Source organism: Salvia miltiorrhiza, chromosome 1, assembly GCF_028751815.1.
Source record: "Salvia miltiorrhiza cultivar Shanhuang (shh) chromosome 1, IMPLAD_Smil_shh, whole genome shotgun sequence".
NCBI lineage: Eukaryota > Viridiplantae > Streptophyta > Magnoliopsida > Lamiales > Lamiaceae > Salvia > Salvia miltiorrhiza.
Window position 1 is genome coordinate 70,699,162 of NC_080387.1, and position 139,753 is coordinate 70,838,914.

The 139,753-nt window shown below is 35.0% G+C and overlaps 13 protein-coding genes and 2 long non-coding RNA genes across 18 annotated transcripts; 7 read left to right on the top strand and 8 right to left on the bottom strand.

The window, feature by feature from the left end:
* Positions 1 to 2,896: 2,896 nt before the first annotated feature.
* On the top strand, positions 2,897 to 15,696 carry LOC131012512 (uncharacterized). Its single transcript, XM_057940512.1, has 4 exons — positions 2,897 to 3,148; positions 3,959 to 4,504; positions 5,780 to 5,964; positions 15,171 to 15,696. Exons 1-4 carry the CDS (start codon positions 2,897 to 2,899, stop codon positions 15,694 to 15,696), a joined length of 1,509 nt encoding a protein of 502 aa, XP_057796495.1.
* Positions 15,697 to 16,710: 1,014 nt separating this feature from the next.
* LOC131005675 (uncharacterized) lies at positions 16,711 to 20,740 on the bottom strand. Of its 2 annotated transcripts, XM_057932707.1 has the most exons (5): positions 20,113 to 20,714; positions 19,914 to 20,029; positions 18,193 to 18,436; positions 17,694 to 18,105; positions 16,711 to 17,589 (listed from the first exon to the last, which is right to left on the bottom strand). In XM_057932707.1, the coding sequence occupies exons 1-5, from the start codon at positions 20,458 to 20,460 to the stop codon at positions 17,444 to 17,446; spliced, it is 1,266 nt and encodes a 421-aa protein (XP_057788690.1). In that variant the 5' UTR covers positions 20,461 to 20,714; the 3' UTR covers positions 16,711 to 17,443. The 2 variants fall into 2 exon arrangements, with proteins under 2 accessions (XP_057788690.1, XP_057788689.1); XM_057932706.1 differs by having other exon boundaries at positions 16,711 to 18,105; positions 20,113 to 20,740.
* Positions 20,741 to 25,792: 5,052 nt separating this feature from the next.
* Positions 25,793 to 27,155, top strand: LOC131005677 (formin-like protein 14). The gene has a single exon (XM_057932709.1). The coding sequence runs from the start codon at positions 25,999 to 26,001 to the stop codon at positions 26,956 to 26,958; it is 960 nt and encodes a 319-aa protein (XP_057788692.1). The 5' UTR covers positions 25,793 to 25,998; the 3' UTR covers positions 26,959 to 27,155.
* An 18,032-nt stretch (positions 27,156 to 45,187) lies between these two features.
* LOC131005676 (uncharacterized acetyltransferase At3g50280-like) lies at positions 45,188 to 46,876 on the top strand. Its single transcript, XM_057932708.1, has one exon. It carries the CDS (start codon positions 45,241 to 45,243, stop codon positions 46,708 to 46,710), a length of 1,470 nt encoding a protein of 489 aa, XP_057788691.1. The 5' UTR covers positions 45,188 to 45,240; the 3' UTR covers positions 46,711 to 46,876.
* A 2,542-nt stretch (positions 46,877 to 49,418) lies between these two features.
* LOC131005678 (26S proteasome non-ATPase regulatory subunit 7 homolog A-like) lies at positions 49,419 to 53,965 on the bottom strand. Its single transcript, XM_057932710.1, has 10 exons — positions 53,619 to 53,965; positions 52,735 to 52,827; positions 52,571 to 52,652; positions 52,171 to 52,267; positions 51,890 to 51,965; positions 51,538 to 51,596; positions 50,685 to 50,807; positions 50,487 to 50,544; positions 50,299 to 50,384; positions 49,419 to 49,846 (listed from the first exon to the last, which is right to left on the bottom strand). The coding sequence occupies exons 1-10, from the start codon at positions 53,803 to 53,805 to the stop codon at positions 49,778 to 49,780; spliced, it is 930 nt and encodes a 309-aa protein (XP_057788693.1). The 5' UTR covers positions 53,806 to 53,965; the 3' UTR covers positions 49,419 to 49,777.
* Positions 53,966 to 55,424: 1,459 nt separating this feature from the next.
* On the bottom strand, positions 55,425 to 58,015 carry LOC131005679 (SNW/SKI-interacting protein A). Its single transcript, XM_057932711.1, has 2 exons — positions 57,764 to 58,015; positions 55,425 to 57,546 (listed from the first exon to the last, which is right to left on the bottom strand). Exon 2 carries the CDS (start codon positions 57,474 to 57,476, stop codon positions 55,650 to 55,652), a length of 1,827 nt encoding a protein of 608 aa, XP_057788694.1. The 5' UTR covers positions 57,477 to 57,546; positions 57,764 to 58,015; the 3' UTR covers positions 55,425 to 55,649.
* A 4,446-nt stretch (positions 58,016 to 62,461) lies between these two features.
* Positions 62,462 to 63,705, bottom strand: LOC131005681 (WUSCHEL-related homeobox 5-like). The gene is made up of 2 exons (XM_057932712.1): positions 63,147 to 63,705; positions 62,462 to 62,793 (listed from the first exon to the last, which is right to left on the bottom strand). Exons 1-2 carry the CDS (start codon positions 63,439 to 63,441, stop codon positions 62,618 to 62,620), a joined length of 471 nt encoding a protein of 156 aa, XP_057788695.1. The 5' UTR covers positions 63,442 to 63,705; the 3' UTR covers positions 62,462 to 62,617.
* A 513-nt stretch (positions 63,706 to 64,218) lies between these two features.
* Positions 64,219 to 65,445, bottom strand: LOC131012518 (uncharacterized). The gene is made up of 3 exons (XM_057940515.1): positions 65,440 to 65,445; positions 64,867 to 65,266; positions 64,219 to 64,778 (listed from the first exon to the last, which is right to left on the bottom strand). Exons 1-3 carry the CDS (start codon positions 65,443 to 65,445, stop codon positions 64,594 to 64,596), a joined length of 591 nt encoding a protein of 196 aa, XP_057796498.1. The 3' UTR covers positions 64,219 to 64,593.
* Positions 65,446 to 73,235: 7,790 nt separating this feature from the next.
* On the bottom strand, positions 73,236 to 76,888 carry LOC131005684 (eukaryotic translation initiation factor 3 subunit F). Its single transcript, XM_057932715.1, has 6 exons — positions 76,461 to 76,888; positions 76,037 to 76,116; positions 75,163 to 75,389; positions 74,192 to 74,313; positions 73,997 to 74,110; positions 73,236 to 73,578 (listed from the first exon to the last, which is right to left on the bottom strand). The coding sequence occupies exons 1-6, from the start codon at positions 76,680 to 76,682 to the stop codon at positions 73,489 to 73,491; spliced, it is 855 nt and encodes a 284-aa protein (XP_057788698.1). The 5' UTR covers positions 76,683 to 76,888; the 3' UTR covers positions 73,236 to 73,488.
* A 1,595-nt stretch (positions 76,889 to 78,483) lies between these two features.
* Positions 78,484 to 80,037, bottom strand: LOC131005683 (probable aquaporin PIP1-4). The gene is made up of 3 exons (XM_057932714.1): positions 79,129 to 80,037; positions 78,925 to 79,065; positions 78,484 to 78,826 (listed from the first exon to the last, which is right to left on the bottom strand). The coding sequence occupies exons 1-3, from the start codon at positions 79,753 to 79,755 to the stop codon at positions 78,734 to 78,736; spliced, it is 861 nt and encodes a 286-aa protein (XP_057788697.1). The 5' UTR covers positions 79,756 to 80,037; the 3' UTR covers positions 78,484 to 78,733.
* Positions 80,038 to 88,816: 8,779 nt separating this feature from the next.
* On the top strand, positions 88,817 to 94,180 carry LOC131005685 (LOB domain-containing protein 36-like). Of its 3 annotated transcripts, XM_057932717.1 has the most exons (4): positions 88,821 to 89,084; positions 89,546 to 90,496; positions 91,170 to 91,241; positions 92,080 to 94,180. In XM_057932717.1, the coding sequence occupies exon 2, from the start codon at positions 89,567 to 89,569 to the stop codon at positions 90,419 to 90,421; it is 855 nt and encodes a 284-aa protein (XP_057788700.1). In that variant the 5' UTR covers positions 88,821 to 89,084; positions 89,546 to 89,566; the 3' UTR covers positions 90,422 to 90,496; positions 91,170 to 91,241; positions 92,080 to 94,180. The 3 variants fall into 3 exon arrangements, with proteins under 3 accessions (XP_057788701.1, XP_057788700.1, XP_057788699.1); XM_057932718.1 differs by lacking the exon at positions 92,080 to 94,180 and having other exon boundaries at positions 88,817 to 89,084; positions 89,550 to 90,496; positions 91,170 to 91,400; XM_057932716.1 differs by lacking the exon at positions 92,080 to 94,180 and having other exon boundaries at positions 91,170 to 91,400.
* Positions 94,181 to 98,759: 4,579 nt separating this feature from the next.
* On the top strand, positions 98,760 to 101,050 carry LOC131005686 (uncharacterized). Its single transcript, XR_009095334.1, has 2 exons — positions 98,760 to 99,302; positions 100,437 to 101,050. It is a non-coding gene; the product is annotated as an uncharacterized LOC131005686 (long non-coding RNA).
* A 1,596-nt stretch (positions 101,051 to 102,646) lies between these two features.
* Positions 102,647 to 104,937, top strand: LOC131005687 (uncharacterized). The gene is made up of 2 exons (XR_009095335.1): positions 102,647 to 103,189; positions 104,324 to 104,937. It is a non-coding gene; the product is annotated as an uncharacterized LOC131005687 (long non-coding RNA).
* Positions 104,938 to 110,214: 5,277 nt separating this feature from the next.
* Positions 110,215 to 111,774, bottom strand: LOC131005682 (probable aquaporin PIP1-4). Its single transcript, XM_057932713.1, has 3 exons — positions 110,858 to 111,774; positions 110,636 to 110,776; positions 110,215 to 110,483 (listed from the first exon to the last, which is right to left on the bottom strand). The coding sequence occupies exons 1-3, from the start codon at positions 111,482 to 111,484 to the stop codon at positions 110,391 to 110,393; spliced, it is 861 nt and encodes a 286-aa protein (XP_057788696.1). The 5' UTR covers positions 111,485 to 111,774; the 3' UTR covers positions 110,215 to 110,390.
* Positions 111,775 to 131,229: 19,455 nt separating this feature from the next.
* On the top strand, positions 131,230 to 131,893 carry LOC131012531 (probable calcium-binding protein CML36; the record flags this gene model as incomplete). Its single annotated transcript, XM_057940518.1, has 1 exon — positions 131,230 to 131,893. A coding segment is annotated over one exon (558 nt), but the record flags the coding sequence as incomplete, so codon positions are not given.
* Between the last annotated feature and the right edge of the window lie 7,860 nt (positions 131,894 to 139,753).

Below are 139,753 nucleotides of genomic sequence, written 5' to 3' on the forward strand. Positions count from 1 at the left end.
TTCTTTCCAGCTTCGCATATTCTTGCCAGCACCATTACTTTCCAACTATGTTTATTCTTGCCAGCGCTGCCGCATGTGTATCTAGCTATGCTTATTCTCATCAGAGCTAGGTCTATAAATAGGGTTTCATTTCTATTGTAAAATCTATCTATCTTTTGCTATAGTTTGAGATTCCATCTTTGAGATCTCTTGGCATCCGAAAAATAGAATTTATTGCTTTCATAGTTCTTTTTCATAGTATTGAAAATTCATTGTTTTTAGTTAGTTTTCAATTAAGTTAAGTTTTTAGTTATTTATTGGATTGTGATTGCGTGACACAATTACACGTTCAAGACATTTACGGTATTTCGTATTTCAATTCAATTTATTTTCGTTTAATCATGTTTATGTTTTTAGTTCATGTTTATGCTTTCTTTTTAATTATGCAATTTAAATTATGCACTTTAGTTTCATGCCTAGATTAGTTTTATTTTTAATTTACAAGTACTTAATTTCTTAAGTTAGATTTTATTTAAGTTGTTTTAATTCTGCCTAGGGTTAATAATTTAATTCGCCTAGTAATTTTACAATTTGGTTTTAATTCAGTTTTAAGTTTCAGTTCTAGATTAATAATCAAACTCTTTACTGCTTTCTTTTATTACTTTTTCCACGATACTACTAGAAGCCCTTTAAAACTTTCCTTGAGAGATGACACTGGGTCAACTTACCATCACTAGAATGTCCTTGTTATATTGCAAGTCAAACTAGAGGTGTTCTAGGTTGAGTCAAATTTTGGCGCCGTTGCCGGGGAAAGTTTTAGGCGTTTTAGTTGTGTCGTTTTTACTTGCTTTATTTAATTTCCAGTTTTTCTCGGTTTTGTTTTTACGTTTCTTCCACTCGGTACGCGTAATCTGTTTGTTCAGTGTTATGCATGCAGGGACGCCGTAGTCTTAAAGGCAAATTGGTGTCTCCAACTGACGATTTCTACTCTGGCTCTGAATCTGAACCTGAAATTCCAGAGCACATCGTAGAGACAAAGGAGGAAGAGGCCAGCCCTGCCTTCAAGTTCTTCGCTGCCGAAGTCAACGCTGCCAGCTCTGCCGAAGTCAACGCTGCCAGCCCTGCCTTCAAGGAGGAAGAGGCCAGCCCTGCCTTCAAGTTCTTCGCTGCCGAAGTCAACGCTGCCAGCCCTGCCTTTAAGGAGGAAGAGGCCAGCCCTGCCTTCAAGTTCTTCGCTGCCGAAGTCAGCGCTGCCAAAGTCAACGCTGCCAGCTCTGCCGAAGTCAACGCTGGCAGCGGTGCCGAAGTTCGCACTGCCAATTTCAGCACAGACCAAGCCAGCCCTGCCAACTTCCGCACTGAGCAGAAAACCACCAAGGAAGAAACCAGCTCTGAACAGGACAAAGTTGAGCAGAATTTAAACGAGGAGAAGAAGGAGATGGCCCAGAACAAGGAATACATGGGAGACTTCACCAGACCTGTGATTGGAGATACCAACACATCGGCAATCGTGCTCCCCACTGCTGTGAGAAACTACAATCTCAAACCAAATGACTCGAGTTTACTGCCGGTGTTCCACGGGATGCCAAGCGAGGATGCTCTGCAATTCATCCGGGATTTTTGCACCCAAGTGCAAACAATTCCTTTGCTTAGTCTCACGGAGGACCAACTCAAGCTCAAGTGCTTCCCCTATGCACTTAAAGACCGGGCGAGGACGTGGATGCTATCTCTGCCACCCAACTCAATCACTACGTGGGGAGATGCTTGTGAAAAATTCATGCTGAAATACTACCCAAGCCATAAGACACAGGAGTTGAGAACAAAAATAATGGAGTTCACCCAAGGAGCGGACGAGCCTTTGCATGAAGCTTGGGAGAGATATGAAGAACTCCTCCGTCAATGCCCTCAACATCAATTCACTAATGTTATGTTGATGCAGTTCTTTTACGATGGGTTAGTGCAAACTGCCCAATTTATGGTGGATAGCACGGCAGGAGGTAACATAGCTCGGAAGACAGCAACTGAGTTAAAAGGGATTTTTAAAACTTTAGCTGAGAGCTCCCAACAAAAATCCGTCCGTGGAAGAAGAGTTGAAGCCAGCGCAGTGACGAATCAATTTGAAATACAACAACAATTGGCTTCAATCATGCGGGACGTACAACAACTGAAGATGGGCAAGATGGATACACCTTCCGTTCCGGTGCAGAATTCAGCTCTGCAGAATGCAGCGCTGCCGACGCCAGCTCTGCAGAATGCAGAACTGCCGATGTCAGCTCTGCCGAACCCAGCTATGCAGAATATGGAGCCTTGTGGTATTTGTGGAGATTTCAGCCACGGAGCTAATGAGTGCCATAGAATGGGAGAGTTTACTCCGGAAGGACAAGCCGAGGTCTATGCGGCACAAGGATTTCAAAGTTATAATCAAGGGCTAAGTAGACCATATGGGCAGAACATGAATCAAGGGCAACAGAATGTCAATGGAGGATGGAGAAGTCAACCGAATGCTGGATGGGGAAATCAAAATTTTGGGGGGAATCAATACCGTCGACCACCCCAAATGGGCTACCAACAGCAACCACAATATTTCCCTCAGCAGCAAAGCTCCTCTCAACCATATAGACCGCAATACCAACACCAACAATCAGCCCTGCAACAGAGTGCACAGCCCATGCCACCACAGAAAACATCCCTAGAGGATACCTTGCAAGCTTTCATGGAGATTAGTAAGCAAAATATGGAGATGACTAAGCAGAATATGGAGTCCCAAGCATCTACCATAAAAAGGCTTGAAACAACTGTCGGTCAACTTTCCGGTACTTTGAATCAAATCCAACAACAACAGCAGCCCGGAAAGTTTCATGGCCAACCTGCTCAGCCGCATCAAGCTCTAGTTGTAACTGTTCTTCGTAATGGTAAGATGGTGGATAACAAAGTGGAAGTGCCAGCACTGCCAAGATCATCCCTGACGAACTCAGCATTACATAATCTCTCAAAGTCAAAGTCAGCGCTACTGCAGTCAGCGCTGCCGAATCCAGCTCCGCCTGATTCAGCGCTGCCTAATTCAGCTCTGAATAGCTCTGCCTTCACAAGAGCAGAGCTGCCGAGCTCAGCACAGCCCAGACCAGAGATGCCGAGCTCAGCTCTGACCAGCCCTACCAATGGAGAGAAGGCAGATCAACAAAAAAATGGAGAAATGGAGGAAGAAAAGGAGAATAAACTTCATAAGTCTACCACACCCTATCGACCTCCGATCCCTTTTCCTAGCAGATTGAAGAATGAAAAGCTGGATAAACAGTTCACCGACTTCTACAACATGCTTGCCAAGGTGAACGTGAATCTTCCTCTCCTTGATGTGATCAGAAAAGTACCGGCGTATGTGAAGTTTTTCAAGGAGTTGGTTTCCAACAAGCGAAAGTTCGGGGATAATGAGAAAATTTTAGTCTCGGAAGTAGCAACCTCAATCATGCAGCAATCCTTACCACCAAAGCAGCGCGATCCAGGTAGCTTTGTGATTAATATTGCTTTGGGAAATGGTAAGAAGGCCACGGGTATGTTAGATCTGGGAGCAGGAATTAATTTGATGCCTTACTCTATTTTTCAACAATTAGAGTTAGGTAATTTGAAATCCACTCGCATGTGTCTACAACTAGCTGATAGGTCCGTTAGGTACCCCCGTGGGATAGTAGAGGATATTCTGGTTAGAGTCGGGGGTTTGATTGTGCCTGTTGATTTCGTAGTGCTTGAGATTGGGGATGTGCATGAGAATGGTAGAGACCACACTCTACTATTAGGAAGACCCTTTATGGCGACCACTAACACTTTGATTGATGTTAAACATGGAACTATTAAAATGACGGTGTTAGGGGAGTCGGTGTCTTTTTCGGTGCATGAAAATCGTGCAATGCCTTCTACGAATTTCATAAGTGAATGTTCATATATAGATGCTATTAATGGCTTGGTTGAGAGGGTATTTATTCAGGAACAGGAGTATATGGAAGCTTTTGCTGGATCGGCCGACATGGAGGAATTAGCTAAGGAAGCTGAAGAATCAGCGCTGCCTGAAGAGTCAGCGCTGCCGCAGCCAGCTCTGCCGATTCCCGCGCTGCTACAGTCAACTCTGCCGAGCTCAGCACCCTTCAGCCATACCGAGCTGCCCTTTGATGAACAGATGGAAACCAAGAGGTCAGCGCTGGAACTAAAGGAACTCCCTGCCAATCTCAAATATGTATTTTTGGAAGCAGGTGAGGAGAAGCCAGTGATCATATCTTCCACGCTGACTTGGGAGCAAGAGGCAGCGTTGCTCAAGGTATTGAAGAGAAACAAGGCAGCTTTGGGATGGAGCCTGGCAGACATTCGTGGCATAAGTCCAGCCACATGCATGCACAAAATTAACCTAGAGGAGGGAGCAGCACCCAAGCGAGACGCTCAGCGACGATTGAATCCTATTCTGATGGATGTCGTGCGCAAGGAAATCCTTAAGTTGCTGGCCGAAGGGATCATCTACTCTGTCGCTGATAGTGAGTGGGTGAGTCCCGTGCATGTCGTGCCAAAGAAAGGAGGAATGACGGTTGTGCGCAATGACAAGATGGAGTTGGTACCGACGCGTCCTACGACGGGGTGGCGGATGTGTGTTGACTATAGGAAACTCAATGCCGTCACCAAGAAGGATCACTTTCCTCTCCCTTTTGTTGATCAAATGTTAGATCGTTTAGCTGGGCATGATTTTTATTGTTTTCTTGATGGTTTGTCAGGATATTACCAGATCGCGATCGCCCCGGAAGATCAACTCAAGACTGCCTTCACCACTCCTTTTGGGACGTTTGCATGGAAGAGGATGCCGTTCGGGTTGTGCAATGCACCCGGGACGTTTCAACGATGCATGATGTCCATATTCTCTGAAATGATTGGTAAATTCGTGGAGGTTTTTATGGATGATTTTTCCATTTTTGGGCAGTCCTTTCATGATTGTTTGACGAAGATTGATGTAGTGTTGCAAAGGTGCATTGAAAGTGGCTTAACCTTGAGTTGGGAAAAGAGTCATTTCATGGTTACACGTGGTATTGTCTTGGGTCATGTGGTGTCTAAGCATGGACTAGAGGTCGACAGAGCTAAAGTGGAGGTAATCCAAAAGTTACCGCCCCCTATTGATGTTAAAGGAATTAGGAGTTTCTTAGGTCACGCCGGTTTTTACCGACGTTTCATTAAAGATTTCTCTAAAATTAGCCAACCTCTATGCAAACTGCTAGCTCAGGACATTCCGTTTAATTTTGATGACTCTTGCATGAATGCCTTTGAAACATTAAAACTAAAATTGAGCTCTGCCCCGGTGGTGATTGCGCCTGATTGGTCATTGCCCTTTGAAATTATGTGTGATGCGTCTAACTCTGCTGTAGGAGCTGTGCTAGGTCAGCGTGTGGATAAGATGTTACGTGTAATTTACTATGCTAGTTTAACTCTGAACAGTGCACAAGTAAATTACACCACTACTGAAAAAGAGATGCTTGCTGTGGTCTTTGCCTTAGATAAATTTCGTGCCTACATCATTGGGTCTAAGGTTATTGTTCATAGTGACCATGCTGCGCTTCGATATTTGATGACTAAAACTCAAGCTAAAGCTCGTCTGATCCGTTGGGTTTTACTGTTGCAAGAATTTGATGTAGAGATCAGGGATAGGAAAGGGAGCGAGAACCATGTAGCTGACCACCTTTCACGCTTGGATAATCAACGGAAAGAGTCGAATCTTAATTGCATCCCTGAATCTTTTCCTTTTGAGCAAACATATGCATTAACCTTTGACAAGTGCAGCGCTGCAGAGTCCAGCTTTACCGAGCCCAGCTCAACCGAATGCAGCGCTGCCCAGCCCAACGCAGCTCAGTTCATCCCTGCGAGCCTTGCCGAAGTCAGCGTTGATAAGCTCAGCGCTGTCCAGCCCAGCACTGCCGAACTCAGCGCTGCTCAGTCCAGCCCTGCGAGCGCCGAGCCCTGGTATGCCGATATTGTCAATTACTTAGTTTGTGGTATTCTACGACCTGAGCTGACATCGCAGGAGAGAAAGAGATTTTTAGCTCAGTGCAGACACTACTATTGGGAGATTCCTCACCTCTTCAAGCTTGGAAAGGATGATGTCATTAGACGGTGTGTGCCGGCAGAGGAGCAACAACAAGTGTTGAAGATGTGCCATGAAGATCATTGTGGTGGACACTTTGGGGGGCAGAAAACAGCACATAAAATTCTTCAATCAGGTTTGTTTTGGCCTTCCATTTTCAAAGATGCACACATTTTCACTCTTGCATGCGATAGGTGCCAGAGAGTAGGAAATATCGGCCGCAGGAATGAGATGCCTCTCCAAAGCATATTAATTGTTGAAATTTTCGATGTGTGGGGAATTGATTTCATGGGGCCATTTCCTACTTCGCATGGGTTTCAATATATTTTACTTGCTGTAGATTACGTGTCCAAGTGGGTTGAGGCTATTCCCACGCGAACATGTGATGCTAATGTGGTACTTAAGTTTGTGCAAGAGAACATTCTTTCTAGATTCGGATTTCCTAGAGCCATCATTAGCGATGGAGGCAAGCACTTCTGCAACAAGTTGTTTGCAAAGCTCATGAAGAAGAATGGAATCACGCACAAGGTAGCAACACCTTATCACCCGCAGACCTCTGGCCAAGCCGAGACGAGCAATCGGCAAATCAAGGGAATTTTGGAGAAAACAGTTCAACCCTCGCGCAAGGACTGGTCCGCAAAGTTGAATGATGCTCTTTGGGCGTACAGAACTGCCTTCAAGGGCGTGCTTGGGATGAGTCCGTACCGTCTCGTCTATGGCAAGGCCTGCCATCTGCCGGTGGAAATTGAGCATAAAGCTTATTGGGCGATCAAGGCTGCTAACTATGACTTGGACTCTGCTGTGAAGCAGCGCACGCTACAAATGGAGAAGCTAGATGAGCTACGCAATGAGGCGTATGAGAATGCGAGAATTTACAAGGACAAAGTGAAGCGACTCCACGATCGCCGCATTTGCCACAAGAAGCTTTGCCCTGGAATGAAGGTGCTCTTGTTCAATTCTCGACTTAAGTTATTTCCAGGAAAGCTGAAATCCAGGTGGAGCGGTCCATTTTTACTCAAAGAGGTGTTCGAGCATGGTGCGGTAGAGCTGTTGAACGAGCACACAAAGGAGAGTTTCCGAGTGAATGGCCATCGAGTGAAGCCGTACTACGAGCACCAGAGCTCGCCTATGGAGGTGGAGTCTCAAGCTCTGCACAACCCTAGCTGAAGTTCAGCTCTGAAGTCGGGCTGGAGACTTTAACTCTAGCGCTTGGTGGGAGGCAACCCACCTTTGGTTTGTTTTTAATTTTTATTTTTCTTTTGCTTTCTTTGTTTTCGTTGATTGTTTTGAGTCTTTCCTCAGTTTTGGTTGCCAACGCCGACAAAGGGAAGAAGGGAGCCAACGCTAATAATAATAATAATAATAAAAAAAAAAAAAAGATAGCTGAAGGAGTCAGCGCTGGATTAAAAACTAAGAAAGGGCCAACACAGCTTTGGCTAGGAAATTACGTCAACGATTGAAGTTAAAAGAGTCAGCGCTGGCCAAACGTCGAATGGAGCGGGCTAGCAAAAGAAGGAAAAGTCACCAAAATATGCCACCCGCAAGCGGCACCCAGCCGGCCCAGCCATGCACCCGTCAACGCCGCACACCCCGCCCAGCCACCCCGCCCACCCGCACCCGCCCAGCGCTGCTAGCCGCACACCCCGCCCAGCCACGCACCCCCCAAACCGCAGCACGCCCCCGGCAGCGCTGCCACCCGTCAGCGCTGCCACCTCGAACCGCCCAGCCACGCACCCCCCAACCGCAGCACGCCCCGGCAGCGCTGCCACCCGCCAGCGCTGCCACCCCGAACCGCCCAGCCACGCACCCCCCAACCACAGCACGCCCCGGCAGCGCTGCCACCCGCCAGCGCTGCCACCCCGAACCGCCCAGCCACGCACCCCCAACCGCAGCACGCCCCGGCAGCGCTGCCACCCGCCAGCGCTGCCACCCCGAACTGCCAGCCGCCCCGCCCACCCGCACCCGCCCAGCGCTGCCAGCCGCCACGCCCCGCCCAGCCACACCGCCCAGCCACCCGGCAGCGCTGCCACCCGCCAGCCGCCAGCCAACCGCCCAGTGCTCTCGCTCTCCATATTCAGCGCCGAACCATGCCAGCGCTGCCATCGCTGACCAGCCAGCCCGGTTGCGCTCTGCCAACCTGCCCACTGTATTCGCTCTCCAAATTCATAGCAACACCCGTCAGCGCTGTCACGCCACACGGCAGCCCAGCCCGGCTTCTTCGCTCCACACCGCCATCGCTGACCAGCCGCTGTGCTACGTTCAACACGCTGCTATCAATGCTTCCACTCTCCACTTGCAACAGACAAAGCCCTTTCTTAACCGCCTCTCACAATGCTTCAGTTTTTCAATGCCGATAATCAGGGACGTTTTCTAAACTATTCGTATTTCTTTTCTTCCCTGAGGACATGGCATGCTTTAAGTGTGGGGGTGTTTTCTTGTGCTTATATTTAAAAAAAAAAAAAAAAAAAAAATTGGCGAGATTAGTCTTCTATGCTTAGTTTTTGGTCTTTGTCTCATGCGAATTTTTATGAATTTGTGGAAGAGAAGATGGTTTTCGATGTGCATTTAGGGTTTGTGAATGAATGGTGGTTATTCTTGTTTTATTTTTAATATGCGTCTCTTGATTATGCAAAGAATTATGAGTTTTGTTGCAACATGATTGTAAGTTAGTAAAACGTGATTTGTCCGGCAGATACTAGAAGGAGTATTGTCAGTGTGATTACCTACGATTGTATCTTATCTGTGAAATGTGAAAAATGTTGGACGAATTGCCAAATCTGAAAATTCCAGCTCTGAAACATCTGGCCTGTTCTGAAAACGTGACAGCTCTGAGTCTCTGCTCCTCTAGACTTAATCTATGAGCATGGGAAACCACGTGAAAAGACTTTGGATTACATCCAAATGGTTTTATTTCATGAATTTTGGCTCAACTGTTGAAAATCTTAAGCACAAAAAGTGTGAAAAATGGGGATATTGATTATAAAGGTGATCACATTAGGGAATTCACTTCTAGCGGAGAATCGGGTCTGATCGAATTACTTGCATTACTCTTTTGTTGCGTCTTAAACTTTGAGTTACTTGCATGATCAAGAGATGTGTGTTGTTGATAAAATTTTGAATTGACTTTGTGAATGTTTGGATGGAAATTTGCATTGTTGAAATCAATCTCTTCCTAGGATTCATATGAATTTTGCTTGAGGACAAGCAAAAGGCTAAGTGTGGGAGGGTTGATTTATGCTTAATTGTTCTAATTTTAGGGGTTTGCATGTGCATATTTTAAATTAAATCTTCTGGAAATTGGTGCGTTTTATGGTTTGTTTGATGCTTTGCAGGAGATTTGGGTTTATAGATGGAAGAATGCAATTTTGGAGATTTTTGGGCTAAAAATGGTGTTTTTAGCAGACATCGACATAGTCAGCGCCAAAGTCAAAGTCAAAGCGCCAAAGTCAAAGTCAAAGTGCCAAAGTCAAAGTCAGCGCTACTGCAGTCAGCGCTGCCGAATCCAGCTCCGCCCATTCACGCCAGCGCTGACCATTTTCAACTCAACTCATTCTTGTCAGCGCTGACCATTTTCAGCTCCGCCCATTCACGCCAGCGCTGACCATTTTCAACTCAACTCATTCTTGTCAGCGCTGGCCATTTTTCAACTCAATTCATTCTTGCCAGCGCTGACCATTTTCAGCTCCGCCCATTCACGCCAGCGCTGACCATTTTCAACTCAACTCATTCTTGTCAGCGCTGACCATTTTCAGCTCCGCCCATTCACGCCAGCGCTGACCATTTTCAACTCAACTCATTCTTGTCAGCGCTGGCCATTTTTCAACTCAATTCATTCTTGCCAGCGCTGACCATTTTCAGCTCCGCCCATTCACGCCAGCGCTGACCATTTTCAACTCAACTCATTCTTGTCAGCGCTGACCATTTTCAGCTCCGCCCATTCACGCCAGCGCTGACCATTTTCAACTCAACTCATTCTTGTCAGCGCTGGCCATTTTTCAACTCAATTCATTCTTGCCAGCGCTGACCATTTTCAGCTCCGCCCATTCACGCCAGCGCTGACCATTTTCAACTCAACTCATTCTTGTCAGCGCTGGCCATTTTTCAACTCAATTCATTCTTGCCAGCGCTGGCCATTTTCAACTCAATTCATAATTGCCAGCGCTGGCCATTTTCAACTCAATTCATAACTGCCAGCGCTGACCATTTTCAACTCAGCCCATAAATGCCAGCGCTGACTACTTTCCAGCTCCGCCTATTTTGCCAACGCTGACTACCTTTCCCAAGCATAATCATAAGAGTTCACTTTCCAGAGCTATGTTTATTCTTTCCAGCTTCGCATATTCTTGCCAGCACCATTACTTTCCAACTATGTTTATTCTTGCCAGCGCTGCCGCATGTGTATCTAGCTATGCTTATTCTCATCAGAGCTAGGTCTATAAATAGGGTTTCATTTCTATTGTAAAATCTATCTATCTTTTGCTATAGTTTGAGACTCCATCTTTGAGATCTCTTGGCATCCGAAAAATAGAATTTATTGCTTTCATAGTTCTTTTTCATAGTATTGAAAATTCATTGTTTTTAGTTAGTTTTCAATTAAGTTAAGTTTTTAGTTATTTATTGGATTGTGATTGCGTGACACAATTACACGTTCAAGACATTTACGGTATTTCGTATTTCAATTCAATTTATTTTCGTTTAATCATGTTTATGTTTTTAGTTCATGTTTATGCTTTCTTTTTAATTATGCAATTTAAATTATGCACTTTAGTTTCATGCCTAGATTAGTTTTATTTTTAATTTACAAGTACTTAATTTCTTAAGTTAGATTTTATTTAAGTTGTTTTAATTCTGCCTAGGGTTAATAATTTAATTCGCCTAGTAATTTTACAATTTGGTTTTAATTCAGTTTTAAGTTTCAGTTCTAGATTAATAATCAAACTCTTTACTGCTTTCTTTTATTACTTTTTCCACGATACTACTAGAAGCCCTTTAAAACTTTCCTTGAGAGATGACACTGGGTCAACTTACCATCACTAGAATGTCCTTGTTATATTGCAAGTCAAACTAGAGGTGTTCTAGGTTGAGTCAGTATCTTATTTGATTGGATAATTATGATTCGATATTCAATCTCGAGACAATATCACGTAAAAATAGTTTTGGATTATGAATATTAGCTTATCTTTTAAGGTTCAATGAAGAAGGCCTAAATGTAAAAAAGAAGAGAGAAGTAATCTCATCCGTTGATCTTATCTAATCTAACGGACATGATTTGTTCACGACATGTTCAACGAATTTTTTCGTTGAACATATGGGGGGTCGAAACCCAGAACCCCCAAAAATATTGTATATGTTCACGAATGTTAAACGAAAAAATCCGTTGAACATGGCGTGAACAAATCATGTCCGTTAGATTAGATAAGATCAACGAGTGAAATTACTTCTCTCTTCTTTCTTACATTTAGGTCTTTTTCATTGAACTTAACTCTATATATATATATATATATATATATATATATATATATATAGTGCGGTTATAGTGAGAACCACAATTATCGTGAGAACATAAGAACCAATAAAATTACTGCATCTGCTATACAAATTAATGCATCCGCTATTAAATTTAATGCATCCGAAAAAAATAATTTTTTTGCTCCCTTCAGGATTCGAACCCAACACCTGCATCCATCCACCGTAGATCTTGATGTATATATATATATAGGGAGATGTTCAAATAAGAACCACTAAATAAAATTAGAACAGAGAACCTTTTTAAACTATTCGATCATCAAGATCTACGGTGGATGCATCATCTTGGTGGATGAATGCAGGTGCTGGGTTCGAATCCTGAAGGAAGCAAAAATATTATTTTTTTCGGATGCATTATGTTCTCACGATAATTGTGGTTCTCACTATAACCGCACTCTATATATATATATATATATATATATATATATATAGGGAGAGGTTCAAATAAGAACCACTAAATAAAATTAGAACAGAGAACCATTTTAAACCATTCGATCATCAAGATCTACGGTGGATGCATCATCTTGGTGGATGAATGCAGATCCTGGGTTCGAATCCTGAAGGGAGCAAAAAATTTATTATTTTCGGATGCATTAAATTTAATAGCGAATGCAATAATTTATATAGTAGATGCATTGATTTTAATGGTTCTTATGTTCTTACGATAAGTGTGGTTCTCATTATAACCGCACCCTATATATATATATAATACATATCATACAACTGAATTTGTATGTTATAAATAATTAATCAAATCAATTACTAGTGCATATTCAAACCACACGATCTTGAAAGTGGAGTTTTGAACTTAATATATTGGTATTTGCAATTGGAATGTATCGAACGATTAGATTTTGTAAAGGGTTTGCTGCACAAATAAACTAAAAAAAATTATAAAGATGCCCAATGCAAGCAGTGGTGTGGGGCCCGATAGATAGAGTTAATTTGGGGTTATTTAGTTTGAAGCAGATTAGATTAATCTTATGGTATCTTATTTGATTGGATAATTATGATTCGATATTCAATCTCGAGACAATATCACGTAAAAATAGTCTTGGATTATGAATATTAGCTTATCTTTTATAACAAAATTAATTTCGGACCTACTCAATCTCAAGTAATCTAAGACCAATTTAATCTCCACAATATATAAATTCAAGAATGCAATAGCATAAATAAGTGAAGATGGGAGAAGAAAAAAACTTCCTTTTTCGGAGTTTGTTGTTGACTCCAAGATGGGTGTAAGTTTTCCGTTTAAGTTGATTATTATATCGGATTGTAAAAAAATCAAATATTTTTACTCGATTTGAACGATATTCGTATTTGAAATTATTCAATTCGTTTTCGATTACAAATATTTGATTCGATTCGATTCAATTAGTATTCATATATATATATATTGGATACATCGATTATTAACATAAATATGTTGGATATATATAATTTTCTGTAACTACAAATCATTGATTGAACATTTAGAGTGCGTTCATTTTGGTTGTAAATTTATCATGGGAAAATGAAGGATAAACAAAATTTCACCCTTTAAATCCTTCATTTTTTTTTCACATTTCCTACTTGACCATTACTCATTCCTCATGTACACTACAAAGGAAGAATAATATTATCACACCATTTTTGGAAGGATAATATTATCCCTCCTTTGTAGTGTAAATGAGGAATGAGTAAGGGTCAAGTAGTAAATGTGGAAAAAGAAAGGAATGGTTTAAATGGTGAAATTTTGTTTATCCTTCATTTTCCCACCACCCTTGTTATAAGATATGTATACATTCAGCCAAAATCACGTAACACGAATTCACCCAAATTCCTCCTTGAAAATTGGAATTATTAAAAAAGTTATTTGGAATAAAATACCAGCATAGAACACCTGAGCAAGTGTAAGTGGTGGAGGCCCAGAGGGTAGTTGTCGGGAGATAATTACAATAAAATGGGCCTCCCTTTGCATATGGACTATTTACATAGCATGGGCCACGTTACATTAAATGTATAATGTGCAATATTTTGTTTTTAGCAATGATTTTACAAATTTCGCATTTATAATTTCCATAAATTTTAAAACTTGGAATTGTTCTTTCCATTTGGTGGGGTGCACTTGGACAGAACGTAAGTGGTTCTGCAATCTGTGTGGCCACACACACACACTCATGTCTCCTAATTTGACAGCTTCCAATATCACTACTTATCAGATAAGATAAGATAGAATTAGCAATTTTCCAAGTTCAAAATTTGGATCTTACTGTTTTTTTTTTGAAGTAGTTTGGAGATGAGATTTAGACATTTATGTAATGGCAAAAGTAATTGTACTTTTGTAATAATGTAATTATCTTATAATTATCGGTATAATTACTTTATACTCCATTAGTCCAATTTTCACCGTCCACTTTGATTTTTCACATTCAACGAAAATATAATTAATATTATTAAAAAATATATAATTATATGCAATCATTCAATTTTTGCCCCTATTTATTTTATTTTTGACTATATTAATTGAAAGACAAAATATAAATTGTAAGTTATTTTAGTAAAAAAAAATTAATATAAATTTAATTTAGAAAATGAACTATATATTGAGATATCCAAAAAAAATTGGGACGGAGGGAGCATATTAATTGCAAGCAATTTATAATAAAAATTGTACATTAGTGTATAATCCCTCCGTCCCAGCTTTTAGTATCCATTTGAGAGTGACACTGATTTTAATAAAGTGGTTAGGTGTGTTGTGAGTGGAATAATGGTCTCGCCTTTTATGTGAGTGTTAAAATAATAAAAGTGGAGTAAGGGTCTCACATATTTTTACTAAAAATATAAATTGATACTAAAATATGGGACATTCAAAAAAGAAAAATTGGATGCTAAAAATTGGGATGGAGGGAGTATAAAATAAGCGGTACACATATCTAATGTTGACCCCTTTTTTTGGTTAGTTTTTAACATATCTAATTTTGACCTCTTTTTTTTTTGTTAGTTTTTAACTACTTTTGTTACTCTTATAAAACAGTTGGCCCCACCCAATACCAGAAAATGTCAAACTAAATATACAAAAGCTTCCGTTATTGCAGAATATTTTAGCAGAATTTCAGCTTTCGGCATTTATTTTTAATCATATTCTGGTTTATAATCTTCAATACATCCAAATCAGATGGCAGGGAAGTCGGCTTCTCTTTTTTCTTGCTTTAGTTTTAATAAACTATGTTGTGGAATCTCTAACGTCAATAATTCAATTCTGCCATTATATGTGAAACTGCTACAGCCACATCTGACATATATTCTATGGTTATATGTTTTTATGTAGAAACACATTCTCTCTCGTACGCACGCATAATTGTTTATAGGGTTAAGGTACAAATCCACCCTAAATTATACACCTCTAGAGTTTATATCCTCCCATTTTTGACCTTAGCCCAAATAACACCTTCAGAGTTCATAAAAATGATGCATTCAGATGCACCATTTTTATGGACTCTAGGGGTGTGTATTTGAGCCAAGATCGAGAATGGAGGTATAAGTTAAATTTTGTTTTTTTTTTCAAATTTCTAAGTGGCGTCGACGTGATTTCGATCCAAATAGGCGGCGGAGAGGGGATCTCCTCCCCTTACTACCTCGATCCCATTGCAATCGACGCATATTGCGCTATTTCGAGGGAGATTTTCGTCTCCTCCTCAGCTGGCAACAACAGCCCCAACGGGATGTCGGTGACCAACTTCGCGCCGTGGCTCACCACCATCGGCACCGGCACAATCGACCGCGATTTTCCCGTCGACGTCATCCTCAGTGACAACAAAAAATTCTTCGGCGTGTTCCTCTACTTCAGCGCGCCCCTCGACGACAAAATACACAATTTAATTTATCTGGGAGACGGCGACGATGGCACAACAGAAGGGGGGAAGCTGTCGGTGTCGGTACTGGAGATGCTCATTGGCACTGGTGCCGATGGAGCGGTCATGACGGGAGGTAAAATTGGAAGAGTTGGGATCGGAGCTGCAACCAAGAGTTTTTTTATGGGGGTGAAAATCGGGGTTCTGGCGAAGGCTGGCCGAAAAAGTTTTAAGGGGCGAAATCCATAATTTAAATTAAAAAAAAAATTAACGGAGAGATACGGCATTAACTCGTTGAGTTTAAATGCACCATTACACTATAGGGGTGAATTTGTACCTTAACCCTGTTTATATTATCACTAGATTATTATAACCAGTGCATCGATATATATTACATGGAAACTAATAATTTCCCTTTTTCTCAAATGGTCCTAAGAAATTAATTAGATTTGACCAGGATGTTAAGTATAACATTTGTAGGGATGCTGAAGAAAGGACATCACTAAAACCTAGTAAAAACTAGAGGTGAAAATATGGTACAGTCATGTTGCTCCTGGTAATATTCCCTCCATCCCGCGAAGCTTTAGCAAAATTTCTTTTCGACACAAATTTTAGGAAATTAGTATTTTAAAAAGGTGAATAAAGAGAAAAACTTTTATCATAAAAAAAAGTGTTCAAGCTTCGCAGGACTACCTAAAAAGAAATACTGCTCAAGCTTCGCGGGGCGAAGGAAGTAGTAATAGTTATGGACGGTTCCCATTTTAAATATTTTATGGACCCTAGATAAATAAGAAATAAAGATTATTAATTGTATAGATCTCTTGTTGTCAATTGTCATATCAAAAGAGAAAGGGGTAAGTTTGATTTTACTTTGTTCAATAGATTGGTAGTCATCTAGGGCCAGGGGTAGGGGCTCTATATGTTGACGTTGTTGTATTTTAGTAGAATATGGACCAACAAAAATAGTGGTAGTAGAGCTGCGACATGGGACCTTATTTCCACCTATGTTTCTGTGGCTTTTAACAGGAGCATCACATCTCACTTAGGAGTTAGGAGACACACCTACTTACAATTATGGCCACACACAACCTACTTACCCCTTATTTATTACTCCATAAAATAAAAAATCACACACCTAAACGGATGAATATCACTTCTTCAACTAGAAATACACCTATTGATTAATTTTGAATTCTTGACTATGGATGGAAAATCACATAAAAGACAGTAACTCAAAAGAACTCAGTAAAAGAAACAAAAGAATAGACAGCAAAGAAACAAATAGGCTTCATTTGACAAAAGTTTAGGGATTACACTATAACAAAGCTGATTTTCTAGCCTAAGAGCTAGGCTAATAATATCTACATTTGTTGACAAAAACAGTATACACGAGCATGAAAATGCTTGGCTCTGGGCATCTAATCATTCCATTCCCGAATCCAAACCAGATGAGTCAAAGTCCTGTGGCCTCTCCTTATCAACTGAATCATCACTGCTGGAGCCAAAACCACCACCCGGCGATTTCTCCGACAGAAACATGAAGCTCATATTGGTCGGACCACCGGAGACATCTCTCGTCCCACAATAGAAACCCCTGCTTCCTCCAATACTAAGTAGGTTTGGCTTGTCAATGTCATCACTGCTGCTCAACACGGGCGGCAACATCTCAAGCAGCTTCGAGTTGGGTTGGCTGTTGGTGCCATTAATGAGCATGCGGAGAGTCTCCCTAGCACCTTGTTCTAGGGCAGATTCAGAATTTGTGATGCGAGGATCCACACGATTCAGATTTAATGGAGGAATCGTGGTTGCAATGGCTGGGCCAGTACTAACTAATAATCCCGGGCCGGATGAATAGATGGGAATGTGGACAATTGGGTCACACATCAAAGGTGTAAATGTCGGGATCTGCTGAGAGGTTGCTAGACTAGTTACTAATGGATGCGGCTGAAAGCTAGGAAAATCCATAGCTGGAACTTCAGACAAGCTTGGAGATGATTTAGAGGCCAGTAGAGAAGAAAGTGGCGGCAAATGAAGAGACTCGGTTGGCATTTGGGAGTTCCAGAAAGTGTAATGCAGCGCCGAAGCAACGGGAGGACACCAGCAGTATTGAGGAGACAAATGAGATGGACCAGAGGAATGAACCTGTACTTTTGGACCACAAAGAGGGACATCCAAAGGTTTACCAAATGCATCCACAACATTTAGAACAGAAAATGAGTGAACTAAATTTGCTTTAGGAAGCTTGCCTTTGGCAAAGCCTATAGAATTCGATAGATCAGCATCGCTTGTTGAAGCAAGAAACAAGCTGTTGGGTGAAGCATTGCCGTCTCCAACTTGCATCAAATTTTCTCTGGCAGTGATATTTTTGGAGGACAAACTTTTTGGCAGGCTCGCTTCAAATGAACCAGATTTGGGATAGAAACCATCAAGATGGTTCAGGTTTGTCATTAACCCTCGGCAGCCGTAATGAAGCTCAGAAGAATCAAATGAATCATCATCTGAAGGACCGTTAGACGGCAGAACACCAATAGACTGTGCTTTACTCACTACTGATCCATGGAGATAAGCTCTGAGCTGAGTTGCAAAGGAGTTGAGGCGGCCATCACTTATTCCAGTTAATTCAGCCAGTGAAGGTTTTCTTATAAGCAAATCATTCATCTATATAAACAAAAACAGAAAAGCATTAATTACAAATTCAGCTGTGCACATATATAAGCTCGACATATATTGTTTTACTAATCATACCTTCCTGAGCATTTCATTCCCTAAATATTGAGATTTCTCAGAGCACCAAAAATAAAAAACCATATTATCAGCAATCCTGAGTAAAAATGATCTTCCAGAGTTGTCTGCAGAAATCTCTTCAATCTCTAAGCTAGTGCAGTGAGCCTCAGAGCTTAATGTTGCCAGTCTCTCCACAGAACCATCATCTCCATTAAATGAGACACGGAGGTCAGAAGTAGGCAGTAGTGTGAGACACAAATTCCCTCTGTCCAAGTGATAAGAAAAATAGAAGGCTCATTTAGAATGACCAGCAAAAATAAGAAATACAAGCAAACACAATTGCCACATTGGATTTCTGTGTTCCCTGGTAACAATGATAACTAGCCAAGATTTTAAAAAACTAAACTCAAACATCAATTCAATTAGAATTTCTTTCATTATGGGCATTCAAAACAGTTCTCTAGATATATGGACTAATTGTGCATTTTTCATTCCCTGTACTCGATCAGCATATAACCTAAAATCAGTAAGCTATACAGTTGAATTTGTCTAGTGAAACTATCTTCAGCTTCCCCCCCCCCCCCGGGCAAATCATGATATACAATGCGTTGGCATAGATGAAGCTACCTTTACTTCCTCATAATTCAGATATCAATACACGCCGATATCCCTACAAGTCAGAGAATATTTTCACTTGGAAAGGTAAACAATATCACATTAATAACAAAAGAAAGTACCTCATGATAACTAGACATTAAGGTACAGAGACAGCATAATCTCAATAGAGAATAATCAGTTACATAATAAGCAAACACTTAGGGTGAAAACTGAAAAGTGTATGGATTGAAAGATTATCAAGAAGTTGATAGACATAAGTAGTATATTGCGGCATAATACTGAGGGCCTGAGGCAGCTTAATCAATCACATAAAAAATCAAAGGTCAACAAAGATCACATAGTATCAGATAACACAACCCATTGCAATCCAATATTATTAATATGATAACCATATTCAATAAACGCACCTCATACTTATGAACAGTCATATCAAGGTGCAAGCATCTAAGAGGATCCTTCATGCAGTTCCGTCTAGAGACAATTAAGAGATGTCTGCAGTTAATGCACAAGACAAATACGAACCCTATACAAATTTAAGGTCCAGATATGAAAATATAAGTCTACACCTTGAGCCTCTTAGTCTTAGCATGAAAAGAGTGAATTGTATGTAACTAACTGAAACAGCACTTTATGACAAGGACACATCAAATGAACACAATAATATAAAGCTTGCAGAGATCAAGATAAAAAGAGATCTAAACAAAATCTTATAATTACCGCATAAGGCAGCCACAGTGGACATAAATTGATCACAATAGAGCAGATGATGCAGTTCATAAATTCTGTATTTTGTTTGAACTTTCATGAGCATTTCGCCCCATAACCCTTTCCTAAAACTAATTACACACACATCAATAGGGATGAAGTAGCTAAATGTGTTTTGGCTCCAACAGTCTCTAATATGAGTATCTTTTTCTGATTCAAATGAACTGATGCAATTTTAACCGTAAGACTTCAATTAAGACCTATTACGACTTATTTACTTTGAAATCGTAAGTGCCTTACTGATCAATAGTATTGAATATGAAAGACATCCAATAATAAGTGAGGCAATAATTAACACTAATGATTTTATCTCATCTTCAAGCAGTAACGAGGGCATAAGTAGAAATAGAAGTAACCACCTCACTGATGTTGGACATAATACTGTTCCTTGCTTGTTGATTTTCCCCACCCGGATTGAAACGAGAGGAGCACACAAGCACCTGGCAAGCAGACCCACTTCTGATGGCTCGAAATGCTGCTTCAAGAATTACTGGTTAGCTCACTAGAACAAAAACTAATAAAAAGGGAAAGTTCTCCGAATCGGTTTATCATACATACCTCACAGAGTTGAGCCAGCAGGCGATCCTCAGCATCGCCGCCGGAGATGTTAAGTTTCAGCAAAGGCTTCAACCTCTCATCCGCGCGACAAGCCCCCATCACCTGCATGTCCAAAGCCCCAAGCCACTGCAATAAGCCATCTCCGATATCGGTCCTCTGTAGCAACAGATCTTCATCGCCGTCCCCCAGAAATATATCCGTTAACCTCCGCGAGAATGACGGATTAGCAGTCGCAGGAGTCTCAATACCGCTCGAAGATGCGTCGACGGAATCCTCGATGTCGGAGTTTTGATCCGCCGCGTCGATGCACCGATCGTCGGCGAACGGGCGTTCCCCTGATTTAACCATTTCTTTGGCAAATTATCTCCCAAATTTCGTTAAAATCAGATTACGGAAACCCTAATGGTTGCCTCCGGCTGTACGAATTCGATTAATCAATTAAATCTTCGGAAAATGTTGATGTGAAAGCTAATCAGTCGAGAGAATATTCGGAAAAAATTGAAATAAATTCCACAGACCGGTAGCCGCATTCGCTGCAAAATAGGAAAATTTCACGTTCGTTAGGATGTATATTTGTAGTGGAAAATGGAAATTACAGAAAGCGGACATGAAAATTATGATTCAATATGGTTAAATTCATAAATGAGATCCGGGGCCATTCCTACATAATTGACACCGATGCATTCATGTTGATGTACACGTCAGCATGCAAACTTGTGTTGTGTCACTGTTCGCACCTAAAAGTGGCAGAAGATCGGGTCGGGCCGGGCCGGGCCGGGTGAGCCCGATGCTATCGTGTTCTATCTTAAAATCAGAATGGGCCTGCCGTTCCGAAACAAATAAGTCATATCGGGCCGAGTCCATCGGACTTTGTCACAAATATCAAGAAAATTAAGAAAAAAGATATCATGTCCCCTTGGAATGGCCTAGTGGTTGGGGTGGTTGCCTGTTATCCAAGAGGTCACAGGTTCTGTGGGGTGTGTGTGGGGTTTTGTACTATTTACAATGTATACATATAAACAAAGTTACAAATAGTTTGAAATTTAAATTACAAATTCAAAATATGTGAATTACTACATGTTTAATTGGCCGTCAAAGTTACAAATAGTTTGAAATTTAAATTGCAAATTCAAAATATGTGAATTACTACATGTTTAATTGGCCGTTTCAAGAGTGCTACAAACTTCAAAAGGTTCAACGTCTTCATGTGATCAGTAAATTTATCAAAAAATTGACAGAATCTGTCACGCCCCAATTCCCGAAGGAAGGCACGAATGCCGAAACGTGACTAGGGGTTGGATTTAAGAAGCGGGAAAGAAAGGGGATAATAATAATAATAATAATAATAATAATAATAATAATAATAATAATAATAATAATAATAATAATAATAAATATTTAATAATAATATATATGTTCATCTCTTTTTGTTAATATTCTTAAAGAATATTAATGTATAGTAATCGTTGTTAGATAATTAAACTAAGTGTTATAACATATTTAATATTCAAGTCGGAAAGCTTTGCTCAGCACGCTGGTGGTTTAGAACCAGTCTACAAATACGTGCGGCTAAGCAGTCGGACATTTAATTACAATTTTAATAAAGCGGTAAATGATGGGGTAACCTAGTCTAGCTCGCCAAAAGGAGTTGACCGACCAGCTCACTCATGAAATTGGCATAGCACAACATGATCATGAGGGCTTTGGTCAAGCGTCCAAGAGGGGCCGACTACATGCACTCTCCATCGAGCGATAAATAAATTATTGCATAATAATAATATCATATATATAATATTTAACTAGCATTTTACATACTCAAAATATATGACATATTTTTTTAATATAATAGCTAGCTATTTCAACATATTGAAGCCAACCCGCCACAGCTGCTTCCGTCTCCACCATCTTACTAACCTGAAAAGATTGAAAAGATTTGTGGGCTGAGTACTAGTGTACCCAGTGGGTCATGCATTTTTGAATGATCATTTTCATATGATAGTCCATGCACATACGTGAATTATAGAAGGTTTTAAAATAAAACATTTAACTTCTATAATCACAAAACATTTTCATTCATTGCGCGCGCCATACCGTAGCACCACTGTTACCCTTATCATTTCATTCGTAGTCCCTGGGCGACCCCTGGGAAGTAATCATTCATTCATTCATTAACTAGATGGGACCCCGGGACGAACCCACGTCAGCTACACCATCTAGCCGGATTAAGGGCGAACCCAAAATCCTCATTTCGTCTATAAGGCTCGTGGGGATCAATCCACTACCTTAAGACAGTGCGCACAACTTTTAATAGGTGTGTTAGACCCGTTAAAAGTCACAATTGTTAACATAAGAGCATTAAACAGTGGGAGAACGTGAAAACATTTCATGGACATACCACATTTCATCTAACAATATCAGAGCTTAATAACTCAAATATACTTTGGAAAATATAACCCACCTTAAAAATACAGTGGAGCTTGTAATATGAATGATTATCACGTGCTCAACTTATAACTTACTCCTTAAAGATAGTATGTAATTTACATGTGTAGTATGATTTTATTTGATCAACTTATCACGTATATATAGCCGCAATATATAGCTTTGCTGAGTTGATATCTAGTAGGTTTGCTGAATCAATATCCTACTTCTAGCATATCTTACTAATTTACTACCATGCAGACACGTACATATACCTAATGACTAAGCATGCATGCATGGCTTAAATTAATAAGGTTTGCATTGATATTTGTACCATACTATTTTTATATATATATATATATATATATATATGTAGATATTTATTAACTAAAAGCTATTTAGTATAGCTATATATAATTATATACGTATTGTGTTATATAATATATATATATATATATATAAAATTCTACTTAATTAACTTAAGATATATATGTATATGTATGCTATAAATATATAATTCTGTTATATATAAGAAATTTTAAAAGAATATAATTAAATATCTATTATATATGTATATATATATATATATATATATGTGTGTGTGTGTGTGTATATCATAAATTCTAAATAGACTTTTAGGTAAAATATATTTTCAAACTTAGGAAAAATAATAATAATATGACAATATAATGCAGTTGAGCTAATGCTGTGAAAATGTTTAAAGAAATGTAAATACAAATTTTAAATATGATGAGAAATTAGTAACGACACATTATGCTTAGATCTAATTTATTCTACAAAATAATCTAATATTATTCTATGAAAATCGGGGTGTTACAGAATCATACTTCCTCTGTCCCTGAAATAAGTTCATTTTTCTTTTTTTTTCATTTTTGGATAACTACCCCACCACTAATAATATTTTATTTATTCTTATTTTTCACTTTTTCACCACTCTCGATACTAATTATAACACTTTTTAACCACTTCCAATACTAATTATAACATATATTTCTCCATATCAATACACTTTACAATTTTTCCTTAAAATCTGTGCCGTCCCACAAGAGGAACTTATTTTGGGGACAGAGGGAGTAATATTTGAATGTATATTATTCATCATTTACTTTCATATTGTACATTGTACATTTACTTTCATATTGTATATGGTGATACAAACCTTTATAACTTTTCCCATAAAACTTTACATAAATATTCATATACTCTTTAATGGAGCTCGCCTGGCCAGCTTGAGCCACATGCCAACAAGCCCCCATGCATTGCGAGAGCCATCGAGCTCGAGGTGGAACTTGCAAAAGTGAACCGGGCACAGACGATGAATGGTAAGGTGCGTGCGCCGCACCGCCGAATAAAAAAAATATTTAAATTTTGCAATGACTATTTATGATTTTCTATGTCGTTTGTGAACAGCTCTTTTGTTTTATTTTTTAAAAAAGTTATTCTAATATCCTTTATTTCCATTCATTTTTCATATCAAATTCATTTTTTAAAATTATTGTAATGTTTTTTTAATTATTGTATTTTAAAATTAATTTAAGGTTGAAAATTTTAAATTTAGTAAAAAAATTGGTATTAAAATCTAATACAATCTATAAATACATTTAATTTTTTTAAAAATTATATAGAGTTCGATTTAAAAGTCGAGGGACTCTTAAGTGGGGACTATTTCTATAAATTTTGTTGATATTAATATATTTTTTAAATATTATACTCCCTCCGTCCATGAAAGAACTTCCTAGGAGGGAGTGACACGGGTTTTAAGAAAAAATATTGTTGAGTGTATTGAGAGTGAATAAAAGGTAGTTGAGTGTATTGGGAGTGGTGAAAATGTGTTATAATTAATATTGAGAGTTGTGAAAAGTGAAAAGTAAGAGGATTATAAGTGGTGGGGTATAGTCCAAAAATAGGTAGGAAGTTCGTTTGTGGACGTCCCAAAAAGAAAAGATAGGAAGTTCTTTCGTGGACGGAGGGAGTATTATTTAAAAAATATCACAATTTGTATTTGGCTCTATATTTTTTTGCATAATCACATACATTTATTTGTTGCTCTATTTTTCTTTTGCAACTTCACATGCATCTATCATTTTGACTCTTCCATGTTTGAAGAGTTAGATGCATGTTATATATATATATATATATATATATATATATATATATATATATAGGGGGCGGTTATTCAATAAACCACCCTTATTTTAAGAATTACGAACCAGCAAAAATGCATGAATTTTATGTATAACACGCATGAATAAACTGTATAAAGGTATGAATATCGAAAAAATAATTTTTTGCTACCTTTGGGATTCGAACTCATGACCATGAATATATCCAACAAGGTGATGAATCAACCGTAGATTTTGATGATCTAAGGGCTGAAAATGGTTCTTAATTTATATTTTAATAAGCGTTCTTATTTTAGCCTTCCCCTATATATATATATATATATATATATATATATATATATATATATATTGAAAGGTATCAATTTTTAATTTTGATGCTTTCAATATGCACCAAGGTTTTGATGAATGGGTAAAACGTGTTGCTGACCCATATCAGAAACTTGATCACATGATCGAGGATGTTCATTGAAACTATAAAAATATCATTCCACAAGGCGGTTCATTGAACGTAAAAATTCGGTAATGATAACTAAATATATAGTTTTTTATTTGTTTGAAGTATGGGTTGTATGATTTCGTATTTCATACTCCGATTGTTATAATTTTTGTAATGTTTGAATTTTTATTATTTTGTTCTTTTTTTGAATTTTGTTAATTTTAATTTATACTCCCTCCGTCCACGAAAAAATTTCCTATTTTTCCTTTTTGGGACGTCTACAAAAAAACTTCTTATCTATTTTTGGACTATACCCCACCACTTATCCTTGTTCGTACTTTCACTTTTTTCACAACTCTTAATATTAATTATAACACATTTTGACTACTTCCAATACATGCATCAACTTTTTCACCACTTTCAATACACCTAACAATTTTTTCTTAAAACGCGTGCTAAATCCTCCTAAGAAGTTCTTTCTTGGACGTAGGGAATATTTAATATAATTAAAAATATTTGTGATTGATAAATCATAAATCATGATCGATTATTATATAGGTGGTTGGAGTGGTCATTCATAAATTATAAAATATACTAGTGTTATTGGATTGAATAGAATATTAATAATATGAATAATAAAAATTAGAAGGATTGGATGATTGAGTTGATCACTGTTAGGATGGTTTTAAAGGGCTCATGGTCTAGCTCGAGCCTTGATGGTTCAAGCTGGGACCGCAAAAGACAAATGGAGTAACTTTTTCGCCTAACCAGTTCGCCAAATTGACAAACAATCCCAATCTTCTCATTCTACAATCTACACTATCCTTCGCACTCCAACTTTTTTCCGCGGCGCACGTTACCCGACGCCACCAAACCGCCTCCGCCATGGCCACCGGCACCACTCATCGGCCGCAACCGAAGCTCTACGATCTCGATGTCACAATCGTCTCCGCTAAGCACCTGAAGAACGTCAATTGGAGGAACGGCGATCTCAAACCCTACGTCATCCTGTGGGTCGACCCGGACCGCCGCCAGGCCACCAAGCCCGACGACTCCGGATCTACCCGACCCGTTTGGAACGAGCGATTCGTTCTACCGCTCAGTCTCCCGCTCAGGGACTCCGCCCTAACGCTGGAAGTCTTCCACTCCAAACCGTCGGAGACGTCGAAACCCTTGGTCGGCGCGCACCGATTCGAACTCCGAGATCTCCTGGGCGACTCAGCCGACTCGGCAATTCGACTCAGGACCTTCGAGCTCCTCCGCCCCTCCGGCCGGCCCCACGGTAAGATCCGGCTGAAGATCGGCTTGGTTGAGCGCCCCGTGGAGAATTACCATCCTGCCCCTGCTACCGGTTATTATAACTTTTCTGCCCCTCCGCCGCCCATGCCTTATAGGGGATACTCTCCTTCGCCGTATTCCACTCTACCGCCGCCGTCGTCGTTTTCCCCCCCTCCGCAGCCCTATTACTCCTACTCGGATCCGCACTCAGGCTATTATTCGTCTTATTATTCGCCTTCGCCGGCACCGCCCCCACCGCCACCAGCTCGTCCATTTCTAGAGCGGCCGTTGCAGTCGCAATCGAGCTACGGTGGATCGGGGGCCTCGGGGCCGAGCGCTCCGGTGGATTACACACCATATGATTACCATAAGAGGAGCTTGGGGAAGCCGGGAATAGGAATGGGAACGGGATTGGCGGTGGGAGCGGCGGCTGGAGCTCTCGGCGGGCTGTCATTAGATGAAGGTATTAAATATGAGGAAGAGAAGATTGCAGAAAGAGTGGAGAATGATATGGTTTCTTCAACTGCGAGGGATGATCGGTATGGCGAGTATCGAAGTGATTATTAATGTAAGCTCTAATTCGCTCTAACTATTTGCTCCCCAGTATGACTCCGTGTTAAATTTTATATATAAAGATTGGCGTTCTCTGTGAATTGTGTTTCAATGGAGGATTTGAACTCTGAGAAGTGTCTCTCAGAGATGTTTGTGCTGATATATGTATATAAACTTCTGGTGTTGCGAGGAGTAAGCTATGTTTTCTAGTATATCTCTCTCCGTTTGTGGAGTCCTATCCTATCTCTGTCATTGTAATTGTTGAGCTTCTGGATTGCCTTGTTTCTTAGATGGTATGCATTGCATTCTTTTTGCAGTTTCATAGGGTTCAGTTGTGCAGTTGGGTTAATTTACTTTGTGCAGCTTTAAATTTTGAAAGGTGTTGCGTGTTTTGTTAGTAAGGAACATCACAGCTGCTTTTTATTCGATCTAAGCTAGTTTATTGATTTTATGTTGAGATAATAGTCAGGAGGTTTCATCTGTTTTTTGAACCCCTTATGAGATAGAGCATGGAATTAGTTCAATATGGCTTTCTCCTTTGGCCGGAATGACCTTGCTTTATACGTTCTTATTCTGATTTGGTCGAATGCTGGTTCATGTCATCATGCGTATGAACATTTTCTAATGCAATTATTATGTTCCTTCATTTATAAATCTTGATAGAAGTAGAGTGAAGTCATATCGGGCTTTTTAAGCTGCATATTTAGGTTCTCCCTATGGTTGGGTAGCTAATATAAATTGGCTTGGAGCTAGTGGTAAGATTTTGTTACGTGTTGTTGTTCCTTAATCCTGTATAGAGCTCACCCTCATGATCCTGAAGACTTGCAATTCAATTATTTGGAAGTCGCTTGGCTTTTGATTTAGTAAAGGTTACTTTTGAGCTGAACGAAGTTCAGAACGATCCTCTAAGCTGTCTAGCCTTTTCCAAATACCAGTTGCTACACAATCTACATTCGTGCATGCTAGAAATATGACTAGATTATTTAGCAAATATGCATGATATACATGGCAAGATTCATAGATTCTGAACAGCTTCTCGGGAATTTGTTAAGTAGTATTGTCAGCACATAAATGTTTGTGACTCAATTCCATTTTGCTCTAACAAATAAATCAGATATTAGAATATTTCTGTAAATTCAAACATTGCTGCATAGTTCATAGCAACAGGATGAGTTGGTTACTTATTCATCATGTTCATATAGTGTCAAACTAAGTATTCTGATCAAGGATTTGGATCAACTTTCGTTGCTATTAGTTTTTCAGGTAACTTGAAATGTATTCTGTTTATTGGTGCTCGACACAGACTTCATAATATGTTCTACATCTAGGAGACTAGGAGTATTTACTTGTGATTCTGTTCTTGACTACTAGTATCCTTGTTGGGTTCCTATGTCTTATTTGCTCTTATATATATGATCCACAGATAGTGTTTTGCAAAGAAGTATTTGGGAGAATTTAGTTCTGCCTCTCTCGATTTGGTAGAATTTCTTTAAATAAGATATGTTAATGCTTTTAGGGGAGTTTACATTTGAGGATTAACCTTAATAGATAAAAATATTATGGCTAATTCTTTATTTACTTAGATGGATTGAAACATTGGGATATTCAAAGGTCCTTGTTAATTTCTATCATTTGAGCTAATTTTATTTGATTCATGTCCCATTTAAAGGATGAGATTGGAGATATCCTAGTAATGAAGATAGAAATACTCAATCATGCATCTTATCAATCATAAAAATCAAATGCCCCCTTAAGGCTATATAAGAATTAGGGTATATGTGCTAAAACAGAGAATGCCCAGAACAATGAAACAAAACACCAATGCTAAATTCTTTTATTACCTATGAAATAGTGGTGTGCTTTGATTCTAGTTCTGCAGTTTGTTATTTATAGTTTCCTGTTTTTCTACTCCTTTTCTTTTGGTGGAAGTCATACTAAAAAGGCCAAATGACTTGTCCTTCACATCTTAAGTGTTGTCAAAATAAAGATTTAGAGGTGTTTTGGTTGAGCTTATAAACTTTTTAAAACATCTTAGTATAAGTTATTTAAGAGCTTATAAATTCTTAAAACACGTTTGGCCTTGCGATAGGTGGTTAATGTCCAAGGTTGGAGGTCATGAGTTCGAGTCCACGACAGTGCGGTCTTTAATTTTTTTTTATTTACTTGTTAATTATAAAAAATATTAAATAAATAAATAAGTTCATTAATTCAATTTATTTATGCAAAGTAACAATTAATTTATAAAAATAATTTTGCCATGATTTGTTATTTCGATGTTATGCATAATATAATCTTTTCAATTTTATTTCTTTATCTTATAAGCTTAATTAGCCAAATACGTTGACTACTTATAAGCTCTTCAAAATAAGTTTAGTCAAATACTTGTTTATTTTGTGATTTGTTTTAATCTTTTATTTTGTTTTGGAGCTTATAAACTTTTTAAAATAAATTTAGTCAAGCACCTGTTTGTTTTGTGATTCTTTTTCGTCCTTTCTAAAATTTAAGAAGATTAATAATGATTTTTCAGTTCTTCAAATGATGATTTGAACTTTCAATCTAATATTCCCTCCGTCCCACGAATCTTGACATGTATTTATTTTTGAGTCGTCTCACGAATTTTGACACATTTTCAAATAAAGTAATAGTAATTATTATACTCTCTCCTAGTTTATCACTTTTATTACCTTCTCTCTCATACTTTATTACTTTTATAGTACTTCATTAATTACACACTTAAATCACTAATTTACAACTCCTTAATTTTCGTGCCGAAACCAAACGTGTCAAGATCCGTGGGACGGATTGAGTACTAGTTAAAGGGAAAACGTTGTACGAATTGAGCTGTATTTTGTCGTTCAAAACTCTACAATATTGAGCCATTATATTTCATCTTATATGTTAACTCATATATATGGTGAAATTCTACTATCAAGTCAACATGCAACGATATTAATAATGAGGTGCAATTGTGTGCGTGTGTTGACCAAGCGGTAAGGGGTTAATGTCCAACGCCAAAGGTTTTGGGTTTGAGTCCCCTGTGGTGCGGCCTTTAAATTTCTTTATTTAATATTGTTAATTCATAAAAATAAAAATAAAAAAATAATGAGGTGCAATCTTACCAAGTCCATGTTTTTTTTTTGGCATCGCCAAATGACAGAATTGCCCTTGGTTATTCCAAGGAAAGCATTTGTTGATAGGCCTAAGAATAAAATACAGTATTTTCTCTTGCCGCACGGGTTTTATTGGTTTGATTTTTTGGACCCATTTGGAACTTCAAAAAAGTTGGGCTCATGTAATGCCAAATCTCCAACATCTACTAACAAAATCTTGGTCATTTATTATTGCTTTTCGAACCTTTTGAGTTTTACTCATTCCTCTAATATTCTTGCCCTCCTTTCAAATAGATCTTCTGCAGGTGTGTGTGTGTGTGTGTGTGTGTGTTCTCTCTAAAAATTGGCTGATCTAATACTTATCCTGTCAAAGATACCAAAAGAAACCTAATATCATCCGCATTATATATATATATATATATATATATATATATATATATATATATATATATTGAGATTTTGATTTTTCGTGAAAAATGAGAATAATGACCAAAATCTACCAATAAATCAATATAACTGATGAATAGATGTATTTGTTTAGTATATTGAAAATTTCGCCACCTAAATCAAAATGTTTGTTTATAAAAGTTATTGACTTGTTCATCAAAACCAAATGACTTATTTGTAACTCTTTAGATAAATTTTCAATTCTCACACTACTTATAAATTTTTAATAGATCATTTCTCTCTCTATATATATATATCTAAATACCTTAAGAGACCTAAATAGGTTCAATCGCATGTTTTATGAACTTAATGAAAGAGAGGTTAATTGAAGATGGGCCAAAAATTTCAGAACATGTACCCTAAACCTAAAGTTCAAACTTTGTGGGCCACCTCAGTAGATAAGTGCATGCATATAAACCTGTCTCAAGTGAAAATGGTTTTTGTGTTTGTTTGCTTTTGTTAGTGATGTATCTGACACGTCGTTTGAAATATCAGAATACGTTGTTGTTTAATCTGGTTTATAGAATTAAGGGGTATTGGTACGTAAATATTCGAAAATTTTCTATTTTTTAGTTTTGCATCTTAACTTTAAAATCTGTCTATAAATTTCTCAATTTTATATTTTTTCTGAGTTTGCACCCGATGAATTTTTACTCTTAAATACTTGTTGACATAGCAACGGAATTGACATCCCAAAACATATAATTATATGTTCTAGATCTCATATTAACAACAAATTTATCGATTTTATTATACATTTCAAACTTTCCTCTCAATTCGACTGTCATGTCAACAACGATTTGAGGGTAAAAATTCACCGGGTTCAAAATCAGAAAAAAGATAAAGTTCAAGTATTTATAGGCAGATTTTAAAGTTAGGGTGCAAAATTAGAAAATGGAAAAAGTTCGAGTATTTACAGGCCAATACCTCTAGAATTAAATTTACGAACGTAAATAAATAATAATTTATCGCTATATGCCACATAGATTTATTATAGGTGATAATTTGTGGTATGGATGTATTCGCTCTGATTATAAATTTACTTAATTTACTTACACATATTCAATTATGTGTGGGTATATAGCCACACATAATTATGTGTGGCTAAAATTTCTACAGCATTAAATATATTAAGAGTTAAACGGAAAATAAAAAATAAAAAAATAAATGTGACTAAATCTTTTTACCTACACATAAGTATTAATTATTTAAAATTGTCTAATGAATTTATCTATTATGTGTCACAAATTATGTGCGGATAAAACTTCATATTCTTGTAGTCGATCAAGAATATACCTTCAAAACATCTATCCTAAAGATTTAAAATTATGCTTATGAAGTTATGGCGTAATGTCATGAATTTTAATTTCTATCACTATCTTTTTTGTTAAATTTCTCTTGTAGATTTGTCTAATAATCCCCTTCGTCCACAAAAAATAAGCCTTAATTTATCAGTTTCATTCGTCCACAAAAATACTACCCCCTTCATTCCATTACAAATATCTCACTTTTCAAAATGAGATGTCTCATTACAAATGTTCCATTCCTTTTTTTAGCAATATATTTTCTTTCTATATACCTAATACTTTAAATAATTTATACCAACCCACTTTATCTACTTTTTACATATTTTTTAATCTCCGTACTCAAAAGTAATGAGATATTTGTAATGGGATGGAGGGAGTTGTTATAAATTATTTTTAGTAATGATTTGACTAATTTTGTGGGCTTCTTTCTCCGCATATTAACTTAATTAATTATTTTATTTTATTTTTGTGGATTCATTTCTCCACTCATTAAATAAATAGGGTCGGTTTTTTTTAAACTTGTGACACCCTCAATTATGTATTGTTTTAGTGGACTGGTGCAATAGATAAATAATTAAAAATAAATAAAAAATGGGGGAGGTTTCATATGACTCCAAGTCTAAAAGAGAAGGTTAATTATCGTAAAATTCAAGTTGCTCTTGCATTGTTGGGAGTTGGGACTCACCAAAATTTGTGTGTCGGACTCTCACATCACACATGTATTCAAGAAATTCAAATTAAACGTTTCGTACTCTTCTGTACTATAATTATTGTAGTATATATATATATATATATATACAGTTTTCATTCATGTTTGACTAAATTGTAATGAAGGTTTCATGCGTTACATATTTGGATTTGAATTGAGTTAGTCTACTATTATATTTATATAGGTTTACTGTTACGTGAACTTTCGTGACTCAATTACTTCGTTGTCTAATGTACAATAACAAAATTAAAAATATCACGAATAACTCTCAGGTGTGTTTTCTTTAGTTTTATAAATTTATTACTATAAGAAAAAAATAAATAATAAAAGAATTATCACGAGTAACTCTCAGGTGTCACTCTGATGAGGACGAGTTTCGACGTTTAAATACATGCATTCAGATTTGGCTTCAGCAAAAAATACAAAATAGAAAGATGAAATGAAATGAGGATTAGAATAAAAGCGAAAGACAAAAGATTTATATTCTAACTATAAAGACGCAGATTTTGAAATCACAGAAAAGATCAAAATAAAAAGGCAGATGGACAGGAAAAGAATTTTATCTTTGAAGCGAAGGACAAATATAAAGCCAGACACTTAACATATTTGAATGACGATTAGATCTGATTAGTGCTGGATATATATAAAAGTGCATATAATTTAAATTGTATTCTTGCTATTATTTGGGCTTTAAAACGAGACTAAATTGGTCTTATCATTGTATATTTATATCTAAATAATAGGCTATAAATAAGGCCCTTAAGTTCAAATTTAAAGAAAAAAAGGTCATTCAACAATTGGAAAAAAAAAAAAAAAAAACAAATACTATCTTCTTTCTCCAAATTTTTTCCTCTCAATTTCTTAGTTTTTAAATCTTAACTCGGTTTTCTTCAATTTTCCTAAATTTTGCCGTTGAGTCTAAAACCCAACTTAACACACTTAATTTTAAAATTGATTTTAAATTGAAATCTTGATTTTTTTTTTAATATAATATAAATGTCAAAGGCTGAGATAAAAACTAAAATCAACCCAATCAAAGATAGCAAATTATTTTGTGACGAATTCAACTTGATCCTTTCTATTATCCCCTAGCCAGGGACGGAGCCAGGGGGGAGCTAGGGGGGGCTAGAGCCCCCTCCCAAATTTTGAGTTTTTTTTTTTTTTTTTTAATAATATATATAGATATATGTTTATACCTATTATAAAATAATTTTGTTTTATAAAAGAGTATTTGGTTATTATATTCTCTCATATATACTTAATTTAAGGATAATTTTGTTTTTTAAAACTATATGATCTATGAAATATTGTTTGTTATTATTACTATTATACTTGTCTTTTAATAAAAAATGCCTAATATGTATGAAATGCTAAAAAAAATTATAATGTATTGAAACTAATTTGTAATATATAGAAAATATATAATCTATGGACATGTTGTTTGTTATTATTATTATTATGCTTGCCTTTTAATAAAAAATGTCTTAAATATACGGAATTTCCAAAAAAAGTTTTGTGATATATTGAAGCTATATAATCTATGAAAATAATGTTCGTTATTATTAGTATTATGCTCGTATTTTAATAAAAAAAATACCTTAAATATACTGAATGCCCAAAAAAAATTTCTCGGGGGCTACCGCCCCCGAACCCCCGTACAGGTTCAGCCCCCCCCGAACTAAATTCCTGGCTCCGTCCCTGCCCCTAGCCAATCAATGATTCTCATTTCTCAATATGTACTTTATATTTTGTTCACAAATGTCCTTTTCTTGTTTTATGAATCCAAAAAAACAAACTTTTATAATATTAAAATTATAATAGGCCTAGCTATGTGACCACAAATACAATTCATTGAATTTGGGTGCTAGTCTAAAATGGGTGAAAAAAAAATACATTTGATAAATTTAATTCGTTCAGCCCCACGCAATTTCAGATAGATCGAGTGGGAGCACAAGATTGTTTTGATATAAAATACTGAATAACTGTCATCTCACTATTCAAATTGATAACATATTTGTCTACTACTTCTCCCACATCATTATTTGTGCCAAATCATACTTGAACAAACAAATGCCCACCACTCAATGCTTTTATTGGTCTTAAAATTTAAATAAATCCCTCATTCATTCTCCCACGGCCATTATCGCATCTTTATTTAAAACAAATAATAAGAATCTGCATCTTTATCTCATGTAAGTTGTGTACGTATGTATTACTTTTCCTTTTCATGATTTACCACTGAGAAATTTATTATACTAGTTTATAGTGGGTTCTTTGTCTTGGTGTTTTTTGGATAAACGATAAATAATAATTACAAACTATATCAAACATTGAAAGTGGGATATAAAAGAAGAAAAATGATTCCATGTGATGAAGCTATTGGCAAATTAAAAATTGTTGATTTAGTGATAGTGTGATTAATATTTAAAATTAAAAATTTTGAATTCGAATTTATTATGATGTGATTTTTAAATTTTTTTATTTACTTATTAATTCATAAGAAAAAAAACTTGATCGAGCTCTTTTTCTTTTCTTTCTCTCATTTCCATAAAATTTATCACGGCTTAACATTTTCGCAATGATTGAAAATTTGCGGGATATATATTGGAAAATTTTGTTTTTATTTACTTTATTCTAAAAATTTATCATCATTAATAATAAAAATTATTATTATTATTATTATTATTATTATTATTAAATCCTCAAATGTAAATAAAGAAATACTCACTTCGTCTTAATGACTCATTACTGTTCGACACGATTATAAGAAAAAAATTAATTAACTGATAAAAAGTGGGACCACAATTTTTTTAGAAAAAAGATGGTTTTTTTTTCTTTGGAATAGGTCATTATCAATGGGATGGACGAAAAATGAAAGTGAATCATTATTAATGAGTCGAAAGAATCCAATTTAATAATTTGATAAATGCACGTAATTTATTCATGAATAGCAACTTTTTGGCCCCTTTGGCCTTTAGTGGAGGCAGCACCAGAACGTTGGAAGGTTAAAATCTTCTTTTTTCGGAAAAAAATAAAAATAAAATCCTAATGTGGGTCTACACTACAGTATGTTGTGTTTTTGAATGTTTTCTTTTAAATAACAAATTTTGTTTCGACGTTATATTTAATATGAATATATATAGTCAACCTCATGTATGGGCTAACAAATTAAAAGTTTGTTTATGTTTGTGGTAAGCAAGTAGATGATGAACTTTATGTCCTCTTCAATTACTAGTGTCTAATTAAGCTCCCCTCATTTTTGGATGGATTCGTATAATTAACATCTTCAAACCAAAATATCATCTTGTACAATGTATTTCCCCTACATAAGTCGTCAACACTGCATATTTTGTTTTATTTTATTTGCCTACATATATATAATATATGCTACTATAAGATATTCAAAGTCCATTTAATCATGCAACCCTTATCCTGGATTTATATGCGCTCCATTGACTCATGAGACCTCAAACAGATCCCACTTGGAATTATTTTTTTCATTCATGAATCTGATAAAATATATTCACAATGTATTTGTGATGATGATGTTTTTACAGTACGTATATTAATTATGTGTGTGGCGTGCCACTCAACAATTAGAATTGCTAAAGAATTTTGGAATTTTTTTTGAGAAGAAAAAGAATTTTGGAATATTGTTTTATCAACTTCTATACCATCTTGATTGTCGTGGGAATAAGAAGTAATCATTTGCTTTTGAAAATATATACATGCATAATGCATTGTGCATGTATTTATTTTTTGCGGCTCATATACTACTTGTGATTTTTTTATTTTATTTGGGGAAGAGAGAGCAGTGAAGTTTGAACCTTATGTCTCATTGTTTATAGACATGAGTTCACACCGCTTGGTGTCCTCATGAGATAAGGATGTATAGTACGTATATATATATCTATAACATCCTAAAATATTACTCATCACTCCTTCCCATTATAAGTAGTGATAGCCCTAGATAAAGCAAAATAGATAAATAATCACGTCTTATCTAAGCGTTTGATAGCAATATTGATTAACAAGAAAGCCCGCATTAAGGGAGAGGCCCGCTCTTATATCACTGTTCCACTAAGAAATTTAATACCTCCTCCCTGCGCCTGATATTATTTATCTAAGTATTATTTATCTAAGTTTTATTTATCACCCTTTATCTCAATTTTATATCAAACACACCCCAAATTTGGGCACCCAAATTAAAAAAAATTGTAAATTTATTAAAAGTGATAGGATTTACACTTTTTTAAGGATTAAATTTTATTAATTATAAAAACAATTACTTATAGTGGGACAATCCAAAATGAAATATAGACTATTTTTAGTGGGACATAATGAATATTAGTTTTAAAATATAAGATATCTATTACCACCTTCTAGATGAAATATGTAATACAAAATACAATAACATATTATAATCTATTAAAAGACTAAACTATGATGATTTTACCTTCCTGACATTATAAATTAATACATATTTAAATTACTATAATTTCACTCTCCTGGCTAGCTATTATATTTATATAGTGGTAGATTATTTATCTTATATTGTAAAGCAAAAACATCAACGTTCTTGACTTAAATATCACAGTTGAAGTAAGAGAGATGCGATAAGATTAAAAATATAAAAATATATTTGTATGTCATTAAAATCGAATAATAGCACTCATAATTGAGGCCAATATGCAAGAACTTGTGACGTTAAACGATTATGTACATGCATGCATACACTTCTCACAAAGTCAAACAAATTATCACCCTCTTTTGTTTACTTCTCATATTTGCCTTTTTGTTTTTTGGGCTAAATAATTGGCGGATGAGATTCTCAGAAATTGGATTTAGTTGTTGGCATCAAATTAATTATCTTGAACTTTTCGGGTTTTCTTGATTAAAACCTTATATATTTCAAAAAAAAAAAAATATTGATAAAATATAGTTATATATAGGTGTTGTAAGGGTGCTAGCTGAACTTGTTGAGGTATGAAACTTGAGTCAATTTTTTTGGATAGTTTGTAGTACAGTTCATTTTAATTATATGTTCAAGTAGAATTTTAATGGACTTAGGATTAGAGTTCGATCACCGACTAAATAATTGTTTTCTTTCTATTGATTCAATAAAAGATACTACATTGAAAGCACATATAAACTACGTACCTCCTATATCTATATATCTTCTACAAAAATAAATTACTTTCATTATTATGTTGAAAAGTTTTTTTTTTTTGTTTTTTGTTTTTAAATTGGGTTGGACTATGAGTTGGACTATGTAGATATATATGAGCCCTAGGGTAGATCCGCCCCAGTTTAAATTTGTGCTCCCCAGAAAGCAAGAGTCTCAGCGTGGAGAATCCTCAGGAATAGGCTTCCTTCTTGTGACAACTTAAGGAAGAGGAATATTCATGTGGGTGAGGAGGAAACCATGTGCAACGCCTGCTGTCAGGAAGTGGAATCCGCCAATCACTTGTTTCTCACTTGTCCGAAGACAGATATGCTTTGGAGTGAGATACAGAGGTGGACTGGTTTTCTTTCGGCACGACCGAATAGCATTGAAGGTCACTTCGACGTCTTCACACAGATGGGAAAAGGAAAGAAGAGTAGGAGGTTCTTATCGGCACTTTGGGCTTGCACCACCTGGCTCATCTGGAAAGGAAGGAACGAGAGTAGATTCGAATGCAAGAATTGGGATGTCAAAAAGTTATGTGGAGAAATCAAAGCTCGGATGTGGAGTTGGAATAGAATCTTCAACTTTTTTGAGAAGGAGGCAAATTTCATGCTCTGGTGTTCTAAAGATGTCTCATCTTTCCTTGTGTAATTGTTGGGTATCTCTGGTACCTAAACTCCTACCTTTTTTTATAAAATTCCATTTTTTCTGACCAAAAAAAAGTTCTTTCAGGATTAATTATATACAAAATGTTGTTTTGACATACTTATATAATCAGTAAACAATTATTTCCACAACTGCTTAACTATCATAATTTCTTACTTATGTTGACAAAATAAGCATTATTTAAGTTACATAGTACATATACTTTCTCCCGAGGAATTTAGTTGGTATGCAGTTGACTTCTGGAGGAACAATTGGTCACCAATTCTAATTATTCAGTCAATTTTTTTAATAAAGAATTTTGTTCGTGTTTTGGAATATTACTCGGTTGCATAGGTACATGCATGAAAAAAATATTATTTTTATATATATTTTTTTTAATATAAGGTGCTGATAGCCTGATACCTCCGCTGGGGTATTCAATCAAAATAAAAAAAAAACTCATTAACATTTCATTAGTCCGTTTCAATTAATGATAATTTTTCGTGAGTCGATGGGGGAAATTGCCAGAAATTACAAAGAAAAAAAGAGTTTATTTAGGACAATAACTTAGGTTGATTTGAAAATTAAGACAATAATTTTTGAACTTGTAAAAATAGGATATTAATTAATAACTGTTGCACCGGCCGCAGGACATTTATGGGCCAATTATCAAATTTTCGGACTTTTCCGCACAGACCAAGCACATGACAACCCGCACGGAGGGATTGATTATGTGGCAAACACGTCATTTTTACGGCTTGACATGTGCTTAGTTTGTACGGAAAAGTCCGAAAATTTGATAATTGACCCATAAATGTCCTGCGGGTGCTACACTTATTAATTAGTGTCATATTTTTACAAGTATAAAAATTATTGTTCTAATTTTCAAATCAACCTAAGTTACTGTCCTTAAAAACCCTCTGACTCAAGAAAAAAAAAGTTGTAGTTGCCCTTTTGACAACGATGAGTATTTGAATCATCTCCCTGTTATTCTATATCCTAAATTAAATATGTAAAATGATCATGTTTTCTTTTTAATATATATATATATAGAGAGAGAGAAGGAGATTGTATACGTTCATTAACATGGGTAAATTTCTTAAAAGGTGGGTACTAAATAGCCACAGTGTGACCACTCACAAATTAATTAAATAAGAAAATTTTTGATTTATTTAATTTATTTTTTTAAAACATAAAAATGTATATATTATTATATGTGAGAAATACAAATGTAAGAATATGAGCACAATTAAAATTCTTACATTTGCTATAAAAATTAATATAATCGTTGTTAAATTTACTACACTTGAAAAAAAAAATCGCACTACTTAAAATTCGAATTCAGGTACTGCATTCATCCATCAAGATTAGCACCCATCATAAATCTTAAAATTCCAAAGATTAAATTCTTATTTTATTTAGTGGTTCTTAAAAGAACTTTTCTACGTTACTCCATATACACAAAAGTAAATATATATATTACTTCACCTGTTTCATCTATTTTGCGATAGTTTCTTTTTTCAGCATTCTATTTTATTTTGAGATATTTTTTTATTTGATAATATATTTTTATTTATCTTTTCATATTTTTATCTCTTATATTTAACACATAAAATATTAATTTTAAATTTTATCTCAAGATAATCAGCACGAGGGGATAGTCGTACGAATGTGTGCTGCCATAATTGGTAGAATCGCGCGTGTACAAGTTGTATTTTCTTGACTTTTAGTGACTTATTTGTGTCAAAAAGTTTGAGCTACACAGACCTAGCTCAGATATATTGGAATTGTTAATTTGTCTTAATAAATTAACTACTATATACATAGAGAGCATTTTAATTAAAAAATATTTATAAATATTTTTTATTTTATTTTAGTAACTAAAAACTAATCTACAACTATTTTTTATATAAGTTACTATGATTTTTATAAAAAAAACCCATGTTATAATAACATATAAAAAAACATTATCATATCATAAATGAAGCTAGTTTGTTGCATGTATATATAAAAGGCATTATTATTCCATGTAAAAACCAATCATGACCATAATTCATTTATGGATCGATGATACTCGTGGGATCAATTTCGGTTAATTGAAAATTGAAACTGTATCATCGAATAAAAACCGTGTTGTTGGTTAATCACAATTTGGTAATTCGGTTATGCGAACAACCCATCGGATTAATTATTTTAAAAAAAAAAAACACCTCACTTAAGACTTAATTTCACATGCATGATCACATATTTTTTATTGTTAAATTTATTAAAATTGTCGAAAAAAGAATCGGTTTTATTGAGTTGATGCCTTTATCATAATTCATAAGTAAGGTTGTCGGCCGGAAAAATAGGTTGACGCCTACTTTTTCGATAATAAGCTATTTTCGTCTTACAAATACATTAATTGAGATATTAAGGGTAATTTATTCAATTTAAACGTAAATATAATAATTTTATAAAAATAAGCATTTTTTTATTACAACTTAATAAAATAGGTATTTTAAGTTTTTAGTCGTATAAAAACAATGGAGCTCCTTATCAATATCTTTTCCTACATCTACCCCTATATAAATAGTAGTATAAGTTAGAAACTGAATCGCATTAATTGTTTTGTAGTATATATGATTTGATGTTTTATGCCATATAACACTGAATTTGTTCATATACATGGATACATTAACGAAATCAATATGAGATCAAAACTGTAAGTTGATTATGGGCAGTCAAAATGAATCAACAAACATGCCCACTCACTGATATTACATAATATATTTACATATTTAATTAGTTATCTGAAAAAAGAGACATTCCAATGATTCATTTGGGTTCATTGTACCATTTGCGTCATTTAGCACTGTCAAAAGAAAAATATTAATTATATGGTGGGGCTTCAACTCAGACATTTATATACGTGGGTCGGAAAAGAATATCCTATCAATTGAAGGTCCAAGAACTTAGACCCCAAAGAATTAATAATGTTCGAGTTTTAATTATATTGGTATCTACAAATAGGGCTGTAAACAAACCAAGCCGCTCGTGAAATATTCGGAGTTCGGCTCGAAAAAAGCTCGTTCAAGTTCGTTTAGAGAAGCTCGTAAAATAAACAAACCAAACTTGAGCTTAGTAGTATTCGGCTCGTTAGCTCGTGAACATGTTCGTCAAGTGATTCAGCTTGAAAAATATAAATTATTAGTAGACATAACTTATAGTTATCCACTAAAATTAATAATAATTTTATTAAATCTCTAATTAATTTTGTTTGTTATAAGAAAATTATTAATATATAAATTATTTTAAATAAAATAATTTATTTTTAAATTAAAATAATCAATATTTTGAATATAAATATAAATTTAGAAAGTTCGATTAGGCTCGTGAACTGCTCGTGAGCCTCAAAGTATTCGGTAAGTAGAGTTCGGGATTCGATTCGATACTTAACAAACCAAACTTGAGCACACCACTATTCGGTTCGGCTCGATTTGATTACACTCCTATCTACAAACCCCAATTTAATGGCTAAAACTTCAAAGGAGAATTTTACTAATCGTCAATTATGACCTGTATATAACGTGGAAATTCTCGATTTCATTTAAAACTACTTCTTTTTTATTGAAAATTTATAATAAAAAAATAAGTGATAACATTTTTTTTTTATTTCTCATTTCTTTTTCCTTATTTTTTATAGTAAAATAAAATTTTCATTATTTACCATTTCTTATTTTCATTCCAAAGAGTATTAACTATCACACCTATTTGAAGTGAAAAAAGAGGTACGAAAAAGAGTGAAATCCTATTTTTCAGAAAATGAAGAAAAAGAAACTTAGATTTTTTTTTGTATGATATATATATATATATATATATATATATATATATATATATATATAATCAAAGAAAACATATCCTTAAAATTAAATAGTTTTATTTTAAGTTTAAAATTTGACATCTTAATAACGTTCCCAAAATCATGAATCTCTTTTACTCCCTCCGTCCCTGAAATAAGTTCCTATTTTTCCTTTTTGGGACGTCCCCCAAATAAGTTCCTCTTTCTTTCTTTCCATTTTTGGACAACTACCCCACCACTAATAATACTTTATTTATTCTTACTTTTCACTTTTTCACCACTCACAATACTAATTATAACACTTTTTCACCACTCCCAATACTAATTATAACATATTTTTATCCACTATCAATACACTTTACAATTTTTCCTTAAAACCCGTGCCGTCCCCAAAGAGGAACTTATTTTGGGGACGGAGGGAGTATAAAACAACATCGAACACTAAAGCTATATTCATGATATTGATTGGCTATGTGTATGTGTTGGTCAAGCGGTAAGGAGTTAATGTTCAAGGCTAGGTCTTGAGTTTGAGTCTCTTATGGTGTGATCATATAATTTCTTTATTTAATATTATAAATTTATATATAAAAAAAAGATATTGATGGGCTCTCCAAAAAAGGGAAAAAGATTAATTGAGAGTCCCAAATAAAATTCACAAGTAAAGGTAAAGATGAGTTTAATTCCTTGATTGATCTTATAAAAGTTGGAGCCTTATTCTGGCGCTGCCATAAAAGTAGCAGCAGAATTTTGCTGATTCCCGAAGTGCCATCAATCCAACCTTATCCATTCCAATTTTGCTATTCTTTATATGAGTATGTAAAATATTCAATTTATTTACATGATATACGTTTGATTTGATAAATATATATATCTCTAATGATTTTAGGTTGTAGTTTAATGGTTTTTCTTATATAAGGAATGCTAGAAATATTATACACTCATAAAAAAGCGCATAAATGCCCCGACTAGGTTTTGAACGCCCAACCCTAACCAACTGCAACTCAATTAGTATATATATATTTTTTTATGGAATGTTTAATTCAAAAAATTTAGAAATAATAAAATTAATATCTTATTTATCATTTAAGCTGTTTTTATTTGATTCTTATCTTATCAAAAGCATGAAATTGAAATAATCATACTCTTGAGACTAAATATATTCAATCATTCATTTTATCAATCATATAAAATAAACACTCTCTTACTATATGAAATATAGCGAAGCGCATCATGAATTTCAAATAAGGTGGAACGCACGCAAGGTTGCTTGCGCCTCAAATAACAAATAATGTGACTTTTTATTTAATGTTATATTATGATATTATTTTCATTTTTTATGTTACTATTAGTCGCTCCTCATGAACAAATAGTATGACTTTATCACTTCTTACATGCAAAATATACCTTAATTGTGATGCCACAAAATCGAATAAAATATGTAACTTTTTATTTATACGAGCCAAAAGCCCAAAATGCATTAAGACATCTAATCTTTCTTTTTTTTTTTTGAAACCGACATCTAATCTTTCTATATTCTATATATTCGCGTATGTAATTACTGAAAGTCTGAAAATGAAAATAGTCGACATGTAAATGTTTCACAAATAATTCAAATAAGGCCCTAAAATGTCGAGACCAATTTAACAAGATCATAAACGGTTGCCTCATACAATCTTTCCATATGTTTTATACGCCCGAAATTTTAGCCGACATGTACAAAAACACTTTCCACTCGACCAATCAACCTTACACTCTATTTTAGTATGTATACACACTTACTGAAATTATCTATTTATGGAAAGTTTCTCTCTTTTTGTTTTATACAAATATATAGAAACTTTTAAATCTATATATAAATACACTTTTTTTTCTTTATTAACCTCAATTTCCTAATTTGGCAAACCTTTTTCCATCCGTATTATCATTTCACTTGAGATTCTGTGTATCTAATTTTATGCTCATTTCAATTTTTTTGTTTTATAGTATTTTTTTTTCAATCTCAATTTTATATGTTATAGTGTTATTATATAATTAGTAATTAGGTTTATTCAACTCAACGTATATTATTATTTTTATAGTTTTAATTAAAATTGATGAAAAATATGTGATACACACTAAGAGGGTGTTTTGTTGAACTTATAAAGCTTTTTAATCTTTAAAATAACTTATAAGCTATATATTTAGGAATTTATGAGATCATTTGACAAAATAAGCTCCTACAACTCATAAGCTTTAAAAATATGATCCCCAAAAATAAGTTCATCTATCTCAATTTTTTTTTAATAATCTTATACGTAACAGTTATTTTTATAAATATTATTCAACTATAATTTTTTATTTTCATTATATATATACCCTCTCAAATCTCTAACAATTTTTTTCTTTTTTTAGCTAAAATTGTTGTCTCTAAGTTACAAACTCAAGTATCCAAAAACTTCAAAAAAATTTAAACTCTTAATAAACTATACATCTTTCTTTAAAATAAGCTTTAAAGACCCGTTAAATCTCATGTACTCCCTCCGTCCCAAAGGAAATGTCCTCCTTCTTTTGGGCACGATTATTAAGGATGCATAATCTGCCTAATCTAGTAGAAACTGAAATGATGCATAATCTGTCATTGAATCTTATATGCTGCCTAATCTAGTAGAAACTGAAATTTCCTTAATATTCTACTAGATTAGGCAGATTATGCATCCTTAATAACCGTGCCCAAAAGAAGGAGGACATTTCCTTTGGGACGGAGGGAGTACATTTTATTCAATTTGTCTTGTTTCAATTTTACATACTCTTACGTTCTAACAATAACATGACATATATGAGAGGCATATGTCGATGGTGTGTGAAAATTTCAAGAATTATAGCACATGAGATGAAGTGATGTGTGAAAATATGAAGGCATATTGAAACACGTGGCATCCACCAACAATTTACACTTATACATGATCTCTACAGTCAACGCCACCAACTTGCAAATTCAATTACCTTCCAACTCCAACTCCAACTCCTATATATACCCCTCTCCCCATTCTCCCACACTCACTCACACTCCAAATATACATACATACATATATATGAAGATAATGGTTTCCCAATCGCTGCCAATTGTCTCGAAATGCAGAGTTTCCCCCTCCCAAAAATCCACCCTAACGGAGCTCAAGCTCTCCGTCTCCGACCTCCCCATGCTCTCCTGCCACTATATCCAGAAAGGCGGCTTGTTCGCCAAGCCTCCATTCCCCATCTCCGACCTCCTCTCTCTCCTCAAACGCAGCCTCTCGCACTCGCTCACCCACTTCCCGCCCCTCGCCGGCCGCCTCACCACCGACGCGGCCGGCTACGTCTATATACACTGCAACGATGAAGGAGTCGACTTTATCCACGCTAACGCCTCCCACATCCACGTCATCGATCTGCTGGGGTCCGCTGACGGCGACGTGCCCGAGGCCGTTAAGAGCTGCTTCGCCTTCGACCACGCCGTCAGTCACACCGGCCATTTCCGCCCGCTCCTCGCCGTCCAGGTCACGGAGCTCGCCGACGGCGTATTCATCGCCTGCTCCTTCAACCACGCCGTCGCCGACGGCACTTCCTTCTGGAATTTCTTCAACACCTTCGCCGAGCTCAGCAGATCGGGGGTGAAGAGGATATCGCGATCGCCGGATTTCAGCCGCGATTCGGTTCTGATCTCCTCGGCGGTGCTCAGGCTCCCCGAGGGCGGCCCCAAGGTTACCTTCTCCGGCGACGCTCCGATCAGGGAGAGGATCTTCCGATTCAGCAGAGAATCGATTCTCAAGCTCAAAGCCAGAGTCAATAACGGCAATATGATGATAACTAACGGCGCCGTTAACGTCGCGGAGCTGATGGGAAAGCACGCCAACGACACGCTCATGTGCAAGCAGAAGCCGATCACGCCGTTGAGCTGGCTGAGAAACGCCGTTACGGGGAACCACACAAATCCAACGGCCGCGGCGGCGAAGGCGGAGATCTCGTCGTTCCAGTCGCTGAGCGCGCTGCTGTGGCGCGGGATCACGCGCTCGCGGAGGCTGCCGGCAGGCGAAACGACGACGTTCCGGATGGCGGTGAACTGCCGGCACCGGCTGGAGCCGGAGCTGGAGCCGCTGTACTTCGGGAACGCGATCCAGAGCGTTCCGACGTCGGCATTGGCGGGGGACGTGGTGGCGGGGGAGAATCTACGGTGGTGCGCGGAGCAGCTGAACCGAACCGTGGCGGCGCACGGGGACGCGGCGGCGCGGAAGTACGTGGAGGATTGGGAGCGGGAGCCGCGGTGCTTCCCGCTGGGAAACCCCGGCGGCACGATGGTGATGATGGGGAGCTCGCCGAGGTTTCCGATGTACGACAACGATTTCGGGTGGGGGCGGCCCGTGGCGGTGCGGAGCGGCCGGAATAATAAGTTCGACGGCAAGATATCGGCGTTTCCGGGTCGGGAAGGGGGCGGGTCGGTTGATCTGGAGGTGATTTTGGCGCCAGAGACAATGGCGGGTCTGGAGTCCGACCCGGAGTTCATGCAATATGTAACTGTTTATTAAATAAATAGTAGTCGGAGCTTAATTAGTGTGTTGTATTATATTTTCTCTTTTTTTCGAATTTTAGATTAAGAAGGTGACGAAGATGTTGAAGAAGACTGGAAGTGATGTGTAGAAATTTAGAATGGTTTCGTAGATTGAGATTAAATAAAGAAACATCTATTATCTATATATTGGTATGAGAGCGGCCGCCTCCCTCAAATTTTCTTTTTTTTTTCATCAGAAAAAATGGTTTACTTAGGATAAAATCAAAAAGTTATGGTACCAGAGGTACCCATCAGTTACACGAGAAAAGGTGACACATCTTTATAGCACCAAAGCATGAAATTTGTCTCCTTATCGAAAAAAGTTGAAGATCTTATTCCAGCTCCACATCGGTGCTTTGATTTCTCCACATAACTTCTTGACATCCCAATTCTTGCATTCGAATCTGCTCTCGTTCCTAAAATCCTCCCTTTCTTTTTTCTTTTTTTTTTATAAAGAAAAATGAATTATTAAAAAAGAAAAAAGAAAAACGAGTTATTTTTCATTGGAAATTAGAAACTTGGGCTAGACCTTGATTTAAAAAAGAAAAAATGGGCTTCTGGTTGGGTTTTTATTCGGTAGTCGCGATTTAGTTATTTTACTGTATTCTTTCCGTCCATAAAAAATTTGTCATATTATATAGACAACACAAATTTTAGTAAATATAAGTAGAGTTGTTAGTTGAATAATGAAGTTATGTGAACTTTACTACTATAAATGAAAGTAATGAATTTTTTGTGAACGAATGAAAAAAAATTGTAACATATTTTTCATAAACAAAGAGAATATATGTTTACATATATGTTTTCGAAAAACCCAATTCTTTTCATACGTTCATAATTACTACTCCCTCAGTCCGCCAAGATTATGACAATTTGCTTGGGCAAGAGATTTAATAAAATTGGTGATGATTTTGATGTAGTAGAGAAAGGGTCCCACCATTTTATGAGATGAGTGGTTGAGATTGAATTTTGAGTAGTTTTTTTGTAAATAAAGAGTGTTAGTGAGGATAAAATATTAAAGAGGATGGTGGGATCATTGCCATAAAAGGAAAGTGACATAATCTTGGCGGACGATCGATATAGTAATTGTGACATAATCTTGGCGGACGGAGGGAGTATTTATTTTGAATTTAGGGTGTTATGTCCAGAATGATACATGATTTTGTACCATAATTACCGCTATAAACACAATTTATTTTTTGAGATAAAAGATGGACCATTCTATTCTACTATTAAATATTTGTGGATAATGTCAATAAATCAGGCCAAAAAATCAGCCTTCCAAACCGAAACAACACCATATTAGCTAAAGCATGTACCGCTCTATAATTGGCACATCTACAAACATGACATAATTTAAACACCGCCTTTTTCCGAACATGTTGAAAAGCTTCCTAAAGATAATCAGTCAACGACTCATAACTTTTATTAGTATTATAAATAACGTGGATAGCAAGCAACGAGTCAATAAACATCACAATCGGCCTCCAAGCAGAAACCAATTGCACCGAGTAAGGCATGCAATTCTCTCATCAACACCGTTTCTGTGCAGTCAATGGATCTATGCTGATTGCGAAGCACAATAAACATTTTTATCAATTTAATTATATTTTACTATCGCTCTCGATTCTTGAAGTTAGGTATTCAATATGAATTCACAAATAACGGCTTTGATATCTTCACACACACTATGTGACCACTTTCGATGAATTTTGAGAATGAAATCATATGATTGGAATTCATATTCGAAATAGCAACTGGTTTTAAATAGATTCGGCACTCTTGTCAATTTCCGCCGGATTTACCAAAGTGGGCCCCGCGGAGCTACCCTAACCCCCAATATTGACCTCTATCTCAAAACGCAACATATCCAAATTACTCTTTTATTCATAAAAGATAGTTTTAGAAGGAGATAACACAAATTTTAATAAAAATAATTGAGTGTATTATGATTGAAAAAGATATTTCACTTAAAAAGTAGTATTAATAATAATAATTAATTATATTATGAATGAAGAAAATGGTAGATAGAAAGTTTCTAAAAATAAAAATAGACTAATTTTTTAGGACGTTCGATAATGATTGTGAATGTAGGGAGCAAATTTTTTCACAATCACATCTATTATTCATTCAAACTTTTCTTTCAATCCATTCAAACTGTGTTTTAGTTAATGCACTGATTGCTCAAATAATTTTCATGTCAAATTGCAACTGTTTTTATATACACTGAAGCCACCTCTACCAACATTTTTCTTATCTGATTTGCATAGACAATCAATTGTTCAACAATGATCTTCTACATCCTTATTTCGCACGATTTATACAAGATGCATTTATTTTTAAAATTTTGTATAAGTCTATATAGTACTCCATGTGTATAAAATAGGAGGGTAAAACATTGTGCATCGAATGTAAGGTACATGTACATCATAATTAAATTCAATTTGTGTTCATCAAATTTCTTCATTAGAATTTATTAATTTATAATGAGAAATTGATAATTATCAATTAAAATGTATTAATTATTATTAATTTTTAATTAAGGTTAATGGATTGTGCATCCTAATGCACCACAGTAAGCCACAGAAGTCAGAATAATATTTTGCTGCATGAGATACACTGATGCCTCTATTAATTGGTATTCTCTTCTGAAACAATAATACTGAAAGATGAAAACTGAGCCAATTGAGTAATGAAATGAAATGTACATAAATCGGAGAAAAGAGTAACCACAAAATATGGAAGTATTAATCACATGATCAGATAGAGAATATAAAATTATCTTTCGTTGCAGCAGAGTGCTATTCAATTACAGCCCATAAAGCTGAAATGGCTTGATGATTACCAGTCATCAGGTTAACTGATGATTGGCCGAGTCCCGGGCTTTGTTGTGGATGAAATCGAAGAGGGGCATCGAGACTTGACTGGATTGTAAGAGGACTGTGACGTCTAGTATATAACTGCATCTCTGAATCCAGAGATCGCGTTGTGCTATGAAATTGGAGCATTCACACACCGATTCGTGCTCACCTGAAAAGTTGCTTTTAGCTTCCAGCAGTAGGCACTGCAACTGGCTTTGAATCTTCTGTTTTTTCATGTTCTTTGTTAAGCATCTGTTATCATAATTCCAAACTGTCAGAGTCACAAATTAAGAACAATTTGTCTAAAGCAAAATCAACAGCCAACAAGTCGATCTGGTTTTAACATATGTAAAATTTAGTTCCTGGAAACTAACGCAACACACCATTCATATGCTATATCATGTCCCATCTGGAAAGAGATCTTACAACAGGTCTAATGCCACTTTGCCTCATAATTATTCTAGAATGAAGTGAAAGAGGTCTTTGGCTTATCTGCTCATACATATGCAACTTATATCCATCTCAATTCTTCTTTTTTTAGCAGGTTGGACATAATAACAACATTATATATCTGTCTTATGCAAAAAGTCACTCAGAAGCCTAGCCTGAAAGACCAGATGAATCAACAAAATATTCTCTATAAATTCTGGCTTTAATTTTCTGATTGAAATTTCAAAGAAGAAGAAGAGCGAAGAATATTTCACCTTGTTGTTGATCAAATTATGTAGGGCAATCACACTTCTGATAAGGGACGACAGATATATGACCAACATCATATCATTTGTTTTGACTGCAGAGAAGAAGATAATATTTGCATCAGGAAGATGCCTAAATCCTGAGAACTACTGATTAATAAAGCAAATAACGAATAAACAACAGCCAACTTGATTACCAGCAAATGCTTTGACAAGTTCAGTTACATTTAGATTTGGGAGTAAGTTGAACACATCCTGCACAAGTCAGGTTACATTAAAAATGAGATGCTATTTGGAAATGATCTATCCAGACCAGAATTACAAGAAAACAGATATACAATCCCAATTATATGTGCAGTTTACATATCAACATTACCAAAATGTGAAAACGATACCTGGAGATGGTAGAGGATTTCATGGTTTAAAGGCAGCTTCCCTTCTATAACCAGGTCAAGATAACTTCGAATCTCTTTCAATCTTGCATCCAATCCCTTCAGAGCAGCGAGTTTCCCCGTCACCTGGAGAAAGGCCATAAAGATAAATTTCTCATTTCTACCACTTATATTAGAATTAGGGCTGTCGATCGGTTCGGGTTCGGTTACCCATACCCGAATTTTCGGTTACCCGAACCCGAAATTGCCATATTTCACTAACCGTTCCCGAACCGTTTTAGGTGTTCGGTTACCCAATAACCGCTTCGGTTATTTGGGTATCCGAAATACCCATTTTAAAAAATTAAAATTCAAATAATTTGTTAGATAGAGGATTTGAACCTTAGTCTCTAGAAAATACACAAAGCAACTTATCCACTAGACTAAAGCTTATTCTTAAACTTTAAACATATCATAATTTTATTTTAGCTAAGACTCGATTTTTAAATAAAAAATAAATAAATTAATGAATTAATAATTAAAATATATATAATATATATATATTAAATAATTTTCGGTTATTTTGGTTAACCCGTTACGGTTATTGGGTTAACCGATACCCGAAATTTTCTAAAAATGATACCCGAAACCGAACCGATACCCAAAAAATTCGGTTATTGGATACCCAAACCCGGAAATTTCGGTTCGGTTAACGGATTATCCAAAACCCGATAACCAATTAGACAGCCCTAATTAGAATCTATAACTTTCATACCATGATGATTACACAGGAATATACATGGAGACATGGACTATAAGAATTTGAAGAAATGATAACCATGAATAGGCAGAAAGGAGGGAAGAAGAGAAAAGAAACCTCAGTTGCAAGGGTGCTGATAGTTGTGTCCTTTACATCCCTTAGCAAGTGTTCAACTCCTGTCATAACCAAGATGACAGGAAGTGATAAGGAGTTGGTCTATCACATCCATATCATAAAATTACAATGATTGTACGTGTGCACTTTTTTTCATTTCGGTACGTCCCACAAGAATGTGCATTATCCATTTTTGGACACTATCCCACCACAATAAAGTGGGTCCATCTCTCCACTCACAACACACTCACCTAACATTTATTAAAACCCATGTCACCAAAAGTGATGCACACTCTTAAGAGACGGAGGGAGTAGTATTCCAAAGAAAAAGAACTCTACTGGGGTAGTAATATACCAATTTCTTCAACTTCATGAGCAGCGATTTCGGAAGGAACATGCACAAATACCTTCTGGCTCTTTTGAGTGGCATTCTGCAAGTTTTCAAGACATAATTAAAAATCCTCCAGTGACGGTTTCTGGTACATCAAGGCATTTTATATGCACAAGTGTCCTCATTGCATTACATTTTAAGTGTTTGTTTTGTGCCATAGAGTAGGAAGAACTTGAAATACAAGGAGCGAAAAAATGTACATGATACATTACACAAGGAGTAAAATATCAGTAAATTTTAGATACCTCTTTAACCTCTTCAACAGCATAATAGGCTTTAGTGGGTATCCCAAGCTCTTTTGGTTGGACGTCAATAATGACCAACACTGGAGTGGGGACATAGCTACAATAACATGAAGTGTGAATTAACATAGAGTTTGCACAGTGACGCTGAATAAGTTCCTTACATGTGAAGGAGGTCAAAGTAAAGCATTATGCTCAGAGGTGTTAGAAGGATATGACATGACACAATCAAAGAGACAAATATAATAAATGTGCAGTTCAACAGATACCTAGCCTCCTCAAAATGATAACAACAGTGGTAAAGGGTAAGCCTTGGGTCTTAAGCTCAATAAGAAGATCAACTAAACGATAGAATATAGAGCAACCCAAAAGAAAAGACAACAAGATTAGAAAGAGATCTTACTCATTGAAAAGACTGTGCACACTTAGGTCATTTTCCTTTAGTTTTGGACCGGTGCTATACCAGCCAACAACATGCTCCTTGGCTGACATGAGATAAATGTGTTGAATTAGACGCGAAACTTAGAAATATATTCAGCCGGGAACAGGTCATGAAAAATAGCAAACCATTTATTCTTCTGAACATGGAAAACATTGATTCATGGTAATTATGATCAAGAAACCAGATGCTAGGGTCCCTTTCATCTTCCTCAAAAGGCACTGTTCAAATCAAGTCAATATGTTATAGAAAATCATGGCATGCATAACTCATTAACAACACTAAATAATGGAAAGAAACATTCAGGAAAGACAGAAGAGAGATGATGCATCATTTAAGAGTGACAATAATACCTATGGTTATGAAGACTCTTACAGTCAAACCTGATCCAGGGCGTCCAGATATTAAACCCTTTTATGTCATAATACCCATAATTGGGGACCACGAGAACTTGCTAAAATACTCAAGAACGAGACCATCTTTATTGGAGACAAGAAAATCAGTTGTATGAAATTGAAATGTACTTGTCAACTGATTCTATAACAACTCAAATAGCCTTGTCAAAGTAAGATTCTGTCGTAGAATGGGAAATAGGGGGCCTAATACTTTAGTAATGGGAAATATAAGACACTAATTTTGTAATCGTAGAATTATGAAGACTCTGTCTATATATGCTTATTTTCAAAACGTATTCATATACTCAAACCCGTATTTAGCTCAATAAACTCCAAGTTTTTATTATTGTTGTTATTATTTTGATAAAAGGGGGGTGTTTGCCCCGTCAGATGTAGCATACTACTACACAAGTCAACAATAAATATAACATGTAAACACGAATCATCAAATGCTACACTAGAATTTCCCGAACTCATCGCCTCACAGAAAATTCAATAATAATACCAATCAAATCCAAACTCCATGAAATTCAGAAACACTGGAAGAGTTGAAATTACTGAAGAAAAATCAAAAAAGGAAGAAGCGGGAAACGATCAGATCTGAAATTAAAAACAACCTGCGTAGCTGTTGGTGACGTCGACGGTGCCCTTGAAGGAAGTTCCAAGGAGAACTCCGACGACGCGCTTCCTGGTGTCACGCGCCACCCGATTGTAGTGGTCGACGATGCTGAGCAGCACCAGCGGGTGCACCACCACTTTCTCGATCGGCCGCGACAGTATCTGCTGCGACTTTATCACGTCCATTTCACCTCAATCTCGACGTTTTCGCTTCGATTGCTTCTCCTTTTCCGGGAGTTCAGTTTCAATTTCTTGAGCGTTACGAAAATTAGATTCTGATTTACGTTGGTTTTCTTCTTGTCTATTTTGTATTGTGTTTTTTATTTAACTTACGGGAGCAGCTTGTGGCCCAATAACTTTAGAATTGGGCCTTCGTTTCAACTAGTATTTTCTTATCCACCATTTTTATTTTTATTTTGAAGAAATTCTTACCCACCAAATTAATTGTGCCTCCCATGTTCTATATAAATATAAACTCCTATTTTTATAATTTATAATTATAATAGTCCCTTTTATTGAAAAAAAAAACTCGTCCTATAGTTTCACTTTTTAATTTGTTTATCCGTCCAATAAGAAAGTATCATTTTCATTCAAGTAATATTGTGATATTTTCTTACTGACTGAAAGATTACCTGTAAATCTACTATTTTGCCCCTATAAACTCCAAGGCCCAAATCAAATTGTTAATAAGTCGTAAATTCTTAAAAAATATAGTATGATTCATAAAATTTGAGATGAATTGAAAGATACCATAAAATTCTTGATTATTTCTACATATTTGAGGTAACTTGTGTATTTATCTTCAATGGAAAGGACTAGTATTGTCAAAATTAGTGTGACCAATATAATAACATCCAATTTATATATTATCAATTCTAAATAGTAAACGGTCCATTGAAGCCTAAAACTCTCTCTCTTGTTTATTTATTTTGGGTTTTATGGAGAGACCTTGTGATCGATACTATTACAGTGCTTGTTTCTTATAAGCCAAAATCGGGAATGCAACTTGGAAATTGAAACTTTTTGGTTTGAATGCTTCATGGTTGTCCAATATTTTAATGGTTCACTGAATTAATTACACGGTGAACACTGAAGAAAGAAACATTTGGCTTTCTTGTATGCTAAATAGTTGCTAATGTTGTTGTTGCAAATGGTCGGCTTATAAGTGCAATATGAAGAAATTACGTGTCATATTGCAAGTTTTATTTTTGAGAATATTAGCCTATAAATACACCAACTTTAAAAGTTCCAAGAAACTGCATGCGACCTCATTTTCTAAACAGAAATACAAGTTTTTAATTTTATGATTTCACACAATTTTAATTTTTCCCTAAATAAATTGGCGGTCGAAATTCCAATGTGTTCAAATCGACAATTAAAAAAAGTGACATAGTATTAGGACACATCAAAATATCACCGACCTAAATAATCAACCAAACTTTAAGGGTGTTTACTTTGGATAATTGATTATATGCATTATTTGAGTATTTTTATCCTCAAGAGTGGATTTCTCCAATCTCACCCTTTCCATGAGATAAGAATCAAATAAAACTAGCTCAAATTATATAAATAATCAAAGGACTCGGGATATTCCAAAGTTATAATCCATCAAAGTAAATAAGAAATTAGCCTTACTATTTTTATCTAACAAGACTGATACTCCAAAATAAATACCCCTAAAGTGATAAATAATCATCAAATTAGATGATTAAAGTACGAGCAAAGTTATCCATCGAGGAGTGTATCTTATCACTCAAATCAAACAGCTCCATGAAGAAGGGCTCCATAAATCTAAGTTGGACATATTCTTCGAAAGAGCTTATCCACTCTACTCCCATCCAATTGATCATATAGAATCAAGGATAACAGAAAACAAATATTCAAGTACAAACAAGCTCAAACATCACATCATGCATAAAACAGTCGGTAGAACATGGCAGAGCTTCAGCATTCTTGCTATAGCTAAATTCTAACAGCATAAAGTGACGAATCAGAGTGGAGCATAAGGTATAAAGATAAGGTAATCTACCTCAACGTCCCCCCTTGTCAAATTGAATACGCGATCGACCTGATCCATCTGAGCTATCTCTCATGGATCCAGCAGTAGCCTTCATGGTACCTCCGCTCCCAATTTTGTCGATAGCTTTCTTACCAGTCTTGACCTCCGTCAAGAATTGGTCGAGACCGAAGGGATCTTCTTCAGGTTGCTCCTTGTCAAACTCTACAGGCCTGTCTCTTGGACCAGACCTCTCGGATGTACCCGTGAATGCCCTGTCAACCTTGAAGCGCTCAGTCTTCTTTATCTTATCGAGCTGCTCATCAGCACCACCATACATCTCATCATCACCGTCTTTTTTAGGCTTGTACAGAGTAGTCAAAGCAGATTGAGCAGTAAACAGGCCCTTGTCGTAGATGTTGTAAGCGTCATCCGTGGCAAAACCAGAATCCATCCCTTTCTCCTGGTTAAACAGCCTCTGATCATACATAACTTCGCCCCCTCTCGCTCCGGTGTTGGCCATCCCAAGAGCCACTTTTTCACTGATATCACGGTCTCTATCCCGGGTAATCTTGCTCTTCTTCCCCATGGCGGCATCTTTTGCCTCAAGTCTTCTTTCCCTCTCTCTCTCCCTTCGCCGCTCCTCACGAATTTTTTCCCTTCGCAACCTTTCCTCTTTCTCTTCTTTTGTTTCCTTGGGGCCATCTCTAACCCTTTCCTCTCTAACTCTTTCATCTCTACCCCTTTCATAATCCACACTCATATCACCATCATTAGCAGCCCTCTCAGAAGGCATTGATATACCACCTGCTGAAGCTACACCAGTTCTCTCAGATCTTGCCTTCTGTGCCAACACCCGTAGTTCCATCTCCTTCTTCTCCTTCTCCTTCATCATCATCTCCTTTTGCACCTTTGACCGTACTGCAACAGCCTCTCTGGCTTTCTGTTCTGCAACGTATAGAGCCTCAGATAACTTAGCAAAATTATCATTAATCTGAACCTCCTGCAGCCCACGACCATCAGCAGCCAGCCGCTTGTCGAGAGGAATTGTATACCCTTTAGGGTTCTTCCAGTTAGATATGCAAGGTGGGATTTTCCAGTCCTGCTGGTCCTTCACAGTCACAGGTCGAGGTGGAGAATGCATGACCGGGACTGGTGGAGACCCCGATGCCTTTGGAACTCTCTTGTGCTTGAACTTCGGAGGCTCTAAAGGGTCTACTGGCATTTCCACCATGCGAATGATTCTCTCTTTAGCACCTGAATTGAAGGCCGCCGACTGCTGAGACGGCTTATACTTGATGAACTTAGAATCCGAGGACTGTTTAGGAACATTCTTTGGCTGTGCAGCACTCAACCTAACATTCACAATCTGCTCTAAAGCAGCCTTGGTTTGTTGGGTCGTCTCATCAATCTCTTTCTGCTTCTCATCCACATCCATGTCATCCTCTTTCGCATCATCCTTGGCAAAGACAGGAACAAGATCCGAATGCTGCGAATACACTATCTTCTTCGCATTCTCATCCTGCCTCACAATTGTATCATACCTCAAATTCCCACGCTCGTCCACAGTGAGAGGCAAAGTCTTCGCACCAGGCTTACTCTTACTCCTCCCCATCCCAAGTGGGTACTGCGCATAATGAATTTCAGGGAACGCCCCTCCATCCCCAAAGTCCTCGGGCTTCGATGGCTTAAACCCTGCCCGTTTCAGATAAGGAGGGACTGGCTTAGCCTTCACAGCTACATAATCCTCCTCCACCTCCGATAAACTATACCGGCTTTTAAACCAGGGATCGTTAGAGTGATCATAATTACTATTAACCGACGATTTCGCCTTCGGAAGAATGTCTGTCAACGCCGCCATCTTCGAACTCCGATCTCAGTAACAATAATTATCTACCCCTTCAAGACCCAGTAAACGATTCTTCAAATTTCTGCAACCAGATCCGGAAACCCTAAATTAAAAAGAGGAGATAGAAGATACGTGCTACAAAATATTGCATCCAACTCGTCATCCTTCTCTAACCTGAAACCCTTACAGATCTAGGACTAGGGTTCTATGACAAACAGAATTTTTCGAACAATAACACGATAAATCACAAATTCAAAAGGCTACACAAATTGATTGTTATATAGGATAGGAAAACTAACCTCCGACTCGAAGATCCGGTCAAACTCCGCCTTTGTCGTTGCAAATCGATACTGATCTGATTAGGGTCGGCGATGATTAAAGGCGAAGTGGAAAATAGCGTTTGGTTTGGTTACGGGGTTTCTATAAACAGGTTTTAATTTAACAAGGATAAGGAGGCCATCATGTACTCATATTATCCGTATCCAAACAATAACACCCACTTTCCTTTTATCCAAAAAATAAATTAAAATAAATGCAAAATAAGTCAATCCTATCCATGAAAACTATAGCATTTTGATTCGACACATATTCTCCTAAAAAAAGTATTTTAATATAGTATTTGGTTGATTTTATATAATGAAGAAATAGTCATGTCATTATATGAAATGAGTGATTAAAATTTAATTAAGTGTGGATTATAATTAATTTTTTTATAAATAAAAATATATTTAAACAAATAATAAATAAGAGAACAAATATAAGATTATATCCTAAAAGGAATAATATCATACTTTTAGTAGACGCCAAAATATCATAATTTTGGTCAACGGAGAAAGTACTTAATAATCGGTTTCAATTTTCTTTGCTAGTGATGGCCAATTTTTTTTTTTTTTTTTGATAAATTACACAAGTAAATAAAAAAATTTAAAAATCATGACGGTAGACTCGAACTCAGGACCTTAAGCCTTAGGCATTAATCACCTACCTAGGGCTGTGCATCGGTTCAAAACCGAACCGAACCGACCCGATTTATAAAAACCGAAACCGAACCGAATTGTAAAATGGTAGAACCGAACCGAACCGCTAAAAGGCCAAAAACCGACCAAAACCGAACCGGTCGAAACCGATCGGTTTCGGTCGGTAACCGAACCGAACCGAATTATTTTATTTAATTTTATTTTTTTTGAAAAAAACATTAAAATCCCTAAATTATAAACCACAACACTTGGAAGAAACCCATTTTCCTCCATTTTCCTAATAAAGGCAGCCGCATCCACAATCTTCTCATACTTGCTTATCCAGCTTATTAAGGAACCACAAGTATAGGAGTTCGGCTCGATACCTTTTGCTTTCATTCTCAAGAGAAGTCGAGGAGTGCGCCTTCGATGGAGGCGGAGGAGAAGCCAGGGAGTGCGCCGGTCTGCTGTTGGCCTGCTGCTAGTCGGCGTCGGCGTCGATCTTGGCGGCGGAGGAGAAGCCGGGAGTGGCGCTGGTATGCTACTGCTGGCCTGCTGCTAGTCGCCGGCGAAGGATGAGTGTTGGTGGTGCCCGGCGCGGCGCCGCAGTTGAGGTGGGGAGGAAGGAAGGCTGCCGATAGTCTAGAGAAAGGGGAGGCGGCGGGTGGTTTCTAATTGAAGTCCAGAAATGAGAATAGATTTAGGGTATATCTAATTTGAAGTTTTGAACCATGTATAATGTATTTACTATTTAGTATATTAAATTAAATAATATATTTAATAATATATATATATCGGTTCGGTTCGGTTTCCGACCGAACCATGAGCGAAGAACCGAAACCGAACCGATACATGGTCGGTTTTCACATTTGAAAACCGAACCGGAAACCGACCCAAAAATAACAAAACCGAACCGAACCATAAATGATCGGTTCGGTCGGTTTTCTCGGTCCGGTTCGGTTTATGCTCAGCCCTACACCTACCATTAGGTCAACACACACATAGTGATGGTGAATCTTTGATTAGGAAACTGGAAACTTATGTCTTGAATGAAATATCACATCCAAGCATTAAAAATGGTACCCAACCTTTGAAAATTCACATTCATAATGTCTGGAATGAAAGTAGCCCATGGACGAAAAAAGCTAAAGCAGCCGAAACCTCACCTTTGAGGGAGGGCTTCCAAAATCTGGTGTCTGTATTATTACCAACCGGCAGAAGCAAAATGTCATAAACAATGTCAGGATAAACCTCAATAAACTCCGCCAAAAAGTGCCAAATCCCATCATAAAAATAGTCAGCTACAGACTGAGTAAGATAGCTATGCATATAAGAATGAAGGGTTAATTCTCTCTAAATTCTTAAACTATAGTCATTTTCCGTTTTTTCCCTCGATCTTTGAACTTCCCACAGAAAATCATTAACTTTCAATTTTTCCTAATTATCCCATGTCGGATTTTCCGGCCAATTTCGATCACACGTGGAATCGTAATTAAATGGCGTGGACTCGCCGGATTCTTAATAAAACGACGCAGTATCTAACGTACATAAACGACGTCGTTTTTAGCTTGTTCTTCTTCAATTAAAATTAGGGCTCTCGCACGTAAACCCTTATTCCACAAATCTGACGAATTCCTTGAAATCTTGCAAGGATTGAAGAAAATATCTTGTGCGTTTCCAAAAACTGAAGAATTCGCAGCTCTAGCATGGGGTTGAATCGATCTTCCGGCAGCTCCACCTCAAAATACGATTTTGAGAAAAATCAACAGAAGATGTGTAATTGCAAGGTGCCTGCCGTGATTTTGACGTCGAGGACGACGGCCAATCCGTTCCGGCGTTATTATTGTTGTCGGTACCATCATCATGTGAGTTATTAGCTTGATTTTGCTAGCAATTTTCCCTCCCTTTCGCCTTTAGTAGTCACTGCGATTGAGCCTTGCTGTGTAGGAACTCGATTGCCGATTTTTTGATTGGATTGATCCAGAAACGAGCAGGAGGAACTTTGCTTTGCTTTCGATTCAACTTCCTCTCTTGTGTTATGCGGGTATGTGTTTGCAGAAGTTGGTGGTGACCATTCAGATTCTTAGTGCCATTTACCCCCCAACCATTAAACGACGTCGTATTAGGTGATTAGGCATTAAGAGTCCACGTTGGAGCCACGTACCGCCACGTATGAAATGACAATTGCCACATAAGAAAATTCCGATTCCAAAATTGGCCGGAAAACCCGACATGGGATAATTAGGAAAAATTGAAAGTTAATGATTTATGTGGAAAGTTCTAAAATTAAGAGAAAAAATGAAAAATGACTATAGTTTAAGGATTTAGAGATAATTAACCCAAGAATGAATAGCAAGCTTATCAATCAAGCTGATTCTTTTGGTTCCCTTCAGCCCAATCCTTTAATTAAACTTTGTGGGCCTCCTCATGTAATTTTGTGCCCTCTATTTAATGATGGCCCAATCCTAAAAAGGGGCTCCGTAAATATATCCAACCTACGGCAAACTATATTAGGGAACAATGGATTGAACCATTTCCATGTAAAAACTTAATATATCTAATTTTTTTTATTACGATCCAACTGCTACATAATTTTCATAATATTTTTTAGCCTAATATTATCAAATCAATGAACTTATTATTGTGATTATTTTTTAGTTGAGAATGAATAATTGCTATAACTCTAACAACAATTTGGATAGTTTTAATGTTGAGAGATTTTATTAAACCCTTGAGTTGTTTGCTAATGACCAATTTTGAAATCTATTTGATTAGATTTATGAATATTCTAGCTAGGTTTCGATGGGAATAATATAAGTATGAGCACCATTTTAAATAATTTTATCCATGAAATGGCCTCACACAACATTACGTGCTCCGATATTTTATTAGACTTTTTTCTCTATTAATAATAAGTAGTACAATCATTTGTGCGATGCACGATGGACATCGAAATTAAATGGCATATTTAAATAAATAAATATAAATATTAAATAAAATTAAAATATAAATAAAGAGAAAATATATTTTAAAAATAAAATAAAATAAAATAATCCACGTCAATTACTCAATAAATTCCTGAATTTGAAAACATAAATTTTCTAGTATAAAGTGTAATCATAATTACAATTATTAAATAAATTTAAAAATTATTTGATAATGAAAATTAGCATTACACATTATTATTAAAGAGTATTACACGTCATAATAAATAAATAAATATTTTCATACATAAACATAAATAAAAAGTTTTAAAATTTTATTAAAGAGAGAAAATACATTAATTTTAAATTTTTTTTCATAACTTATTCGTTTTAAATTCATTTTTATACTATATTAAATTTAAGATGCATATTGAATATTTTTTTTTCATGAATCAAATTTGACGATGTTAGAAAAAAAAATTAAAATATATAAAAATAAAATAAAAAATAGTGTAAAAATTGGTAGGAGAAGAGAGGGAATTAAAAACCTCCTCTTTTTATAGTACTCCCTCCGTCCACTAATTGTTGTCCTAGGGGAAGTGTTATTTACACTTCCCCTAGGACAACAATTAGTGGACGGAGGGAGTATTATTTTAGATTTAGATGTTACTCTTTGTGTCACTTAATTATGTAGTGCGAGATCTCCATTATAAATGTTTCTATGATAATATCAAAACGACCACAATTAACCTTTTTCTTGTTGAAACCCAATACATCTTCATATTTTCAAGTGTACATTTTATATTTGCTTAAAGGCATGCATATACATTAGGTGTCATTGATCCAAAAAAAAAATTATACATAAGCGTTTCGAATCTCGATCATTACTTGGATGTCTCATACGTGATTGTATATGCATCGATTATTCACCAATTCATACATGCATGCGACAACGTTATTTTAAAACCCTTAATTGCTTGAATTCGATTACTTAATTACGTGCAATAATAGTTGTTAATTATACTCATATATATGCATATGAGCAAATGATAAAAAGTGGATTAATTAGCTTTTCTAAGAAACGATGAAACATGGGATAACTCACAAGTCACAACCCTTTGCGAGGAAATAGAGTAGAATAAAAAAACACTGATTCATGATATATAGATCTACGTGCATTAATTTTACATCTAATTAACGTTATAACAATAATTTACTTTGAAATTAATATATCTTGTAGATAAAACCCATGATCAAAATCATGGTTTACTAATTAAACAAAGCTCAATCTCAAATCCAACGTGGGATGATCCATTTCCATGCCGAGGCTGTACGTAAACGACGACGTATTCTCCTTGCACTCGTCCGCAAATAGCCTCGACTTCACCGGAAACAGCTGAAGAGTTTCAATCACTCTCTCCGCCTCATTTATCTGATCACTACCAAATTCTGCCAACCAAAAAAAAAGAAGATATAATTAATTAATTCATTTCTCATAGAGATAATCAATAAATACTCCCTTCCTCCGTCCCAACGAAAGCCGTGCGCTTCTTTTCGACACGGGATTTAAGAAGAATAAAATTGTAAGTGTAAAAATGTGTAAAGGTGTGTGGAGCAACATTGTTTGTAGTGTAAAATTATTACCAAAAAAGGAAATACACCACTTTCGCTGGGACGGCTCAAAAAGGAATACACACCGCTCTCGTTGGGGCGGAGGGAGTAATTTTTTTGAAAAAAAAAAAAGAATTAATATATATATATATATATATATAGAGAGAGAGAGAGAGAGATATGATAGTTACGTTGTTTAGGAGTGTTGGTGTGATGATGAAGATCATCGACCAAAACCCTGCGGCGTTTCTGTCTCTCTCTGGCCTTGTGGTTTTGGAACCAATAAAAAACATTTTTGCTCTCAATCTTACCATAAAAGCTCAACTCTGCAGATATTTTTTGAATCTGATCAGTGGTGGGAGTTCTGAGGCCTGATCTGAACAGCTCCGTCAGAACTTTAACCTGCTCTCCTGTCGGATTCCACCGCCCGCACTTGCTCCCCGTGCCGCCGCCGCCTCGCGCCGCCCTTATGCAATACTCTTCCATGGCTTTGAATTAGTGATATGAAAAACTCTAGCTAAACTTCGATTGTTATTTATAGGAGAAGTTGAAACATGATATGGTTTAGTAGAAAGTAATATTTGTTGGTAAATAATGTTGTGTTAGTGCATTGAATTTAGGGAGGGGATGGGGTAGAGAAGTTTGAGGATTTGAGGGCAATGTTTTTTTTTGCGTGGTTTTTTGTGTTGGGAGAGAGACATGCGCAAAAGCTGCCACTGTTCAAAGTTTAGGGCCGCGAGCAGACAAAGTGGTGAGTCGTCGAATTTTGCATTAAATTAAATTAATTTTCAGCTGCACTATTTTATTACACTTATTGCAATTATTTTTCTACTTAGGAAATGTACTTGCAACCAACTAATCTTAGTTTTATATTCTTATCAATTACGTTTTGACGGTCTCCAAGGGCGAAACCAAGCGGTGCGAACTCCTAACAGTGAGGTTTATGGATCAAACCTCACCACTCTCCCTCCTCAAAAAAAAATCTAACTAAGGAAAACATGATTGGGATGGAGTGTGTTTCGAACTATTGAGTTCATCATCACGTTATATTTTAAAATTATTTATTTTTCTAATTTAAAAAATACCGAAAAATTATACCCGCGTCTACATACAATTTTTAGTTATGTTAACAATAGAATTACTTAATGTGCTTGCTAGCTTCTCCCATCATAAACCCAAGGAGAAAGAAGTAATCTATATTTGAAAAATACTTATCACATACTCCCTCCGTCCCGCTATTAATGGCACGTTCCATTTTGGGCTGTCCCAATATTAATGGCACGTTTCTATTTTTGGAAATAATAAGGGATCACTTAGAGCTTAATTAATTCACTAATTGTCTATCTAAATAAATCTCCCTAATTATTTTGCAACACCCTCTCTCTCCTCTAAACTCACGCACGCTCCTTCCATCTCTCTCTCTCTATCCTCTTCTTCATCCCTCCACCACCAAACCCTAGCGCCGCCTCCACTGCCTAGCTCCGCCACCACCCTCCGCCGTCTCCACTGCCTAGCGCCGCCGCCATCCTCCACCGCCTGCTGCCTCTCTCCCACAAAATCTGCTCGTCGCCTTTCCTCTCTGCTTGGCCTTGCCGCCTTCTCCATCTCGACCCTTTTCTCCACCACCCCACCGCCGCCTCAATCTGCTTGCCGTCGATCTGCCGCCACCACCGCCCTCGTGCCCTCCACCACCCCAGATTCTCGGTCACCACTGAGCTCCCTCACACCCCTGGCTCTGGCGTCCGTCTCCGTTCTCCGGTAATATTCAGGCCGCTCCACCGCCAGGGTTTCACTCCACCACTGAGCTCCCTCACACCCCTTGTCTTCGTTTTGATTTTTGTCTTGATTTTCAGAAACTAACGATTTTTGTTTTGATCTTTTGTTTCGATTTTATTTTTGGGGAATTTTTACCTTTCGATTTTGTCTTCAATAACTTGGGAATTTTGACACAAGATCTGAGGGATTTAGTTTGATTTTCACAGTGTATGTGTTCTATGATTTTTCGTGCATTTTTTTGTATTTTGTGTTTGACAACCCATCTCTCGCATTTCTTCCTTCCCTCTCTTCCACCGCCTTCCCTCTGTTGTCGCCGGAGTTCTGTAAAAGAGAGGGTCGGTGGTGGCTTCTCTGCCTTGGCCAGATCCGATAGTACAGGGCCTACAAGCTTGAGTTGAGATATGAAACTAGTGGCTTTAGTTGCAGAATTTCTTGGATTTCTTGAATTTGGGGGAAACACATTTGTTGGACGGAGATGAGGAGGACAGACGAGGCGAAGGGAAGGCGGCGCCGCCGCCGCCGCCGCCGGCGGCCTCTGGTGTTGATGAAGAGGAGAGTTATTTTATTAACAATATTTAACATTAATTAACAATAACATTAAACATGTGGTCCCTACAACTTTTCTCTTAATAACACTCTCCTTAATACCCGTGCCGAAAAGAAACGTGCCGTTAATAACGGGACGGAGGGAGTACTATTTTACTTTACCCACATAATAACGTGACGGAAATCTCCAACAACAAAAAAAAAGTATAATAATTTTTGAATGATAATAAAACTCATGTAAAAATTTCTCCAGTCATGATGGAATATTTTATCGAGCAATTCATTTTCACTCATTTCATTTCCAATGTTGAATAATATGGGAGATTGGATAATGGTGTGAAAATATTTTCCAATATTTTCTTATCTTTTCATCTCTAATCAACATATGATAGTATAAAAATGAGAAAATGACAATATTTTTTCATCTTTTCTTACTCATCAATTTTCAATTAAAATTTTACTACCAAAGTAAACACACCCTTAGTAGCTTGACTAAACAATAATTAAACTTGTAGAGATTGATTTTATCAAAACCAATTAAAAAAATGTAAATAAACAATAATACAAACAAATTAATAGCAACACAACCTTGTGCTAATATCAAAAGTTAAGTCTTATATATGTTGGTGCGTAGGATTTTTTTTTTCTTCAGAGGATATTAAAAATAGCAATATGGCAGGTAAATTCCCAATTTCCCATAATAAAAAGAAAAGTTAGCGTGAGAAAATAGTAGTTATAACATTTTAATTAAAGAATACAGGATTCAATTAGTAAGGCATAAGATGCCTGCCAAAGAGTATATATAAATATGAATCACGTTAATAATGGCAAAAAAGAATAATATGAGTGCACGGTGATGAAAGTCAAAAGTTTCACATTGTTTGATCCCAGTTGCAAGAGGTTGTGATCACCATAAAACAAAATTAAAAATCTGACATAGAAACTGAGATTATTTGACCAACACAACTGTTGATTCAGTCAAAAGTTAAAATCTTGTTGGGATGAAAAAAATATATAATATTTTTATTTATTTGTTTGTTTAAATTTAAAGAAGACCCCTCCTTTTGAGGGTATTGAGACAGAAACTAGAGGACATAAAAAGCCACCAAATAGAGATTTGAGAGACAACACACGACCAACTAAAAGGAGACCAAATTGGCTTTTATGATGTCTCAGTGCATCCTGTCTTAGGCCAACCGGTTTAGGGTTCTTTAATGAATTTCATAAAATTTCGATCTAATATTTCAATTAATTCGAGAAAGTTAGCCGAAGATAAGAAATTAACCCAAGAAACGCATGCATCGTTTATACATATTTAAACCCCAACCTCATTAATACCATATTTGTTTCTAGGGTTTGTCCTCATGGAGGGGAATTCAAGATTCAACATTTTCTTGCATCTTTTTCTCTTTTTTTTTGTTTAACATTTTTTTTTTTTTGTGTTTTAAGTTGCTTTTGCAATGTGTTCTCCAATGGGATTTGGTCAATTCATACATGTGTATGTGTGGATATCTAAAGATGTGAACGAAGTTAACTTACTTCATTAATTTGATGTTTTAAAACATCATTAATTTGATGTTTTAATTAATGCAACATAGAAACAATGTAACAAGAAAACTAAATGAGCAAAGTGCATTCAATCCAAGCATGAGCAAGAAACTGGCGTTGATCGCCTGCGTTAATATTTAAGTAGTACACGTCGAATAAATTTCATCAAAAAATTGTAGATATTGAAATTACTACAAGTTAGTGTTGTGATTAACTCAGGCATGTGGAATTGAATAACTGGATAAGGTTGTGTTATTTGTTGCAATTAACCCTAAATATATCTCTAATTTTATCATTTGTAGAACCTTTATATATTTAAGTTTGGTTTCTTTATTCAAATGGTGTTGGATTATGGAGCTTGGAGATACTAAATATCGAGCCTACTCGAGCCTGGTTTCAATATCAAAATGATCAGACAAATTTGTTAGATTGTAACCTAATTTACTTTATCTATTTGGAGCCAAGTTTAAATATGATTATATATATTCATAAAGTTAATCGAATTGAAATTATTATATTGATCGAACTTAATTTATTTATGTTTCTTACCCATATATGAGGATGTGTATATAGGGAGAGGTTCAAATAAGAACTACTAAATAAAATTAGAACGGAGAACCATTTTAAGCCATTCGATCATCAAGATCTACGGTGGATGCATCATCTTGGTGAATGAATGCAGATCCTGGGTTCGAATCCTGAAGGGAACAAAAATTTTATTATTTTCGGATGCATTAAATTTAATAGCGAATGCATTAATTTATATAGCAGATGCATTGATTTTAATGGTTCTTATGTTCTCACGATAAGTGTGGTTCTCATTATAACTGCACCCTGTGTATATATATATATATATATATATATATATATATATATATATATATATAAAAGGTCAAGTTAAAAATAGAATTATTATATATTTTATTTTGAACAAATTTATACATTTTACTAACAGATCAATATAATTAACGAACAGAAGAGAAAAACTCGCCACCAGCAGGATTGGAATCTGGGGCAAATTGCTGTTCATGCGGTACATTGATTTGTTCATCAAATTTATACATCTGTTCGTTTTTATTTCACGAATTCTCTATTATCTAAATATTTAACATTCTCTGTTTAACCTTTCTCTCTCTATGTATATATACTAATGTGGTACATTTATATACTGCCGGCCCCCTACATTTACATATAATTAATTTCTTTATAAACTCAGATTCCGGGTTCAATTAATTGCTTATAACTAATTAATGTTCTTTTTTTTTTTTGAGGGAACTAATTAATGTTCTTGTTCTCTCATTATATTTGATATCCAAAAACTATAGTGAAAAATCTCTAATTTGATATTACTCCAAAAATTTATTAAACTTTTCATTTTCGTGATTCCGTCATTCAAATCGGAAACAGCTAAGTAACCACATTTTAACCAAGCAGTCCTTACTCCTTAATAAAAATTATGGAATTTAATTTCCAAAACTGATTTTAGATATTTTATATATTTGTTTTAATTCAAGAAAATGTGTGAGGTGTTTTTTGAGCGGAAAAATTATCTCATAGTTTAGTTGTAAAATATACATATACACAATATATATAATAAAATCTTTGAACTTTGAGCACTTCTAACTTTATCTGCGCAATTTTTCATGAGAGAATTGACTTAAGTCTTAAACATACCAGATCCAACAGGGAAACAAAAAGACAACCAGAATGGGACTGTACTTTCAAATATACAAAACAAAATTAAATCAGTGCATTTAGATTATTATACTAATTTACTAAATATACATGTATATATGTATCTAATACTTAATTATGATTAAAATTAATCTTGAGGTTAATTTGAATTAGTGATCGTGGTTTGTGTTTTTTATATAACACCAAGTCTTTTAGAACACACTGAAATGATAGCATACACATGCTACAATTTATTAATATCATAGTTAAACATCCGTTGATATGACTCTTAAGTCCAAATTCCAACACGACATAGTAAAGATCATGTTCACACAAATGAAGAATAGTTTGTGTTGACATGATCATGTGATGACAATATAAACAAAACTAAACGTTTCTTGAATAAATTATATTTTAAACATTAATACTTAATATACTTGAACACACTATGTTATATAGTAAGACACACACAATATAATACAATAAGGGTGTGTTTGCTTTGAGGTAGAAGGGAGGGATAAGCTACATTTACCACCTTATACGTTGTTTGTTTTGATATATAAAAAAATTCGGGCAGATTGTATAATTTTTCAGGCAGCCCCTTATCCCTTGGGAAATGGATAATTTTATACCTAAGAGAGGGTGATATAATACTATACCACCTTATAAAGAGGGGTTAATTATGCCAAAAACCATGAACTTTGGGCTCATTTCCAAATTTTCCATGAACTTTGTTTTTTTATCAAATTTTCCCTGAACATGCTTGAACAATTTTTCCACGGTTTTTACCTCCGGTGAAGGTCCGGTCTTAGCTGGCGCCTACGTGGCAATACTAAGCTAACATGGCGCCTACGTGGTAATAACCGAGCACCAGATCTGCCGCCCCCTCTCTCTCCACCGCCCACCGCCTTCCCCCACCAGATCTACCACCATCACCAGATCTGCCGCCCCTCTCTCTAATCGAAGCAAAAAGGGCGACCCCCAGTCCTCTCGACTCTGGAAAAATTGCCGCCCTGGTTTGACGTCTTCCTTGGCTGGAATCGCCGTTTGTCGTCTCAGTGCCGTCGGAGGAAGGCTCCTCAGATCCGCCGCCTCTCAGGTTTAGGCTCAAAACGACGTCGTTTTACCCCTACTAAACGACGTCGTTTTGATTTCCGTCCGGCGGTGCCACGTCATATTTCAGGCTACTTAGAAATGCCATGTCAGCACTCAATTTGGGAATTTTTGAAAATCATGGAAAAATTGTTCAGGCATTTAAGTTCAGGGAAAATTTGATAAAAAATAAAGTTCATGGAAAATTTGGAAATGGGCCCAAAGTTCATGATTTTTTGGCGTAATTAACCCTATAAAGAGTGGATAAATATATTATCTTTCAAACCAAATAAGATACAAAACAAATGTGGACCTCACTTTAAATGATAAGTTTATAAATCATTATATTATCCCTCCATTTAGAGGAATGTGTTTGCTTTTTATCCCTCTAAATGAAGGGATAATATAATGAAGTATAAATTTATCACTTAAAGTGAGGATCACATTTTTTATATTTTATTTGGTTTGAATGATAATATATTTATCCACTCCTTATAAGGTGATATACAATTATACCACTCTTTCTCAGGTATAAAATTATCTTTTTTCCAAGGGATAAGGATTACAATTTGTCCAAATTTTTTCATACATTAAAACAAATGAGGTGTAAAGTGGTAAATGTAGCTTATCTCTTCCTTATACCTCAAAACGAACACACCTAATAATATTATAAACCTCCCCCCGAAATAGAAACGCCCGTTAATCTGCAGTTAAAATTTTGTAAGTGTCCGCCATTGCATTAAAATTTTGAAAGAAACGGCCATTAATTAATTTGTAGTTCAAATATTAAATTAGAGCCAATGAAGTTGTTTGTTAATATGTGAGATTTGCAGTAATTCTTAGTCAAGGAACAACGTTTTAATTAATTAATTAGTGTGATTCGCACATGATTCAAGAAGAAGAACAATATAGTTAATGGAGGAGCCAATTTGTAATGCGTGGGTTTTCCACAATTCCCAAGAATGTTTGGATCTCAAAAATGTAATCCCATAATTTACTAATCTCATTATTTGTCCATTACTGCTTGGCTCTGCATTTTGCAGCATTCTAACTTCTAGGAACATCTTTTCTCCAAAACAAAATTAAATATAGAAAATTCTATAATATCAAAATAGTGCCACCCAATTTGAGTTTCTCCACAGATCAATCAAATTGTAAGTTTGTAAGTCGGCAATCTCATTATTTAATTGTTTTTTCTTGATTTTTTTCCTTCTTCTTTTCTCCTTAACTTTTAGTTTAATTTATTTTATTTTATTTTTTTGGCTGTACGTAAACGTGTTGACGGAATTGAAGTTTTGAATTACAGTTCCAATTTGAGGAGAAAATTCTGGAAAAGGCCAAGGTATTGAAAATTGGTTCAAAAGAAGTTTTTTGGAATTCAAATTAGAATAGTAATTTATTAATTATAGAACATACTCATCCAAAACTCTTTTTTTTTTTTTCAACTTAGAACTCATCCAAAAAACTCTAAAGTTAGACCTAACTCTTTTTGAAAACTTTTTTTTTTTTTCGTGTGAATATCTCAAAATGACAAAAAAAAAACTAATTTTGTGGATGGAGGAAGTATGACTGTTCGGCCTAGATCCCACAAATAAGAATTGAGCTCTGTAATTTTTAGTCAACCAACGACCATAATATTTTTAGTCAACCAACTACATTATTTGTGAGAACGTGAGAACCATCAAAATTAATGCATTCACTGTTAAAATTAATGCACTCAAAAAAATTAAAAAAAAAAATTGCTCCCTTCAGGATTCGAATCCAGAATTTGCATTCATCCAACAAGATGATGCATTCACCGTAGATCTTGATGATCGAATGGCTGAAAATGGTTCTCCGTTCTTCTTTTATTTAGTGGTTCTTTCTTGAACCTCTCCCTATATATATATAGGGGCGCGCTCTAGTGAGACACTTATTTTTTGTGAGACACTGAGTACAATGAATAATACATATATACTGATGAACAAGACAGTATATACTGATGAATAACGAAATTTAAAAAATTGGTAATGAACAAGACATATATACTGATGAACAAGGTAGTATATACTGATGAATAACGAAATTTAAAATATTTCGCTCCCTCCAGGATTCGAACCCTGAGAGCAAATTTCACCATCTAGGTAAAATATCAGCTATAGGATTGATAAAATAAACACACGAGATCGTGTCTAAGATCTCACTAAAATTAGGGAGCCTCATTGGAGCGCTTCTCTATATATATAGAAGTAAGTTATAATGAGAATTATATACATATATATATATATATATATATATATATATATATATATATATATATATTTGTGAGAACGTGAAAAAACTATACAAAATATATAAATTTAATGCATTAATTGTGAAATTAACTGCACTAGAAAATAAATGAACTTTTCGTCTCATAAGATCGAAGCCCGGTGCTACATTCGTCCATCAAGATGATGCACCATCGTAAAAGTCTGGTGCTACATTCGTCCATCAAGGTGATGCACCATCGTAAATCTTAGACATCAAATGACTTATCATAATAAGTTAGGGTTCTCGTATACATATGGAAACCTACATCTTCGACGACTACGACAACATAATTTTCTAATTTTGGGTCGTAACAACTCTTGAGCTAAGTTAAATTATTTAAAGTTTTTGGATAAGAAACTATTTCATGGGAAGAACCAAAAGTAGGGTTAGATAAAAGTGCCATGCGTCTGATTTAGCTGTCCCTTTCCAATCCTCCAAGTAGATAGTGATTACATCTTTTTCCCCATATTTACATATCCCACTTACACTACCATCAATATTAACAAAATTAATGTTTTTCAGTGAGATTCGAGAACTATAATAAACAAATAATATAAGGCTTAGTTTCTTATATATGTTTGGTTAGGCACATAATTATAATAAGAGAGGTGAAATCTAGGCCGCCCCTAATTTCCGTCTGCTTCTAAGTTGTCGCCACTAAATATTGTCAGGATGCAATTATCAGTTTTAAAGCAAGTTTTGGTGTGAACTGAGGCCCCATTTTTGAGACACCATTCTTATTGTTGGTAACTATTTTTTCCAATCACCAAAAAAGGGGAGTTGTGATTTTATAATTACACGCCATTAAGGAAAATCACATGATTAGCGGGGATACATATATACTTGTACATACTTTTTTATTTTTAAATGACAATGTTACGTGCATATGTAAAATGGTATAACCGTATAACTAATGATCAATAGAAATGAGTATCAAAGAATGGCTTAGCTAGATCAGGACGTGTTGTGGTGGACTTTAATCACAATAGATTAAATTGATTATTATTTATCAAAATCTGATAAAAGATGGGAATCTAGCTCCTTGAGGTCCAAGCTTCTCATATTGAAATTGTAACGATAGGAGATGAATGTGAATAAAAACGATGGTGAAGATGTACAACTCCATAATTATGTTGAGAAAATGAGAAAAGTAGTGAACAATGTACGAGTAACATATGATTTAGACTGAATGCACTGTTTGGAATTTAGAAGTAGGGTATATCCATATTGTATTTTGTTTAGAAAATGAGAATGCACTGCAGCATGTGATTAGAAATTGTGAGATAAATGCACTGTTTGATGAGAAGAATCAAACATTCAACAAATACACTGAATAATGAATAGATACAATATAGAAAGAGCTCTTAACACTTTTTCCATAATGATTTTTTACTAGGCGCCACAAACAAAATGCTGCCGGCTCAAGGGGCAAGCAAAAAAGCGAAGCAAACAATTAGTTAGTTTTGACCAAAAAAGAGATGCTCAAAATCCAGATCATACATGAAATTGCCGTCGAACCAAACAAAGGTCATACATCTTGAAATGGAAAAACCTACATCACAGAGCTACTACCATGGCGTCTCAAGAAACCAGAACGTCGATACATCAAAGGATCTGGGCAGCAGTATTGAGCTTTTCAGCTAAGCTAAGTTGCGTTCTCGTAATGCTAGACAGATAAAGCAACAGAAGTTGGTCCTGCAAGCAGAGGTAAACATGAATTAAGACGGATTCCAAACACCACAACTGCAAGGGCATTAAACCTAGCGGAAAATGCACCGTCACCACTAACATCTTGAAGCATAATACAATGTTTGCTTATTGATTAAGAATTTCAACAGCTCACGACCTTCAGCAATCTATTCCATTGTTCGTGTCTTAATTTTTCAATAGACACATGTTAAAAATGCTTATCATAATTGTTGGTTTAGTTTATGCAAAGCATTAGGGACCATTGGAACTGTATTAGCTTCTGAATGACCCAAAAGTAAGCAGCTGACACAGCATTAGTTATGAATTCAATTATGTTTCATTCAAAAACAAATGAATTACCCAAACAAGGAAAGTAAGCAGCTTATAAAGCATCAGCAACTATTCAGCAGGTTGGATTTCATACCTGCAGACTGTCATTCACTAGCTTATCAAAAGCATTTGGAGATAGTTTGGGAAGAGCTGCTATTGTATCAGATATAAATCTTCCGATTTTATTATCAGGGGCAGTGCGTCCTTCCTGAAAAAGTAAAATATTAGCCAAAATCATAAGCAAGGATGGCAAACAGGAGATTCAAAAGCAAAAAAACAGTTTTCTCACCACGACATCATCGACATATTTGTAAACATCATCGATTAGAGCAAGCAACCGTCCCATGGAGGCTTCCATTCCCTCAAGATCATTTGGAAGCTTGTCAACAATTGTTGGCTTAAGTACATCAACTGTGCGAACAAATTCAGCTAAGATTTCTAACCAATATTCAACATGACATTCTATGCACATTGTTTATCCAACTTGTCAGAACAGATTTTCTCTTACTAATGTGTGCCATGCTTATAGAGAAGCTAATAGAGCTGCACATTTCTTAGCTCAGTATGCTAGACATTGTTCTCGGTTTGTCTGTTGAACCGATAATTCCCCTGCTTTGCTCAGGGCTATTGTTTCGGATGACATTTCATGAATAAAATATCCGGATTCCCTCTCAAAAAAAAGTAAACAAACATCCATCCAACAGGGGCAACAACTTATAACGGGTCACGAAAGATGAGTAACTTTTGCTGGGACCTCAGTATATTTTAAAGTTCATTATGATTCTTGATGGTTGGACCTCCAAGTTTTCTTGGTACAAATATGATTCAAATAACAAATAATGCAAAAACCAAATAATGAGTTGCAAACGCAACTAATTATGAGCACATCAGTAAAGTTCACATGTATTCCGAAGGTATAGAAGTAGCTAAGTCCTGAAATGTGGCTTAAACCTCAAAATCAGAAACGTGTTAACCACCATGCTGGAAACACAAAGCACACGGGGGTGAGAGGATGAAGAATATGGAAAAGTATCAGTTGGGTCCCCTTACCCCCCGCCCCCACCCACCCATTCCCTGTGCCCACAATTCTATTTGCTAACTTGATCGTGGTGGCGGCTTCCTTTGATGTGTTGACAAGCAAACACGCATCTAGAGAAATATTTAAATGATGGATGATGGACTAGTAATTCAGTTATTCAAAGATAAAGATCCTCTAAACGGCATATCCTGTTAAAATCATAAGGTGAGGTGGATACGTACATCCAATTTGCTCTGCCTCAACCATGCGTAGGTCCAATGGAATTTCTTGAAATTGTGCAGCAAGTTGTTGATCTCCAAGAGACAGGGCAACAGAGACAAAAGCCTTAATTGAAGCATTTCCAGTTCTAAATTCAGTATCAACGGTCAAATGAATAGGATTGTTAACTTCTCTAGAGTAGAACTCATGGATCAATGCACTGCCACCAATGACTCCACCAGTTGAAAACCTATAGAAATAAGCATGTAACAAAACTTCATGATCAATTTCCAAAACTAAGAAATTGATACTTGCGAGATCAAGCAAGAAATGCAATCTCATTAGTCCTCTATTCATGTGTTTCCTCTTTAAGCTTAAAAGCTTAACTTAGTGTTAACCAGACTGGCTAGGAAATAAGTCAAGAACTATAAACATCTGAGTAGATGAAAATGGAATAAACACCTAACAAGATCAAATTAGTGCAAGACATAACACAAACACAATTTTGACATCAAGGCAAGAACATAGAATCTCAAATCCTGACAAAACTATGAAGACTAATTTAGATGCCTACCAAAAATACACATCATCTCTAAGTTGAGAAGATAACATCAAGCTCAAAATACACACTAAGTCATAGCTATTACAAGAATATCCACATAACTCAAAATATTCTTGATTTTAAACCATATAAACGAACCAAATGTTAAAAATGTTATAAACTAACTTGTATGTTTTGAAAGAATTGCTTTAAGCAAAATGATTTCATCAAGGCTTTAAAAAAAATCAAGAAAGCAACTCTTAAAGGATTGGTACCTATAACATATTTTGGCTTTAATGTCTAATCGGAACACATAGGAGTAAACAAGTGATTTTGAATTGTAACAAAAAAATTACCATCCAACGATGATTTCCTTTGGATTCACCTTCTGGTGGGACGTCAACATATTCTGATGATAATCAATATCAAGTGCAACCTAAAATCACGTAAAATTAAAATCATGAATCCATACGAACAAAATAAACAAAGAAAAGAAACTCCGATTTGCTACACTTATCATCAGAACAGAAACAAAATAAACAGAAAAACATACTCAAATCTTTCTCAGGAAAACGCCAGAAAATATAGCACTAAGTGAATCACATAATTTGATTTGCATCAAGTAATTCTAGTTGTAAAAAATTACGTCAGAAGGTTTCGAAACATTCTCTATAAACAAAAGTTTGAAGTAATAGAAATTGATGATACAGCATAATTAGATAAAGCTTGCGATTAATTGTAAATTTTCGTTAAAAAGTGAAAGTAGAAAAGTCGAATAACCTGATCCGAGGATTCATTGTGGGGAACGGCGTAGGAATTGCGAATGTCGACGGTGCCGTCGGGCAAAACGGAGCCGAGTAGCGTGCCGATGACGCGCTCGGCTTGGTCCGGCCGCCTCACGTAACAATCGCAGATATTGAAAATAACAAGCGGATGAACCTTAGCCGACACGCTTGCCGGTGATGGTACATACTGCAGCACCGTTTGTCCGCTAGATCCCATTTCTCCGACGGTGCAGTGCAGCTGGATGTGTGTGGAGAGAGGGAGAGGAATTCTAGGGTTTTAGGATTTCACCAAAAATTGAAAGAGGAATGGGTCAGCACTTCGAGAAATTGGGCCGTTTAAATTAGGGCTGGGTTAAACGGGTCAATAATTTGGGCCTTATTGGATGATAGTAAAAAAAAATTAGCGTTTTTCTTTGTGATGTTTTCCTTTCTAATTAGTATTTTGAACGCATTCAATTAAACCTGTTTTGTTTTATGATTAATTGTTAAATAGTGCACGATCTTTCACCTAATAGTATATTATTTTTATAATTTTTTTCAATCGTTGTAATTAAATTCCTATTTTTGTATTTGATGTGAAATTCTTTATTTAATGACGTGGAAATATTTTATCACGCAGATGTCTTACATGTTAGCTAAAGACAATGTTTCAAACTCTTCCAATTCAACAAAATCTATTTGTCGAGTTTTAATTTTAAATATTGTTGTTCGATCGTGCATGATATATGTACGTGTTAATATATTATTGTTTCATTAAATGGAGAATGTCACGTCAAATTCCAACTATCAGAAACAAGTAAAGGTTTCTAATTTGCAAAAAATGCAAATGTGTGATCTTAATTACAATCCAAAATTGTATTGAAATTACAAATTAAGTGACAGGTGGTGCATTTTTGACAATCGTCAACCAGTATCATGGTGAAACTAAAATTGAATTTCGGGGATATTTGATTTAACAAACTTTAATATAGATGTTAAACTTTAAAATAAATGTTGCTATGAAGTTAACTTCCCTTTCTTTTATAGTATTATTTTTGTAAACAAACACTGTGTATAATTTTCTGCACATAATTATTAACACATTAAATTAATTGATTATCCAACTCGGGAAATATAAAGTATCAGTTGACAAAAATAGAAACTAGTATTAAGTTGACACGATTCCATTAAATTAACTAATTCAATTAGTAAAGAAATTTTACTTTTATAAGACTTAGTTCCTTTGTTATGATGGTTTCAATGTTATCGCTGCTCGCCCATTATAATATGACTACGAGGTCTCTACGTAAACCCATCACAAACAGTTCCGATTCAATGAAATTTTGATGTAACCAAAAAAAATTATTCCGCATGCATACACTTTCTTCAATTACAAAATTGATACTATCATCAATTAAAGTATGCGTATGTTGTATACAACAAATAGTTTTGTAAAATTTATACTATAAAGTATTAATTTGCATATCAATATTACGTACCGGTATCAACTACCAATTATATTAGTACTTTTTTTTATCAGAAAAAGAGCAATATTATTAACTCTGGTACCAGAGGTACCCAACCGTATCAGTTACAGAAGAGCAATCTCATTAGAGCACCACATTGAGAAGCTAGATACCCAATCACAAATATAAAAAATCTTATTCCAACTCCACATTCTAGCCTTAATCTCCATGATTGTGCTGTTAATGTCCCAAGCCTTGTCTTCAAATCTACTTTCATTTCTTCGTCTCCAAATAATCCAAATCGTGCAAATCCACAAGGCTTTCAAAAACTTACGTCGCTTCATCTCTCTGCTCAGATGTGAGAAAGCCATGAAATGTGCAACTACTCCATGAGATCGGACCGGAAGCTGATGCGATTTGAAATGCAATTCAGAAGTTGGATCGGAATCCAGACCAATTATATTAGTACTATTCAAAGTAGATGTTTTGGTTGACATCTGAGTAATGAAATTTACTTATTTGTCACCGATATAAAAAATTGAACAATGCAAAATAAAAGTTACCAAATCTCATGTAGCTAGGGATTTTTCATTCAAATAAATAAAACCCCTTTCTGATATTACAACGGTCGGCGACTTATGCCTTGGCCTACTCACATGGCCTCTCAATACAAACCACATAATTTACAATACAACAAGCTGGCAAACCGAACAGAAAGCAAATACCAAATAATAATTAAAAAAAAAAAACACTAGGAGAAAACGATTTGAGAGAATGCAATTTAATTATTCATCTACAAATTGGATGATTTTTGAATGATAGATCACTTGGACTTGAACGGAATGGCCCTTATCACCACCTGATGGTAGAGAGCTGCCAGCGCCGCTCCAATGAAAGGTCCCACCCAGAATATCCACTGCATACACAACATTCCATTTCATGTCACATTAATATTAATTCTTCAAATACATAATGTTTAGGCCTAAAAAATAAATAGTATGATCAGAAGCATACATGGTCGTTCCAGGCGTGGCTCTTGTTGTAGATGATGGCGGCTCCGAGACTCCGAGCCGGGTTGATGCCGGTTCCGGTGACCGGAATTGTCGCCAAATGTACCAGGAACACCGCGAATCCGATAGGCAACGGAGCCAATATCTGAAACACCGCGAATCAGTCTACAAACTCATGAATTTTATTTTCTAATTATAATATACTCACGGGGACATGGGAGTCTCTGGCGCTGCGCTTGGCGTCGGTGGCGGAGAAGACGGTGTAGACGAGCACGAAAGTGCCGATGATCTCGGCGCCGAGGCCGCTGCCCTTGGTGTAGCCGTGCGCCACCGTATTGGCGCCGCCGCCCTTGCTCATGTAGAGGGTCTTCCCGAAGCCCTTGACGACGCCGGCGCCGCAGATGGCGCCGAGGCACTGCATGACCATGTAGAAGACGGCGCGGTTGAGCGACAGCTTCCTGGCGAGGAAGAGGCCGAAGGTGACGGCGGGATTGATGTGGCCGCCGGAGATTCCGGCGGTGCAGTAGACGAGGGCGAAGATCATGCCGCCGAAGGCCCAGGCGATGCCCTGGATGCCGACGGTGGCGCACTTGGAGTCGGATTTGCTGACGCCCATGACGGTGAGCACGGTGATGTAGAGGAAGAGGAAGGTGGCGATGAATTCGGCGATCCCAGCTCGGTAGAACGACCACGATGCTAGCTCGGAGGCGTCGAAGAGCGGGGCGGGCGGCGGCTCCTTGTAGTCCTTGTCCTGGCTCTGCGCCGCCGTGCCGATGGGCTGGTGCTCCGGGAACTTGTTGGCTCCGACCCTCACGTCCTCCTCTTTGTTCTCCATCTCTGCAACTCAAACAAGATTAGTGAGTGATTGTGTTTGATTATGGCGGTTGGGGATTTATACGGAGAAATGGGGGAGGGGGTGGGGCCATTGATGAGCGAATTTATGAGTATGATATAGCCGACCACTAATAATAATTGTGGGGTTTTATTTTTTCATTGTGGGTTTTGAAGGAAAACGACGTTGCATTTGGTCGGCAGCCACTCTGGCGAATTGAGGCCATATTTTGTGCAGAATGATTCATTTTTGATGATGAAATTGAGACCGCCGCCCACCACCCTCTACTTCTTTCAATGTAACGAATGCTCGGAGTTTATAGGGTCGACGCAGAATGAGACTCCTAGATAATGATAGGATCAATTTTTTTCTTGATAAATAATTAACAAATCAACATACATAGTGCACAATAAAATTGAATAAGAAAGGAATAGAATGAAAGTATGAATGCGATGATGAGGGGAAAAAATGATACTAATTCTTAAATGATTCTTATGTTTGGTATGCATCAAGAATACGATAGCTAAAAATAAAATATAGGAATTGAATGAAATTATTTTATTTTTAATAAATTATACTTTACATTAAAAGTGTTTACTTTCACTGATTAATCTATCTTAACAATAATATGAGTCAATTTATTGTTTACTAGTACGCTCATTCGTGCGATGCATGACGAACATCGAAATTAAATAGTAATATATTTAAATAAATAAATATGAAATAAAATTAAAATATAAACGAATATTACAAAACATGTTTTAGAAATAAAATAAACTAAAATAATTCACATCAATTACTCAATAAAATCCTGAATTTGAAAATATAAATTTTCAACTTTGTATAAAATGCAACGATAATTACAGTTGTTAAATAAATATAAAAATTACTCGATAATGATTATTATCATTATGCATTATTATTAAATTTAAGATGCATATTGACTATTTTTCATGAATCAAATTTGGCGATGTTTAAAGAAGAATTAAAATATAAAAAAAGAAAAATAAAAGAATAGTGAAAATTTGATGAAAGAAGAGAGAGAAAAAGAGAGGGAAAACATGGAGTGAAAAAACTCATTTTTTATATATTATTAGTACGCCCCATCGTGCGATGCACGGACCACGATATATTTATTTATTTTTAAAATTTTAAATCATGTAAAAATGTCATTATTTATGAGTTGGTAATAAATATTATGTTAATTAAAATATTAATATTTGATTTTAAAATGAGTATAATACTCAATTTAATGAGCATTATATAATAATAATAATAATAATAATAATAATAATAATAATAATAATAATAATAATAATAATAATAATAATAATAATTAAATATGTACAATAATAAATAAATTTTATAGATTGTATAGCAAATAATTCAAATCAATCTCATTTTGAGCAAATAACATCAAACCATCAATATAAACAGTCATAATTTAATATAACAATTTTGGTCTCTTAAAAATTCAAACTGTATTATTATTAAATGTTCATATTTAATCAACCCAAAACAAATTATAAAATCAAGAAAATCCGAATAATATAAAAATAAAAATATAACAACAAATATGTTTAGATAAATAAGTAAATAGTTCATATACATAATTAAATAAATCCATATAATATTTTAAATTCTAATTTTAAGACGTATAACTAATTTTTTATTTATAAATTCATATTAAAACTGATATAAAAATATTCAAATTTAAAATTATAAACTTTTTTGAAAAGAAAAAAATGATATCTACTTTTTTTCAACTAACAAACGAAAACAAAATGATCATAACTTTTTCATTTCAAATTTATTGTTTATAATTTTTACATCGAATTAAAGATCTTTTTGCAACCTTTAATTTAACATTCATATTAAATTTTGTTCGTAAATATAAGTTAACGATTTTTTTAAAAGAATTAAAATTGAAAAGAGAGAAAAAGATTAAAGAAAATTTTGAGGGAAAAAATGAGAGGAGAGATAAAATTTGGATGTAAAAAACTCTTCTTTTATATTATATATGGTAGATATAGATTAAGATGAATTGAAATTTTAGAATATCAAAAAAATCTTTGATAACTCATATTATTTGAGTTAATTTTATTTATATTCATTGAAAAAGTAAAAATACAAAATTTCTAATAATAAAAATCAGAATAATCAATGATTGGGTTCTTTTGGACTACCATTTTGTAAGTAAATAGTACATTCTAAAATACTCTCTTCGTTCATAATAAATAATTTGTGTGGTGTGAATGAGATGATACTAATTTTAAAAAAAAATTGAAAAATGTGTACAAAGTCAAGGAATAATCTCATCAATGTTAATTTATTAGATAATTAATAAATGGTTTGTGGAATAAGTTCTTTTGTAAATATTGTGAGTGAATGAGGGTAGAGATGTAAAGATATATGTTTTAAAAAAGAAAAAATCACTCTTGTTTGGACGGACAAAAATGACAAAAAAATCACACTTATCCAGAAGTTAACTCACGAAAAAAACTTCAACTTTGAAATCATTACATTCGATAAAGTAATCGCAAAACGAGCAAGCGCATGAGTCGCTTTATTCACCTCATGACGCATGTGGTAAAAATCAAACACCAAAAGCCAATCGGTGATGACCTCTATCGGACCAGAATCAATCAATATCAAAACAAAGTATTTTGGATTTCATTTGGGTAAAACTCTAGCCTAATTAATTTCTATATTTTGCTTTTTTCGGTGTATGTATGTTGAATTCCTTTAAAATTTATTGAAGGGGCCTACTTTTGGAATATGTTGCATCAGTCTCCGATTATATTTATGTACAACTTATTTAAAACTTTCATTGCACTGTTTCTTTAACGTTACTCATAGCTAAACAATGTTAAATATTTAAAGGTGATAGCGAAAACAATGCGAAAATAAGAATTTACAAAAATGTAATGTAAAGAATTTTACTTGTAATTTGTAATTAGCAAGGGTGAAATTCCCATACATTGAAAAATGTTACAGTTGCAATCGATTACACCGTGCAACTGGTTTACAAAATAACACTATTTCATTCGAGAAATGACACTTGAACATTTTCAAATGACACACTTCATTGTATGTTGAAGTAGTGTCATTCAGAAACTAGTTGCATGATGCAATCGGTTACACGGGAGGAGTGCCTCATTATCTATTTGTCATCTATCATCATTAACTATATATAGTTAGATTATAATACCAATTAATAGTGAAACTTAACTTAATCGATACGAGCTACCATCCCGGCTTGGTCGGAAATTGAGCCTGACATATCAAAGAGTAAAAACAGATCAGGTTGGCTGGCTAGTCCAATTTATGACCGTTATTTTTTGCACTCAACTAGCTATAAAATTAAGAGTGTGGCCAAGCTTAGTTTGACGGCACTAGTTTAGAAATATTTAAAGTAGATTGTCAAAGATGCCATCATGCCATACATATATATATATATATAGGGGCGGAGCCAGGGGGGTGCCCGGGGGGCTAGAGCCCCCCCCCCCAAATTTTGAAAAAAAAAAAAAATTTAATAATATGTCTAAAAATGTTGTTATTATTATTATTATATTTGTATTTTAATAAAAAATGTCTAAAATGTATTGAATGCCCCCAAAAAAAATTTTAGCAAATGTTTTGAACTATATTATCTATGAAAATGTTGTTATTATTATTATTATTATATTTGTATTTTCGTAAAAAATGTCTAAAATGTATTGAATGCCCCCAAAAAAATTTTTAGTAAATGTTTTGAACTATATTATCTATGAAAATGTTGTTATTATTATTATTATATTTGTATTTTAGTAAAAAATGTCTAAAATGTATTGAATGGCCCCAAAAAAAAAATTCCGGGGGCTACCGCCCCCGAACCCCCATTACAGTTCAACCCCCCCCCAAAAAAAATCCTGGCTCCGCCACTGTATATATATATATATATATATATATAGGGTGTGGTTCTAGAGAGAACTACATTATTTGTGAGAACGAGAGAACCATCAAATCTAATGCATCCACTGTAAAAATTAATGCATTTGCTGTTAAAATTAATGCACTAAAAATTTTTAAAAAAAATGCTTCCTTCAAGATTCGAACCCAGGATCTGCATTCATCCAACAAGATGATGCATCCACCGTAGATCTTGATGATCGAATGGCTGAAAATGGTTCTCCGGTCTTCTTTTATTTATGGTTCTTTCTTGAACCTCTCCCTATATATATATATATATATATATATATATATATATATATATATAGGGTCCAATTCAATGGAGACCACTCCCTTAGATAAAGAATAAAGACCAAATCAAGGCCATTCATCTCACTCCAATCAAAGGTTCATATAATTTTCCGATTTGATTTTATATGTAATTAAATATTGGTTAATCACATTTATTTAATCCAAAAAGGGCAAATATGTCCACTCAAATCTACTGAAATCTGGGATCCCGTTGAACAAATCCCGAAAATTCCTCTTTTCCCATTCTGGGACCTAATATGTCAATGAACATAATAGGTGAACATTAGTACGTTCATTGTTTTCCTACGAACATTTTGACGAACATCAGTATGTTCATTGGTTTTTCTACGAACATATTTACGAATATCAGTATGTTCATTGGTTTTTCTACGAACATATCAACGAACATCAATATGTTCATTGGTGTTTCTACAAACATATTGACGAACATCAATATGTTCACACTTCTTTGACGATATGCAGATCTGCAGATTCGGCGGTGGCACGGCGCGGCGGTCGCCACCACGAGCGTTCACCATCGCCATCTTCATCGGCTTCACCCTGACAACGCCGGGGCAGCACAGCCTCGAGAATCCCTCCGCCTGCGACGCCGGCGGAGATTGGGAAGGGGGAGTGGAGGGGATGGCGGCGGAGCAGCAGGAGGAGTAGATGGAGGCGATTGGTAACAGGGTGGCGGAAGGTAACAGGGTGGCGATTTGCTGGTGCAAATCCAGTGCACAAGAGAGGAGGGAGGCGACGGGGGAGGGGGGGAGAGAAGAGAGAGATATGGAGGAATAATTGAGAATGTAAATGGAGAGAATTTAGGGCACGATTGTTTTCATATTAAAGTTACAGATTTAACCTTTTGTAAATAATATTTGTATTTATGATTTTGGTGTAAATTTTTTTTAATTCAATAACCTTAAATGTATGTAGCCGTCCGATGGTATAAAATCAAGGGTGTTAATTTGGTCTTTATTCTTTATTTAAGGAAGTGGTCTCCATTGAACTCTCCCCTATATATATATATATATATATATATATATATATATATATAGGGTTAGGCTAAAATAAGAACTAGACTTAAGATATAAATTAAGAACCAATATTAACCAATAGATCAGGATCAATCAATGGCCAGATTTGATCCTAAGAATCAGGCTGAAATTCACGTTGACTACAATAATAGGATAGAAAGGTAATTTCTGATTTTGGTTATTATTCTTTCCTTAATTAAGAGAATTGTGTTATTCAATCAAAATTAAATGATTTAGCCCTTTATTTCTGTAGGAAACACGTTAAAAATACAAAACACAAAACCAAAAGTAAAAAAAAAAATGAAGGTATGTTATTTTTTTTTCTATAAACGCAGACAACCAACCAGATTTTGATAATATACCATCCTAATTTCACTCATTCTGTGTTCACGCATAGTTACATAATGATTCATACATGAATCATAGATATTCGTACAAATTGTATAAATATGTTCATAATCTGGAATGAGCAAGTCACTGTTTCGTTGCTAATATACCTTGACGAAATACACAAACTTTTTTATTCATGCACATATGCTAAGGCGATTCATACATTGATAAAAATTTGTTCGTTCAATCTGTATGAGCATGCTCATAGTTTTCGTGATGGACACGTTGTGATAGAAAATATATACATGAAACTGTTACAATTAATTTGTCATCATATTCACGTTGGTTTGTAGGTTATTCATGCGTACACACTAAAATATTCGCTTCATTGTAAAATTCGCATTATGATACATCAGTATATTGTGCTAAGCCCAAATATTCGCACACCATTTAATTATATTCACACACCATTGAAATATATTCACGCAATTAATCAATTACCCTTTTCTACACATATTTTCGCAGATTTGGTCTTAGTATTTCACGCAAGTAATTGAATGATATCCAAATGCCATTTTTCAATCACATCATATCTTTCTTCCAAATGAATTGGGCGTTTTTTTCGGGAATCGAATTATATTCCTATTTGGCCGATTCAAAAAGTCAACAATCGATTCCAAATTTACCCTCAATACTAAATAACGTATGAATTACTTTGTTAATTAAAATGAACAGATGAGATTCTAGTAAAATGATCTCAGCCGTTAGAATAGGCAACATCTAAGGTTAAGATTAGTTCTTAATTTATATACTAAGAGGAGTTTGTGGAATAACTGCCCCCTATATATATATATATATATATATATATATATATATATATAAAAGCTCAACCACTTACATAAATAGTACTAAATTATATTTTTTCGCTAATTTATTTTTTCCGTCAAAATCTATTTTTAGAAATAATTATTTTTTAAACTTTTTTTAGGGGGGTTTTTTTAAAACCTTTTTGTTTATTCTTATTTTCGTATACTTAAGATTATGTGAAGTATCTTTTTTTCTTATAAATTTTCATATATTGTCCCAATTTAAGTATTAGTGAATTTTTTTATCTCTTAAATATTTTATATTTGTTAGTCATATAGATAAATGTAAATAAATTATCCAAAAAATATTTATAATATTATTAAAATATTTACATTGGTAACATCTATATATGATTAGAATAGACTATAAGATATTTATTTATTTATTCTTTCTTGAATATTTAATCAACATATATAAATGAATGAGAAGAAGGAAATGGGTGGAAAATAGTGTAGTCTCTGCGGCAATCTTGCAAGCAAAATCTTTACTGATGTACTATGTTAATTGTTATTATATTGTTAATTTGATATTTTCTTCCAATAAGCCGTAGATGTTAGAGAATTTATTTTCCTAATTATGTTTTCATAACAATAGAATTATTTATGAACTCATCACCTCGTAAACAAATAAACGGAACAATGTATGTCTAAATATAAATGAAAAACACTTAAAAAATATATTATGGTCTCATGTAGGATGTAGCCTTAACAATATTATCATATCAGGTTGTCGTCGTTGCGCCATAGATGAACTATGACCCTGCCTACGGCATGGAGGTATTGAGGGTCGCAACGAGCACTTACTTTTATTGATATATGCAGAATTTAAACAACATGACATTGTAATTAAAATGATATTTGGTGGTGAATTTGTTAATTTGTTGCAATTATAAGAGGTAGCTCAGTGTCTTAGCGAGTTTTTGAATAATTTTATTTCAAATTATTTGGTATAGATTATTATTATGTTATCTATTTTAGATGATCAGTGACATGATGCATAATGTATCTTGAAGATCAAATAATTTGTTTACAATTTTGGTAGAAAGACTAAGATCGCTATTTTCATTCTTTCTTTTTGACCTTTTGTGTTAATGATATTGAGGTGTAGTTATGCAACTTATACTATCAGGATTCCATCCTATTGTATTATTATTTATATAAACAATTATATATATATATAGACGTGTATATATGTGTAAGTAAAAATGATAGGCATTAGTCAGTGTATTCATTGTAAATCATGTTATGATATAGTTTTAAATCCTGTAATCTACAACATAAATATGTGATTTATTGAACATTTTTCTAAAATCGAATTATCATATATGGTCATAGGGATACTACTGGAAAACATAGATTTATAAGTCTTATATTGGAATAAAGGTTTTATTCCAAGCTACTTGGAGATCCTCTGATAACAGTGGTAGCTTACGATGATGTTGCCACAAAGTAATTACCATTGAAAAGATTCTTATATTATTGAATTTGATATCTTTTACAGTGGAGAAATGTATCCAGATTGGGTAATTTTATCTTCATATTCATATTTATATCTTGAAATAATCTTCACTTTTATAAGATCATAGAAGTAAGGATTTTTACATTCACATGTAGATTGAGAAATGAATGTTTTCATACTTTGTTAATATATATTTACATAAAAATACTTGCGTGGAATCAACTTAAGAAAGAGTAGGTGCATGGAAATGTATGGCATAATAACAATTTTGGAAATGAATTTTCAAAATGTGACAAGCATTTTCCCTTTTCAACTAATGAAAAATGGAAAAATTGATGATTCATTTTCTATAATTTTGTAATACCGATATGAATATTATACAAAATGAAGCATCTCAAAATCAATAATTTTTTTGAATTTATATTAATATTTTGTGGTTTTTAATTTAGTTTCTATTCTATTGAACAATTAAATTAACATAAATTGTATTTTTGCTATCAAATAATTAAACTCATAATAATAATATTTTGATAAAGTTATATCATAATTTGTGCGATGATCCGTGCATCACACGGGAGAGCGTACTAGTCTTTATATATATATATAGATATGCTACCGTGAAAACACTTCTTAAAATAAAAATAAAAATAAAAATATTTTTCAATGTATGAATTTTATGTAGAACACGTATGAATTCATCCAACATGGTTACGAATTGTGATAAATAAATCTTCGCTATCTTTGGAATTCCAACTCAGGACCACGAATTCATCTAATAGAGTTACGAATCATTCGTAGATCTTGATGATCTAAGGGCTGAAAATTAAGACGGTCGAAACCTAAAACACTTCCCTAAAATCAATAAATTAAAATAATAAAAATTAAAATAAAAACCTAAAAAATTCCAGTGGCCAATTCAAAATTTACATATGCTAAAGGGCCCCACGCAAACCCCATTATTCAAGAGCTGATTTTTATTTCTAAAACCTTGGGAAATTCAGAGCTTCACAGTGCGACGGCTTCTGAAGAAGCCAACCTTCAGTGGCTGAAGGTCCGTCGACGCTTCTAGATTGAACAATTTTAGTTATTAATTTTTGTGTTCCAATTAATTATTGAAAAAAGTGTTTTGAATTCAGATGAATGGAGCGGAGTTACGGGGCTGTACCAATTAAACAAGAGCCCACAATAAAAGGAAAAGAATAAATAAGCCCTCTCATATCTTAACTCACACGCTTTCAGTTTGCAGATCTCCATCGCGATTTCATCCCCAAAACTCCATCGCAATCTCTCATCCCCAAATTCCCAAACCCTTAAAAAATAAAATAAAATATCGTGCAGTTTGCAGATCTCCGTCGCAATCTCATCCCCAATTTCCGAAACCCTAGCGGCGCCTGCGAGGTTTGCTCTCCGCCGCCGCATCCTGCGGCATTCACCTATTTCGATTTGATTTCTTTTTCCCCAATTGCATTCTCTCTCCACTTGCGAAGCACATATAATTATATTTTTTGTATGATTTGATTATGTATGCAAATGAACTGGAAAATGCATATATCGACGATCAAACGTGTTAATGCATTCACATTTATATATAATCAATTCGTTTTGCCTTTTCCCATCATCTTCTGACTTTGTTCATATACAATGAGTGGCTTGCTTTTAAGAAATGGATATATATATATTGACTTCGATTCTCTCATTCATTTATTGGCTTTTCACTGCTTGTCTCTTTAATCGGAGAAGGAAGAATTACATATGCATTAATATCAATTTTTAAAGTGCGTAAACATGTGCTAAGTTAGTACATGAAATCACCGCCCCCATTGATGAGCAGCTAACCAATGTTTCCATTTGAAACGCAGATAGGAAGGAAGCAGTAAATAATGTCGTCTTCAAACTCGCCGTGCGCCGCGTGCAAGTGCCTCCGGCGGAAGTGCACGCAGGAGTGCGTGTTCGCGCCGTATTTCCCGCCGGACAATCCGCAGAAGTTCACGAACGTGCATAAAGTCTTCGGCGCCAGCAACGTCTCGAAGCTTCTGAACGAGCTGAACGCCAGCCAGCGGGAGGACGCCGTGAACTCCCTCGCCTACGAGGCCGAGTACCGCCTCCGGGACCCCGTCTACGGCTGCGTCGGCCTCATCTCCATCCTCCAGCAGAAGCTCAAGCAGGTGCAGCTCGATTTAGACAACGCCAAGAAGGAATTAGCCACGTATATCGGGCCCTCGGCGATGCTGCCCATTTACAATCACCCGCAGCACCACTCCAACTACGGGCCCTCCGGTTACCAGATGTTGCCGTACAATGTGCAGCCGATTACGCAGGGGATGGCGCAGCTCATGATCCGGGAGCAGCAGCAGCAGCAGCAGCAGTTTCTCGAGGCGCACCAGCTGGCCGCGGCCGCGAGAGAGCAGGAGATGATGCGGAGCTACGAGCAGCAGCAAAATCATGAATTGATGAGATTTAACGGCGGAGGGTTTGATGACGGCCCCGTCACCGCCACCGGATTCAACCAGATTGGCGGGGGTGGGGCCCCCTCGCTGGCGTTGGGGAGCTCTTATGAAGCCATCCCAGAGCAGCAGCAGCAGTCTAATTACCATCTCCAGCAGCAGCTGCAGCAAGATCTTTTGTTGCAGCATAGTAATCATCAGGCTCCTCCTCCGCAGGCGCAACAACAGCAGCACCAGCAACGAGCTAAAAGCGAGGAGGAGGAGGAAAGGAGCATTGCTCCTCCTTGTTAATTCTGACACTTAGTCGCAAAATTCATATCATGCCCTCTGAGACTTATTCCTTCGACAATATCCTCTTTCATCCAGGTAAATAATAATTTTTCGATCTAGCTTGATCTCCTTCTTCTTCTGCATTAAATGCGAGCAAGATTTTTGCATAGTTTCTTTTAGCATAATCTGCTCAATGCAGAAGGAATTGCAAAAATTTACTATGTGTTGCATAGTGCAGCAGGTGAGTTGGTTATGGGAATTATTGTCTTGTCATGGCACATACAAATCAGTAATCGTGACTTCCCAAACCTATAAAAGACCCTAAGATCCATTTTTTCAACTAGTGTACGTCTTTGGTTCTTTGCATTTTATGATGGATGCAGCATTTGAGCCAGATTTAGGTAATAGAATATACACACACATATATATGTAGTCAGTTGTGTGATAATAAATGTGGCTCAACTTTAGTTATTCCAAGTACTGCTCTACACATGCTTCAGCTTACTGCAATGTATACACTGGAATAAATGATGCATGCAATATATACTTTTGCTATAAAATTCTCTCTCTGCATTAATGAATCTAACTGGTTTAGTCAATGCTCTCAGCGTACACACTTTATAAATTAACACTATTTGTCTTATTCAATGACTAGTCATATAATATATATTAATTTTCAATTCATTTCTCAAATGGGATGGAATTGAACGACCATATTATCATGTATTAATCGTCACTAATATTTATTACTATAATTTTTTTGTTGCAGCAAATTATAGGCCGGAGCGACAAAAGGAAAGAGGGAGTGAGAGAAGAGAGAGATAGAGCTAAAGCTGGAGAGGTATTCGCATATACGTACAGTTTTATTTTCTTTTTCTTTCAATTTTATGGATACATTAGAAATGTAGGAGCAGCGTTGATTTCAATACTAATGCTCTCTTTCAGTTTGCATTTTCAAAGGGTTACTTGTTTTTGCCGGAATCCCACTATGCTTTTACAATTCCATTGCTTTTCTTTAAAGAAACACATTAACACTACCAGTGCATTAAGCTCATGCACATGCACATCTACACACACACACACACACACACACATATATATATATATATATAAATATAAGTGATCACATGTCATCTTTTCCCTTGGAATTGGTGCAATGTTTTAGCTATGCATAAAGTGTCAATATATATTTTTTGGATGATAAGAATATTTAAGATTGTTATAATAGTGATTTTTCTGCAATGACATCACATCCTATATAGTTAAATTATTGTTGTGGCCTAGTAAATTTATTTTGAATACCTACATATATATGTTCATATCTTATCATTTAAGTAATTAAGATTGTTATGCTGATTTTTCTGCAATGACACTACACATTCGATATGGTTAAATTACTATTGTGGCTCTAATAAATTTATGGGAAAAGGTGCAGATACACATTTATAGTAGTAGCCACTATAGTGTATAGCTCCCATAGTCCACATTGGATTAAATAAGCCTCCGAAGTCTTAAAAATCGATCAATTAGCCCCTTTTGACTAATCGGTGTTTTCGTTCGTTAGTCAACTTTTTATTTTTATTTTTTAATTAAAATGTGGGGCCCACCTTTATTGATCGTATCCAGTTCGATTGTGCTCATCTTTCCCTTTCTCTCAAGATTAAGCTTGTAATTTGCAGAGATTCATGGCGAATGCGTGGAAACGAAACCAATCCACCAAAATCCTTACCCCCCCAAAAACCTCATTCTCTTCATCTCCGCCACCCTCATCCTCCTCATCTTCCCCCACCTCACATCCCAAACCTCATTCTCCTCCTCATCCTCGCTCGACAAGCCCCACAAGAACATCGTCCGCACGCTCAAGGCGAAGGCTTCCGCCGCCCCGATATATCAGCCGGTGTAGGAGATGCTGGGGGAGATCAAGCAGCGCAACAAGGGGTTTTTGTTAACGTCGGCGCTAATGTGGGGATGACGTCGGTGCAGTACCTTTTCTTTTTCTTTTTATTTTATTAAAGGAATTATATGTGTTTGTTTATTAAAGATGGGTCCCACATTTTAATTAAAAAATAAATAAAGGTTAACTAACGGACAAAAATGTCGATTAGTCAAAAGGGGCTAATTGATCGATTTTTAAGACTTCAGGGGCCTATTTGATCCAATGTGGACTATGGGGAGCTATACGCTATAGGGGCTACTACTATAAGGGTGTATATGCACATTCCCTAAATTTATTTTGAATACCTACCTATATATGTTCATATCTTATTATATAAATTAATTAGAGTTAATTATAGTTTATCTCCCGAACTATCAGCGTTTTTCAAAAAGTGTCCCTAACTTATGCTTTCATTTAAAAAACTTTCGACTTTGCAAAATATTTAATTTATGTCCCATCTTATAGAATTCGACGACAAAATGATGAGTTCACACGTCGGATTTTAAGTGAATTATTAGGGTTTACACATATTTTGATAATCTATCTATCTATATATATATATATATTAGGGTTAATTGCCGCTAAATTCAAAATCTTTTTGAGAATTCGCGATATTCTCACCAACTTCAAAATCGGCGAATGAATACACGAATTGAGAATTCGTTCTTAATGTTCCCAAAATTAAAAAATCCGGCGAGATGACATGGCAAACACCTATGACTTGTCAATTATACGTATGACATGTAATTTTTAAATTTTTTTTAATAATTTTATTTTAATAAAATATAATAATTTATTAATAAATTAATTTATAAAAAAAATAGAAAAAAACTAACCCCATCCCCAAACACCCCCCAAACATTCCCCCTTCACCAACCCCCCCGACCACCACATTCCCCAAACCTCCTCCGGCCAACCCTTTCCCCCTCCCCCCAAACCTTTCATCTTCCCCTCGATGAGAAGAAGGCGGCCACGACGACAAGAAGGCGGCCACGCTACCCCTACCCCTCTTTCTTCTTCCTCACAACAACCGCTCCCTTTTTTTCTCGATCTTTCTCTCTCTGCACGATTTCGGAGGCTGCAATTTGGATGTCCTTAAGGCGCGAAGAGATGGAGTGGTGATGACCACGGCTGGTTGTGGGAGGAGTAATGGCGGCGGCGGTAGTGGTGGTTGAAATTGAGGTGGAATCGGGAGACGACTGGTGGAAATTGAGGTGGAATTGCGGTGGTGGTCGAATTGAGATGGAATCGGCGGCCGACTGAACGAAGGGACGACTGTTTCAAGCCGAAGAGAGAGAAATCGGGGGTGAGGCCGCCATTCGCGAGAGGGAGGAGGCAGCGCTCTCGCCGTGGACGGTGAGGGGTGTGGGTTCTGTTGTGAGGTGCGGCCAGAGATTCGAGGGAGAGGGGCGGACCAGCGGTGGCTGGCTTCAGCTGCGGCGGCCGTCGGGTTCTGTAAATGGGGTGAGGCGAGGGAGATGACAGAGCACGATTCTGGGAGGGAGATGCCAGTGACGGCTCCGCCATCCGAGCTTGAAGCTCTCGCCGGAAATAACAGCCCCAATTTTTTTTAATTGTTGATGAAAATCAAAACGACGTATTGTTTTGAAAAAAACGACGTCGTTTTCTTGCACTGCCAACTATGCCACGTTGTATTTACGATAGTCCACGACACCTTCAATTTGGGGTTTTTTTCTGAGTTTGGGAACATTAAGAACAGATTTTCAATTCATGTATTTATATGTCGATTTTAAAGTTGGTGAGAATATCCCGAATTCTCAAAAAGCTTTTGAATTTAGCGACAATTAACTCTATTTATTATATTAAAACACAATTTTTATCAATTAATTTTTCCCAACAAAATCATCTCTCACACGTTCTCTCCCAACAACAATTTTCTCTTTCCCAGTCTAACATGGTTTTCTCGCAACAACAATTTTATCTCTCACACACACATCACGGTTATCTCAAAATATCAATGAAGCAACGATTAATTCTCAATCTATAGATTATATGAAAACACAGTTTCTATCAGTTAATTTTTCCCGGCAAAATCATCTCTCACACGTTTTCACATGTTCTCTCCCAACAACAATTTTCTCTCTCCCAAACTAACATGGTTTTTGTTGCAACAGTTTTATCTCTCACACGCACATCACGGTTCTCTCAGAATATCAATGAAGCAACGATTAATTCTCAAAATTAATGCAATTTTCTCCAACTACGCTCCATCATAAACTCTCCATCCATTTTGATTATTGAAGCACATGGAAGAGACAATGGCAAATGTCAAGAATGATGGTTAACGTGCATTCAATGTTTAATGGCCAATGCAAGAGATGAAGAACACGTGACCAAATTTGAGAGCGACAGCATGAACGACACATTAGGTGATGATCAAGACGTCAAATCGTCTAGGAAGAAGAAATATGCCAGTTAAATTATTTCTCATCTCTCTTTCTAGGTAAAGTCTACCCTGGACATATGCGCACCTGCGCATCGCATCCAGATGCGAACACGTGTCCCACAAAGAAAACCCACTCGGCTCAAACACTTTACTGTTCATTCTGGTTTTCTTTATTGTAATACTACCGGTCTAATAAAATCACTGTTTTCCCAAAAGGTGATGGTTTTAATTTATGCTCTTGTGTAATTTTTAAATGCGGACACGTGTCCCTACAAGTATTGTAGGCCTTAGACATGATTTTAATTTGGCCCCCAAAACATGATCCTGTTTATTTATACATTTAAAATTCGGTAGCCCCCAAATGACTGAAAATTGAGCAAAAAGATAAATAAATTGGCGCTAATTAATTTTATTTTGGAGGGCTTTTTTTTCGCGTAGGGCGGGCAGTGAATTTTTCAGGTGGGAAGTGAAATTTTTTGGAGTATATCATTAATAATTTATCATAGATTTATTCTCAATATTCATATCATGAGTTTGTGTTCCTCAATTCTTTTTATAAATAATATATTAATAAAACTATTAGTGGAAAATATTAATGATATGATATATTAAAATAATATATCAATAATAAATTAAATATATCTTCAGATTGTATATTATTAAAAAATATTAATGGTATGATATATTAAGATAATATAATAATAATAAATATTTTTGAATAATATATTAATAAAACTATTAGTGGAAAATATTAATGATATGATATATTAAGATAATATATTAATAAAAATATTAATAAAAATAGTAATAAAAGATAATAGTGAAAAATATGAATGGACAATATTTTACACTATATTTAGTGTAAAAATATGAATGGTATGATATATTAATGGTATGTATTTTCGGGTAATATTTTCACTATTATAGTCTACATTTCACTATAATTAGTGTAAAATATGAATGGTATGGTATATTAATGGTATGATATATTGAATCTTAGAATTCTCACTTGAGATTCTAGAAATCATTAGTGAATGAAGAACCGATTAGTGAATCCTGAGATTGAATCTTAGAATTCTCACTTGAAATTATATAAATCATTAGTGAATTCTTAGATGAATCTTAGAATTCTCACTTGAGATTCTAGAAATCATTAGTGAATGAAGAACCGATTAGTGAATCCTGAGATTGAATCTTAGAATTCTCACTTGAAATCATTAGTGAATGAAGAACCGATTAGTGAATCCTTAGATTGAATCTTAGAATTCTCACTTGAGATTCTAGAAATCATTAGTGAATGAAGAACCGATTAGTGAATCCTGAGATTAAATCTTAGAATTCTCACTTGAAATTATAGAAATCATTAGTGAATCAAGAACCAATTAATGAATTCTTAGATTGAATCTTAGAATTCTCACTTGAGATTCTAGAAATCATTAGTGAATGAAGAACCGATTAGTTAATCATGAGATTGAATCTTAGAATTCTCACTTGAAATTATAGAAATCATTAGTGAATGAAGAACCGATTAGTGAATCCTGAGATTGAATCTTAGAACTCTCACTGGAAATTATAGAAATCATTAGTGAATCAAGAACCAATTAGTGAATTCTTAGTTTGAATTTTAGAATTCTCACTTGAGATTCTAGAAATCATTAGTGAATGAAGAACCGATTAGTGAATCCTGAGATTGAATCTTAGAACTCTCACTGGAAATTATAGAAATCATTAGTGAATCAAGAACCAATTAGTGAATTCTTAGATTGAATCTTAGAATTCTCACTTGAGATTCTAGAAATCATTAGTGAATGAAGAACCGATTAGTGAATCCTGAGATTGAATCTTAGAACTCTCACTGGAAATTATAGAAATCATTAGTGAGTCAAGAACCAATTAGTAAATTCTTAGTTTGAATCTTAGAATTCTCACTTGAGATTCTAGAAATCATTAGTGAATGAAGAACCGATTAGTGAATCCTGTGATTGAATCTTAGAACTCTCACTGGAAATTATAGAAATCATTAGTGAATCAAGAACCAATTAGTGAATTCTTAGTTTGAATTTTAGAATTCTCACTTGAGATTCTAGAAATCATTAGTGAATGAAGAACCAATTAGTGAATCCTGAGATTGAATCTTAGAACTCTCACTGGAAATTATAGAAATCATTAGTGAGTCAATAACCAATTAGTGAATTCTTAGTTTGAATTTTAGAATTCTCACTTGAGATTCTAGAAATCATTAGTGAATGAAGAACCGATTAGTGAATCCTGAGATTGAATCTTAGAATTCTCACTTGAAATTATAGAAATCATTAGTGAATGAAGAACCGATTAGTGAATCCTCAGATTGAATCTTAGAACTCTCACTGGAAATTATAGAAATCATTAGTGAATCAAGAACCAATTAGTGAATTCTTAGTTTGAAATTTAGAATTCTCACTTGAGATTCTAGAAATTCCCAATCGATTGGATTATTTGATAATACCGACGTAATATTTGATAATACCGTCGAAATACATGATTATACCATCGGGAAAATTGAGAATATCGTCGAAAAAATATAGAATACCCGGCGGTATTCTCAATTTATCCGACGGTTTTCTCTATTTACCCGGCGGTATTCTCAATTTACTTGGAGATATTTACAATTTACTCGACGGTATTCTCAATTGGTATTCTCAATTTACCCAGATAATTGAGAATACCTCCGGGTAAATTGAGAATACCGCCGGGTATTCTATATTTTTCCGACGGTATTCTCAATTTTTCCGATGGTATAATCATGTATGTCGACGATATTATCAAATATTACGACGGTATTATCAAATAATCCAATCGATTGGGAATTTCTAGAATCTCAAGTGGGAATTCTAATAATCAAACTAAGAATTCACTAATTGGTTATTGATTCACTAATGATTTATAGTAAATCAAGTGAGAATTATAATAATCAAACTAAGAATCCACTAAATGGTTCTTGATTCACTAATGATTTCTAGAATCTCAAGTGAGAATTCTAAGATTCAAATTTAGGATTCACTAATTGGTTTTTGATTCACTAATGATTTATAGAATCTCAAGTGGGAATTCTAAGATTTAAACTTAGAATTAACTAATTGTTTCTTGATTCACTAAATATTTCTCAATAATCTTACTTTAATTAGTTCAAGATGCATTAATGGTGATGATCATTCTTAATTAATTTAAAGTATGATTCTCATATTACAACTCTAACTTATAAACTTAGTTTTGAGATGAATTAATTCAATTAGTTCGTGATTCACTAATAGTGATGATCATTCTCATGTTAAAAGTATGATTCTTATATTATAATTCTAAATTCTAAACTTAGATTTGTGATGAATTAGTTCAATTAGTTCATTAATTATAGTGAAATGTAGAATATAATAGTGAAAACATAATATGAAAATATTATCCATTAATTATACAAATTGCCTGAAATTTTGTATACATCAAAGCAAACGAAGTATAAGGTGGTAAATGTAGCTTATCTCTTCCTTATACCTCAAAGCAAACACACCCTACATGTCACAGCCCAAAACTGTTTACTACCTTTGCAAATTTTATTTGAAAATTTTTATATTTTCGAGATATTAAAAATATAAATCTATGAGTCGAGTTTGTGGAGAATTATCTAGTCGTGCCCCTAGCTAGATGTATGACTCTAAATTCTAGGTTATACCTATAGAAATAAAGTTTTATATTCTAAAATATTTTTATATAAATTTGGGCCTAAATAAATTTATTTACTTAAATATATTTATCATGGATATTATATTAATTTTGGATTAAGAATAAAATATTTTCATAAATTTTGTTAGTGTTGGGCTTATTGTTATTAATGTGCCAAATTCTTTTGCAATGATCCTAAAACAATTATTCAAGTTTCAACATTTATAGTTTATTAATGATTTCAAAGATTTGGATACCTTATTTTCGTATCTGCAAATTAACAATTTCTACTCTATTTATTTACATTTGTTTGCCCTATTTTTCTCATTTAGCCACTTTTATGCTCATCATATATATATACATCTTCTACTCCATCTCTGCAAATTTTACAAAGCAAAAACTATACTTTAAGATAACCAAGTTTTTCTCTCTAACTGCAGATCAATCAACATGGTATTAATTTTCAATCTATGAAATTTCTATTTCAGTACAATTTATCATTTCCTGTTTTTACATCTCTACAACTACAAGTATTTCTCTGAACATTCTATATATATTCAGAAAAATCACAAGCACACACCTATTCACTAATTAAACTCCCTTTCCGTAAAATTTGACAACCACAGCAGCAAAACTTTGATTTCAAATCTTGATTTTTTCCTTCCACGGCAGGATTTCTTTCACACTTCAAATCTTTGACGAATACTCAAATTCACAAATTCGATTTTTACTCCTCAACCACGATATTTCAATCCAGTATATATATGTATATCTAATCTTCTTCATCGCAAATACCCAACAAAATCCAACAGGAAAAAGTCTTTTATAATTCATCCTGTTTCCTTTCCACTGCCGAATCTCCATCGGTAATTCTCATAAACTGGTATAGTTTTATTTTCATATGCAAAGATCTCTGCTTTCTTTCAATTTACAGAAAACAACCAAACTCCCACAAAATTCTTGTTTTGATAAATTCAAACATGCATACATCTATTTTCTGTAATTCTATAGATATTACTAATTACAGGGAAAAAGGAAATAGAAATAGAAGTGATTGAAAGAGAAATGGTAGTTTAAGAGTTTAGACAAGAGAAGGGAAGAAGGGGGATGGCTGCAGAACGGAGCCGCCGGCGCTGCGCGCCACGGCGGCCGACGGAGGAAGAGAAGGGGCAGCGGTGCGGGGGTCTTGGCCGCTACTATGCTGGTCGGGTCGAACAGACGGAGAGGGCGCCAGATCTGGAATAAGGAGGCGGCAGCTTCGGCCTCGCCGATGGCTGTTCGGCTGAGGAGGAGAGAGAAAGAAGGGGAGGCGACGTCGGGCTGGAGGTGACGGCTGGCTACTCACCGGAGCAGGGGGCGGCGTCGGCTTCGCCGAGGGCCGTCTGGCCGAGAGGGAAAGAGAGAGGCTGGGAAAGAGAGAGGGCGGAAAAAGGGTAGAGAGAGAGGTTGAGGAGAGGACAAGGGGAGCCAGAGCCGCCGGCCTCCCGGCGGCGGCGTGCCGTCCGGTGGCGCGGCGACAGGAGGCCGAAGGAGAGGGAGAATCGGGAAAGGGAAGAGTGAGCGAGAGAGAGAGAGGAGAGGGTGGCGTGAGTTATGTGTGTTGTGGTGTGTGTTAGATTAGGGATTTAAGGGAGAGAAGGAAATATGGGCTTAGGAATGGGCTCAGATTAATTAAGTAATTGGGCTGCATTTATTTTGCTTTGGGCTGCATAATTCTTTTAATTAAATTGAACTTGGTATTTTTAACATTAACCCAAATTTTTAAAGAAGCATGCATCTCATTATTTATTTCATTATATTTAATGGATTAAGAATTTTATAAATCAAATACTCAAGTTTTAATTAAATAAATATCAACCCACCCAAATCTTTTTATAAGAAAATATATTTTACTACTTAAATTTATTAGATCAATTATTTTTATATGATCCTATAATCTCAATTATTTTCTAAAGTTTAATTAGGCCCTCATGTCTTATTATTTAAATTTATCTGACTAGGTGCGGCGCGACTAGGATGTGAACTTTAAATTCTTGCAGTTAATTTTCAAAGCTCAAAAGTTCAAGTTTCAGGTGTGGGATTTATTTCAGTACATGCACGTGGTTAATATTTGTCCATTTTAATATTATGTGTTTACCGTATGTGTTGTAAAAATATTTATCGCTAGGGGCCAGCATAATTGGTCCAGGACTTCACCGTCCTTGGTATGCCACAATGCGATTTCATGTTACAGGGTTGCAACCATTATATTGTCGCCAGGGATCCATATATAGGGTCCGGGACATTAAAGTCCTTGGAGTTGCCACAGTGCGTATGGAAGTTATGTTACGTTATGACAATATGTGTTACCATTTTATTAACATGGACAATTATTGCATGTTCCCACACTGAGTGTACCCTGTATGCTCATCCCATATTCAACAGTTTCAGGTGATTGATATCGGAGGCGCGTGGAGAGTCGAATGGGCGCGTCGAATCTATTTAAAAATAAATGTTTCTTAAAACATATTATGTTATTTCATGTGATATCTTTTGGTTATGTAAACTCTGAAATTCTATACTATTTGAGATTTGTGTGTGATTTATTTAAATAAATGTTGTTATATTATTTTAATGTCATGACTTGTTTAATTTATATTTAAATTCATTTCAAATATTTATTTAAGAATTTATATCTTTACGAAAATATATACATGGATACATACATAATTTTTAATCATATAAAGATTTTATTTTGTTATATTTTCCGCTGCTAAAAAGATATTATTTTATACTTAGAGTTTTTCCTTAGTATAAGTTTTATTAATTAGTTAATTATTTTTCTGACATCTTCATGTCATGCTTTGAAAATAAAGTTGTTAAATGTATGATTTAAAAATCAAGATTTATATTTGAATACATTATTGAAAATTTTGATATCTTATAAATCGTTTTAAAAGTGCTTTAAAGACCAATTTTATTTAAAGAATTCTTTTTCTTAAAATTATTTTCGAAAATATTTATTTTAAAAATGAGTTTTAAATTATTTTAAAAGACTTCCGTATTAAATATTTATTTAAATTTTATATTTAACTCCTTAATTAGATTAGGGTGTTACAGCATGGTATCAGAGCAGGTCTACTTTCCTGTAGACTCTGCAAAATATTTTACATAAAATTCTTAAATGTCATGTGTGAGAAAATCCATTCGACCTCTACGTGCTCCGACTTCAAGGTAAATGTATTTTAAAAAGTATTTCAAAATATTTTTATAGGGATGAGTATAAATTGTTTACGTTGAAAGTATGTTGAAATTTGCTGCAATAATTGAAATTATTATCAGAAAGTTCAAGTTCATTATGCAAGTTATTATGAGAAAGTTCAGTATTCAAATTATATGTTGAAGATTATTGCAGCTATGAGTAAAGATATTTCAAATATTTTTCATGAGGATGAGTATAAATTATTTACGTTGAAAGTATAGTGAATTAGCTGCAATAATTGAAGTTGTTATGAGAAAATTCAAGTTCAGTATTCAAGTTATTATTTTGAAGATTATTGCAGCTATGAGTAAAGATATTTCAAATATTTTTCAAGAGGATGAGTATAAATTATTTACGTTGAAAGTATAGTGAACTTGCTGCAATGATTGAAGTTATTATGAAAAAATGTTCAAGTTCAGTATTCAAGTTATTATGTTGAAGATTATTGCAACTATGAATTGTCAAATTTCGAGGACGAAATTCTTTTAAGTGGGTAGGTTTGTCACAGCCCAAAACTGTTTACTACCTTTGCAAATTTTATTTGAAAATTTTTATATTTTCGAGATATTAAAAATATAAATCTATGAGTCGAGTTTGTGGAGAATTATCTAGTCGTGCCCCTAGCTAGATGTATGACTCTAAATTCTAGGTTATACCTATAGAAATAAAGTTTTATATTCTAAAATATTTTTATATAAATTTGGGCCTAAATAAATTTATTTACTTAAATATATTTATCATGGATATTATATTAATTTTGGATTAAGAATAAAATATTTTCATAAATTTTGTTAGTGTTGGGCTTATTGTTATTAATGTGCCAAATTCTTTTGCAATGATCCTAAAACAATTATTCAAGTTTCAACATTTATAGTTTATTAATGATTTCAAAGATTTGGATACCTTATTTTCGTATCTGCAAATTAACAATTTCTACTCTATTTATTTACATTTGTTTGCCCTATTTTTCTCATTTAGCCACTTTTATGCTCATCATATATATATACATCTTCTACTCCATCTCTGCAAATTTTACAAAGCAAAAACTATACTTTAAGATAACCAAGTTTTTCTCTCTAACTGCAGATCAATCAACATGGTATTAATTTTCAATCTATGAAATTTCTATTTCAGTACAATTTATCATTTCCTGTTTTTACATCTCTACAACTACAAGTATTTCTCTGAACATTCTATATATATTCAGAAAAATCACAAGCACACACCTATTCACTAATTAAACTCCCTTTCCGTAAAATTTGACAACCACAGCAGCAAAACTTTGATTTCAAATCTTGATTTTTTCCTTCCACGGCAGGATTTCTTTCACACTTCAAATCTTTGACGAATACTCAAATTCACAAATTCGATTTTTACTCCTCAACCACGATATTTCAATCCAGTATATATATGTATATCTAATCTTCTTCATCGCAAATACCCAACAAAATCCAACAGGAAAAAGTCTTTTATAATTCATCCTGTTTCCTTTCCACTGCCGAATCTCCATCGGTAATTCTCATAAACTGGTATAGTTTTATTTTCATATGCAAAGATCTCTGCTTTCTTTCAATTTACAGAAAACAACCAAACTCCCACAAAATTCTTGTTTTGATAAATTCAAACATGCATACATCTATTTTCTGTAATTCTATAGATATTACTAATTACAGGGAAAAAGGAAATAGAAATAGAAGTGATTGAAAGAGAAATGGTAGTTTAAGAGTTTAGACAAGAGAAGGGAAGAAGGGGGATGGCTGCAGAACGGAGCCGCCGGCGCTGCGCGCCACGGCGGCCGACGGAGGAAGAGAAGGGGCAGCGGTGCGGGGGTCTTGGCCGCTACTATGCTGGTCGGGTCGAACAGACGGAGAGGGCGCCAGATCTGGAATAAGGAGGCGGCAGCTTCGGCCTCGCCGATGGCTGTTCGGCTGAGGAGGAGAGAGAAAGAAGGGGAGGCGACGTCGGGCTGGAGGTGACGGCTGGCTACTCACCGGAGCAGGGGGCGGCGTCGGCTTCGCCGAGGGCCGTCTGGCCGAGAGGGAAAGAGAGAGGCTGGGAAAGAGAGAGGGCGGAAAAAGGGTAGAGAGAGAGGTTGAGGAGAGGACAAGGGGAGCCAGAGCCGCCGGCCTCCCGGCGGCGGCGTGCCGTCCGGTGGCGCGGCGACAGGAGGCCGAAGGAGAGGGAGAATCGGGAAAGGGAAGAGTGAGCGAGAGAGAGAGAGGAGAGGGTGGCGTGAGTTATGTGTGTTGTGGTGTGTGTTAGATTAGGGATTTAAGGGAGAGAAGGAAATATGGGCTTAGGAATGGGCTCAGATTAATTAAGTAATTGGGCTGCATTTATTTTGCTTTGGGCTGCATAATTCTTTTAATTAAATTGAACTTGGTATTTTTAACATTAACCCAAATTTTTAAAGAAGCATGCATCTCATTATTTATTTCATTATATTTAATGGATTAAGAATTTTATAAATCAAATACTCAAGTTTTAATTAAATAAATATCAACCCACCCAAATCTTTTTATAAGAAAATATATTTTACTACTTAAATTTATTAGATCAATTATTTTTATATGATCCTATAATCTCAATTATTTTCTAAAGTTTAATTAGGCCCTCATGTCTTATTATTTAAATTTATCTGACTAGGTGCGGCGCGACTAGGATGTGAACTTTAAATTCTTGCAGTTAATTTTCAAAGCTCAAAAGTTCAAGTTTCAGGTGTGGGATTTATTTCAGTACATGCACGTGGTTAATATTTGTCCATTTTAATATTATGTGTTTACCGTATGTGTTGTAAAAATATTTATCGCTAGGGGCCAGCATAATTGGTCCAGGACTTCACCGTCCTTGGTATGCCACAATGCGATTTCATGTTACAGGGTTGCAACCATTATATTGTCGCCAGGGATCCATATATAGGGTCCGGGACATTAAAGTCCTTGGAGTTGCCACAGTGCGTATGGAAGTTATGTTACGTTATGACAATATGTGTTACCATTTTATTAACATGGACAATTATTGCATGTTCCCACACTGAGTGTACCCTGTATGCTCATCCCATATTCAACAGTTTCAGGTGATTGATATCGGAGGCGCGTGGAGAGTCGAATGGGCGCGTCGAATCTATTTAAAAATAAATGTTTCTTAAAACATATTATGTTATTTCATGTGATATCTTTTGGTTATGTAAACTCTGAAATTCTATACTATTTGAGATTTGTGTGTGATTTATTTAAATAAATGTTGTTATATTATTTTAATGTCATGACTTGTTTAATTTATATTTAAATTCATTTCAAATATTTATTTAAGAATTTATATCTTTACGAAAATATATACATGGATACATACATAATTTTTAATCATATAAAGATTTTATTTTGTTATATTTTCCGCTGCTAAAAAGATATTATTTTATACTTAGAGTTTTTCCTTAGTATAAGTTTTATTAATTAGTTAATTATTTTTCTGACATCTTCATGTCATGCTTTGAAAATAAAGTTGTTAAATGTATGATTTAAAAATCAAGATTTATATTTGAATACATTATTGAAAATTTTGATATCTTATAAATCGTTTTAAAAGTGCTTTAAAGACCAATTTTATTTAAAGAATTCTTTTTCTTAAAATTATTTTCGAAAATATTTATTTTAAAAATGAGTTTTAAATTATTTTAAAAGACTTCCGTATTAAATATTTATTTAAATTTTATATTTAACTCCTTAATTAGATTAGGGTGTTACACTACATGTATAATTTTCACTAATATTTTTATATTAATATATTATCCAAAAATATTGTTCATTAATTATAGTGAGATGTAGAATAATAGTGAAAATATTACCCGAAAATATTTTTATTAATATATCATACCATTCATATTTTTCACTAATATATTTTCTTACTATTTTTATTAATATATCATACCATTCATATTCTTTGCCAAAAAAAGCCCACCCAAAATAATCATTATTAAGATAATATAATAATAATAAATATTTTTGAATAATATATTAATAAAACTATTAGTGAAAAATATTAATGATAAGATATATTAAAATATTTTTGAATGGTATGACATATTAATGGACAATATTTTCGGGTAATATTTTCACTATTATATTCTACATTTCACTATAATTAATGGACAATATTTTTGGATAATATATTAAATAAAAAATATTAGTGAAAATTATACACTTAGAGTTACAAGATGAAATAGATACTCCCTCCGTCCCTGAATTGGCTTCCTCTTTGGGGACGGCACGAGTTTTAATAAAAAGTTGTAAAGTGTATTGATAAAGGAGAAAAAGTGATATAATTATTATTGGAAGTTGTGAAAAGTGTTATAATTAGTATTGGGAGTGGTGAAAAGTGAAAAGTAAGAATAAATAAAGTATTATTAGTGGTGGGGTAGGTTTCCAAAAATGGAAAGAAAGAAAGAGGAAGTTATTTGGGGGACGTCCCAAAATGGAAAAAGAGGAAGTTATTTTAGGGACGGAGGGAGTATATTGGATGATGATTCACTTCGAAAGGTGTCCTAGGGGCTAGGAGGTAAAGTATAATCTTATTCAAAAATGTCTCCTGCATGCAATTCTTATAGGGGACACGTGGCATCATTTTATTGCCACACGAAAGCCTCTTCCAAAACAACCATTTTTTTTATAAAATAGTGGTTTCACTCAACCAGACACTACAATAAAGCAAACCGGAGCAGAGATATCAAATATTGGACCGAGTAGATTTTCTTTGCGGGACACGTGTTCGCATCTGGATGCGATGCGCAGGTGCGCATATGTCCAGGGTAGACTTTACCCTCTTTCTATCCTCTTCGACTTTGAATCGAAAGTAAGGAAAGTGTGCACGCTATTCAGTCACATAGAGCAGACCATTAAAAAATTTGATCTTTTTTGCAGGTCGTGGATGCGATTCGTAGTACCATTATCTTTCTGCTCCCGTAGCACACCCTCTCATCTCTCCAATTTTGAATTCGCGAAAATGTGTGGCTACATCTGAAATTAAAACTCTATCTTAAAGTTGATAGGAGTTGCTCCAATTTCAAGCGACCAATCTATTGTTTCCAACACAACGATAGGGGCCTACCTTAATTTTTTTTTTCTAACTATGTTAAGCACCGTTAAAATGCCCGGGGGAGGGGGACTAGTTCGATTTTGCCGCGTTGAGCTAGTACTAAACAACGTTTACCCTGACTATAGGATTCTCTACGCGATAGGGACACAAAATATTTATTAATTTTAATTTTTATAGAAAGTAATAATTAAAATTTCAAGTTTGAGATAGAGTAGATAACATTTTTGAATTATATAAATTTTAAAATTTTTAAAAGTTTAGCAAAAAAATTTAAGTTTGTGCTATGTATAATTTTTAATATACAAGGGTTAAGGTTAGGTTTTCATATATACAGAGACACACACACATAATGAATGCATCGTAAATCTCCACGATCTAAAGACTTAAAATATTTTCTATTTTATACTCTCTTTTTTATTGAACTTATTTGAACCACTCTATTTTACTCTCCTTTTCTATCTGGATATATAATATTGAAGGGTAATTGACGTATAAATACATGAACTTTACTCATTTTTTTGGTATTTAACATGAACTTTAAATTCTAGTTATAAATACATGAACTTTACTTTCTTTTGGTATTTAACATGAACTTTAAAATATAGTTATAAATACATGAACTTTAAACTTATTAAATTTTGGTCTCGTTTTTTATTTTTTTTCCCAAATTAAAGTTGACTTGGAATGCCTGAATTTTTACGAGAACAATTTCTCGCTATAAAAATTAATCTTCACTATTCAATTTTTGATCCAACTTTTATATTCTGAATTTGGCTTTCAGAATGATGAAATTGACTTTCTGAAATCCTCAAATCTTAAAGACGAAATTTGCTTTCTGAATTGTGAAATTTGTAGACAAATTTTTATCGTTCACTTTCATATTTTAGTTTTGGGTTATTTTCCTCAAACAAAAAATGACGACGCCGTATCTCAGTGCTGAATTGTCCACATTAAGATTCAAGCATTCCAAGTTAGCTTTAATTTGAGAAAAATGAAAAACGTGTCAAAAATTGAATTAGTTTAAAGTTTATGCATTTATAACTATGTTTTAAAGTTTATGTTAAATACAAAAAATAAGTAAAGTTCATGTATTTATAACTAGGATTTAAAGTTCATGTTAAATATCAAAAAGTGAGTAAAATTTATGTATTTATACACCAATTACCCAATATTGAAAAAATAGAAAAATATCATTATAATATTTTTATTAAGATTTGACATAAAGAATAGCTCTATATAATATAAAAAGATGAGTTATTTTCCCACCCAATTTTCTCTCTACTCTCAATTTTGTAGCCAAATTTAATTTCTTTTTCTTTTTTTTAATTCCTTTTTAAAAAATCGTTAACTTCAATATATGAAAAAAAATATTTAATATAGATGTTAAAATAAAGTTTACGAGAAGATTTTTAATTTGATGAAAAAATTATAAGAAATAAATTTAAAATAAATAAGTTATGATTGTTTAAAGTGTCAAATTAATTTCTGTTTGCCCTCATTTACCTCTAATATTGAACAAATCACTTTTTTTTTTCATTTGTTGGTGAAAAAAATAAGTTAATGCATTTTTTTCCTTGCAAAAAAGCTTACATGATTTTTTTAATTATAATCATTTTAAATTTAACTTTTTTTAAACTATAGTAATTTTTAATTCATTTAAGGAGAAGGAAATTTTAATATGAATTTTTAAAAAGTTAGTTATATATCTTAAAATTAGAATTTAAAATGTAATATAGATTTTTTTAATTAGATGTACAAAGTATCTATTTGTTTATATAAACATATTTGTTGTTATATTTTATTTTTTATATTATTCATATTTTTTCTAGTTTTTTTAGTAATTTTTGGGCTATTTAAATATGAATTTTAAATAATAATACAGTTTGAACTTTTAAGAACTCAAAATTATTATATTAATTGCTTTAAAATCTGTAAAGTTAATTATTAGTATTATACAATACTCATTTAATATAATATTATACTTCTACTCATTAAGTTGATAATGTTATTGTAGTGGGCAAATTTCGTACAGCCCATTCAAGTAAATATTTGTGGCCCAAATATCAGGCCCAATCCAAAAATCGAATTAATTAATTTGGCCCGTACTCTAGGTCATCAAGACCCATCGACCCAAACCCTAGATGGGGCAACGACTTTGAGAGAAAGAAATGAATGAGGTCAGGGATACGATCCCTCGAATATCGGAACGACTAGAGTTTAAGAAAACGGGGCAGCAAAACCCTAGCCGTCAAGCCATCATGGTATAAATAATAACCAACTAGGTCATTCGACCCGGACAATCATTCACACTCCAACACGTTCTCTCGCTCTTCTCTCCCCTCTTGCACTATTCTGCCTCCACGCTCTCAGCCTTAGGTTTTCCGGTGATCAGATCAACCGGGACGACCCAACGGCCCTCGCTCATTGCTCAATCGCCTTCAACTCCGTCGACCAGATCGACCCGATTAACTCTTTCATTTACTTTCAATTGCTTTCAATACTATTTTTATTACTATTGTTTACTGACTTGAGCGTCGGAGGCTCTTCCATCGACACCCCCACCGGTGCTCCGAGAAGGGCTCTAACGTTGTTCGTGTTTCAGGTTGCTAGTGCCCATCGTACCGGACGACCCCGACGTCCTTATCCGTAATTGTTGGACCCATCCCCAACAATTATTACTGTACACTATTTTAAATTAAATACTAATATATAAATTAACATTATTTTTTTGTTATTAATTAATTTAACTCATAAATGTGTAGGAAGTAGATATTGGTAAAAATTGTCTAAGTATTAAATATAAAGAGAGAGAGAATATGTTGTCAAAAAATGAATGAGACATTTTTAATGAGACATTTCATTATAGAAATTGGATTTTTTGTAATGGGACGGATGAAGTAATACTTTAACATAATTTAAAATTTTAAAATAAATAAATAAATATTTCATGGCCGTGCATTGCACGGAGGACGTACTCATTTTACTAAAATTTTGTTAATGTATTCCCAATGGATAATCACACCCGCACAATAAAGAGAAAAAAAGTGAAGGGTACTAGTGTTTATATATTCATGAACTTTTACATATATTTTCTATTTCACGTGTGAATAATATTTTGGGTGAGCATAAATCACAACTCAATTGTAAACCCATAATTCGAGGTCTTGATTGTAATCTTAACAATTATTTGATCTCTAAATTTCGAAAGATAATGTTTGAAATAATAATTTAAAATTTTATCTAACTTATTATATGATGAAACAATAATGTTTCATTATTAATCCAATTTTATCGTTTAGCAAGACTTCTTCCGTTCAAGCCAAAAACATGTAAAACTAAAAAAAAAGAATAATGTATAAAGACGTTTATAGTTAATGTGCAAATAAAAAATTATGTAAAAATTGGCATATTCAGACATTATTATACTCCAAGTGAAGGTAAAGCAATTAACAATCCTACGTTAGGCTTTCCATTCAAATAACTCAAAACCCATCGTATGATTACATAGATTGCAAGGCCTCTTACGCAAATGATACAATTTACAACAAAGAAAACATGAAACAAAATAGAAAAAACACTAGAGAAAAAAAGCCCCAAATTGAAGACTAATGGAATCACAGTTTCACTTAGACTTGAACGGAATTGCCCTTATCACCACCTGATGGTACAGAGCTGCCAGCGCCGCTCCGATGAATGGTCCCACCCAGAAAATCCACTGCACACACAACATTAATTTCACATCCAATTAATTACTACTAATATATTTATTCACATTCATCCTAAAATTTCTTAATTTAATATTGTTAATTTATCAAAAATAAAAAAAAATCTACACTCTCTATATAATGTAATGCTAATGAAGCTTACGTGGTCGTCCCAGGCGTGGCTCTTGTTGTAGATGATGGCGGCGCCGAGACTCCGGGCGGGGTTGATACCGGTTCCGGTGATCGGGATCGTCGCCAAGTGCACCAAAAACACCGCGAACCCGATAGGCAACGGAGCCAATATCTACAAAAATTCATCAATCAATTTGTTTGCCTAACAAATTCCAAACTCATGAATTTTATTTTCTAATTATAATATACTCACGGGGACGTGGGAGTCTCTGGCGCTGCGCTTGGCGTCGGTGGCGGAGAAGACGGTGTAGACGAGCACGAAAGTGCCGATGATCTCGGCGCCGAGGCCGCTGCCCTTGGTGTAGCCGTGCGCCACCGTGTTGGCGCCGCCGCCCTTGCTCATGTAGAGGGTCTTCCCGAAGCCCTTGACGACGCCGGCGCCGCAGATGGCGCCGAGGCACTGCATGACCATGTAGAAGACGGCGCGGTTGAGCGACAGCTTCCTGGCGAGGAAGAGGCCGAAGGTGACGGCGGGATTGATGTGGCCGCCGGAGATTCCGGCGGTGCAGTAGACGAGGGCGAAGATCATGCCGCCGAAGGCCCAGGCGATGCCCTGGATGCCGACGGTGGCGCACTTGGAGTCGGATTTGCTGACGCCCATGACGGTGAGGACGGTGATGTAGAGGAAGAGGAAGGTGGCGATGAATTCGGCGATCCCAGCTCGGTAGAACGACCACGACGCCAGCTCGGAGGCGTCGAAGAGCGGGGCGGGCGGCGGCTCCTTGTAGTCCTTGTCCTGGCTCTGCGCCGCCGTGCCGATGGGCTGGTGCTCTGGGAACTTGTTGGCTCCGACCCTCACGTCCTCCTCTTTGTTCTCCATCTCTGCAACTCAAACAAGAGTGAAGGTAGCTGGCTAGCTGAGAAAGCAGTGTAATTTGATTGTGTGAGTGATGGGGTAATGTTGGTCAAGTGGTGGGCATAATTTATAGAGAGATAATGTGGTAAGAGGAGGTTGCGCAGATGGCATTTTAGATCATTTATCTGGTAATTTTGGTGCTCTATTTCGTATGAGCATTTCATTGTAAATTTTATTGATTTTATCTTCAATTTTAATACATTATTCCCTCCGTCTCTGAAAAACATATGAAGCTGTGGGTGACAGTAAAATATTAGATGAGTGTATTGTGATTGAAAATATAGTGCAATAAGTTAATTAGTAAAAAATAATGATGGATCATGACGTTTTTTATGTGAATAAGTATAAAAAGTAAGGATACAAAGAGATTGTGGTTGAATATTATTCAAAAATGAAAAATGCATGATTTTGAGAAACAACCCAAAATAACAATGTTTTTGAGAGATGGAGGGAGTATTATTTAGTTTAATTTATTTTTTATACTTTTTAGTTAAAAATGATTGTTTGAGTTTATCAAAATTAGAGAATCTAATTTATAATAATAAATATTAATAGCGACTTACATTATAAACACTATCCGCAAAAAATAATCTTTTTTAGTCATCTCGAGATGTACACAAAAATTAATCTTTTTTATTTTTGAAAACTATCTATCATATAATGAATCATATTCTTCACTCACAATACAATTAATTATTATTATAAACACTATTTTTTTAAGTAAAATTTTTTTTTTACTCACAATACAATTAATTATTTTTATTAAAATATGTGCTATATAATTATTTTTTATAAACAAAAAAGGTTATATTTTATACAAATAAATCATCTTTAATGAAAGTGTTCAAAATAAAAAAACGGGCTATGATGATTGAGTCAGAGGCAGAGATTATATAATTAGGACTATTGATAAGTCATTTTCCAGTATACAGCCGACTTTTGAATAATATTGATGTTTGTGGATTGGAGAAAACGACGCTGGGATTTTGTCGGCGAGAAATTTGGGCAGGCTGGCGAATTCAGGTCCTCAAATTTATGCATGATAGGTAATGTTTATTTTGATTTGATAGATGGCGCCCACCACACTCTACGTTAAATTTGACAAATGCAAAGTGAGACTATTCTCTAGTACATGAACATGCATCAACTCAATTACTTCATACCTCTCATGAATCTTGACACGTTTAATTTTAGCACGAGAATTAAAGAATTATAAATTAATATTTAAATATGTAGTTAATAAAGTATAATAGTAATAAAATAGGAGAGAGAATGTAATAAAAGTGATAAAGTAGGAGAGAAAAAGTAATACTCCATCCGTCCCATTAAAGTTGGCAACATTTCTATTTTGGGTGTCCCACTAAAGTTGGCCACTTTCTAAAAATGACAAAAGTTTACTTTAATTAAGTCAACAATTACTCATTAATTTGGTCAACAATTGTAGGCCACTTTCTAAAATGCCAAAATTACTTTAATTAAGTCAACAATTACTCACTAATTTGATCAACAATTGTAGGCCACACTCTATTAAAACATATAACACTCAATTTCTTAATCTCCGTGCCGAAACTAATGTTGCCAACTTTAGCGGGACGGAGGGAGTAAAAGTGATAAAATAGAAGAGATAAGTTACCTTATTTAAAAATGTGTCAAGATTTGTGGGACGGCCCAAAAAGGAAAACGTGTCAAGATTCGTGAGGCGGAGGGAATATTTATCATCCATGTATCTCTGTGCATGTAATTTTTTTTAATCCCTTGTTCCATTAAAAATATAATCTCATTACTTTTGGACACGAAGATTTAAAAATGTCTAAAAAGTAGATAAAATGAATTACTATTAGAAATTATTTAAATATTAAGTATAGAAAGATAATATATTGCTAAAAAATAAATGAGACATTTGTAATGGACGGATGGATTTTTTTTTGGAGGGAATGTACATGTAATTATTGATGACTGTAGTAAAGGATTTAACATAAACTGTATCAAATACTCCCTCCGTCCCATGAAGCATGACACACTTCTTTTTGGCACGGCAATTAAGAAATTGGTATTTTGTGTGTTAAGTGTGGTAGGTGAAAAAGTAAAAATGTGAATAAAGGGTAAATTTTTTGTCATTTTTAGAAACGTGTCATGCTTCGTGGAATAGACCAAAAAGAAAACTGTGTCATGCTTCGTGGGACGGAGGGAGTAATAAGAGGATATCATTTTGATTCTTGAAATTTTCAAGTTGAAAATAAAACTACTAGCTGACCAGATCGCTTACACTACATATACAGTAATACTAGTTGTTTTTCAAATTTACCTTCTAAGATCGCTTAAACTAAATATACAATAAATACTATTGTTCTTTTTCAATTAAGATCGCTTAAACTAAATATACAGTAATACTAGTTGTTCTTTTTCAAATTTATCTTCTACGGAACATATATAATAAACTGTTGATAATTAAAAAAATACAAAAGGCAAAAAAGATTCTCAAATCAAAGAAACAGCGAATCAATCTTAGCTGGGCAATAAACTTCGATATACGAGTACCTATTAGTGTGGGTTCTCTTAATAAAAGGGAAAAAGTATAAATTTTTAGCATTTTTGCATTATTTTTGTAAGTAGTGAAAAAGTATAAATTTTTAGCATTTTTGCATTATTTTTGTAAGTAGTTTTGCAAGGTGGCTGGTTTTCTTCACACAGAATGAAAAAATAAAATAAAAAAATGGTGTGTTAAAAGTTTTATACCTTTTTTTTTATTCCTGTTTTTTCTCATAAAAAAATGCGATAAAAAGAAATGCATATACTTCCAAGATTTTTATCAATTCAGTCACATTTGTACATTGGATTAAATTCGCTGCCTCATGTTTAAAAGGAACACTCGAGCGATGTAGAATGGAGTAATATTTTTCTTTTTACATGTCGGAAACAATTTTTTTAGGATACAATCTTAATACACACAAATTCATGTCAAATTGGGCACACGTCAGAATCCAAACTCATATTTTATAACATAGTTGAATTCTATTGAAAATTTTATTTTCTGTGAGAAATAAAAATAATATGTTGAAAATTTCGATCCTCCAGGATTCGAACTTCAGACCAACATGCTTGTTCATAGAAATGATTGATTTATTCATAATAATCATTGATCTGTTCACGCCTTCTCAATTTTGCAAAAATATTTACTTTCTCAACAGATCCTTTCTCTTTGATAATATTTTTATAATTTAAAAACAAAATTGATATTGTTTAGATTTGTAAATCGTTCTAATGCATTTTAAGTTTTTAACTATCTATTTTTTCATTAAACAATCTAACAATATCAAAATATAGTGCTCCCTCCGTCCCGTAAGAAAGTATCACATATGCGATAACACGAATTTTAAGAAAATGTTGATAGATAATGTGTTAAGTGAAAATGAGTGCTTATAATTGAATTGATTATGTCATTATGTAGAAATGAATGGTCGTAGTTATAAAAAAAAAGTGATGTCATATTTCAAAATATAATTGATATGTTTTTATGGGAAAGAATAAAATGAAAAATGTGATAGTTACATACACGAATAAGAGTGACACGTGTGAGAGTGTAAATGGGTTAGGTACAGAGAAATTGACATGTGATACAATTCAGTGTGTGAAATATGAAGATTGGATTGGATACGGCACACGACAAAACAGAGCGGGGCGGTAGCCCAACCCACTGTTGTTTACCACGTTTCTGTCCTTTTTTGTGTGGATTCATCATTCACGAATATCTTGCTTCTCTTTTAATCAATAGATTAATTAGTAGTATATAATTTGAGTATCTTAAAACTTAATTAATGTGTAAATGTATTTATATTTATTTGAAAAAAATTCTTGATTCTTTCGGGCTTCAAATTTTTTCCACTCCAATGGCATCTAAAACAACAGAACTAGTACACATTAACGAAATTAGATTTTTTTTTTTTTCTTGAGAAAACGAAATTAGAGAATTGGGTTCGTGAAATTATAATTTATAAAAAACCATTGTGGAAAATCTTCAAGACCATAAAAACACTAAATACGATAATGGATTATGGGTTTCAAGTTTTCAACACCATAAATTAAGCACAGTGGAAATCTTCCTGATGTGCTTTTTTTTTACTTGAAAAAAGGGCCGTAAAAAGGGCCGTTGGCGTTTAAACACTAAACTTCATTATTAAAACACATGAAGTTATTATCATTTAAATATCTCTAATTAGAGAGATATCCAATTTTTTTTATTTTATTTATTTTTTATTTTTTTTTAATGATGAGTGGAAAACCTTAGAAAGGATATTATAGTTCAGTATCAGAGTACATATATATATATAATACAATAATGATAAATGCACATAATATGTGCACACATAATTGGACTTTTTTGTCATTTTACATGTTTCCATAAATTAAGGAATTAATTTTATTTTAATTTGATTTTGTACTTTACATAATTACCCATGATGATTATTAAGGAAAAGATTACTAATAATCTTTCCTTAATAATTAAATTTTATTTCCTTCAACTAACATCAATAAATGTCCGTAGTGAAAATTAAAATATACTTCTTTGTTTTAATTATTTTTCACGTAAGAAACATATATATAGGCGAATGCAAGTGGATCGATGAATGAATTTAGTTCATTCAAAGTTTGTGCAAAAATTTTGGTGCCATTTTTTTTTCGATCTCTCATAGACGTTATTATATATGAGGATAATCATATTTCCCATAAATAAATAAATAAATAAATACACACACACACACTTTAAATTCAAATATACTATTATAGTATTATGAGGTGTTTGGAAAACACCTTCTCAATATCAATATTGAATCTCTTAAAAAAAATATATTAAAAAATAATATTAAGACAAAATCAAATATCACAATATTAATGGAAATAATCTACAATAAAATAAAATAGAAAAGTTAATAAAAATAATAATAATTTGATAATCTTATCAAAAATAAATTTGAACAACCTCCCAGTATTGATTTTAAAATATTCATTTGCCGATAGTAATTTTTGTAATATAATGAATAACAAATTACTCTTATTGATAAAAGACATTATATTGTAATAAATTAGTGACTTTAAAATATAAAATAGGACTGAATTACTATAATGATTAGAATAATATCATACATTAACTACATTATTTGATTATTTCATAATCCTATAAATTTAGAAGGAATTGTTATAATAAGTCATAATAGTATAATATGTTAACGACATTATTTGATTATTTCATAAACAATAGGTTAACAAAATAATAGTAATATTAAATTAGTGAAATTGAAGTGAGAATTAGAAAATATAAATAAATGGCTATAATTATGATAATAATGTCACATATTTGGCATAACAATATACTATAGAATTTAGTCATGTTTTCAAATAAATTTGAACTGATGAATATTTGCAGATGTTTTTAAAATAATAATAAGGGATCAATTTTTGTTGAATTGATTAATCATTTGTTTAAATTAATAAATATTGAAATGATTATAATTGATTATTTTATAAATAAATTAATGAACTATAATTGTTTTGAATAAAGTCATACATTGATACAATAACTCAATAAAAATTTACTACATGGTAATAAATTATAATAAATTAATGAACTCGAAATAATAATTAAAAAATAACTACAATTGTGTAAATAATAGCATACGTTGAGCATATCGATCAATTACTAAATGAAATTATGTTGTAGGATATTATATTATACTAGCAAATTAGTGAACCGTGAAAAAAAAGGAAGAAATTATTATAATGGTTAGAATAAAATCACAGGCTAGCTACATTCTTTAATTATATCATAAAACTATACGTTAAAGAACAAATCTAACAAATTAGTGAAATTGAAATAAAAGTTAGAAGACATAAATAAATTACTATAATTATTTTGGAATAATCTCATACATTGAGCATGTCGATCTCTAAATAGAAGTGATACTTTCTCATTGAACGAACTTAATGAAAAATATGATACTTTCTTATGAAATAGAGGAAATATTATATTACAATAAATGAGTGAACTCAAAATAAAAAAATAAAAAATAAAAATAAATTACATTGATTATTTTTACTAGGAGACAATGTCTCTATTATAAGAAAATAATATCATATATTGTGATTTATGTAAAAATAAAGTATAGAGTGGTCACATTACAAGAGAATATTTGCGAATGTTTTTAAGATAATAATACGTGGTTCCATGTTGAATTGATTAATTATTTGTAGAATTTAATAAATATTAAAATAATTGTAAGTTAATAAGTCAAAAAAAATTACGCGCAATTAAATAAAAATATGAAATATGAAAAAATGGCTAAAAATAATTAGAATAATAATATATTTTACATTTTTGATTCTTTCATAAAAGTACAAGTTAATGAAAACATCATAATAATTGTAAAACTAAAATTAAAATTTAAAAATATAAATGAACGACTATAATTTAATGTCATACGTTGAGCACATCAATATCAATATTTAATAAAAATATACTATATGACAATATATCATAATAAATTAGGGAACTCAAAACAAAAATAATGTCATATGTTGACACATCGATCAATTACTAAATAAAGTTGTACAAGAGGACATTATATGCAATACATTAGTGAACACGAAATAATATATATATATATATATATATATATGAAAGAATAGCTAAAATATTTAGAATAGTATCACACGTTAACTACATTCTTTGATTAGTATTTCATAAAAATACAGGTTAATGAATAAATCATAACAAATTAGTGAAATTGAAATAAAACTTATAGAACATAAATATATAACTATAATTATGGGAATAATATCATATGAGCACATCGATCGGTAACTTAAAAAATATATTATATAATGTTATAGTATAATAATTTAGCAAACTCGAAATAAAAAATGAAAAATGACCATAATTATGATGCATCTATAAGTTATTCAATTAAATTATATTATAAATAAATTTAATGAACTCAAAATTAAAATATAAAATATAAAAAAATTGCAATGATTGTGAAAATAAAAAAGTAAAAATATCGAAAAGAAAAGATAAAACAAAAAATGAAAAAGGAAATGGAAAGAAAAATCAAAACAGAAAGTATTGTTGTGCAGTTAAATTTATTAAAAAAATATTTTTTATTCTTAAAAGAAAACGTGGCCTTATATTTTTAGGTAGGATTGTGATTACTGATTAGTGGCCATGTCCATAATTGGCTTTCAAAATTATTGAAGTGAAAAAAGAAAATATAATCTTTAGAAACTTTCCAAAATAAATTAAGGGTAATTTAGTAATGATAATAATTTAAATTAGGTAATAAAATTTTTAAGGGTATTATGTGTACACATATTATGTGCATTTAGCACTACTCTATATAATAACCTAATCAACTTCTCCATAATAAAATTTGCACATATAAAAACACATAAATAATGGGTTTCATATGATTTTTGGCCAAAACATCCATGCACTTTTACTATAATTAATTTGAAATATGAAGTGCAAATAACATTGTATATTAAGCCGAAATTTCAAAATTTCGTCTAAAAATACATTGTTACCTTCTCAAGTTCTCATACTGTCATTTGTGAGCATCCACGTCAGCTCACATGACTTAAATTCATTCAGAAGGGTAGGTAACATACTAAAGTTAGATTTATCGTGTGGCCTAAAATACGTATAAATATATATATATTTTCTCCGTCCACGAAATGTTGTCCTAAGGGAGGAAGGCACGAGTTTTAATAAAATTTATGTTGTTTATTTAGTTAGTGGAGAAATGGAACCACAAATAAATAAAAATAAAAAATAAAGTTAGTTAAATTAGTGAGTAGAAAATGAGGCTCTGAGTGAAGAAAAAGACCCACCCATAAATTTACTAAAACTAGATTAGGATTTTTTTTTTTGCACAGATCAAAATGACAAATTATGACAATATTTCGTAGATGGAGGAAGTACAATATAGTATAGGTTCCTCCCTCGTGAAGCCGAAGCAAATCAATCCGGTTTTATGAGATGTAATATATGACACAAATAATAGGAGATGCAACAATTGAATAGGTTCCAATAACAAAATCAATGATCTTGTATAATGACTTCATAAAAATAATTTGTGGTAACATCTTTTTCTTGTGAAAATGACATCGACCATTCAATGACCGTTGTTAATTATACGGAAAACTTTTTTAAATATAGCAAATTCCAAACAAATGAGTTGTAAAAGAACTATAGTAGTTGGTGTAGACAATTAAATTATCGTCGAATTAAATCATGGCACGTGTAAATTCATGAATTAAATATTCAATTATATTTTCTATTTTATTAAATGGGATTTTATTCCTAAATTAAAATAGATATATAATTAATATTTAATAAAATGAATTAATGGGCTTATTGGCCACTTAAGGCCCTAAGGCCCATGCATGAAGGCCCAAAGCCCATAAAGCCCACGAAGCCCATCTCTAAAATCTATAAATAGAGGTGTTGGGAGCTCATAAATGACAACGTGAAGGAACGGAAGATCGAATAGTATAAAGAATTCTCTCTAGTATCGCAAGTTGAAAGAGGCGAAGAATTGGAGAGTTCAAGTATTCTTCCAAGTATTCAAGTATCTTGAAGAATTCTATCTAGCGTTCAAGTCTTCTTTGAATCTTCAAGTATTTGAGCATTCAAATCTTCAAGTATCCTTCGAAATCTTCAAGCGTTCAAGTCTTCTTCGAATCTTCAAGTATTTGAGCATTCAAATCTTCAAGTATTCTTCAAGTATCTTCAAGTGATCAAACCTTCAAATCTTCAAGTGATCAAGGCGTTCTTACAAATTCCAAGAACGATCTTCCTCAAATCAAATCAACCAAGTCCCAAAGCTTCAAGGCGTTCTTACAAATTTCTAAGGACGTTCTTCTCAAATCAAATCAAGTTCAACGTTCAATCCAAAATCATGACTTAAGTCCTTTGGATTGGCGTCATCAAAACAAGTATTTCAAGAACCTTCGAGCTTATTCAAGAATCAAATGGAAGAGAAGAATCAGAGGATTAACTAGAGATTGCAACCCGCATAAATCTATCTTCAAATTCTATCAAATTATCTTTGTAACCCATTTTGTATTTTATCAAATTGAAATACAAAAATTTGTGTTTACAAATTTTGGCACGCCCGGTGGGACATCTCTACTCTTCACCAAAAATCTTGAACTATGTCTACTCAATCAAATGCAGCTGCTCCAGCTTCATCCAAAGCTTCTTCGGCAAACGTTGGTATGATCACGCGAAGCAAATCGAAATCATTGCAAGGAGTGTCCAAGCCGATCTTTCATCTTCCATCTATCCATGAAGAAGATGACAACCTTGAGAGAAGCTTCACATTCCCCACTGAAAATTATCAACTCCATGCAAGTGTCATGATGACAAACACTTCCACCATGGAGGAACAACTCTTGAACTTGACAAAGATGGTTGAATCTCTAACCAAGCACATCCAAGAGCAAGATGCTGACAAACATGGTTTTCGTACCTCAATATCGCATGAATTGTTGTCATTTTCCCCCATGAATTGATTGCTAATATGTGTTTGTATCCCAATTTTGAGTTTTGTTGAGTTTTAATTCCTTGGTGTAGTTTTGGAGTGATTTCAGGGAAAATCAAGAATTAATTGGAGGATTTTGAAGACATGAGATCGAAGTACGTCTCGAGAGGAATCCGTGAGCGCAAACGGCGACCAAATCCGAGTCCGGACGAGGGAGAACGGAGCAAAACGAGCGGACTGTGCAAAACACCCAGTACCCCGCGGTCACCACCCGCGGCCGCGGGGTAAGACCGCGGGTCAGCTGTTCCCGACTCAGGAGACACCCGCGGTCACCACCCGCGGCCGCGGGGCGGGACCGCGGGTCCCCTGAGCATCCCCCACGTTTGAAGGCCGCGGACGCGGGCCGTGACCGCGGGAAAAGGGCGGGGCTCCCCCAAATGGACCCCAAACGCGATTTTAGCCTCAAAACTCCATTTTTCTCTTCTTTTCCCGAATCATTCACCACACACACCCACTTCATCTTCCCCAAATCTCCAATCCCAAACCCTAGCCTCCATTTTCTACCATTTTTTCTCTCTTCCACACACAAAAACAACACCAAAATCAAATAAAGAAGGGGAAGACTTGGAAAGGAGCTCATCAAGACTACATGATTGAAGATCAAGATTATAGGATTTGTCTATGAATCTCTATCTCTCTATATCTTTATTTATGTTTTCTTATGACTTGAGATTTGCTTTTATTATGAATATGCTTGGCTAAAATCTCTTATCTTAGGGATTAGATTAGATGGATTTGTAATGGATTGATTTCTTTGTTCAATATATATCTTGATTGTGCTTATTATTATCTTTTCAAGTCCTAGATTTATCTCTTGTATGATTGGTTGGCCACCTTTTGTGCATTTCTAATTTGTGATTTGAATCGGGAGAGGATAATTACAATAGATTAGGAGTTTGATACATATCATCTCAATAAACCGGGAGGTTGAGAGGTGGGTGAGGGCTTGTTGATCTTTTGTGCTCTTGGGAGTTATAGGTTAGAAATTGACCGGGGACGGCAATTATGACCCGTAATCTACTGTTTTAGTCGTCCGGGAGGGGGCTAGAACTAGTGGGGAGATCGCCCTAGATAAGTAGGCCATATCAAGATTAATATTGCTTTAGATTGAAGTTCATTACGATCCATCGAAATCTAGTCCCTAGGATAACTTTCCTTCGAGTCATTCCCCAATTTATTCACTAAGTTTATGTTATTGTTATTTACTTTTCTTGCTTTATTTAGTTTTGTTTTAGTTATCAACACATCTTGAACTTTGGTTGTCTAAATAGATTGAAAACAACTTATTAATAGTATTCAGAAGTTTGAATTCACCAATCCTTGTGGGATACGACCTTGCTTCCACTTATTGCAACTACACCGTATACTTGCGGCGTGGTGAAAATAATAGCGAACAAGTTTTTGGCGCCGTTGCCGGGGATTGGTTGAGTTTTTACTTTTGATATTGTGAAAAGTTGTTTTTATCTAATTTAGATATTGTTTTTATGTTTGTTTATTTATATGTTTATTTGTTTTTGTTAGAGAAAATTGCTCCACAACCGTAAAAGCGGCACCAAAAATGGATGATGGAAGGAATGAGTTGGTTGAGCAACTCCAACTACAATTGGCGTTGATGCAACTTAAGTTGCGTGTTTTGGAAGCCAAAAGAAATTGTAGGCAACCAATGATCCAAAAAGCCTTCCAACCAACACCTTCCTATGGTGACTTTTATGACATGGGGTGCAATGCCATGGAGTGGCAATCACCATTGGAGTATGAGGACCATTTCAATAGTTGGAATTATGAAATTTCTTATTCCACTCAAGAAGGCTTCCAAGGGGGAAATCGATACTATCAAGAGGAGAAATCAAATTCAAAAGACGATCTCCTTCAATGCTTCATAGCTACACAAGCTTGGATAGAAAAAAGTCTAGCAAAATCGGAGGTTATGCTAGAAGAGCAAAGAAGGTCTTTGGCTACCACTATGGAAAATCAAAAGCGAATTGATGATTTGTGCATGGCCATTAGCCTTCAAAATGGAACCTTGTATGAGGAACCAATGCCAATGCTAAGTGAAGAGCCTCAAGAAGTTGAAGAAGAGTATGAAGAAGATGAGGATCAATTCTCCAAACCCCTTGAAGTCGAGAGCCCAACTTATCTGACACAACCTCTACAATTTCAAAAAGATGAAGATTTCACAAGCTTTAAAGAAAGCAAAGTCAAAAATTTTGTTGATCCTTACCTCGCCACAGGCGATTCTATGAAGGCTTGCTTCTTTCACTTTTATTTATCTTCATCTTTTGATTTTCACTTTGATTTGTCTAATAAGGAATTGTTTGAGTGTGGTGGTACTCTAGATGGTGAACGAGATTACCATGACGCCCGGGATGTCTCAAGAATTGCAAAGCCACCATATTTTTGGGTCGCGGTGGATGGAGCATGCAAATTTGATGAGAAATGGCCACCGCCTAAGCCTCCACCTCGTTTGTGAGTACGAGACAAGTAACCATTTTCTCCTTCATCCAAACTTATTTCTCCTTTGTGTGAAATAAGTTTGGGGGGAGGGTGAAGATGGGTTACTTATCTCGTTTATCCGTTGTTTATTTATTTAGTTAGTTTAGTTTTCGAATAATTAGTTTTGTCTATGTTTTTTAGCTTTTCCTTGTCTTTTGTTTTTGAGCTTGATTGTTGAAACACATGAGTTGGATGAAATGTGTGTCGGGCTTATGATATGAATGTTGCTTTTGAAAAGAAATTGTGTGTATCACTTGTGGATTATGCATGAAAAGTTTGAACTTGTGACAAGTGAGTTAAATGTTTTGCCTCCAAGAACTTGATAATGAGCTTGTAAGATTTGAGCCATTGATTGTCATATTATCACAATCTCATTTTGTTCTTGAGTGTAAATCGATTGAGCATGTATGTTGGTCTCTAGAACTTGCCATGAGTCCTCTCTTGAAAATAAAAGTAGATGTGTTGTTAATATTGAAGTGATTTAAGGCCATCTTTGTTAGCCACTTGACCCCAATTGTGCCAAATTCTCATATGATCCCTTTTGTGCCTTGTAGCCTTTCTTTGAATGAACCAATGATAAAGGGGTAGAACTTAGAGTGTTAGTGGTTGCTTTGATGAAGAAAAAAGTTTGGGAAATGATTGAAATTGCTTATCAAGCTTTGATTGTGTGAAAATCACTAATCCCCTATGAGCTCAAAAAGAAAAAGAAATGAAAATGAATGTGAATAAAAGAGCATAAAGGGGAGTGATTTGCCTTTTGAATCATAGCCATGATAGATATCACTAAGGATGAAAAGATGAAATGTAGGGATTTTGGTTTTTGATTGATAAGAGAAATGGTGAAGTTGATTTGTTCATTGTGATTGATGGATTGTGGGATGAGTCACTTTGCCTAAAAAAACTACTCACCTTACCAAAGAGCCCTCATTACAACCCAATGAAAGCCCTTTTTGATCTCTATTTATAACACATTGAAGCATAGAGAGTTAGGACAAATGGCAAGCCTATGGTAGATTGCATGCATTGTTTCGAATTGAGTGTAAACACGTCCATTCTAAACACTTGAGAGTCGAGTGCATCATTGAAACATTCACCTTGTGAGGATTCAAGCTTGGAGGCTATAATGTTGAACTTACTATCACTTGTGACTTCTTGAAATGCATATCTACTTGTGATACACTAGTGAAATATTTTGAAAAAATTGAAGCCCTTGAAATGACACCAATTCATTCTCACATGTTTGTTATCTTTTATTTCTCTTCTCTTTGTTGTTTGGGGACAAACAACGCTTTAAGTTTGGGGGGGTTGACAAACATGGTTTTCGTACCTCAATATCGCATGAATTGTTGTCATTTTCCCCCATGAATTGATTGCTAATATGTGTTTGTATCCCAATTTTGAGTTTTGTTGAGTTTTAATTCCTTGGTGTAGTTTTGGAGTGATTTCAGGGAAAATCAAGAATTAATTGGAGGATTTTGAAGACATGAGATCGAAGTACGTCTCGAGAGGAATCCGTGAGCGCAAACGGCGACCAAATCCGAGTCCGGACGAGGGAGAACGGAGCAAAACGAGCGGACTGTGCAAAACGCCCAGTACCCCGCGGTCACCACCCGCGGCCGCGGGGTAAGACCGCGGGTCAGCTGTTCCCGACTCAGGAGACACCCGCGGTCACCACCCGCGGCCGCGGGGCGGGACCGCGGGTCCCCTGAGCATCCCCCACGTTTGAAGGCCGCGGACGCGGGCCGTGACCGCGGGAAAAGGGCGGGGCTCCCCCAAATGGACCCCAAACGCGATTTTAGCCTCAAAACTCCATTTTTCTCTTCTTTTCCCGAATCATTCACCACACACACCCACTTCATCTTCCCCAAATCTCCAATCCCAAACCCTAGCCTCCATTTTCTACCATTTTTTCTCTCTTCCACACACAAAAACAACACCAAAATCAAATAAAGAAGGGGAAGACTTGGAAAGGAGCTCATCAAGACTACATGATTGAAGATCAAGATTATAGGATTTGTCTATGAATCTCTATCTCTCTATATCTTTATTTATGTTTTCTTATGACTTGAGATTTGCTTTTATTATGAATATGCTTGGCTAAAATCTCTTATCTTAGGGATTAGATTAGATGGATTTGTAATGGATTGATTTCTTTGTTCAATATATATCTTGATTGTGCTTATTATTATCTTTTCAAGTCCTAGATTTATCTCTTGTATGATTGGTTGGCCACCTTTTGTGCATTTCTAATTTGTGATTTGAATCGGGAGAGGATAATTACAATAGATTAGGAGTTTGATACATATCATCTCAATAAACCGGGAGGTTGAGAGGTGGGTGAGGGCTTGTTGATCTTTTGTGCTCTTGGGAGTTATAGGTTAGAAATTGACCGGGGACGGCAATTATGACCCGTAATCTACTGTTTTAGTCGTCCGGGAGGGGGCTAGAACTAGTGGGGAGATCGCCCTAGATAAGTAGGCCATATCAAGATTAATATTGCTTTAGATTGAAGTTCATTACGATCCATCGAAATCTAGTCCCTAGGATAACTTTCCTTCGAGTCATTCCCCAATTTATTCACTAAGTTTATGTTATTGTTATTTACTTTTCTTGCTTTATTTAGTTTTGTTTTAGTTATCAACACCTCTTGAACTTTGGTTGTCTAAATAGATTGAAAACAACTTATTAATAGTATTCAGAAGTTTGAATTCACCAATCCTTGTGGGATACGACCTTGCTTCCACTTATTGCAACTACACCGTATACTTGCGGCGTGGTGAAAATAATAGCGAACAGATGCCCAGATTGCAAAGCTCAAAGGAGAAAAAGGAGATTCAAGCCACGCCAACAACAATAGGGAAGGCGAAGAAAGAGAAGAAGATGGAGAGAATAACGATGAAGAAATCTCCAAAGACAAATCAAAGAGTGATGGAAAAAGGCCTTCAGGAAAAGACATTCTCTTCTCGTCTGGTGGCCTCATTCCCATTGACCAACTCAAAGAGTTCATCGAAGCAACAATGAAGAATAACTCCGATGGAAGCTCCAAGTCATCGTTAACTTACTCCAAGCCATATACTCGGCGAATTGACAGTATGAGGATGCCTCTTGGTTATCAGCCCCCCAAATTCCAACAATTTGATGGCCAAGGAAATCCGAGACAACATGTGGCTCATTTCATTGAAACATGCAACAACGCTGGTACTTATGGAGATCATTTGGTCAAACAGTTTGTTCGCTCATTGAAAGGTAATGCCTTTGATTGGTACACCGATTTAGAATCAAACTCAATTGATAGTTGGGAACAACTGGAGCATGAGTTCCTCAACCGCTTCTATAGCACTAGAAGAACTGTCAGTATGGTGGAGCTCACAAGCTCGCGCCAATTTAAAGAAGAGCCAGTTATTGACTACATTAACCGATGGAGAAACCTTTGTCTCAACTGCAAGGACCGATTGTCTGAATCATCTGCCATCGAAATGTGTATTCAAGGGATGCATTGGGGTTTGCAATACATCTTGCGAGGAATCCAGCCTAGAACATTCGAAGAACTTGCTACAAGAGCTCATGATATGGAGTTGAGCATGATGGCAAACGGGATCGAAGAACCACCCATCCGAGAACCTCGCAAATTCAAGCCAGAATTCAAGAAAGGAAGCAAACCATCCGATGAAACACCAAAGAGAGAATCCATGGCGATTAAGGCAACTTCGGTGAAATTCTTAAAGAGAGAAGCTGGACAAGAAGGCAACCAGAACACTTCACGAGACAATCAGAACTCTTCCCGAGACGTGGGGCAAAGAAGATCTACCTTGAAAGAAATGCAACAAAAACAATACCCTTTCTTAGACTCTGATGTTTCAGGAATTTTTGATGACCTGCTCAAAGAAAAGCTTATCGAGTTGCCAGAAATGAAGCGACCAAATGAAGCAGGGAGGACAGACGATCCAAGTTACTGCAAATACCATCGTCTGGTTGGGCACCCCATACATGATTGCTTCATCTTCAAAGACAGGGTCATGCGGTTAGCTCGAGAAGGGAAAATATCTCTTGAAGAAGATGATACTGCTGTAAATATGGTCTCCACCGACTTGAATGACATAATAGAAGGTATTGGAGCTCGGTATGATACATCCAATCAAGTAGATGAAGAACCTGAGCTAAATTTGGATGAAGATGATAATGCATTGGCAATCACATTCTCCAATGAAGACTTGCAGCTTGGATCTGAACCTCATAACAAGCCATTGTTCGTGAGTTGTTGTACACAGGAGCAGAAAGTCAATCAAATTCTCATCGATGGAGGCTCAGCGGTCAATATTTTGCCACTAAGGACTTTGAAGCAATTGGGAATCCAAGTAGATGAGCTGTCAAAAAGTCGATTGATGATCCAAGGTTTCAATCATGAAGGGCAAAGAGCTCTTGGAACTATAAGGTTGCGATTGCTGATGCAGGACATGGATTCGACGGCGTTGCTTCATGTTATCGATGCCAAGACGTCCTACAATATGCTTCTGGGTCGACCATGGCTTCATGAAAATGGTGTTGTTCCTTCTACATTGCACCAATGCTTCAAGTACTATCAAAATGGCGCCGTAAGAAAAGTGGTTGGTGATCAAAAGCCGTTTACGGAAGCAGAATCACATTTTGCTGATGCTAAGTTCTATTTGGAAAGAACCAAAGTCTCAATGGTGAAAGATGATACATCACATGACGAGTTGAGATCTTGCCAGGAGAAAAAGAAGGAAGAATCTTTTCTAAAGATGGAAGGATTCACCATGCCTTTAACGAAGATTGATGCCAAGAAGCCAATTCTCCAACCATTTGAAGGGTTTGTCCGACCAAAGCAAAGTGGCGTCACAGAGCATGAAGATCTCTCAAACAAAGAACTCTCAAAGCACTTTGGTCCGAAGGCATATAAACTCCTCGTGAATGCTGGATACAATCCTCAAGAAAGCTCTATGTCAAGGTCTCATTTGGAAAAGACTGATAACGCAAGCCAAAACTCCAAAGCAGGTTTGGGATATACAGTGCAAAGCCCCATTCGAATTGCCATCAAGAGAGCCACTGCTAACTATGCTAGCACCAAGCAAATCCTGGAATCTTCAAGCAATCGGAGAACCCAAAGGGTTTCTATTTTCAATAGGATGGGTAGAAGAGAAGCTCAACAAGTATCTGTCTTTAAAAGACTTGGCAAAGGCAAATCATGGAAACGAAGCAAGACAAAAGAGAGTGATGAACTGCACATAACAGAGAAATGGAGAAGTTTGATCCCTCCTCGAATGAAAAGATACACCACTTTGCTTATGTCATGTGGGAAAGAAATGAAAGCTCAAATTAAGACCACCATCTTCACACGAGATGCCATAGATCAAGAAGATAGAGAAAGTGTGGCTTCCTCTTACTACACTACTAATAGTGCTAGTAATCCAGTTCCTCTTCCTCATACTACTCGAAGTCAAGTGCGTCGTGAAATTGCAAGTCTCGTTAGAAGTGGCGTTATCACAACAAGCGTTGCAGAGAATATAGCCTTCATACGCCAGAGAAATGAAAGCATAATGACGTGTTTTGATTGCAAAGATCATCGCCGAAAAGATGAAGACATTGTCACAGCAAACCATATCACCTCCTGCGAGAAAATGGTCGTTGGAGAAGAGAATTCGCACTTGAGCCCCAAAGAACTGGAAACTCTGGATGAAGAGAGACTAGAAGTCCAGCAAAAATTGGAATACTATCAAGCTCTTCCTTCAAGATCCTTCAACAAAGCAGTGCGAGCGCCCTCTTTTCAAATTGGAGACATGGCCCTCGCTGCAAGGAGGCCAATTGTTATCACTCTCAACGGAAAGTTCTTGAAGTACTACTATCCTTGAAGGGTGGTAGAAGTTGAAGCATGTATATATGTGTATAGTTATTTAAAAAAAAAAAAAAAAAAAAGCCAAAAAAAATAGAAAAGCAGAAAAGCAAAAAAAAAAAAAAATGAAAAGCAGAAAAGCCGAAAAGATGAGTCAGATGAGAAACCAGAAATGAAGAAAAACAACAAAATGAAGCGTATGAAGACAGCTCCTTGACGCACGAGCCTAAACTGCATGTTACTCCTGGCCCGCATGAGTATAAACTGTGCACGGCACCCAATCTCAAACACATGTTGATCCTATGAACTACGTTTTGACTTGATCCCTTTCAAAAGGGTACGTAGGCAGCTTAGATAATTTCTAGGTTCAGTCATGAATTGTGTTTGGCTCTTTTCAATTTATATCATCAAAGTTATGATTTAAGTTGATTATGTGAAGCCGAATATGTCTCAAATTGGGAAGAAAATCAAGCCATCAAAAGAAGCACAAGCATTTGGAGAAGATGTCAAAATATCCATCACAAACCAAATAAGAATCATCAAGAGAGAAATGATAGAAACTGCGGTTTGCACCAATACTAAGCAAATGGGTCTTGATCCTCCAAAGTTCTCTGAGCAGAGATCAAAAGTGACTCTGAAGTCTTCAAAATTCCACAGCATTTCCTCATCAACATGTGCAACTTTATGTTTGTCAAAATCTCTTTTGAATTCTGGGATTGCACCTCGGACAATATGAAAGGAGGCACTATCTTGCTTGAAGGACGACGACATCTCCGTCTCCCACATCTCTATCATAGCAAGCTCTTCCTTGATCAAAGCAATTCAGACCATGGCTTCATTCTCCTTGGCTTAAGCATCAAGAAGAGAAAACCCAATCTTCTTGGCCGCTGTGCAAAATTCTCCCAACTTCGTGAGATGCCAAACATAACAGAACAACCTCACTCAAACCAGACTCGAACAATCCCAGGTCTGAGCGCACCCAAGACCTGTCAAAGAATTGGGTCATCTGGCATTGAGGTCGGCTATGCATCGACAACTTCACTTCTCTCCAAGCTAAAGTTGAATCCGCTCGTGAAGTTGAAACACATGTTCGCCAAACATAATCGAACACCATTGAGTCATCTAGCCTGCTCGAATGCGCGCAAAGAGAAAATGTAACCAGCAATCTTCAAAGGTTGGACTCATAATGGCCCAGATCCGAGCGCACCCGAAATCTGATTAAAAGCCAATTGAGCCACCTGAAGTGCAAAGTAAACATCACTCAAATAAGATTTTAGATGGGCTGCTGCCAATTTTTTTTTTGGATGAACTCTCTGAGGATAGTCTTTAGTCGGGCTGATGGAGATGTCAAGACTGAAAGAAATAATGACAATAGACTCCGAACTTTGCAAATACTCAAAGCATCTCGTTTAGGGCAAAATCTTCCATGAAGTTGGTTAATTCGCCAATCTTGTACATAATACTCCGAACTTTGCAAATACTCAAAACATCTCGTTTGGGGCAAAATCCACCATGAACTTGGTTGATAAGACTACGCCAATCTTGAAGGTCGCTATCACCAAGCTTTCTCTATTGCCAACTGCAAGAAAAAAATTCATATTTGAAATTTACTTGCAAAAAAAAAAAAAAAAAAAAAAAAATGACTTGAACTATGAAAAAGGGTTGGGGACCAATAAGGGTTTGGACCCCTCTCTACAAAAAAAAAAGGCCCAGCAACGAAGCCCAAAACTTCACCAAAAAGAAGGCCCAACACCAATTCAATTAAGGGCTGATTTGCGAATTCTCCTTCAAAGCCACGCACGAGTCCGCCTCTGCCTAAACCCGCCGCTGCCTTCTGTCGATTTCCAGCCCTCTTCCACTCTCTTAAAACCTCGCCGACCAGCGTCCTCCCCTCGACCTCCGCCGGCATGGCGACGGAGGAGTGGACAGAGATATCCGCCGCCGTCTACTTCGAGCTGAAGCATGCGTTCGAGATGATCGACCGCGATGGCGACGGGAAGATCACCAAGGAGGAGCTCGAGTCGCTCCTGAGCCGGCTCGGCGCCGAACCTCCGAGCAAGGAGGAGCTGCGGCAGATGCTCAGCGAAGTCGACCGCGACGGAGACGGCTGCATCACGCTGGAGGAGTTCCACGCGATCGGATCGGCTTTCGCGCCGTCGACCGACAGCTCGGAGCTGAGGCACACGTTCGATTTCTTTGACTCCGACCGCGATGGGAGGATCACGGCGGAGGAGCTCTTCAGCGTATTCAAGACGATCGGCGACGCGCGGTGCACGTTAGAGGACTGCCGGCGCATGATAAGAGGCGTAGATAGAAACGGGGACGGATAAAAGGAGAGAACAGGCGGCTCCGTTGCTCGCCGAAGAGAAGCAGCACTGCAGCAGTGGTCACAGCCATCTGGAGATGCCGAGGAGCCTAAAATCACCAAGAAACAGAGATCGATTTCTGGCTATTTCCCCGGCCAACTCGAAGAAAAATAGCAAGACTCAAGCCAACAAAACTTTCCCCAGCTGCATCGGTGAAGCAGCTGTATATTTTAAAGATAAGAAAAATAAAAGAAAGAGATGAAGTAAAGGAGAGGCTACTGCTGTCAATACCAGGATCGCAGCACCTCTATTTATAAGCAAACTTCTCACCAAATCTCTAAACTTAGCTGTTCTTCCAGCGCCGAAGAGTGGAGTTCCAGCTGTTTTCCAGCCTGCAATAGCTCTCAAGCAAGAAAAAAAAAAAAAAACATTGTTGCAGACTACATTTAATGCCATAATACTTCTCTATGCATAAAACTCCCTTTTTTCAGTTATGGGGCCAAAAAAAAAAAAAAAAAAAAAAAAAAAAAAAAAAAAAAAACTTGCTGCGAAAAAGATAAAAGGACAGTGGAGTTAGCTGGAATTGAAGTTGTGTTGCTGGAAAGGGTAGCCAAATATAAAATATTGGGCCTAGCCTTCAAAAAAAAAAAAAAAAAAAAAAAAAATTCGTAGCAAGTTTGCAAAATTTTGAACTCCTAAATACGAGTATAAACTATTTATAAATTCAAAGAAATTCAAGCACTCCTAAATACGAGTATAAACTATTTAAAATTCCAAAATCAAATGAAGAACTCCTAAATACGAGTATAAACTATTTATAAATTCAAAGAAATTGAAGAACTCCTAAATACGAGTATAAACTATTTATAAATTCAAAGAAATTGAAGAACTCCTAAATACGAGTATAAACTATTTACAAATTCAAATTCAAAATGAAGAACTCCTAAATACGAGTATAAACTATTTATAAATTCAAAGAAAATGAAGAACTCCTAAATACGAGTATAAACTATTTACAAAATTCAAAGAAATTGAAGAACTCCTAAATACGAGTATAAACTATTTATAAATTCAAAGAAATTGAAGAACTCCTAAATACGAGTATAAACTATTTACAAATTCAAATTCAAAATGAAGAACTCCTAAATACGAGTATAAACTATTTATAAATTCAAAGAAAATGAAGAACTCCTAAATACGAGTATAAACTATTTATAAATTCAAAGAAATTGAAGAACTCCTAAATACGAGTATAAACTATTTACAAATTCAAATTCAAAATGAAGAACTCCTAAATACGAGTATAAACTATTTATAAATTCAAAGAAATTGAAGAACTCTTAAATACGAGTATAAACTATTTATAAATCCAAAGAAATTCAAGAACTCCTAAATACGAGTATAAACTATTTACAAAATTCAAAATTAAGAACTCCGCGATAAGAGTTTAAACTATCAAGATATATTTCGAGACTCGTCTATTACCAAAGACATTTCGTCCATAAACAAGTCTCGATGGGGCAATTTGTAGACAATTAAATTATCGTCGAATTAAATCATGGCACGTGTAAATTCATGAATTAAATATTCAATTATATTTTCTATTTTATTAAATGGGATTTTATTCCTAAATTAAAATAGATATATAATTAATATTTAATAAAATGAATTAATGGGCTTATTGGCCACTTAAGGCCCTAAGGCCCATGCATGAAGGCCCAAAGCCCATAAAGCCCACGAAGCCCATCTCTAAAATCTATAAATAGAGGTGTTGGGAGCTCATAAATGACAACGTGAAGGAACGGAAGATCGAAGAGTATAAAGAATTCTCTCTAGTATCGCAAATTGAAAGAGGCGAAGAATTGGAGAGTTCAAGTATTCTTCTAAGTATTCAAGTATCTTGAAGAATTCTATCTAGCGTTCAAGTCTTCTTTGAATCTTCAAGTATTTGAGCATTCAAATCTTCAAGTATCCTTCGAAATCTTCAAGCGTTCAAGTCTTCTTCGAATCTTCAAGTATTTGAGCATTCAAATCTTCAAGTATTCTTCAAGTATCTTCAAGTGATCAAACCTTCAAATCTTCAAGTGATCAAGGCGTTCTTACAAATTCCAAGAACGATCTTCCTCAAATCAAATCAACCAAGTCCCAAAGCTTCAAGGCGTTCTTACAAATTTCTAAGGACGTTCTTCTCAAATCAAATCAAGTTCAACGTTCAATCCAAAATCATGACTTAAGTCCTTTGGATTGGCGTCATCAAAACAAGTATTTCAAGAACCTTCGAGCTTATTCAAGAATCAAATGGAAGAGAAGAATCAGAGGATTAACTAGAGATTGCAACCCGCATAAATCTATCTTCAAATTCTATCAAATTATCTTTGTAACCCATTTTGTATTTTATCAAATTGAAATACAAAAATTTGTGTTTACAGTTGGGATCGTAAAAGACATGCATAGTTGTAAACCGTTGTGGTTTAAGATAAAGAATTAATCTTTCAAATTGTATTGGCCCATATCATTCGTATTGGAGGTAAATATCACTTTAAACCCCAAACTATTTTTGCACTATTAGTTATATATATTATGAACTATTGAAAATGATTTTTTTAACCTTGAACTATCAATTGTACACATCACTCATTTTTCACCGTTTGAATTTTTAATTAGTAATGCATATAATCACGTCGTCTTATATAATGCAGGTAAAAAAAAAGAATAATTCTAACTAGATTGTGGCATCCAACGAGCCATGTTAAGTTTTTGGAGTAAAAAAAATGGACGAATGGTACAATTGGTACTAAATTGACCATAATACTTAACCTAATAGAATTGACCAGCCTAATCAAATGACAAGATTATCATATTTCATTTTTGTGCATTATTATATTAGTTATGGTGTAGAAATGGTATGATACGGTTATGTAAGCAACTATACTCAATGATTAAAATACATAGTTAAATTATCATACAGAAGGTGGTTAAGGCGTGATACATAGCCAGTTCAGACGATTTTTATATCTAAAACATTCGCACAACACATATTTATTTTTATATTATACGATGAAATTGAGGTTTAATATAAAAGAAAAAGAAAAAATAACATCACTTAAAAGCACAAATAGCAGATTAAGGGCACGAAACTCAAAAAGAGATCGTAAAATAAAAGAAGACTAACAAAAACATCAAATCAATACCTAAACTCAGGATAATCATCCATTTCAGACCATCGATCATGAACAATATTATCCATCGCACGCATACTAGCTAGGCCCATTGCTAGGATCAATCATAAATTTCCTCGGCTGGTAACCCATTTAACTCGCATTCCTGAGGCGACTTTTTATGCTACCTTCCGGAACTGCCTGCACCGGTTCCCCTCTCATGCCTTTTTCCGAACCCTTTGGACGACCACGTCCTCGCTTCGGCTCCGAGAGCATCTGCATCTCCTGATTAACTTGCTCCTCAAAAAGGCGCTTGGGGGATTTGAACTATCAGTAATATTTATTTTATATTATATAAATACACATGTATAAATATATAATACTCGAACATAATAATTGGTAAGTCGTTGTCAATTCTAATTAGTACAAGCAGTATATTGAAAAAACAAGTGAAAGAATTTGTAAGGGCGGTTGTTGGTGGTGACAGCATTAGGCCAATCTTTGCCATTGATTGGTTCACATTATTCCACTCTGGCAGCCTTTTTAATATAAGCAATGATTTAAGCACTTCGATTATGCGAATAATTATTTCATTAATCATATTTCATAATTGGTCGGTTTGGTTCAGCTTAATTAAATATTAATGTGGTATAGGATAAACTATATGGGAATACCACATAATAACTGTATACAATATTTTGTGGTGGATACAAATCCGAGCCAGCCAAACAATAATATAGTTAAATCTGCGCTATTTTTTTAGTATGAACTGGAAATCAAATATTGTATTGGCATTTTGGTTCTTGTCCTCTAATTTTAATTTTTCTCATAATTAATCCGGGCCTCTAGTCTGCATTCTTGTGCTTTCAAAGGCCTTTTTTCCTTTTTCTTTTTATATTAAACCTCAATTTAATAAAAAAACTGGGTTTTATCTCCAACATTTTATTTGTATTAGGGTCCGTTCACTTTGATGAATAAATTTATTACTGAGAAAGAAGGAATAACAAAAATTTATACGTTTAAATATCTCCTTTATTTTCCAACATTTGAAACGAAAGAGAAGTTCACCAAGGAAAAATGGTGAACTTCTCTTTTATGTTAAATATTGAAAAAAAAAATATTTAAAGGCATAAATTTTTGTTATCCCTTTTTTTTCAATGAAATTTATTCATCAAAGTAAACGCATCCTTGATAGAATATGTGTTCCATATCACGTGTAGACGTCTTCTGGTTCTTAGACTTAAATTATTATTATTTTTTTTAATTTCACCTTGCATCATAGAGTTGAAAATATGCATAAGATGATACTCATATTTGAGTTTATTTTGCATTTCTTACACAAATTATATGGAGGCTTGGATTTGCATTTCTTCTAATTGCCTCTGCTCCACATCAAACTAAAAGATTATAAATTTACGGATAATAATGTTCCAAAATTTTGGAAAGACTTCATAAATAACATATACATAATTATTTGAAAATCAAAACTTATCTCATTACATTCCATTGGTAGAATCATTCATAAATTTCAAAACTCATTTCGATTCCTTTTGTTTTTGCTTAAAACTAGTTAAAATCTCTTTGTAGGCCCATTTAATTGTGATGCCGGTCCAAACAAATAGCCCATTAACGGGCCTAAAACTTTCAAACTAAACCCTAACTTTTTTTGTTGTTGGTGGATTGGTCAGTTAACCCAAATTAACAGTCTACTTATCTTCGAACCATCTCTTATCCATTTTCCTAACTTTTTTTTTATTGCCGGATGATTTTTTTGGTTAAACTTATGCATATATTATGGTTCAAACTATGTAGAACCATTTCTCCTTACCTCATAATTAATTTCCATGATTTTTCCTCAACTATAACATAAATCAACCTTTTTTTTTTGAAACAGTAACATAAATCAACCTTTATTATGTCTTTGTCGATTAACTTGTTACTAAATCAACATAGAGAACACTTAACTAACCTGGCGGATTAATTTTATTCTCTATTAACACTAGACCGTCAAATTAACTATTCATTTGGTAAGAGATTTTTCCTTCAACCAATAAGTCGGAGGTTCGACTCATCTAGCATACTAATATACTTAAATTTCTCTATTTAATAGAAGAAAAATGATACTTGTGTAAAAGTTTAACATACAAATAAGCATTATTTGTACATTAAATACCCCTTTTCTAATTGACGAAAAATGATATTTCTGCAAAAGCTTAACATACCAATAAAACATTATTTGTATTTGTCACGGCACATATAAATCACACTTGAAAGTTTAGTTGGAAAATCACATGAGATAGACTCGAAAATTTGTGGGATTCGAATATGTGATCTTTAATTTTAGGGATACTCATTCTACCGCTAGGTCATCAAAAAAAAAATTATTTTCTCTGTCCTGGCTATCTTGAGATTTTTTTTTGGCACAAAAATTAAGAAAATCGTGTTTTGTGTATAGTAAAAAAGTGAAAATATCAATAAAAGATAAAACTTTTGCAAAATAAGAAAATATCTTAAGATAGATGAAACGCTACAAAAAAAGTGTCTAGGATAAGTGGGTGGAGTGGGTATTACTATTATGTTGATTATTGATTATTCGATATTAGAAGGATACTAATTTGTAGCCAGCCACGTTATGAGCGAATTGGCTTTATTGTTTGGCAAAAGTGTCGAAAAATTTATTGGTAGATATGCACGTATAAAAAGCAAGCACTACGTGATAACTCATAGGTGATCCCACAAAATAAGACTTCCGTGATTGTTCTAATATCCTGTGTTTCAAACTTTCAATAACACGCTTCTACTCCAATTACTTGCTTTGCTATCGTATTTCATTTTATGTTTCTTATAATTGTTTTTCAACTGTCGCCTGTATGATTGTCTTCCTTATTTTCATTATATTTAGGGCAAATAACATCAAAATCTCTTTAATTTTGTCCGTTTCGCATTTTTTCCATGACCTTAAAATTTCTCGTTAAAATCCATGATCGTTGCTTCGATTCTCGTTTTTCCCTTAATGATGTTTTCCGGCCATTAATTAGATGACGTGTCACCAACGTGGCACACTTATACTGAGTAGATGAATTAGAAGCTAAACAACGTCGTTTTGAGTCTAACCTAATAGTGTCAAAATCTCTTAAGTTTGGCGCGATTCTCGTTTTTCCCTTGACGTTTTCTCGGCGTTTTGCTGAGCTTCTTGTTGAGGGTGTCTGGTTTGGTTGAGTGGACAGAGAGGGAGATTCAGAGGCCGGGTGTTTCAGTTTGAGGGAATACAGACGAAGGACGAGGTCAACGCTCCTCGCCAGAGTTACAGCGGTGGCGGCCTCGTGCTTGTGTGTCCGTGGCGGCCGGAGGAGAAGAGAGGAGAGGGGATCTGTGAAGAGAGGTGAGAGGGGTTAGCGTGAGAGAGGCGGCCTGATCGCGGCGGCCGGAAGAGAAGAGAGGAGAGGGGATCTGTAAAAAAATGAGAGAGGGGTTAGCGGGAGAAAGGCCGCCAGCGGCCGGAGGAGAAGAGAGGAGAGGGGCATATCATCTCTGAAGAACCCTAATTTCATTTAAAACGACGACGTTTAATGTTCTCACTTAAACACAGTCATCGATTCGCCGGAAATTTAATCCTACGTGGATTTCCGACAGGCATGTTAGCATAAGTTTAGGGGGCGGTTAATTTTATGGAAAAATTAAGAATTAGGATTAAGGTCAAGGATATTAACGAAAATTTTTAAGGTCATGGAAAAAATGCGAAACGGACGAAACTATCGGAATTTTGATGCTATTTGCCCTTAAATTTAATTTAAGTGCGTTCTTCCACTTCATATTATTGTAATCTGGAGATGCTTAATCTGATTGGTAATTATCAATAAAATCCTAACGGTATTCAAGGGTGATTTGATCTGACATATTTGAGGCGAAAATTGCAGAAAATAAAAATAATTTAAGGATCCAAAGACAAGCATTTTGAAGATAAATATGAAAGGCATTCGGAACATTTGTATCAGAATAAAAATTTAAACTAGAAAATATCATCGTGTTTACAACTACGTGTGTGTTTCAATCTCCACCATATGTGCTTGATCCAATTTCATCTATTCATGCAATTTACTAGTATGTTTTTCGTGTCTCATTTTATCTATTTTATAATTATTTATTATAAAAATAATAAATACTATTACTAATGATTAAATAATTATAAACTTGATTCGAAGTGAACTCTTATTAAGTATCTTAAAATTATATTAAAATATAATAAACTAAAATCATAGAAAAAATAATACTCGAATTATAATAAATTGAAAATAGAACATGATGAGGCATAATAAATTGTAAAAAATAGGTTTCTCATCCGCTCTTGTGAGTAACTATACACATCTAACTGTTAATGTGCTTATTCTATAAGCTAACAAAATACGATGCCGATTACTATCATAACACAGGAAACAGTTGTTATAGACACTTGGCGAAATTGAATAACAAAATTTCAATTCCATACCAATTCAAATGTGTTACTATGGGCTGTGGCTAATCAACCTTTTAACTAACATATTATGATTACTCAGAGAACATATTTTTTTTTTTTTGAGGCAAAGAGTGAGAATTATATTAAGTCCCGATGAAGAATATCAGTAAGCCAGATCGGGAAATTCGACTTCCAAATGATTACATCATCGATAGAAGTAGCGAAATTCGCTAAACTATGGGCAGCGCCATTGACCTCCCTACGAACATGCCTAAAGTCAATCACACAATGCTCTCTAGCATGAGCAAAAGCCGAAAAAAGGTCATCACATAGAGAATCAGAGCTACTCTTCTCGTCATGCAGCACGTGAATTGCGAGG

Coding starts and splice junctions, on each gene's coding strand:
- LOC131005682 (XM_057932713.1), bottom strand. CDS start 111,484: ATGGAGAACAAAGAGGAGGACGTGAGGGTCGGAGCCAACAAGTTCCCA. Junction 110,777..110,857: donor CCAGAGACTCCCACGTCCCC/GTGAGTATATTA, acceptor GAATTTTTGTAG/ATATTGGCTCCGTTGCCTAT. Junction 110,484..110,635: donor GCCACGCCTGGGACGACCAC/GTAAGCTTCATT, acceptor TTGTGTGTGCAG/TGGATTTTCTGGGTGGGACC.
- LOC131005684 (XM_057932715.1), bottom strand. CDS start 76,682: ATGGGATCTAGCGGACAAACGGTGCTGCAGTATGTACCATCACCGGCA. Junction 76,117..76,460: donor ACAATGAATCCTCGGATCAG/GTTATTCGACTT, acceptor ACGTGATTTTAG/GTTGCACTTGATATTGATTA. Junction 74,111..74,191: donor AATATGTCGATGATGTCGTG/GTGAGAAAACTG, acceptor TTACTTTTTCAG/GAAGGACGCACTGCCCCTGA.
- LOC131005679 (XM_057932711.1), bottom strand. CDS start 57,476: ATGGCGGCGTTGACAGACATTCTTCCGAAGGCGAAATCGTCGGTTAAT.
- LOC131012518 (XM_057940515.1), bottom strand. Junction 64,779..64,866: donor ATTGAAGACAAAATCGAAAG/GTAAAAATTCCC, acceptor ATCAAAACGAAG/ACAAGGGGTGTGAGGGAGCT.
- LOC131005677 (XM_057932709.1), top strand. CDS start 25,999: ATGGCCACCGGCACCACTCATCGGCCGCAACCGAAGCTCTACGATCTC.
- LOC131005676 (XM_057932708.1), top strand. CDS start 45,241: ATGAAGATAATGGTTTCCCAATCGCTGCCAATTGTCTCGAAATGCAGA.
- LOC131005685 (XM_057932718.1), top strand. CDS start 89,567: ATGTCGTCTTCAAACTCGCCGTGCGCCGCGTGCAAGTGCCTCCGGCGG.
- LOC131012512 (XM_057940512.1), top strand. CDS start 2,897: ATGGTGGATAACAAAGTGGAAGTGCCAGCACTGCCAAGATCATCCCTG. Junction 3,149..3,958: donor GCCCTACCAATGGAGAGAAG/GCAGATCAACAA, acceptor GTATTTATTCAG/GAACAGGAGTATATGGAAGC. Junction 4,505..5,779: donor CTGTCGCTGATAGTGAGTGG/GTGAGTCCCGTG, acceptor ACCTTTGACAAG/TGCAGCGCTGCAGAGTCCAG.
- LOC131005678 (XM_057932710.1), bottom strand. CDS start 53,805: ATGGACGTGATAAAGTCGCAGCAGATACTGTCGCGGCCGATCGAGAAA. Junction 51,966..52,170: donor CTGTTGAAGAGGTTAAAGAG/GTATCTAAAATT, acceptor GAAAACTTGCAG/AATGCCACTCAAAAGAGCCA. Junction 49,847..50,298: donor ATAATTTGATCAACAACAAG/GTGAAATATTCT, acceptor TTATGATAACAG/ATGCTTAACAAAGAACATGA.
- LOC131005683 (XM_057932714.1), bottom strand. CDS start 79,755: ATGGAGAACAAAGAGGAGGACGTGAGGGTCGGAGCCAACAAGTTCCCG. Junction 79,066..79,128: donor CCAGAGACTCCCATGTCCCC/GTGAGTATATTA, acceptor GCGGTGTTTCAG/ATATTGGCTCCGTTGCCTAT. Junction 78,827..78,924: donor GCCACGCCTGGAACGACCAT/GTATGCTTCTGA, acceptor TTGTGTATGCAG/TGGATATTCTGGGTGGGACC.
- LOC131005681 (XM_057932712.1), bottom strand. CDS start 63,441: ATGGAAGAGTATTGCATAAGGGCGGCGCGAGGCGGCGGCGGCACGGGG. Junction 62,794..63,146: donor CACCAACACTCCTAAACAAC/GTAACTATCATA, acceptor TTTGGTTGGCAG/AATTTGGTAGTGATCAGATA.
- LOC131005675 (XM_057932706.1), bottom strand. CDS start 20,460: ATGGTTAAATCAGGGGAACGCCCGTTCGCCGACGATCGGTGCATCGAC. Junction 18,437..19,913: donor TTATGTCCAACATCAGTGAG/GTGGTTACTTCT, acceptor TCACTTGGACAG/AGGGAATTTGTGTCTCACAC. Junction 18,106..18,192: donor GGAATGAAATGCTCAGGAAG/GTATGATTAGTA, acceptor TTGTTTATATAG/ATGAATGATTTGCTTATAAG.